This window comes from Humulus lupulus, chromosome 4, assembly GCF_963169125.1.
Source record: "Humulus lupulus chromosome 4, drHumLupu1.1, whole genome shotgun sequence".
In the NCBI taxonomy this organism is placed as follows: domain Eukaryota; kingdom Viridiplantae; phylum Streptophyta; class Magnoliopsida; order Rosales; family Cannabaceae; genus Humulus; species Humulus lupulus.
In genome coordinates, this window is record NC_084796.1 from 120832266 (window position 1) to 120976444 (window position 144179).

The 144179-nt window shown below is 39.7% G+C and overlaps 1 protein-coding gene and 1 long non-coding RNA gene across 10 annotated transcripts; both read left to right on the plus strand.

The window, feature by feature from the left end:
• The first annotated feature begins 32081 nt into the window (after nucleotides 1–32081).
• LOC133830764 (serine protease SPPA, chloroplastic) lies at nucleotides 32082–109593 on the plus strand. Of its 6 annotated transcripts, none has more exons than XM_062260827.1 (14): nucleotides 32086–32653; nucleotides 32952–33135; nucleotides 33403–33540; nucleotides 33661–33831; nucleotides 33903–34006; nucleotides 39926–40002; nucleotides 46284–46450; nucleotides 46852–46965; nucleotides 65039–65108; nucleotides 70215–70369; nucleotides 70598–70703; nucleotides 108568–108655; nucleotides 108751–108894; nucleotides 109059–109593. In XM_062260827.1, the coding sequence occupies exons 1-14, from the start codon at nucleotides 32180–32182 to the stop codon at nucleotides 109287–109289; spliced, it is 2223 nt and encodes a 740-aa protein (XP_062116811.1). In that variant the 5' UTR covers nucleotides 32086–32179; the 3' UTR covers nucleotides 109290–109593. The 6 variants fall into 6 exon arrangements, with proteins under 6 accessions (XP_062116815.1, XP_062116816.1, XP_062116811.1 ...); XM_062260828.1 differs by having other exon boundaries at nucleotides 32087–32653; nucleotides 39935–40002; XM_062260829.1 differs by lacking the exon at nucleotides 46852–46965 and having other exon boundaries at nucleotides 32088–32653.
• LOC133830765 (uncharacterized) lies at nucleotides 65115–69984 on the plus strand. Of its 4 annotated transcripts, none has more exons than XR_009892215.1 (3): nucleotides 65115–69136; nucleotides 69236–69397; nucleotides 69518–69984. It is a non-coding gene; the product is annotated as an uncharacterized LOC133830765 (long non-coding RNA). The 4 variants fall into 4 exon arrangements; XR_009892214.1 differs by having other exon boundaries at nucleotides 65115–68748; nucleotides 68873–69397; XR_009892213.1 differs by having other exon boundaries at nucleotides 65115–66719; nucleotides 66889–69397.
• Nucleotides 109594–144179: the final 34586 nt, after the last annotated feature.

A 144179-nucleotide genomic window follows, 5' to 3' on the forward strand; every position in this document is an offset into this window, starting at 1 on the left:
AATAAATTCACGCACAAACCAATTATGCCCTCCCGGCACACTAATCAAGGCCCTTAAGCCAAATTAGTGATTTTGGGTCATTACAACTATCCCCTCTTACTGAGAATTTCGTCCTCAAAATTTACCTGAATAGCTCGGGATATTGATCTCGCATCACCGTCTCTAGCTCCCAGGTCGCTTCCTCGACCTTGCTATTCCTCCACAACACTTTAACTAACGGAATCGTCTTATTCCGTAGAACTTTATCCTTCCGATCTAAAATCTGAACCAATCGCTCCTCATAGGACAAATCTGTCTGTAATTCTAAGTCCTCATACTTCAATACATGCGTTGTATCTGAAACATACTTCCGCAACTTAGAAACATGAAATACATCGTGAACTCCTGACAATGACAGTGGCAAGGCCAACTTGTAAGCCACTTGTCCAATCTTTTCTAGAATCTCGAAAGGTCCAACAAACCGAGGGCTCAACTTGCCCTTTACTCCAAATCTCCTTACCCCTCGCAGTGGTGAAACTCGCAAAAACACATGGTCCCCAACCTGGAATTACACATCCCTATGCTTGGGATCAACATAACTTTTTTGTCTAGTCTGTGAAGCAAGCATTCTGGCTCGAATATTTTCAATAGCTTCACTTGTCTTCTAAACCATGTCTGGCCCCAAATATTTTCTCTCACCCATCTCATCCCAATGAATAGGCGACCTACACTTCCTTCCATATAGCATCTCATAAGGGGCCACTCCAATCGTAGACTGATAATTGTTGTTATACAAAAATTCGACCAACGGGAGATACTTACTCCAAGATCCCTCGAAATCAATCACACAGGCCCTAAGCATATCCCCCAACACCTGAATCGTTCTCTCAGACTATCCATCAGTCTGAGGATGAAAGGTTGTGCTAAACTTCAAATGAGTCTCCATATCTCTCTGCAGAGCTCCCTAGAACTTGGAGGTAAAGATAGGGTCTCGATCAGATACAATAAACTTAGGAACCCCATGGAGACGAACTATCTCCCTCACATACAACTCTACATACTGTTCCACTATGTAAGTTGACTTCACTAGCAGAAAATGAGCTGACTTGGTGTATCTGTCCACTATTACCCACACCGAGTCACAAAGTCCCACTGTTCTGGGTAGACCTCCCACAAAATCCATCGTAATGTCTTCCCACTTCCACTCAGGAATACCCAAAGGCTGAAGCAACCCTGTTGGTCGTTGATGCTCAGCTTTCACCTGTTGACATGTCAAACATCTGGCAACATACTCTACCTGTAACGACCCAAAATCACTAATATGGCTTAAGGTCCCTGATTAGCATGCTGGGAAGGCATAATTGACTTATGAGTGAATTTATTGATTTAATGCATGCTTGTATGATTATTTGAATGTAAATGTGGTTAAATGTTAAATCTGTGAGAACCACATTATTATGTGGGTAGATTTGCAGTGAGAGACTTGAGGCGATCCTTGGGAGCTAGATAGCGGGAAAAGTCACAACGGGGCTTAGTATTTGACTTTGGATGAGTCAGGGGTATTTTAGGTATTGGGTAGTTATTTAGACTATCGGGTACAAATTTAGACTATTGGACATTGGTCAATCCAATGGGAAATCCTGTCCCGCGGTGTTAGCAAAGGGTTACAAATTTGGTATTTGGTAACTATTAGTAACCTGAGGTTAGTGTTGTTACTGAAATAACAGTAAAAAGGTGGCAATTCTGATAAAAGGGTGAAAGGACCTAGATACCCTTAAGGGTTAACCTAGAACTATGTTAGAGGGAGGGGTAGGATGGTCTTTTGGGCTTAGAGCTAGAAAACCCATGGCTGAAGGAGATCCCAAAAATAGTTTCACACTGATAAAAGACAAATGGAATACAAATTAGCCATCCTAAGATGCAAAATAGGGTTCGGCCCTAGTTCCTCCCAGGCTATCTCGGTCATGGCGGTCGAGTAGGCTGCATATGTACACATCGCCCCTGAAGCTCTCTAACTCATGGCTGGTTCGGCTATCCCTTTCCCTTACCTGCACCACATAGCACCCGTGAGTAAAGGCTCGGCAAGAAAACTTAGATCAACATGCACAAATAAGCAATAGTATATAAATAGTAGACTTAGATCAATAAATTCACTCAACAACATGATATAAGCAATAAACTTAGCAGTGATATTCTGCTCAAACAAACACATAATCCAATCTCATCAACCAATACAGTTAGTTAAGTGCAAACAACACTTCTATTTATTTGTATAATGTTCAGGTCTGGCACCCTTAAGCTGAGTCCTCTATTTTATAGTCGACCCCGGCACACTTAGGCCAGGCTACTTTCCGCATGCTTTCTATCAACCCCCGGCGCCCCTAGGCCGGCCTTCAGAATAAATATAATCACAAATATATTGTACAACACACAATCAAATGCAGCATATACAAGCATGCACTGTCGGATATTCTCAAATACAGTTATAGCCATAATCTCACATATATATTCATAATCATACTCATATTTATTAACAAGGGTTCAAGCCCCAATCACAACCCAGGTGCAGTTTTCTTACCTCGAGTCCCGAGCTGAAGGTGTAAGACGGTCCCGAGCATGATCCCTAATGCCGAGCCTTAACGGTAAACCTAGTTACAATGTAACAATAAATAACCATTAAAACCTATACCAATTAAAAGCTTCAGAATAACATACTAGCCTCCAAGACCTCGAATTCTACTAAACCAGGTGGTAGAATCCTTCCCGAGCACTTAGGTTTGAGTTCTCGAGCCTAAAAACCTAATTTGGCTATTTCTCTCAATTAGAGTCGTGGCTCAGCCTCGTAGGGCTACGGAGTGCCACAAGTCAAAGAGCCTAAGGCTCTCTCCTGGGGGACACGAGCCGCCGCGTGCCCCAACCTGCGCCGCAACGCCTGGGCGATTCAGAGACTCCTAAGGCCCTTCTGGGCCGCGACGTGACCCTACGAACCCAAGAACTTCGGCATTGTCCCTGTGTTTTCTCAAGCCAAAACTCTAAAATCAGTCCCCAAACTTCTACCAAACTCAAAATTAAGTATTAGTCTTATAACAACACAATATAACCAACATATAACCATTAAAACTAAGCTAAAAACCTCAGCATAACTTAGAATCCCAACCCTTAAGTTCAAAGCTCAAGAACACCTAAAATCCACCAGAAATTCATCAAAACAGAGCATAAATCTTGCCTCAGTTGTGTAGTCATGACCCCAAGCTACTTCTAATCCAATTCTAGCCCCAAATCTTCAACTTCCAAAGCCAATTTCCTCAAGAAAACCAAAGCACTCAATCAACTAAGAGGGAGGGAGAGGAAATGAGAGATAGAAAAAGGGAGCTGCTGCCTAGATGTTTCTACCATATTCTGAGAGTTTCCCCTCAACTAAGTCACCCCAACACTTAGAAAAGACCAAACTACCCTTTGGTCAAACCTAAATCATTTAATGCCCCCAAGGGAAAAATCGTATTTTGCCACCATTTCCTGCTAAACCTCAAACAATCCTATAGATCCTCAATTAATCTAGACATCCCCAAATAATTACCAAATAACTACCCGTTACCCGATGGATCCCGAATAATCACTAAGTTTCCCAAAATACACCTAGGCTCACCCCGAGCCGGGTATTTCACCTCGTTGTGACTATTCTGCTAATCTGCTCACTAGGATCGCCTCAAACCACACATCTCAAATATATCTCCACAATACTGCGGTCTCATTCATAAAGCATATATATTACAAATATACCCTCAACAGGTCAAAAATTACAAATAAGCCCCAATTTACAAGAACGGGCCCACGTGCATATTTAATACACATAAACATGCATAAATATTCACTTTACCATATAAACAATTTATATCGCATAATCATACATATATTCCATTAATTCCACATATAAATCCTATTATGCCCTCCAGGCATAGTAATCAAGGCACTTAGCCTTAATAGCGAATTCAGGACGTTATGTCCTCTCTATGTCTCACTAATTGGGAATCACCTAGTTGACCCTCCTTTATCCTCTTCAGGAGTGTAGATTGTACTGTAATGTTGGCTAACTAGCCCACCATGAATTCTATCCCCGCTTTGCTAATATCCTCTGCCAATTCCCTGGATATCTGCTTTAAGTTATACAATTGTCCTAGGCCTCTTCAACTCAGAGCATCTACTACCACGTTGGCTTTCCCTGGATGATAACGAATCTCACAATCATAATCCTTCATCAGCTCTAACCAATGTCTTTGTCGCATATTCAGATCTTTCTGTGTGAAAAAGTACTTCAAACTTTTATGATCAATATAGATCTCACACTTTTCCCCATACAGATAGTGTCATCACACTTTCAGTGCGAACACCACGGCTGCCAACTCTAAGTCATGCGTAGGGTATCGCTGCTCATAATCCTTTTGCAATCATGAAGCATAAGCAATCACCTTCCCAACCTGCATAAGAACACAACCTAACCCCCGTTTCGATGCATCGCAGTAAAATACAAACTTCTCCTGATCAGAGGGTGGACTAAGTACCAAAGCAGTGATTAATCACCGCTTCAACTCCTGGAAACTGCTCTCACATCTGTTAGACCAAATGAACTTCAAGTTCTTGCATGTCAACTCTGTCAATGGTGTTGCAATCTTCGAGAATCCTTCCATAACACGTCGATAGTATCCTGCTAAACCCAGGAAACTCCTAATCTCCGTGGCACTCCTGGGCCTTGGCCAGTCTCTCACCGCCTCAATATTGGTCGGGTCTACCTTAATTCCATCCTTACTGACAATGTGACCAAGAAATGTCACCTTAGGCAACAAAAACTCACACTTTTTTAAAGTTGGCATACAACCTATGCTCCCTCAATCTTTATAGTACTAGTCGAAGATGCTGCTCAAATTCTGCCTCTGTCTGAGAGCAGATCAGTATATCATTGATGAAGACAATCACAAACTTGTCTAAATAATATTTTAACACCTTGTTCATTAGATCCATAAACGATGACGGGGCATTGGTCAATCCAAAGGACATGACCAGAAACTCATAATGCGCATACCTCATGTGAAAGGTTGTCTTCGGGATATCCTCCTCTTTGATCCTCAGTTGGTGATAATCAGATCGAAGATCAATCTTTGAGAACACCATTTTACCCTGCAGTTGGTCAAATAAATCATCGATCCTTGGCAGTGGGTACTTGTTCTTGATAGTCAACTTGTTCAACTCCTTGTAGTCAATGCACTTTCTCAATGTCTCATCCTTCTTCTTTACAAACAGCGCCAGTGCACCCCACGGTGAGAAGCTATGTCTGATGAACCCAAAATCAAGTAACTCCTGTAATTGGACCTTCAACTCCTTCAGTTCAGCCAGAGCCATTCTATACAGTGCTCTAGATACTGGTTTTGTTCTCAATGTCAACTCGATGACAATGACAAACTCAATCCCCCGATGCGACGTAACCCTGGTAGATCCTCTAGCAATACGTCTAGGAACCCACAAACCAATCTGGTCTCCTCCGGTCCAACAAGTACATCCTTGGTGGTATCCACCACGCTAGTTAGGAATCCCATGTAAGCTCCTTGCAATAGGTCTCTAACCTTCAGTACGGAGATCATAGGAACGCGAGACCCGTTCACAACACCCACAAACACAAACGAGTCCTCTCTCTCAGGCTCAAAGGTCACCATCCTCCTCTTAGAGTCTATGGTTGCCCCATACTTGGCTAACCAACCCATGCCTAAAATCATATCATAGTCCTCCATAGGTAACTCAATCAGATCCATTGACAACTCTCTACTTTCCACTTCTACTGGTAGAGATCTAATCCATCTCTTGGAAACTACTAATTCCCTAGTAGGCAATAAGGTCCTAAACCCCACAGCACATATTTCACAAGGCCTACACAACCTATCAATCACTCTACTAGATACAAATGAATGTGTAGCACCAAAATCAATCAATATAGTATAAGTAGAGACAGTGCTAGAAATCTGAATTGTCACTATCGAGGCACTAACCTCAACCTTTGACTGGGTCAGCGTGAACACTCGAGCTGGAGTCAAACTATCGCCCTTCTTTTGTTCCTCTTTCATTAGCTGCAGGCAATCCTTCCCGAGATGCCCCACTACCTCGTAAAGGAAGCATGCCTTAGCACGACATTCTCCCAAATGGCGCCTCCTGCACTTGGCGCATTTTGGATAACTTCGCCAGGCCTCACTGCCGCCCTGGCGACCACCCTAAGCACCCCAAACCCTTCTATCTGGACCGAGAGTAGTAGAAGTGTCTGGGGTTTTCCTCTTCTGGTCATTAGGGCCTCCGTCTCTACCAGATCCAGTAAAGGGAGGTACCACCCTCTGGGCATCACGCCTAGCGGTGCTCTCGCACCAAATCTTGTCCTCTGCAACCTCAACAATAAGGGCCTTCTTAACTACCTGAGCATATGTAGTGACTCTAGGCATTGAGGTAATCCTGACATCATATGCTATCATGGGGTTTAATCCTCGAACAAATCTCTCTCTCCTGGCAACATCAGTTGGCACCAAGTCAAAAGCAAACTTGGCCATCCTGTCGAACTTCAGGGCACAGTCATGTTGCCCTGAAGCAACCTAGTGAACCCATTCGCCTTCGCAGCCTGAACTGCGTCATTATAGTACTTCTCATTGAACAAATCTTGGAACTCATCCTAACTCAATACAGCAATGTTCCAGGTCTGAGACACAACCTCCCACCAGAAGCGGGCATCATCACGAAACATATATATGGCACATGCCACTTTTTCATTACCCACCATCCTCATGAAGTCAAGGATGGAGGTGATCATGCTCATCCATTGCTAAACTTTCAGTGGATCTGGCCCTCGCTCAAAAGTAGGAGGGTGTTGTTTCCTGAACCTCTCATACAGTGGTTCCCATCTGTTTCCAATTTCTAGCTATCCTAGAACTATTACCTCAACCGGTAGCATGGGCGGGGCCGCATTCTCTGGCGGAACTTGCTGTCTCAACTGTTAATATCTTTTTCCTGCCTTAGAAGTCTTGATTGCATATCAGCAAACATTTGTTGGCAGTTCTGAGGGGCAAGTGGAGGGTCCTGACCCTGGTTATCATTTCTAGCATTTATCCCAGTGCTGCCTAGTTAATCAAATCTCCTTAGAGGCATAACTCCCCAAGTATATCTGCAACCAACAACTCAGTTTAACAGACGATGATAAGGTACCCCAAAAACCTTCCCACGGTCCAAAACCGAACAAATAATCATACACATGCAATAACAATGCTAATAAGCATTTCAATAGCTTCCACATAGAACAAAAATGCTAACAAGCATGTCTTTTCATATTCACATAGCAGTCAAGGGCAAGGGCTTATCAGTATATTACATGCTTCCTATACTAGCATGCAGATAAGGCATATATATTCCAGTTAAGCATTTAAACACATTAGTTACCAAACCGTGAGTCGAGCTTATCTTTAGCAGTGAGCGACTCATACACACTTAACCTATCTTCAGGAACCATTAAACCTTGATAGCTCTGATACAAAGTTGTAATGCTCTACTAATCAAGGACTGTTACACCGTTTGTTAAAAATAGTGCCTAGCTTGTTAAACGAGTCATTTGGACTCAAAAGTGTATTTAAGGTTAAACAACATTTTAGGTATTAAAAATTTTGGTCAATGAAGTTAAACTTTTCATTACAAAGGGTTTGAATATCTATAAGGGATCCCAAAGGTCTTTAATCAAAATACAGGTATTATAGAACTAGCTGACTAAAGCGGGTAAAATTGAGCTAATACCCCATGTTCCTCAAAAGTATCTCGACCATAGTGGTCGAGCAGGCAGAGTATGTACACACCGCCCCTAGAGCTCTCTAACTCATGGCTGGTCAAGTTTTCATTTGCCCTTACCTTCACCACAAAGCACCTGTGAGCCAAGGCTCAACAAGAAAACTCAATCAAGTAAAATAGATATCTAAATAAGCATTTATATCTAATGCATGCCTTATAAATTAGAATCAAAACTACAAAAGTAATTCAAATTTCAAAGTTAATCTATGTATATAGGTACTCTTGTGTTCTAAATTTCTAAGTATTAAACCTACTTAAACTAAAATGTCCTCACCAACTTGCTTATTTGCTAACTAAGATACGCCATAATTGATTCAGTCCACTCATCCCGTATCTCGTTGATTTCGTCAACCGAATATGGTGTCATATTCGTAAACTAATTAGAAAATATTTAAAATAATAAGTTAGAAATCATCCAAATCAAATCATGAACGATAGTTTAAATCAAAATTAAAAGGTAAAACAATACCTCATTTTTCAAGTAGGTCTTTGGTCTAGGTTGTGAAATCAACTCTCTAGCAAACTTCATAATGTAAAAGCCACACTCGGTTGGCCCAGTCTGGTTTCGACACTATTACAACATAGTTATCCAAATTTAAGTATTATATTTAGCAAGCTATTATAATAAAAATATGTCAAAAACTTTAATATGATAAGTAATATAATTTACTTACCTTAGGAACACAAACTTTTAGATTGATTGACTCTTTTTGTCTTTGGTGTGTATCATATTGATCCAATGCCCTACACACAATATTAATATTTACTCATATATGAGTTTGAAATGAAATCATAAATTAATTAAGTAATATGTATAACTTACATGATAATTATCTCCTTGATTTCCGGACGAAAATGTGAGTTTACAGGATCCAAATAAGCTACCGAATGCATGTGTGGCTGAATTAATACTAACATCCAATGATAGCTACAATAAAAAAAAACTTGTGTAAAATATTTATCAATAAACAAAATATATGAATATAAAATTAAGTTGAATTACTTGTTGTTCCAAGGACAAATTAGAAACTATGTCTCTAGCTCCATCTGTAGAAACCGATCGAAGAGATTTTTAGCACGTATTTCATTGGCTCCTGCATTAGTGGACAGTAAAGCAGGATGCATGAAATTGTACATGTGATTCAACCCCTTCGTTTGCACTAAATCATCGAGGAAGCTGCATATAATTAAAAAAGACAATAAACTATTAAATTTTAAGTTAAACTAAAAGATTATAAACACCATTGTACCTCATATATAATGCTAGCTTAGTCTGTCCAATCATCTCATAGTTGCAAAAGTGGAGGATATCATCTTTCCCTAACAAAGCAATAGTTTGGAATCCAAATACCCTTTCAACAATTGGAATTTCTACCACGCGGTCAGCTTTCCATTTATCAAAAAACTTCACCAAACACTTCAACATTCTTGTCATAGGCACTTCTGTAGGCTCCTATGTCAATGCCTCTATTCTTTTCTTTGATTGTCTTGGTTGTTGAGTAGAGGGCACAAGTTGCTCTTTTTTTGTTGATTAGTAAGAACCCAATGTTGTGGCCATCCAACATCATACCCGACTACTTGTCCAACCAATGTATAACCTTCTATTGTAAGTGGATATGGTAAATTAGCGTTCTTTTGAAAGGCTACCTCAACTCTCACACAATAATTTCCAGGAGGCAGTTGAATGCTATGTATTTCTGTGCAACAGGTACTTAAAAGTTTCCCCTCTGCAACTATATTTTGTGTCAAACCAAGACACAACTTACAATTAATCTGTTACATTACAATTAATCTATTAGATTTTTCAATAAACTAGTTAATTTTTATTGTATCAAATATATGCAATAATGATATTACCTCATCAGGAAAATTTGACTATGGTGGTGGGGGAGCACATGGTTCCTGTGTCGGTGGTGCAGAGCATATGGTACCTGTGAGGGTGGTCGGTGAGCATATGATGTCCATGTCGGTGGTGGCGGAGCATATTGTGCCTATGTCGGTGGTGGAGGGGCATATGGTGCGTGTGGTGTGTTTGAGGTTCCTCCTACACCCGAACTAGATGCATTTGATGATCCAAATGCACCGCTCTGGTTGAGATGCAATATGCGCCATCAAATGGTTTAACTTTTCCTCCTGTTGACATGCCCTTTCTTCAGATTGGCACCAGTTCTCTTCAAGATCTTTATAACGAGCATCTTTCACACATTTTTGTTTGTGATTGAATCTTTTTGGCGGTGGGACATGAAAAAATTGACGGGGAGCGACATGTGCATCGATCCCCCTAACACGTCCCCCATGCTCTGGAGTGCCTAATGCCATTGTTAGTATATCGTTTGAACCTTCCTCCACCAACTCGCCTTCTGCTACTTTTTGCCTGTATTCCGCCTATATACATAGTAAATAAATCAATTAGAATTTAACACACACATTAATCATTAAAATTATTTTAAAAAATCGAAGAACACTTACAATCCTTCACCACCTCTCGAGCTTCTTCATCAATAATTTCTCCTTTCTTGTTCATCCGTGCCTGTGTCCACATCTCAGCTCTGTCATATTCGGTCAACTCATGACACAATTCCTCTTCCATTTGTTGCTCTACCAGTGCATAACCACCACGCCCTGAGTGATGTGGATACTTGTTCTAAGCCTGAGCATCTTGTTTTTTTCTCATCTCTTCCCAATCTGGAGTTAGTCTTTTCGCAAAAAAAAAAATTTCCAATCTACTGGATCGTAATAATCGACGTAGTCTGATAGCGGCTTGGCAAGAAGCTCAGGAGCTACATTCTTATAAACGTAAATAAGATCTTTTGTTAGTCTTGTTTTCCAATTTCTCCATGTTTTTCCTGCTTCTTTGAGGACGTCTGTTTTAGAAGAATTTGGAAGTTTGAACGTAGTCTGCACAAACGAACCCATAAATATTAAACTTTTTTCAATATATTAATTTGTTATGATAAATCTAATAGTTAATATTACCTATATTTGACCCCATAAAGTCTCATTTTTATCCTTCGGCATTTGTTTCCAATTGTCGATATCTAAAGGAAGGGTTGTACGTGATAGAAGACCGATGGTGCTATTCATCTTGATCCCCCCTTTTCCCATCGCTTGACCAAAACGATTGTACTCGACCTCATAATTGTGACCCTCACTTCTTGCTTTGAATACATCACTACAATTCGATTTACCCCTATACTTCTTATCTTGTGTATTTGTTGGTGCGGTAGGATTAATCCCCTCCAGACCATTACCATGATCATCAACAAACGGATCGCCCTCATCATCATATGATGGATCCATAATCAATAAATCTGCAATTATATATATATATATTAATCTTTCGGTTGACTTGTTAGGACAACTGACCATCGAGCATCTACTGGATCACTCACATAAAATAGTTGCCATGCTTGTGACGCCATTATAAAGCGATCAGATTTATGTCCTATTCGGTTTAAGTCCACCAGTGTGAATCCTAAGTCATCTTTTTTGACCCCATTATCACTTTTCACCCAATCACACAAGAAAAGAGGAATTCGAATAGTCACTTAATCTAGTTCCCAAATTTCTTTAATCACCCCATAAAATGTCATATCACATTGTATGAGATTTTTATCTTTGGAACCAGATATTTGAAAAGTCTAAGTGATAATAGTAACACCACTATTTTGTGTCTTTCTAATATTATCACGTTCCATGGTGTTGAATTGAGTATCGTAGATATAATAGCATTGATACTTAATTACACTCATTGAAGGACCTCATGCTATCTATTTTAGTGTTTCAGACACTTTGTTTGTGGTGTTATTCAGAACCTAGAATAAAATAAAATAAAACAAAGTATATTAAATTCTAACAAGCTAAAATACAATAACACTCAAACAAGAACAACACAAGTATTTTACCTCATTCTCGAACCAAGTACTGAAATTTTGATAATGTTCATCTTGTACCCATTTTTTATTCCGAGACTTATTAGGATAAGTGGCCTTGATCCAATTGAAATGTTCTCTTCAAGAAAAATCATTTATATCAACAAACAACATTCATTGCCAATATAATGAAAGAGAAAAATAAGATTGACCATGCATATGTATAGGAACTTACTCGATGTATGGTTGAACATCATCAATATTTTGTAAGACTAAGCGATGTGCTTCATCTCTATCAGATTTACTTACTTCAAAAACAACACCACCTCTACCGCCTTTACTTATTTCAAACTCAATTTAGAAAAACATAGTCCAATGCTCGCAACACCTGATAAGTATTCTGAGCAAAACTCCATTGCTTCTTCAACGATGTAGGATTCAACTATGCAACCCTCAGGTCTACTTCTATTTCTAACATAAAATTTTAAAACCTTCATATACTGTTCAAATGGGTACATCCATTTCAAGTATACTGGTCCACACAATTTTACTTCTCTCGCCAAATGAACTATTAAGTGAACCATTATGTCAAAAAATGAAGGTGGGAAATACTGCTCCAACTCACACATAGTTATCACGATATTTGTTTGAAGATTGTCCAACTTTGACACATCTACCACTTTACAACAAATAAATTTAATGAAGAAGCATAGTTTGGTAATTGCATATCGAACTTTTTTGGGTAACACAGAACGGATAACTACCGGTAGAAGATGTTCAAGTAGTGTATGATGGTCATGAGACTTCATTCCAACTAAATTTAAATTTTTCATATCTACCAGAGAAGAAATATTTGAAGAATAACCTTTCGGTACTTTCACATTCGACAAAGAATGACATATAATTTGTTTTTCTTCTTTAGACAGGGTATAACACGCAGGTGGTAAATAGGTTCGTCTCTCACCAACCTCTGGTTGTAACTTACTGCGTATACCATTACTTTTAAATCCAACCAAGCTTTAATTCCATCCTTACTCCGACCAGGAATATTCAGCAATGTACTAATTAAGCTATCTGACACGTTTTTCTCAATGTGCATCACATCCAAGTTATGCCGCAAAACCAGATGCTCCCGGTATTCAAGCTAAACAAAAATAGATTTCTTCTTCCAACAACCTGTCGCACCATCTACAACCTCCTTTGTTTTTTTACGTCTAACACTTTTTCTCTTATTTGTATAATTTCTAGGCTTACCAAACTTGCATTGGACTTTGTTCAACTTTGTTAACAATTGTCCTCCAAGTAAAGGTGGTGGAGCCTTTCCAAATTCAAGTTTACCATTAAAGGCATCTGTCAAACTTTGAAATTTATGTTTTTCGGATAAGAACTTTTGGTGTCCCATATAACAAATCATTCTAGAATGTTTTAAATATTCAGAATAAGTCCCTTCTTCAAAAATAGGACATGCCTTGTACCCTTTCACACTAAATCCATAGAGATTACCTAAGGCTGGAAAATCATTAATAGTCCACAACAACACTGCTTTAAGATTAAAATTTTATTTCTTATAAGCATTAACCCCCTCATACCACAATGTGCTCAAATCATCAATTAAAGGAGCTAGGTATACATCAATATTATTTCCAAGTTGTTTAGGACCAAAGATCAACAATGTCAACATGGTAAACTTCCTCTTCATACACAACCATGGCAGTAGATTATAGATGAATATCATTACAGGTCAACAACTATATTTACTACTAAGGGAAGTGTGTGGATTAATTCTATCAACAGAAAAACCCAAATGAATATTCCTCGGTTCATTGCCAAATTCAGGCCATTTAACATATACATTTTCCAAGCTGGCGAGTCAGCTGGATGTCTTAGCTTGCCATCCTTTACTCTATCTTTGGCATGCCAAATTAAATTTTTAGCATGATCATCATTTCGATACAACCGAAACAAATGAGGTATCGGTGGTAGATACCATAAAACCTTTGCAGGGACACCTTTTCTAACTGCATTTGAATTCTTTTTCTTTTGCCATCTAGACTCGCCACATGTCGGACATGCAAGTTCATCAACAAATCTCTTTCGATATAAGATGCAATCGTTAGGACAAGCGTGTATTTTTTCATATTGCATGCCTAACGAACACAATGTCTTCTTTGCTTCATAAAATGAAGACGACATTTCATTATACAACCTAAAACTGTTAACAACTCTGTTAACAATTCTCCTAAAACTGTTAACAACTCTGTCATTCCCTTATCACTCCACTCATGTTTGGCTTTTAAGTTATACAACCTAAGCAGTGCTGATAATTTAGTGAACCTTGTACAATTACGGAAAATTAGTTTCTCAACATCTTCTAAGATTGGTTGAAATTTAATTGGATCCACATGTGATTTATATTGTGCATCATCAATCATTTCTGCAATATCATCAACTTCATAATCCACATCAAAATACTTATTATTCTTAGATTTTCATTCTTTCTCCGTGTAAAAACCATACTTTATAACTTTTGTCAATTCCATTCCTAAATAAGTGATATTTTATTTTAAAAATTGGCATCCTGACAACGTTATCACACTTAACATAAGGACAAGGAATACTATTAGGAGATTGAGTATTTCTTGCACAAAATTGCAAAAAAAAAAAAACTCAACTTCATTCCTATATTTCACGGATAACTTATCCGCTGACATCCAATCTCTATCCATTGTCAAACTTCACACACAAAAAAAAAAAAACAAAGCAACAAACATTAACAATTAGGTTTGTGGATTACCTAATTGACAAGTAAATAAAAGAAACAATATGTCCAAAAAAATTGGGCAGCATTTCCCCTATTTCTATCACAATTCCCAAATTTAAAACCTGCATGTATACAACACATGATATACACAAAAATATTCAACAAATCAATCAAACATGCATAATTCTCATATTAATAAATCTTTTAAAAAAAATTGGCAGCATTCCCCCTATTTCTATCATATTTCCCAAAATTTAAACAAACATATATTCATCACATAAACACAACAAACTAATTAATCAATCAAACATGCATAATTACAGCCTTATATCACCGCAGCACACAATCCCAGAACCTATCTCCACTATTTTATAATTCATACATTCCACTAAGTTCAATATCTTAATTATACATTAAGGTTTAAAATATTACCTCTAATATAAAATTCTCCAAGCTTGATCTCACCAACAAAGTTGTCAACAAAATACCTACTCAAATATAACAATAAACAAAAAAATAATAAAAACGTTGACAAAATATAAAGAAAAATATATTAAAGCTATATTGTAACTAAATAAACAATAAAGTGCTTAAATAAAAGAAATAATTTGTTATATGTACTCATTTAAATAAACCTGAAATAAAATATTTTTTTTTTTAAAAAAAAGTTAACAAATCACATAAAAAAATTGACTATAAATACCATAACTAAATCAATAATAAAATATAATTTTTAAAGAAAACAAACAATTTAATATATACATATTTAACAATTAAACCCAAAATTTAAAAAGTTAACAAAATATAAACAAAAATTTACTCAAAATATTCAAACTAAATAATTAATAAATTGGAACTTATATAAAATATATACATTAATATATATACTCATTTACATAAATAAATCTGAAATTAAATTAAATTTTAAAAAAAAATTGAAAAAGTTAACAAAAAATAAAGCAATTATAATAAAAAAATTCTAAAAAAATAAAATATTAAAATGCAAAGTTTAAAACTAAAACAATTACATAATCATTAATATAAAACTATCCAAAAATTAAAAAATCCAAAATATAGTCAATTTATATAAAAAATTCACAAAAATTAAATTTAAATCATAAAAATTAATAAAATTGCACTTACTTGTGGTAATTGAGCAATGTCGGTTCTTGAATTAGAAAACCCCAAAAAACTAAGAAAGTTTATGGGTTTTCAACAATAATCTTCAAAAATACAAAATCTATACAAAAAAATTTTAAAAAAAAACTATGTATAAGCTTCATAAACATATGAACATCATTATTTTTACATTAAAAATGAAAAAAACTTACCAAAATGAGGGAAAACCGAAGGGGGCGCCGCTTGTTTTCTCCATTTTTTTCTCTGAAACTATTTAGGTTAATGTGGCTGTCGGGGACAAAATGGGGCTTAATTCACTAAATGGTCCATTTGCATCAGTGGCCCACTAACGGTAACGACCCGTTTGCGTCAGTGGGGCACTGACGCAAATGCCAAAGTAAAACGTTTACTTTGGTATTTGCGTCAGTGCCCCACTGACGCAAACGACCCGTTACCGTCAGTGGGCCACTGACACAAACAATCTCGTTAACAGCATCAATGTCCCACTGACGCAAACGGTCCTACTCAACGCCGTCAGTGTATGTTATGACGCAATTGCCCCCGCATTTGTGGTAGTGCCCAACTGCCACAAATGCTAATTCTTGGAGTTGACTGACGCATTTGACTGACACAATTGCCCTTTTTTGTAGTAGTGACCCTAAAAATGCATTAGCATCGCAGCGCCCCTCCTCAACGTCGGGGCTCCACAATAGACCAAGAAGCCCTTAAGAAAAATTTGTGCATTTTGAGTTGCAGGGCCACAACGGTCTGATGGCAAACCCACCCTCAAAGAAACCCATACGCGCCACAACGCTCATCTCAGGCACCGCAGTGCCACCGCGACGACCCAGAAAAGTGTGTTTTTACCTGCATTCCAATCCCAATATTTCAACCCCAAAACGGATTCCCAGCAGATTTTACACAACAATTCGACCACAATAAAGATTATAACCCCAAAACAACATCAAAACATCTCTAATGAGATTTAATGGTCGGATTAGTAGGCCAGGAGGGCCATAATTGATTTATTATGTCATTAAATGGTTATATGCATGATTATGTAAATTATATTATTATATGATGATAAATGCATGCATGTGGGTCCACTTTTCATTATAAGGGCATTTTGGTAATTTGGCCGCTGAGAACATATTTGTATATTTTCATGCATGTTAGTGAATTATGGATGAGGCCACATTATTATGTGGATATGTTCGAGCTATTCGGCATGAGACAATTTTTGGATGCAAGTTAGCGGTTTGGTCATAACGGGGTTAATTTCGGGGCTCGGGGTGAGTCTCAGGGTAATTTGATGATTAGTACATTACCAGGAATTAAAGGGTAATGGGATATGATTTATTAGCATTTGAGAATATTGGAAATAATGGGAATTGGAGGACGTTAATTATAATTTATGAGAAAGGCGGGAAAGGACGATTTTACCCTTGTTAGCCTTAAGAGGGAATTTAATGACGTAGGGGCATTTTGGTCTTTTGACCATGGGATAGACTTAAGGGTGGAAAGTTGTAGATGTTTAAGGCAAAAATAGAGCCTCTTTCTTCCTCCTCACGATCATCATTTCTCCTTCTTCTTCCTTTAAATTTTTGAAGCCCCAATTGAAGATTCAAGCTAGGGAATCAAGCCTTGAGGGTCTAGGATTGTGTTCCACCATTGAAGAGGGTTTAATCTTGAGCTTGAGGTAAGAATTCAGCCATGGAAACTCTGGTTTTTACTCTATTTTTCATTGATTTTTAGTTAGGATTTTTGGATTTGATAAATGAGAATTCAAAGAAGTTTTTAGCAAAGTTTGGTTGGGTTTTGATGCCTAGAACTTGTAGAATGGGTTTTTGGGTTCATTTGTGAGTTTGGTTGAGGTTTGGAATCAGTTCTTGAAGATTGGAAATTGGAGAAGTCAAAGGGGAAAAACCAGGGCTGAATCACCCTGGTTCTAGCGCTACAGCGCCCAAGGGTAGGCGCTACAGCGTTGTCCAGGGCATGTCAGCCCTGCTTGTAGCGCCATGGCGCCAGGGGGGTAGTGTTGTAGCGCTACTCTGTTTTTCCAAGGTACTATTTTGGGTACTTTTGAGGGTTTTTGGCTCATTGTTTCAATTCCTAAGGCTCGAGATCAAATCTACTAACTGTTTGAGTACGATTCGAGGTCCCAGGAGTGAGGTTTAGATCATGAACCTTTTACTATTGATTTTATTGATGGAGTTCCATATTTGGTTATGACTAGGTGACCGCTAAGGGATCAAAGGATCGATCATTCTCAAGGGTCGTTTTTAACTTGTTTCATGCTCGAACAAGAGGTAAGAAAATTGCACCCAGTATGTGACATGCATGGTTATTGACGAGGCATATTGAGTGCTCTAAATGTGGACATTGATTGCATATTAAATGCTTAGCAATCTTTCTTACTAGTGAGTGGCACTGACTTATTAGTCAGAATTGGCAATGGTGTTAGTATTGATTGTGAAGTTGTGACTTATTAGTCAAGTTCGGCAGTAGTACTGAACACTGGTCGTATGGTATTGGCTTATGAGTCAAGAACGATATTAGCATGTTTAACGCAAGCCGAAAGGATTAGATCTAATCGACATAAGCATTATCGTCATAAGCATGAAATGCTTGACCAACCTTAAGTTCGATGAAAAAAAAGCACTTTTCTAGTCTAAAGGCTAGTTACTTAGAGCCAGGGCTAGAAGGCCCAGGTGAGTGCATCGTCACATGGCTAAGGGTGCGGAGCCCAAGTTCGTGACTTACTCATCAGTCACTTATCTGATTCAAGTTCGTGACTCCATAGTCACTCATCTGGTTTAAGTTCGTGACTTACTCATCAATCACTTATCAGATTCAAGTTTGTGACTTACTCATCAGTCACTTATCTTATTCAAGTTCGTGACTCCATAGTCACTCATCTGGTTTAAGTTTGTGACTTACCCATCAGTCACTTATCTGATTAGGGCTATAAGCCCCAGTATGATTATTAGAATCTCAATACCATCTGATTAGGGCACGCCCCAGCATGATTACCAGAATCTTGATATTATCTGTTTTGGGCTACAAGCCCAGTATGATTATCATAATCATCAATTAATATTGTATACATGCAGTAATGAGTTTTCTTGCTGAGCCTTGGCTCACGGGTGCTATGTGGTGTAGGTAAAGGAAAAGAAAAGCTCACCCAGCCTTGAGTGGAGATCTTAGGTGGCGATGTGTACATATGTGGCCGCTTGACCACCACAGCCAAGGTATTTCTCAGAGGAACTAGGGGTTAACCCTATTTTTGCTGCTTAGGTCGGCGGGTTGTAATTTTTACACTGTAATGACTATTTTGGATTGTAAATAACTTGTAAACGCTTTTATAGGCCCATGTACAGTTTTATGTTTTAAATAAGATATATCATTTCCTTTTTATCGAGATTTTTCACCTTAGCCTATTAATAACACCTAGATGCATGTTTATAACCAAATGACTCAAGTAGCGAGTTAAGCACCGTTTAAAGTTCACAGTAACGGTCTTGGAGTAACCAGGGCGTTACATGCAAAGACTTTGAAAACTTACCCCAAAAATCTGAAAATTCAAGCCCACTTCAGAGTTTCAAGCTTCAGACTAGTTTGCTAGCACCTAACCACCATAATCACAACACAAAGTTTCCTCAGAATTTGCCTTAACCCCAAAACTCACCAAGAACTTTGAAGAACATCAAGAAAACTTAAATGATTCTTACCTTAATTGCAAAATTTGAACTCCTAGCTTATGGATGATCTCTTTAACAATTCCTATCCTCAAACACTCCAAATCCTTAACTAGAACCCTTAGGAAGCTTCAAGAATTGATCACTAAGGTGCCTTGGGTGCTTAGCACTTTGAGAGGAAACTATGGGAGAGAGAAGGAGAGTATATGTGAGTGGTAGCTCCCTTGACACTTAGCCCCTAATCCATTAATTTCATGGTCCAAAAGACCATTATACCCTTATCCCTTAACTTCTCATCAAAGTATCCCTAAGGGCATTTTGGTCACTTTGCCTAATTTCCCACTAACCTCAAAATATACCCTTAATCTCCAAATTAATCAACTAATTCATCAAATACAATTATTTCCCATAAAACATTTCATTTGTCGATAAATCCCGTAATATATAAAATTACCAAAATACCCTTGGCTCACCTCGAGCCATGTATTTATCCCCGTTGTGACTTTTCCGCTAAATTCCTCAAAACGGTCGACTCATGCAGAATATCATAAATATATCCACATAATAATGTGGTCTCAAGAACATAGAATTTAAAATTACAAATATACCCTCAACTGATCAAAATTACGAAAATGCTCTTTTTTTTAACAAAAGTGGGTATTTGAACACATTTAATACACATAATCATGCATGGCTCAATCATATAAGCATATAAATCACACAAATCACATAACTCAATTAATTAATGCATAATTGGCCCACGTGCCCTCTCGGCACACTAATCAACATATTAATCATTATTAGGAGTTTTGGGATGCTACATTAACTCTTTTGAAAATGAGCCATTATGCTACAAAAGATACATTAATCGAGATAAAATGACTTTAGAAATTCATAAATAATATTTAATGCATGTTTTTGGGATCCCAAATCGTTAGAAACATAAAATAGTATGGTACTTGAACCCAAGTCATTAAATGCTAAAAATAAGAGTTAGAGTAATATTCGTAAAACATAAAATTAATGCATAAGTCTTGAACCTTTTCCAACCCTATAGGTCGGGTTATTCACAACATGCATACTTCAGACAAGATCCCACCAGCAGACAAAACTGCTCTCAAACTTTGCCCTTACCTACACACACAGAGTAACTGATGAGCTATAAAGCCCAGTAAGAAAGCTAAGCATGAAATAAAGAATTCACCATAATTCAAAATGGCATTCCGCTAATGCCCTGTTTTTCGGGCATCATTTAGATAGACTGGTCGGGACAGTGTTCCCTGTTTCGAATATGGTTATGATATTTTATTATTAGAAAACCAATTTTCATGTTGACATTGTTAGCAAAAAACATGAAAAGAGTGGTTGTGAGCAAATTGAAACTCTTGGTCTCGGACCAAACCAAAACCCCCAGTTAAGGGAAAAATCTCGGATAATAAAATTTAAGGAAAATAATTATGGAGTGAGTGTTAATGTAAATGAATTCTTGGAAAGAGAATTTTTAATGCATTTTAGTAAGAAAATGCTTAATTAAGCCTAGATATGGAAATTATTCTTAGTTCCTTTAACAATTTCCACCAATAAACTATAGGGTATTAATAAAATTTGGTGTCAACATTCATTAATTACCTCAAGTTAAATTGAGATTAAACTACTTGCTGTGATAGATTTTATGGTGAGTAAATACCATATAATGGTAAGTGGTATAAGTTTTATTAAAGAAAGAATTACATAAAACAAAAAAAAAAGAGAAAATTGTCATCACTCCCTTACTTCAACCGTCCACTCCCTCTCTCACTCTCATTATCCCATTTATTTCAAAATCATTCAACTCATTCTCCCTCTCTCTCCAACAAAAACCAACAAAAAATGTTGAAGCTTTGAAACAAGCTTTCTTCTTCTTTCTTTCTCCTATTGGCCGAACCACTAGGTTCTTTCTCTCCATTGTTTCTGAGTTTATGCTCACTTATCTCCACTGAAAGCAAAATATATAGGTCTAAGGAGTTGCATGCAAGCTTGTTCAAAGGTTTCCTAGGGCATGCATGTCATCTATAACACTCAAATAGGTAAGCTAGCTTGACTTTTGTGTTTTTCTTAGCTTTATCTCCATTTTTCTTTAGTTTATGAGTAATCTAATCTCTGTAATATTTGAAGGAGTGGTTTAAAGACAATTGAGAAGCTAATAGGAGGTCCAACAATTGATAGAAAACTGAAATCCCAAAGCTAGAACACAGAAAGTAAAATCTTGTGATTTTGTACTTAGAGGAATGTATTAGGTGTTATCTGAGTTTTTTTTGTAATATTTTTTTGTAGTTTATTCTCTTTTACATGATGTAATATTGATTATGTTGATGTAGTTTTTCGTCAACTGGGAATTAAGAAATTCGTAAGAGAGTATTAGGCTTGCACTAAACCTAAATAAAGAACACACACGATTTACGTGGTTCAGTGGTTAAAATCCACCAAGTCCACGTGTCAATGTTATTTCTGTATTTTTCTCAAGATAATTGTTTATGACAATTTCTTCAGAGTTTCGACATACAAGAGTAATTCATCCACTTTCCTGTCCATTCCCTCTCTATATATAGGAGATTGATGGACAAGTTTGGGTAACTTACAAATTGGGTAATTTCCCATTATTACATTGATTACATCAAATTGCTGATATTATACATTTACTATCAAAATCGCAATATTCTATGTGCAGATATAAATCACGAGTCTTCAGGGATCCGTATCTGTGCCTCCAACGTGTCAGTCGCGAGCTAAAGACTTACGGAGCGAGCTCAATCATCCCATGATAGATCAATCTGCATGCCTAGTTACTCGAGCTATGTTTAAGTGACCTCAAGGTCTGGCTAAACGATCTTCTAAATTCATTGACAACCTATGCTTAGATCGACCTATGTATTTGGAAATCAGCTCCATGTGCCTAGAACTAAAGAATTCATCAAATACTTCATAGTTGTACCGCGAACAAGACACGTCAGCTCGTGTTTTTTAGGTACAACAAATTATATTGGATCTGGTTATTGCATGCATGTTAGATAGGATAGTTGTAGCTAAGGAACCCAAAGTTCCTCTAGGGTTTAAGTAATATGCTTGCTACCAAAGTTGTAGTCTTGACTTCCAAAGGGTCAAGCAAGCATTGAACGTGCTATTCTTTGGAATTTGTTGTTACCATTGTATTATTTAGGAAGAGTAGATGATTTTAGACTCTTAAAACGTCAAAAAGGTTGAGAGATTGCTTATGGTTCCAAGATGGTATGACTTTGTTGTTATTGCTTAATTTTTTTTAATATTAATATGTCTGCTTAATGCGTAATGATTTGATATTAGGGTTTTGATACCTCTTTGTTGTTAATTTTGAATAAATTAGTATTTTTTTGTGTTTGTGGATTATATAAAATTAAGATTAGGAGTATTGATTTGATTTAAATGATTTTATTGATGATTTCCTTTGTTGTTTTGTTTATATGTTTCCGTGTAAATTTTTTTAATACACTAATATATTTTGGTTGAAAAATACATGAGGAGAAGTGAAGTTACTTTGTTGTTTTTATTAATACACTAATGTGTATTGTTCATTTTTTACAAAAGAAGTAAAAGGATGAGATCTAAGAAAGTCATGGTACATTTTTTTTCTTAAATTTTGTATTGTGTAAGTTTAATTAACATTTTAATTTTTTTTTTATAATTAAGAATTTAAACTATTTAATTTGATGTAAATTAGTAAAAGCTAATTAAATAGTTTCAAATTAAAGAACGAAGTAATGATATTAAGAGGCCCAAAATCTCTTAAATTTTAGAAAATATTATAAAAAGTGATTTTTAACATGTAATTATGTTGTTTTAATATATATTTTTTTTAATTAAGAGGTCCAAAACCTCATTAAAAAAATTAAATTAAAATTTGTTGTTTAAAAGTGATAGTAAATTTGAGTTAAAAAATTGTAATTTTTAAAATAAAACAAGGTTTGGCTCTATAAAAGGCCCAATTTAAGTCAAATATGAATCCACACTGAAACCCGAAAATCCAAAATATTTCAGAAGGATTTCGGTAAACCTTTTTTGTAATCCAAATTCGACAAACCCAAACCCAAGCATCCGACACTCGCAAAACCTGCTCGGTGTGCACCCCTAGAGTGAACCTATTGACTTTAGTGGTCAAAAGGCTCTGATAAGCGTTAGTCGATGTCGTTCACACCCTAAACTGCAACCTTGGCTAATTATGTGGTATTTCAGATTTAATCAATGGTCAAATTGCCAACTATTATGAAAATAAGTCATTACCACAACTTCATATGTAGTTAACTAACAAATTAATAAGTATTATACTATCTACAAGGAGTATGTTTGTAAAAAAATATATCAATTACAAGAAAACTACAACTAATTAATGTTAAATATTCAATCTTCTAATTAATTTTATTGTCAAGTACATTAGCAAAAATAATTAATATCAAACATTCTACCATCTATTTTTTTAAATAACATTTAATTAGTCTTATTGTTAAATACATTGACAAAAATAATTAATGCTAAGTATTCTACCATCTATTTTTTTTTAAAGAAATATCTATTTAATCTCATTGTAAAATATATTAGAAAAATTAATTAATGCTAAATATTCTACCATTAATAACTTTAATTTTGAAAAAAAAAATCTAATTAAGTTCATTGTCAAATACATTAGCATAAATAATTAATGCTAAACATTTTACTATCTATAAATTTTTCCTTTTTATAATAAAAACACCACTTAAAAAAGTTTATATACACAAATTGTATACAAAACATCTAGAAATACATCAACTTTTATTACGTTCTCTTCTATTTCTGTTATACAATAACTCAATATTTACGAATCTAATTTTGTAAATATATTCCAATTTCTACCTAAATTTACCTTCACTTTATGATATTTTTAGTACACCCAATTACATACATACCTTCTATGATAACAACAAAAAATTAAACCGTAACAATAACTCATTGTAGCAATTCTACAACAATAATTCAAACCACCTACAAAATGTCATATGGACATTTCATGGGACCCACCTTATGGATCCCATCCCAAAATATGGGTGCAAAGGATTAAAAAATTGACCTATAAAATTAGGAAAATTTACAATTATATCCATAAAATCTAAAGTATTTACAAAATACCTTCAACTAAAGTATTTACACAAATATCAGTGCCATGTCAGCATAACATACCGAACTTTGAAAAAAATTGGGAAATCTCGCTTCCCGAATTTTTTGTAAAAAATTACATTTTAGTTGCTTACGATAATGATAAGATCCCAATTGGTCATTTTTTTAATTGAAAGCTTTATTTTTAGATCATTTGAAGACATCTTAAAATACCAAATAGTTATTTTTATGTTATATTATGATATTTTATTATTTAAGATACATTTTGGTAATCTTCAAGCTTATTTAAGAAACTAATGAGTTTCATATAGTATAATAAGTTACAATATAATTTATTAATAAGAATTAATTTAGTATACTACACAGTAACTTTTAATAGACTTTTTTAGTCATTCGTGTAATTTACATGTCTTATTATTAAAATATTTTTACATTACCTTCAAGTCTATTTTAGAAACTAATTAGTTATCGTATAGTATAAAAAGTTATTCCTATAATTCCAAGTTATCATAAATTGTTTATTAGAAAATGATAGTATTTAATATATTGCATAGTTATTTTTAAAAACTACATTTTTGTTGCTTTTAAAATCAATTAAAATACTAATTGGTTACCTTTTGATATATGACTAAATTTTTTAGTATGCTACAAATTTAAAACAACCAACAAACTTAGTGAGTTACCAAAAAAAATCTTCTTATATTCTATTTAAAATTTACCAAACAATATCCTAAAAAATCTATTTTTAAAAAGTTACTTAAAACGTTTCTAAAATAGCTTTAAAGTTGTTTATAATAACATATGATATCTTTTAAATGTAAAATAAGAATACAAATTTGGGTATAATAAATTTTGTTTAAGTTTATAGTTTAGTTACTATTTGGTTAACATAATATGAAAAAAAAAAACTAAAATGTTGGTTTTTATACAAGTCATCTTCTTAGCCGACAGCGAAAAAATATATGCTTCCCACATATCAAAAAAATTACTTTAAAAAGTAGGTCGCGATGGCGCCACTTTTGAGCTCAATCGGCTAGCGGTGTAGTTGGAAAATATTTTTGAAGTTAAAAAGAAGAGAGAGAAAGAAATAAAGCTGAAAAAAAACAAACAAAAAAGCTGACAAAAAAGGTACCTGAAAAAAAAAAACAAAAAGTTGATAAAACAGCATAGAAAATAATATTAATTAAATTAAATTATTTTTGTAATTAAATTATAAAAAATACTATGAAGTGTAAATTTCTCATAAATTTATGTATATATAATTAAACTTGATGAATTTGTAAAGGGAAATTTCATGTTCTATGCATAATAACATAGTAAAACTTTTTAATATGCCAACATAAAGATTCCTCCTACTAATATGTCATTACCATATTTTGGACAAAAATACCCCTTTCATTTAAAAATAGGCCTAAGAATATCAGATTCAACATCACACGCATTTCTCTCTCTCTCTCCCTTCTCCATCACTCACGACCACCACAACCTCCCTACGGAGGCAGAGCACCACCTCCCCACGCTGCCGCCGACATTACCACCATCCTCTTCATTGGCGCTGCCACCTTCCATCACCATTGAAGCACCAAATCAAATCTTTCTCTTCATTTTTTTTTATGTTTTAATGATTCAAAATAAAATTATCAAAATTGTATGTTCTACATACAAATTTAAAGATTTTACATGATCTAATCTTGTAGATCTCAAAAAATACCAAAATTAAAAAAAAAAATTTGAAACAAACATTTGAATAAAAATATATGAACCTCCAAAGTTTTCGTCAAATTTCAGTGCAAAGCATCGAAATTGCATCAATTTTGCATTGAAAAAGCATCATTTTGGCCAAAACACAAGTTTTCATGATTGCATCACAAAAGCATCGAAACACCATCGATTTTGCATCGAATAAGCATTGTTTTGGCCAAAAATCAAGTTTTTATGATTGCATTGCAAGAGCATCGAAACACCATCAATTATGCATCGAAAAAGCATTGTTTTGGCTAAAACAATGCTTTTTCGATGCAAAATCGATGGTGTTTCGATACTCTTGCGATGCAATCATGAAATGAAGAAATCGTGAATGGCTTGATCTTATTGATATATTTTAGTCGTATATATATACAAAAGAATAGAAAACATGAAACTAGAAAAAAGGAAACTAGAGCTGTAATTCTAATCTAATTCATAAACTCACGGTTATCCATATATACAAAACATTAAGAGAATATCTCAATAATATCTCAATACCCCCCCTCAAGTTGGAGCATGAGGATCATAAATGCCCAACTTGGAAAGCAAAAACTGAAATTGACGGGTCCCCAAAGGCTTGGTAAAGATGTCCGCAAGTTGAACAGTTGTAGGAACATAAGAAGGAAGAATAGTGCCGTCTTGGATAGCATCACGAACAAAGTGATAGTCTGCTTCAACGTGCTTTGTTCGTTCATGGAAGACTGGATTCCGAGCAATATGTAAAGCTGACTGGCTATCACAATATAGCCCAATAGCATCAGTATGTTGAATCCCCAGGCTAAGGAGAAGACCCTTCAACCATTTCAATTCACAAGTAAGAGAAGCCATAGAGCGATATCCAGCCTCTGCCGAAGAACGTGCCACAGTAGGTTGTTTCTTGGTTTTCCAAGAAATCGGGGAATGACCAAGAAACACAAGCCAACCCGTGAGAGAGCGACGAGTAAGAGGACAAGCTGCCCAATCAGAATCACACCAACCAGTCAAGGAAAGAGAGCTATCAGCACGAAGTAAGACTCCTTGTCCAGGAGAGCCTTTCAAATAGCGAACAACACGCAAGGCGGCTTCCCAATGTTCCTGTCTTGGTTCTTGTAGGAACTGTTATAAAACATGAACAAAGTATGCCAAATCAGGACGAGTGACCGTTAAGTTAATCAAACGACCAACCAAACGCCGATAAGGTTCCGGATTGGACAAAGAATCTCTTGAAGCATGAGCAAGCCGATGGTTTTGCTCAATGGGAAAAGATGCGGGCTTAGCACCCAGAACACCAGTCTCAGAAATGATGTCAAGAGAATACTTTCGTTGACAAAGAAATATACCATCAGGACTTCGAGCTACCTCAATCCCGAGGAAATATTTAAGAACTCCGAGATCCTTCATATGAAAACACGTGCTTAAATAGTTCTTAAAGATCTTCAAAGCAGCGAAATTATTCCCAGATATAATTAAATCATCAACATACACCAAAACATTGATTTGAGTATCACCCTTAGTATAAGTAAAGAGAGAATAATCAGCATAGGATTGTAGAAAGCCATACTCTCTTAAAGCAGTGACAAGTTTGGAAAACCAACACCTCGGTGCCTGTTTCAAGCCATATAAGGACTTTCGAAGACGACACGCCATATCAGGTTGAGAAGACCCAAAACCAGGAGGAAGCTTCATATAGACTTCTTCATTGAGATCCCCGTGCAAAAAAGCATTATGCACATCCATCTAATGCAGCTCCCAATTTTTAGATGCTGCAATGGCTAAGAAAGCACGAACGGTGACCATTTTTGCAACAGGTGCAAAAGTCTCGTTATAATCGATCCCGACAATTTGATGATTACCAAAAACAACCAAACGAGCTTTAAGTCGTTCAACACTGCCATCAGAGTTGTACTTTATTTTATAGACCCATTAACTACTAAGAGCATGTTTACCAGGAGGTAATTTTTCCATAGTCCAAGTACCATTATCCTCTAAAGCACGAATTTCTGTGTGCATAGCATGACGCCATCCTTCATCTGTCATAGCTTCTTTAAATGATTTTGGTTCACAACCCGCAGTAACAGCGGCAAGAAATTGCCGATGGCTAGCAGAAAATTTTGCACAGTTAATATAATGTGTTATAGGAAAGGGCGTACTGGAGGGAGCTGACAGCGCGGGTGAACTTAGAGAGATAGCAGATGGACTTTGTGTGATAACATAATTAGTAACATAGTCACGAAGCCGAGTGGATGGAACCTTTTCACGGAGTCCACGTCCCATGTGAGTGTCATTGATAGATTCAGAGCAGCCCCTACTACCCCCCTTGTAGATGGATGTTGGAGTGGAGATGTGGACTGAACAGGACTCTGTGCAGCAGTCGGGCTAGACTGTGCTACAGGAAAAGGGAGAGTAGGCTCTAAAGTGGTAGTTGTTGGAATTTGGGTGGTGACATGTAGTGGGGAGGATTCATTTGTGGGTTCAGGTTCATTAGACAATGGTTTAGAATCACCAAAAAGATTAAAATCAAAGTCATCATCACCTAAACTCACACTGCCAGAATTATATGTAGAGCTAATAGTAGAAGGATAATTTTCCGCAAAAGGAAATTGATTTTCAAAGAACTTAACATCCCTAGAAACAAAAAAACTTTTATTTTCTAGATCAAAAAGTCTCCACCCTTTCTTACCAAAAGGATACCCAACAAAGATACATTTTCGACTGCGACTTGCAAATTTATCATTCTTAGCACGTTGATTATGGGCATAACACAAGGAACCAAACACTCGCAATTCATCAAAATTTGGCAAAGTATGAAATAAAATTTCATAAGGTGTTTTATTCTGAAGAACACTTGAGGGTGTTCGATTGATCAAATGAGAAGCTGCTAAGACACATTCACCCCAAAAATAAAGAGGAAGATGACTTTGAAAACGTAAGGCCCTTGCCACTGTTAAAATATGACGATGCTTATGTTCAACTCTACCATTTTGTTGTGGAGTCCCCACACAAGAGGTTTGAAAGAAAATCCCATTTGAAAGAAAATAATCTTGCAAACAATTAAATTCTGTCCCATTATCACTCCGAACAATCTTAACCTTTTGACCAAATTGTCGATCAACCATAGCAAAAAACGACATAAACATTTTAAACACCTCCAATTTATCAATCAACAAATAAACCCATATAGCTCGGGAAAAATCATCCACAATAGTAAAAAAATAACGAGCCCCACATGAAGAAACAGTATTGTAAGGACCCCATAAGTCACAATGTACTAATACAAAAATTCGGGAGGCCTTATGGTCACTAAGAGAAAAAGAATCATGAGTTTGTTTGGCACGAGGACACACATCACATGCCTTATTTAATTTATCACTAGAATTACGTAGGAAAGGTAATGACTTTACTACTTTCTCTGAAGGATGTCCAAGACGTTGATGCCAAAGTTCCAACGAAGATGAAGAACCATCCACTGAGATAGCTTGCATTGTAGACGGTGGCCGGAAGTAGTAAAGACCATCTCTCCGTTCACCCGTTCCAATCAGCTTCCTCGAATGATGGTCCTGTATAACACACATATTAGAAGCAAATTGTACAAAAAAAGTGCATGTCATCAATGAGTTGTGTAACTGAAATTAAGTTGCATTGCAATTTAGGGACATAAAGAACATTTTTAAGAAATAATCCTTCCAAGAGTCTCACACTTCCCTCTTTAGTAGCAATTAATTTTTGGCCATCAGGGAGTCCGACGGGACATGCGGCAATATCATGAACATTAAACAAACAAGATTCATCTCCCGTCACATGATTAGAAGCACCAGTATCAATAATCCAAGAAATCCTGGAAAACTCACCATGTAAACGGTCGGTAGAGGAATGAGTATTACCAAACATAGTAGCGATAGTTTGCCATTGTGTTGCACTTAGGTGAGGAAGAGAGGCAGCAGTGTTTGACGTGGTGGCTGCATCATTGGAAGAGTTTCTTTGCCCATTGACCGAAGATCCAACCATAGTGGTATCATTACTGTTAGCCATTGCCGATCGTGTATCTTAGCCGCGTGGCTCTGGTACCATGAAGAAATCGTGAATGGCTTGATCTTATTGATATATTTTAGTCGTATATATACAAAAGAATAGAAAGCAGGAAACTAGAAAAAAGGAAACTAGAGCTGTAATTCTAATCGAATTCCTAAACTCACGGTTATCCATATATACAAAACATTAAGAGAATATCTCAATATGAAACTTGATTTTTTTTGGGCTAAAATGATGTTTTTTTGATGCTCTTGCGATGCAACCATGAAACTTGATTTTTGGCCAAAAATGATTCTTTTTCAATGCAATTTCGATGGTGTTTCGATGCTTTTGTGATGCAATCATAAATAATTGATTTTTGGCCAAAACGATGCCTTTTCGATTCAAAATCGATAGTGTTTCAATGCAAAATTGATGGTGTTTCTATGCTTTTGCGATGCAATTATGAAAAATTATTTTTTGGCCAAAACGATGTTTTTTCGATGCAAAATCGATGGTGTTCGATGCTTTTGCGATACAATCATGAAAACTTGTTTTTTTTCTTTCTAAAACGATGCTTTTTCGATGCAAAATTGATGGTGTTTCGATGCTTTTGCGATGCAATCATGAAAACTTATTTTTTGGGCAAAACGATGCTTTTTCAATGCAAAATCGATGGTGTTTCGATGCTTTTGCGATGCAATCATGAAAACTTATTTTTTGGCCAAAACGATGCTTTTTCAATACAAAATCGATGGTGTTTTAATGCTTTTGCAATGCAATCATGAAAACTTAATTTTTGGCCAACCACCACCTCGCCCAAGATCTATTCCGGTTCTAGTCGAAAAACCATCGGGTCGATTATTGACCCAGTGACCAGGGTAGAGCTAGTTAGAGATACATTACCTAGCCTTTTTTTTTCGCATCCGCAGTGGTCCCACCACCGGAAGCAGAGGAAGCTAACCTAGTTGACTAAGAATTAGTCGTTTACCTCGATTTTAAACCAATAAATATGTCTCTCTGTGAGGTAAAGCCAGGAGTAGTAAGTTCACCTTCAACAAAGCTATACCCCCTTTCCATCAGTTCGAGTTACCATTGTTGATCCAAAAGCTTCTGAGCTAGCAACAGTACAATTGGTGTATAAGCAACCTCTTGGATATCTGATCGAGACATAACATAATTGCAGTGGTCTGAGATTTCCCGTCGCTTAGAGCGTTTTCCCAGTGCGCGGAGCCCCAATGAGGAAGGTTTTAGTGGTTTATCATTTGGTCAATAATGCTACTCCTACTCCTAGGGCTGGAAGAAGATAACAAAACGCGAAGCGTTTTTTTTCTATGAAATCCTGTTGCTTCTAAAGGCTACCCTCTCTCGGCTGGATGTTGGTCCAGCCTACTACGAGGATCTCGTATCCAACAACCCAACCTAAAAAAAAAGGGCAAAAAAGAAGCCGGAGCTATGAAGCTTACCTTATTATTATGAAAATGGGAAATGACTTTTTTGACTACGTTTTTTGGATGCAAAATCGATGCAATTTCGATAATCTGCACTAAAATTTGACGAAAACTTTAGAGGATCATATTTATTCATTCAAATGTCTATTTTAGACGTTTTTTTTTATTTTGGTATTTTTTCAAGATATAGAAAATTATAATAAGAGAGAGAGAGAGTGTGAGTGTGTGAGAGAACGAGAGACGATAGAGAGAAAGATTTCATACTAAGTGAGAAATGGAGTGTGCCCTTAAATTTACCTTTGTAAAATCAAGAATATTTACTCATATTGAAAATTATTTACTATTTAAGACAAAAAGATGAGGAAAAAATACATATGACACGTGGAATCCGCCAAATGGGGGTGACGTGGGCAAAACATAACCTTGTCATCCTCCGTTCCTTACCCTTTTCCGGCAGTCTTATTGGCCATTCAATCCCGATTCCTCCTCCTTCGGCGGAGACAGCCAGAGAGGATTATTCTCACTCCCAGACAGTTCCACTCAACAATGGCGAAGCTTCTTTTTCTACAGACTTCTCACCTCGCCTCTCCAATACACCGCTGCGCCGTTACCGCAATCCTCTCCGTCCCCAAGCCCCTTCCGATTCCTTCCTCACTCCCTCGCCTTCTTTTTCGATGCCATTATCGTCATATCGGCCTCGTAGCGCTTTCTTCTCCCTCCTCGCTTCGCGAACCTTCTAGAAACTTAAAGGCTCAAGCCTTCGATTCCTCCTCCTCGGAAACAAAGACCGGAGACGAAAAAGAGCAGCGATTGGAGAATGACTGTAAAGAAAATGACTCTGAGATTAAGGTTAATAGTGAGGCAGTGAAAATTTCTGATGAGGAGTATCCAAGCGGTGAGTTTCAGTTTGAGAAGCCTGGGATATGGAAGACCTTCGTCGTCAAGCTTCGGATGCTAGTTGCTTTACCCTGGGAACGTGTCCGCAAAGGCAGTGTTCTCACCATGAAATTGCGCGGCCAGGTGTGCTCATCCTTTATCCTCTTTCAATTTTGATAGATGTATGCATGTATTTGTGCTTATCATCGGTTAAAAAGGAAACTAGAAAGTTAGATTGAAAGTAGTTAACTGAAAACAAGTTAGAGGAATTGGGATTTTTGATAATCTTATTCAAGCACAGACACAATTTTGGTAAAAATGAAACTTTGGCTTTGAGTTTGAATGATCTTGAGCTCGAGTTACTTACGTAATTACTTTATCTTTTAAATTTTTGAGACTTGAGTATTGATAAATGTGTTGTGCTGTGGGAGTTTGCTTTCAGATATCTGATCAGCTAAAGAATCGTTTCTCTTCTGGGCTTTCTCTTCCTCAAATTTGTGAAAATTTTGTTAAAGCAGCTTATGATCCTCGTATTTCTGGTGTCTATCTCCACATTGATTCCTTGAACTGTGGTTGGGCAAAAGTAGAAGAAATTCGAAGACACATTTTGGATTTTAGGAAATCAGGTGGTTCCCATAGTGCTTGAATTAGTACTTTAATATACACATTACATGCTGGTCTAAATATTTGGATGTTCCTAGGTTTCTTGGTAATTTGGGTATTTTATGGTTTAAAGCCAATGGCAGTTTTTGGACTGCAACAAAGACAGAATAGACAATGATGTATGTGATATGACCATGCGGTGTATAGCTTGGAACTTTTCTTATGGAGACTGAAGAAACTTTATTAATCTTAAAGCATTTTCAGTTTATGACTCCTAATGGTTCTTATAGGTAAATTCATTGTGGCATATGTTCCTGTTTGTCGAGAGAAGGAGTATTATCTTGCCTGTGCTTGTGAAGAGATATATGCCCCTCCAAGCGCTTATTTTTCTTTGTTTGGTTTTACAGTGCAAGCATCATTTATTAGAGGTATGTTGACCATGCTGGGTCTTGCATTCTGTTTTATTTATTTGGCAGTTTAGCGTTGTTCATTGTTGATCAATTCAGTTCTGGTCCATATATTTTTTTTAAAAAAAATATTGTTTGTAGGTGTGTTAGACAAAGTGGGAATTGAACCACAAGTGGAAAGGATTGGTAAATACAAGAGTGCTGGTGATCAACTTATTCGTAAAACCATGTCCAAGGAAAACTGTGAGATGCTAACTGCATTGCTTGATAACATATATGGGGCTTGGGTGGATAAAGTCTCTTCCGCAAAAGGTGATTTTCCATTTGCTTTTGGTTAGTCTTAAGTTCCCCAATTGTTCATGATATTTATCAAATTCTTACAGGAAAGGAAAGTGAAAACGTTGTGGAATTTATTAATGAAGGAGTATTCCAAATAGAAAAACTGAAAACTGATGGTTGGATAACTGATATACAATATGATGACGAGGTATGGATTTCTCTATTGTTTCCTGAACAGTTCTTAAAAGCTTGTCAGAGTATGAGCATCTGAGGCTAATGTTTACATATGTGGTTATTCGAAAGTTTCAATAACTTTAGGTCTGAAAATCTAGCATAAATTATGTAGAAAAGTGTATTATTTGATATCATTTTCAGTACGGATGTAAGCCAATCAGCTATGCAAGCTGTGCCTAGAATCAAATGATATATACAGAAAAAGGAAAGTATTGATACTGAAATTAACGTACAATATTTCTACACCCTCTCTCAAGCTAGAGCATACATGTCCGACATGTCCAGCTTGCACACTTGCTCATCAAAACTCTCCTTTAATAACCCTTTAGTCAACAAATCTGCAGCTTGTTGATTGCTTCGCAGATAGATAACAAAGCTCTTTTTCTTCAATCTTTTCTTTTATGAAATGACGATCCGCCAGGTTCTGTCATGTTGGACCGGATTATGTGCTATATTAATTGCTGATTTGTTATCACTATATAGTTTTAAAAGGACTTGTCCTTTGAAGTTGGAGCTCTTCAAGGACATGTTTAATCCAGATCAATTCACATACTCCTTGAGCAAGGGCTCTCAGCTCGGCTTCTGTACTTCTTCTTGCCACAACGGATTGCTTTTTGCTCCTCCAAGTAACCAAATTCCCCCAAACCTTGGTACAATATCCAAATGTTGATCTTCTATCCTCAATGTATTCTTCCCAATCTGCATCTGTGAAAGCTTCTACACCCCTTTCTTCATTCTTTCGAAACAATAAACCTTTTCCTGGTGTCTTCTTCAGGTATCGCAATATCCTGTAGACTGCCTCCATGTGTTCTTCTAGAGGTCTGTGCATATATTGACTAACCAAGCTTACTGCAAAAGCAATATCAGGTCTTGTGTGGGATAAGTATATCAACGTTCCAACTAGTCGTTGATACATCCCCTTGTCCACTGGTTTCTCTTTCATTTTCTTGTACTTCCCTTTAGGTTCCACCGGTGTTGCAACTGGTTTACAGCCAAGCATTCCTGTCTCTTTAAGCAAATCCATGACATATTTATGCAAGCACCCCCCTCATTCTGTCTGCCAAGACCTTCGAAATGATCTTATACAAACTAGTGACAAGACTAATTGGCCTAAAGTCGTTAACCCGACAACTATTAAGCTTCTTAGGAATAAGACAGATAAAAGTCTCATTAGATTCACCCGAAATGACTCCATCGGCATGAAACCCCTGAAATACTTCCACAAAATCATCCTTAATAGCGTCCCAATTAGAGTGGAACACAGCCAACGAGAACCCATCTGGACCAGGTGCTTTGTCTCCAGAACAATAAAAAATATGCTTGCTTAATTTCCTCTTCCTTAAAAGGCCTCTCAACGTTAGAACCTAAAAAAACCGGTATCCTTCTCCAGTCAATGCCCCGAGCACCAATCCACGGTCTGACCACAAAAGAGTACAATGGGAATAGAAACCGACAATCTCATCAACTATTGCCCCTTCATCATATAACAAGGTTCCATATGATTTCTCAATACAAGAGATAAAGTTCTTAGCCTTTCGAGCACTCAGAACACATTGATATAGTCTAGAATTTGAATCTCCATCTTTGGCCCACTGGCACTTAAGTTCAACCACAACCCTCTATCCTCTTCTAAAATCAAATTATGCCACTCCCTCTTAAATTTACTCCTCTCAGCAAGAAGGTCATCATCCCAATTTCCATTTTCCTCCAACCTATCTAATTCTGACACTCGATGCTCGAGAGCCTGTTTTACCACCTTCCTAGAGCCATAGACCTCTTTGCTCCAACCTTGAACCGTCCTATGAATATAACTCAATTTCGAAAAAAAACTGAGACTAGACCCTCCTCTCGATGAAGCAGTTTTCCACCAATGACTAAACTTCGATCGGAACTCCTTATGTTCTAGCCATATATTGTCAAATCTGAAAGGACTCAGACCCCAAGGAGGGTTAGAGTCCAGCACAATTGGTCTGTGATCAGAAACCACCCTCACACAAACTTCTTGCCTAACAAACTGATATAAACTAGTCCAGTTGTTGGCGAAATGAAATCTGTCCAAATGACAACATATAGGATGATGCCTAAAATCAGACCATGTAAATCTGCTATTGTTAAGTCTGGGATCGATCAACTTGAGCTCCGTAATTAATGCATCGAAAATTTTCATACTCCTAGTGATAGAAGTACTGTTAAGCTTCTCTTCCACCCTACTAACTACGTTGAAATCACCCCCCACACACCAAGAATCCCCACAAATAGTTCTTAAACCCGCTAACTCGTCCCAGAATTTGTCTCGTCTACCATACCGAATTGGCCCATAAACCCCTGAGAACCACCAAGGAAGTTTACCTTCTGCTTGAATTGGAATGGAAACTGAAAATTCCCCTACTAACGAGTCAAGAACCTTCTTCCATTCAGGGACTAAAAGAGCTTCTTCAATATTTCTTGGAATGATTAATTCTTCAATTTTTGGTGGAATGATTAATTCTTCAATTTTTGGTAGCAAAGGTTTTGAACTTTGGTTTTAGCCGGCTGTAGCACACATACTTGGATTAGGATGTAGAGTGCAACTCCTAACCCCTTTTCTTTTTTGCAATCGGCAGATTTGTCTCAATTACACTTCAATTCTCCATATTAGAATTAGAATCAAGTGAAATGGGATTCAAAAAGTTACTTATAGTAGTTGTCACCGGTTCAGACTCATGAGAGGCAGTGTCTGTATTACTTGTGTTTTGTCCTGCCACCTAGTATAAACCAACAACTCTTTTTCTAAATTTTGTGGGTCATTGTTCTTTCTTTCAGGGCTTATTGTTTCAGAAATAGGCTTAGGGTCAGAAATGGTAGAAATAGGATCAATGGGTGAACCTAACTCTGGTCCTATCATTGGAAAACAAGTATCCCAATAGTGAGCATCACTCACTGCCCCTCCCTGAAGCGAAGAGTCGGGATAGAAAGGTTTTTCTTTATCAAAGGTGACATCCAAAGAGACGTACATGTGTTGGTTGGTAGTATTATAACATTTGTAACCTTTTTTTGTAGAAGAATAATCGAGAAACAAACATTTGAGGGAAAGAGTTTAGTATTATTAGGGACCTAAAACATTAACATAGGAGGTACAACCAAATTTCTTGAGTGGCATGTCAGAGATGAGATGATTTTGATGATAGGCTTTTTGGAATAATGAGTTTGGAGTTTGATGTTGTAAAACTCGAGAAGGCATTCTATTTATGAGATATGCTGCTATTAAAACAACTTCCCTCCAAAAGCTTTTAGGAACAGAGGTAGTAAACATAAGAGCCCTAGCAACCTCTAACAAGTGCCTGTTTTTTCTTTCAGCAATCCCATTTTGTTGGAGAGTGCTGACACATGGGATTTTATGGATTATACCATTAGAGAGAAGATAATCACCCAAGATGGAATTAAAATATTTTGTGCCATTATCAGTGTGTAATACCTGAATATTAGCTTGAAATTTATTTTTAAGCATGGAGTGAATTTTTTTGAAAGTGGTAGCAGTATCAGATTTATCTTTTAAAAGATCACCCAAGTTAAGCGTGTATGGTCATCAATAAATGAAATAAACCATTTGGTATTAGAAATATTTTTAACCCGAGAGGGACCCCACATATCACTATGAATAAGAGTAAATGATTTAGATGCTTGATATGAGCAAGAGCGAAAAACAGAATGAATATGCTTTAGCAAATTGATACACTTCACATTTAAACATGATCAAGTTTTTATTCTGAAACATACTAGGAAATAAATGTTCAAGATATGGAAAGCTAAGATGGCCTAAACGATAATGCCACCTCATAATATCAAAAACACTAGAAACAGTACAACCAAAATGCAAACTTTTATTCACTTGAGTAGGTGGTGGATCAACATCAAAGTAATACAATTCGCTACATTCTCGCGCACTCCCAATCGTCTTCCCCGATGACATTTCCTAGAAAGTAGATTAAAAGATAGATTTGACACATGAAGAACATTTTTAAGTATAAGAGAGGGGATATATAAACATATCCTTTACCAGCTACTGTGGAGACAGATCCAGCAACAATTTTTATCTTAATAGTACTTGGGCAAGGATTATAAGTGCTAAACCAGTGGGATTGACCAGTCGTGTGATCAGACGCGTCAGAATCAACAATCCATGGGGCTGTTTGGGCAGTACAGGTAGTTTAAGTACCTGGGGCAGAAGTGATTTGCTCAGATGCAGATGTAGATGCAGACGCAGAGGTAGGAGCTGGTGAAGTTGGGCAATTTGATTAGAAGTGAAGGGAAATGATTGAGATTGGGAAGCAGAAAAAGCACGCCCATCAGAGTGAGTACTAGTAGCATTTCTGGGCTTCCAATCCGCTGGTTTACCATGTATTTTCCAGCAAGTAGCTTTTGTGTGACCGAGCTTGTTGCAATGTTCACACCATGGGCATTCGCGGCGCTGTCCATGGGGTTCAGCAGCAAGAGGTGGGCGTCAGGCAGCATGGGCAAAATGATCTGCTTTAGCGGTCGAGAGAGGTCCCATCATGACCCGCTTGCGGCTTTCCTCTTGTCGAACTTCAGCAAAGGCCTCACGAATCGAGGGAAGAGGAGACTTTCCGAGGAGGCGACCACGATCTTCATCTAGGTCACGATTCAGGCCATGTAAAAGTTCAAATAAACGCTCACGATCAAGCATCTTCTTGTAGGAAGAAGCATCATCGGAGCACTTCCATTCTAGAACATAAAATAGGTCAATTTCTTGCCAAAGACTATACAAAATACTATAGTATTGAGTTACAGAAGGAGCTTGTTGTTTTTGGTTTGGAAGTTTGGACTTGAGTTCAAATACTTGTGCAAAATTGTCAAGGTGAGAGAAGGCTTCTTTGACAACATTCCACACTTCTTTGGTAGTAGAGAGAAATATGCAAGTCCAACCGATTTCAGCATCCATGGAGTTGACAAGCCCAGAGATGATTAGAGAATTTTTGGAATCCCATTTTGTGAAGGACGGATCAGTGGGCAATGTGGCCGGTGTGATAGCCGAGGCAACCACGACCAATGAGATATAGTCACAGACTCTGATAATTGGAGGAAATTTTGACCATTTAATTTATGAATGGTTATTTGGAGATTAGGCTAGTCATATTGGTGGGGAATAGGTTCAGATGGTGTTTTGGAAATTTCAAATATGACTGAGGTTTCATCTGTGTTTTTTGGAGCAATCGGAGTTGCCATGGCTAATTGATATTGAGTTTGGAGAAGACACACGTGAGGAAGAGAGCTAGGTCTCAAAAAAGATGGTTTGATACCATGTAGAAAAGTGTATTATTTGATATCTTTTTCATTACATACAATATCTTATATATAGGATGTAAGCCAATCAATTATGTAAGCTATACAAATCAGATCTAATTTGACAGCTACATAGGTCAACTATTTTAATCCTAGAATCAAATGATATATGCAGAAAAAGAAAAGTATTGATACTGAAATTAATGTACAACAATTCTACAATATTTCTACAAATTACAATGCAGGCGCATGTACATACAAAATGCATACAACTTGTGACCCTTGTAATAAGTAATCTTATGCTCAAATTAGTTAAATGGGTATTGTGTTGTTTCATGTTTCATCTATGTCACTGCAATATTGTCACAAGTATTGAAGGTCTAAATGCATGGTTATTGTGTACGCCACATATTTTCCGCTCGATTAGTTAAAATGTATTCAACATTTCCCACTGCTGTTGCATATATATTTAAATAAATATTATTGTTTATTCAACGAAATTTATAGTAAGATAATGATCGGTATGGTGAGTGCTGTGTTATTTAGTTTGTATCCGAGGGCATTCTTTTTTGGTGAAAAAAAATCGGGTAAACTATTGTGCACTAATATGTAGGTCTTGCAGGTTATCTCGAAGTTGAAGGAGAGACTAGGAGTGCAGAAGGATAAATTTCTTTCCCTGGTTGATTACAGGTTTATAACTTTCTGTAGTTTGCAAACTAAAACTTTGGCCCCTACCTCATGTATGTCTGTGCATTTGAGATGTTATCAACTATAACTAAACTCAAGTGTTGACAGAGAAGAGAAAATCAAATCCCACGATTTGGTTGTAGTTGTAAATTATTAGTTTCCTTATTTAGATGATTTGTAGCTATCTTTGTGATTTGTTGTTTACTCGGTAATTAAGAGGATTAGGTATGTTAACTGTATAAATAGGGTTGTGTTCACTGATTGTATACACAGAAAAGAAGAAATAAAATCTCTTACAAATTTCTATATGGTATCAGAGTCGTACAAATCTCTCACCCTCTTCTCCGATTGGGTCCGGTCACCACTGTCCAGTCCGGCGACATCTGCGGCTTCAAGCGACTCCTCGGCATCCTCCGGTCCACTATAACCCCTCAGTCTCAATCTCCACTCTACAACCACGCACGCCGGTGTTCTAGGTCTAGCCCGGCGTTTCCCCGACCAGTCTCCGTTACCCTCGGTCACACCTGTTTGTTCGTTGCTCTCGGTTCAGCCGGCGTTACCCTCGGTGACACTAATTTTCCAACACGCTTCGTTTTTTCAATTGCACACAGCCGACACTCTCACCTCTCAATAGCTGCCAGCCCTAGCCACATGTCATCATGTCCCAAAGTGGAGATTTAATCTCAAACCAGTTGGCCCACTTCCCTTCCAGCCCAAAATCAGTCCACTAGCTCCATGGGCTCCATTTATATTCATGATACCAACTCTCTCCACATCACAGCCCACAAACTCGTTGGTAGGAATTATCTACAATGGGCTCAATTCGTAAAGTTGGTCATTTGTGGGCGTGACAAACTTGGGTACCTCACCGGTGATCTTCCTGCCCTTCCTTTGACTGACTCCACTTACAAGGTATGGCAGGCTGAGAATTCTATTATCCTTGCGTGGCTTATTAATTCGATAGATCCAAAAATCAGTCGCAGATATTTATTTTTTAAGACTGCTAAGGAAGTCTGGGATGCTGCTAAGATGTACTCTGACATTGGGAATGCTTCTCAGATTTTTGAGATTCGTACCAAACTCAGAGAAATCAAGCAAGGTACTCGCACTGTAATCCAATATTTCTCAGACTTACAAGACTTGTGGTAGGAACTCGATCTCTATCTGGATACCACTCCTTTATGTGCTAACTGCACCACACTCCTGCGCCAACTATTAGAAAAGGAGCGGGTCTTTGAATTTCTTACTAGGTTGAATAGTAATCTTGATTAAGTTCGAGGTCTTTTGGTTAGTCCTCCATTTCCTAACACTGAAGAAACTTTTTCTGAGGTCAGACGTGAAGAAGCATGTCGTCGCGTCATGCTCACCACTCCAGAATTGCCCGCCGTTGAAAGCTCAACCCTTGTCTCAAAGTCTAACACACCGACATTTGGCCGATCCAATCCTGACCCTCGACCTATTTGTAAGGGGGACTGACTTTGGTGTGATCACTTTCAACGTAATGGTCACACTCACTCCACTTGTTGGGAAATTCATGGAAAACTACCAAACTGGACTCCTCGTCGCCAGAATGACAAAAATGCCTATCAGACTCGGACTGCGAGTGGTACCAATCTAAGCAGTCCTGCTGCCCCTTCATTTAGTCAGAATCAACTCGAACATTTGTACACGTTCCTCAGTCAATCCTTCATGAAACCCAAGTCTGGTCCCGAGTCTCAATGCATCCATTGCACATTCTGGTAATTTTTCTTCCGCTTTCCAAACACCATAGATCATCGATTCAGGCGCAACTGATCACATGACAGGTTTACCTCATTTGTTTGATTCTTATTGTCCTTGCTCTACTACCTCTAGTGTTAAGATTGCAGATGGTACTCACTCACCTATTGCAGGAATAGGCACCATAAAATTGTCTCTTTATTTACTTCTTAAATCAGTATTCCATGTTCCTTCATTAAAATGCAATTTAATCTCTTTTCACAAATTAAACTCTGATAAATACTGTCTTGCTAAATTTGTCTCCAATTCTTGTCAATTTCAGGATCTATCATCGGGGAGGATGATTGGCAGTGCTAGGATTCGTGATGGACTCTATTTCTTTCAGCATCCGCCGAAAGAGCAGCCTCCTTTCCATTGTTTGGCTTCAAATTCTATTTTTAATTATGTTTTTGATTCAAATTCTCGAACAATTATGTTATGGCATTGTCGACTTGGACATCCAAGTTTTTTATATTTAAAACACTTATTTCCGTCTTTGTTTATCAATAAAAAAGTTGCTGATTTTCAATGTGATATTTGCCAAATTGCTAAACATACTCATGTTTTTTTCCTCACAATCTATATACACCTTCCACCCCCTTCTCCCTGGTTCACAGTGACTTATGGGGTCCGTCGAAGGTCATTATTTTCTCTGGTAAGTGTTGGTTTATCACATTCATTGATGATCATACATGAATACCTTGGGTTTATCTACTTAGGCACAAATCTGAAACCTGCCTAGTCTTCCAAAATTTCCACAAAATGATCCAAACACAGTACCAAACGTCTATCCGGACACTTCGTACCGATAATGGTACTGAATATTTCAATTCCACCCTTGGTCCCTATCTTTTACTGAATGAGAATGTTCATCAAAGCTCATGTGTAGATACTCCGCAACAGAATGGAGTAGTCGAAAGAAAAAATCGCCATCTCTTAGAAGTAGCCCGTACCATGCATGTTCCAAAATATCTTTGGGGCGACGTCCTTACTGGCTACTTATCTCATTAATCACCTCCCCAGTAGGCCCCTTTTTGTTCCAAACACCATATTCCATTTTTCGGTCTCTCTACCATCACACTTCCACCAATACTCTCCCAGTTAGTTTTTGGCTGCACTGCCAATGTCCATGTGCACTCCCAACACAGAGTAAACTTGATCCTAGAGCAATAAAAACAGTTTTCCTAGGATATTCCCCTACATAGAAGGGCTACCGTTGTTACTGTCCCCTCACCAAGAAATCCTATGCCTCCAGGGATGTCACTTTTTTTTCGAAAATTCTCTTTATTTCACTCCCACCTCGCTTTAGGGGGAGCACATCCATCACGAGCAAGAAGCTCAGTGGTCGTGGGGTTTAGAATTACCCCTAGACACTTCATTTCCTTCAGAGCCAGAAATCACTCTTGCTTCTCAAGATCATCCATCTTTTCCTGCATCTCAAAATCATCCATCTTCTCCTGCTTCTCAAGATCAAGAGATACAAAAAGAAACACGGGTATATACCAGAAAAGAGAAATAAACAAATAACGAATCCTTGTCACAGTCAAGAACCCAATCTGGTGATAGAACCACTTCCCTCAGATGATCCAGGTAAACTTCCCTCAAACACTCAGTCAGATCTAGATATTCCTACATTAAGGAAAGGAACTAGATCCTATACCCAACACCCTATTTCAAAATTGATTTCTTATGCCAAATTATCATCTCTGTTTAGAGCTTTTACCTATAGTCTGTTAGATGTTGTGATTCCCAGGAATATCAATAAAGCACTTGGTTCTCCTCAATGGAAGACGATAGTTCTTGAAGAGATAAAAGTACTTGAGCAGAATGAAACTTGGAGATTAGAGGAGTTACCACTTGACAAGAAAGTAATAGGGTGCAAATGGGTATTCACGGTCAAATACAATGCAAATGGATCTATTGAAAGGTACAAAGCACGGTTAGTTGCCAAAGGTTTTACTCAAACCTACAGAATTGACTACATTGAAACCTTCGCTCCAGTTGCCAAACTCAATACTATCAGAGTATTGCTCTCGCTAGCTGTCAACTTGGATTGGGAGTTGCATTAACTTGATGTAAAAATTGCATTCTTGAATGGAGAATTGGAAGAAGTGTACATGAGTCAACCTCTGGGTTTTGAAGAATCTCCCAATACAACCAGAGTTTGCAAGCTAAACAAATCTCTCTATGGTCTAAAACAATCTCCTCGAGCATGGTTCAATCAGTTCCTGAAAGTAGTCAAGAGACTCGGATACATTCTAGGCCAAATAGACTATACCCTCTTCATCAAACATTCAGAAATAGGAAAAATGTAAATACTGATTGTGTATGTTGATGATATCATTGTCACAGGCAACCATACTGAAGAGATGATTTTGATCAAAGAAATGTTGGCAACAGAGTTCGAATTCAAGGATTTGGGTGCACTCAGGTATTTTTTGGGAATGAAATTTGCTATGTGCAAAAGAAGGATTTTGTAGTGACATGAGGAAATCTCCTATATATATATTTATATATAGATATACTGCCCATAATAAAAACAGAAACTAAACAAACAATAGGTAATGGATAAACTTCCTTTTATGGAGAATAAGCACACATGATCTTAGGTGGTATTCGAGAGACCACCCACTATCCATACACACTGAAATCTTAATCAGGTATACCCATACACACAAAATCCTTACTATTTATACACCCAACATCAGCCCATTCCTATTCCCAAACTGAAACTGAACATACCCAAACTGAAACTGAAACACACTTGACTAATATTAATCATAGCAATAATAACCATCCATTCCCATTCTGTAACCACAGAATGTTAATGATGTTTCTTCGCCTAACATAAGTAATGTGAATAGGTGGCCTAATAGATTTATGTATCTCAAAGAAAATACACTCTTGATCTTTTAAATGAAACAGGAATGCTTGGCAGTAAACCCAGCAAAACTCCAATCGAGCTCGGAGACAAGAAAAAAATGTTTGAAGGATGTTCAGTTGACAAAGGAAGGTACCAGCAACTAGTAGGGAAGCTTATCTACCTCTCACATACCAAACTTGATGTTGCCTTTGCGGCAAGTCTAGTCAGTGAATATATGCATGGTCCATGTCAATGACATTTCAATGCAGTATGCAGAATTCTTAGGTATCTCAAGTAGGCACCAGGAAAAGGTCTTTTCTTCAAAAAGACAACCGAGAGGAAAGTTGAAGTATTCACAGATGTAGATTGAGCTGGGTCAGTTGATGATAGAAAGTCTACATCTGGGCATTTCACAATTGTATGGGGAAATGTAGTAACATGGCGAAGTAAAAATCAAACATTTGTTGCAAGAAGTAGTGCAGAAGCCGAGTATAGAGCCATCGCCCATGGAGTGTGCGAAGCAATATGGATCAAACGCCTATTATGGGAATTGAAGATTGAATATGAAGCCCACATTCAGCTCTACTGTGATAATCAATCTACCATTAGTCTGCACATAACCCTATACATCAGGACACAACTAAACACGTCGAAGTGGACCGTCACTTTCTTAAAGAAAAGATTGATGGAGGAACTATCAGCATCAAATATGTACAGATAGATCAACAATTGGTTGATATCCTCACAAAAGGAGTTATCCGAACGAGTGTTTGATTTTCTAGTAAACAAGCTTGTACTCGTCAATATTTACAGTCCAACTTGAGTAGGAGTGTTGACAGATAAGCGAAAATCAAATCCCACGATTTGGTTGTAGCTGTAAATTAGTAGTTTTCTTATTTAGATGATTTGTAGCTATCTTTGTGATTTGTTGTTGACTCTGTAATTAAGATGATTAGGTGTGTAAACTGTATAAATAGGGTTGTGCTTACCGATTGTATATACAGAAAAGAAGAAATAAAATTTCTCTTACAAATTTCTATACCAAGTAATCAACCTTGGTCTTTGTTACTTTTGGTTTTAATTTCCTGGACTTCTATCATGGTTACTTATTTAAAAGTCTCGTCCATCTGTGCTTATAAATGTGCCATAACGGTATTGGATTGGTGCTATGTATTCTCATTTATTTTTGAATCAGCAGTGTGTTTCCATTTCTCCCTAGATATATTTTTTTGTGCAACATAAAGTATGAGAAATTGTCATTATTTTTTGTATCCTTCTTCGCCTTACGCATACCAAATAAAAGTTCCTACATTTCCTCACTTATTAAGTTTATGAATTGCCCTTTGGTGAAAGCTTGCTGCATGCTCCTTCTGTCACACTCTCACTTGTAAAATCTCAGCTGTGTGTAAATGTTGGTTTTGGTCTTTATATTGCTTCTTAAACTCATGGATATTTTCTTTACTTATTAATTAGTTATATATTTTGAATGATGGCATATTATGCATCTCGGGTCTGTCATTTTCTTTTAATGTAGTATGTATGAAAACCATTAACTTTGGCTATTAAGCATATTCATGGTACTCTAACCCTTGTTTTTAAGAAGATGAAGCACAGTCAAGTGTATAGTTTTTAGTTATTGTTTTATCTTTTGAATATACTGCAGGAAATATTGTAAGGTTAGGAAATGGACGCTGGATTTATTAGGTGGTAAAGATCAAATAGCTTTAATTAGAGCCTCAGGAAGTATTAGTCGCGTACGGGGTCCTTTAAGCTCTCCTGGTTCAGGAATTGTCGGGGAGCAATTGATTGAGAAGATTCGTACTGTGAGAGGTACTTTGATCTTATGTTAGGTCATTTGTTTGATCTTCAAATTTCCTTATTGTTAATGTATGTATGCCTTTTATCTTTAAAAGAAATGGATGACTGTGTAGTATGCTTTTATTTATTTATCTATTCTTTCTAAATGTTGAAAACACATTAATATACTATTGCTTGCATTGTCTTTAGTACTGGTTATTGTAATATGCATGTATGTATTTATTTAGGGAAATTTCACTATTTATATCTAATAATGCCTAATATTACCAAAAAATCCTACCACTATTAATCTTTTCAATTTGATGCTAAACATTCCTATCATACCCAAAATACCCCTCACATTATATCAAGAATCCTAAAATCTTATCTTCCTCTCTCTTTCATTCTCACGAAATCCTCCCTAACACCTCCAGATTTGTATGATTTTCTTGTCGAAATTGTTGCAAGTCATCTCCATTGTCTCTGTGAAATCACTTATATCAAAGGCAACATTCATTATGAGGGTTTTTGGAGGAGAAAAACCATGGGTAATAAATTTTTTTATTTTATGTATTGGGTATTATTTATTTAAATATTTTTGGTTATATTGAATAGATTTGAGTCTATATTGGTGTGTTATTTTTGGGTTTTTTAGAGATATTCTGCGATTTACGTTTTTCTGGGTTTCCTGCAACTTTTTTGCTCGATAGGAGCTCGATGTCGGTTCGATAAGGGCTCGATGGTATGTAGAAGAAGGTTCTTTATGAGCTCGATGCTGCTCGATATAGTTCGATTATAGCTCGATAGTTTTAGGTTTTGTTGCTCAATTGTGCTCGATGGAAACTCGATAAGGGTTCAATTGGACTCTAGAATATTTCGTGTAGTTGTTTTCTCGATATGTGCTCGATAGAGTTCGACGGAGGTTTTATGTTCGGTTTAAGAAATGGTAGCTCGATACTAACTCGATAAGAGCTCGATTATGGGCTCAATGGTGTTCGATGACAACTCGATAAGGGTTCGATTGGACCGTAGAGTATTTAGTGTAGTTGTTTTTTTGATAGGAGCTCGATAGGGTTCGATAAAGGTTTTGGTTAGGTTTTATGTTCGGTTTAAGAAATGGCAGCTCGATACTAACTCGATAAGAGCTCGATTATGGGCTCGATGGTAACTCGATAGTGTTCGATTATAGCTCGATAAAGCTCGATAATGTACTTTTTCATGAATTTCTAAAAAATTGATAGTATTCTTGACAATTTCAATGGTTTTTTTTTCCAACACAGGTTCCATTGTCTACGTTTTTGTTTCCTATAATGGTGTTTGAGAATTACAAGGGAATAAGTAGATTTTCAAGGACCCTCAATGCATGGTGAAACCGATGGAGGATATTGTAACGTACTTGCAACTTCTTGACATATTGCACAAGGAACTTAAAGTTGATAAACAGATGTATGGGTTGAAATTGGAGGTTCCTTACACATGCGGCGACCAACCGTTTACACCCGTTCATGTTGAAAGTGATCTTGGTATCCGTGCATTCTTAGGGGTAACATCTAAAGAAAGGTTGGCCTTGTGTGTCACTCCTGTTAAAAAGATTGTCATTGCAGATCTATATTCCACTCCTGGACCTGAGGGAACAGCCAGTACTTTGGGATGTCCTATTGGTGACTTGAGGGACAACCAATATGAGTACAACCCCTATGTGAATGACGATCTAGTAGCTGAATATAATGAGGACTTAGGATACAATTCAGTGAATGACGATCCAATAGCTGAACATTTGCAAGTGAACAAGCACAAGAACAGCCGCAGACCCCTTGAACCTTTGAACTTTCCCCTTGGACGACCATTTAAAAATATTGAGAAAGAAGTGGAGGAAAGACAACCACGAATCCACCTTCTCCAGAGATCGCCAAACCCTTTCTTTTTCATAACTAAATCAAGGAATCCCCAATCCACGCAATCATAAGCCTTAGTGAAAATCAATTTTGAAAACCCAACGCTTCCTACCCTTGCTCCCGTACTCCTCTACTGCCTCATTTGCGATCAAAACTGTATCCAAAATTTGCCTACCTTCTACAAAAGCTCCTTGTGATTCCGCAATTGTGTCCGAAAGAACCCCCTAAGTCTATAAGCCAACACCTTTGATATTACTTTGTAAAGACTAGTCACCACGCTAATAGGCCTATAATCCCTCACGCGACAACTATTTAATTTCTTAGGAATAAGACAAATGAACGTTTCATTGGTACTTCCATGAATGATTCCGTCGTTGAAAAAACCTTGAAAGACTGCGAGAAGATCATTTTTGACAACATCCCAATTATTTTGATACACAGCCATGGAGAACCCATCCGGGGACTTAGATCCATCACATGTGAAAACCGCTTGTTTGATTTCATCTTCCTCGAAAGGCCGCTCTAAAAAGGAAGCCATAACTGCTGAGATCGGTGACCACGAAATGCCCTCCACTCCAATCCATTCTCTGGGGACCGCTGAATACAAAGCAGAATAGAAACCCAAAATAGCCTTTTCAATATCCTCATCTTCAACCCAAACAGTACCATCTTCTTCCTCAATCCTAGAGATAAAGTTCCTCGCTTTCCGCGCACTGAGGATACTATGGAAAAGTTTGGAATTAGCATCCCCTTTCTTGGCCCATTGACACTTCACTTTAAACCAAACACTCCTTTCCTCCTCAAAGACAATCTGCTGCCATTCTTCCTTTACCTTAGAATGCTATATTCGAAAATGGTCGTTCCACGATCCCCCCTCTTCTAATCTGACTAAATCAAGCAACCTTCTTTCGAGCACAATTTTTTGCACTTTCCTAGCCGCAAAGACCTGCCGACTCCACTTCTTTATTTTATCTCGAACCATTGCAAGCTTAGACATAAAGTGACAACCCAGCCAACCATGCACTTTAGGCGACTCCCACCACTGCTTGAAATAGCTAGAGAACTCCCTATGCTCCAGCCAAGAATTGTCAAAGCGGAAAGGAGCAGGACCCCACGGAGGAGGGCTCGTGTCTAACACCACCGGACTATGATTAGAAACTATTCGAACCATAACTTCCTGGCGAACGAAGGAGTATAGTCCTGACCAAGGAGTATGTAGGAATCTATCCAGTCTACTGCAAACAGGCTTAAGTCTAAAATTTGACCACGTGAACCGCCCATTTTGCAGTTTAGGGTCAACCAACTTTAACTCTCTAATCAAAGCATCAAACTTCTTCATACTCCTTGTATTTGACTTGCTATTCAGTTTCTCATCAACCCTCCTAACCACATTAAAATCTACCCCAACGCATCAATTATTACCACAAATAGCACTCAAACCAGCTAATTCATTCCAAAAACTGTCTCTCTTACCATTCACTACCGGTCCATAAACACCTGAGAGCCACCACGGTTCCTTCCCTTCAGCCTTCAAGAAGATAGAAACGGATGAATCCCCAACTAACGAATCAATAACGGAAACACTCCTTGTATCCCAGACCACCAAAGTACCTCTTGATCGACCAATCGCCTCCTGAAGAATCCAACCTTTAAACCTAGATCTCCAAATACTTCCAATGAACCTCCTATCTATAGACGCCTTTTTAATCTCTTGAAGAATAATAATATCTGGATTAACTTTGCATATTAACTCCTTAATCGCTTTACGTTTTTCTTTGGAACCACAACCCCTCACATTCCAAGAAAGAATCTTCATAAGTCAAAATTATACCCCCCAACATTCCTCTTTCTTTTGTCATAGTTGACATTAAAGCTGAGCTTCCGTAATTCGCGATGACTTTTCTGAGAAAAACTTACAGAACCCCCTTTATCTACCTCTTCCAAGACACAAGGTATGACCGAGATACCTAGAGAATGCATGGAATTAATAAGTCTAAGAGACTCAGACAAACTCTTGTCCTCCATTCCCGCGGAGATGCCCAAAGCTGCTGAATTGTCCTGTGTAGTCTCTTCCACCAGTACCTCATTCATGTTCTCCTGAGTAGAGCCTTCCTCCAGTACCTCATCCTTGACCTCAGCGCCAAGCAAGTAATCTTCTTTCCTAATATTTTCCTCCCACAAACTTCTAATTTGTAATCCTATATCATCCCCGTTCACATTTCCATCATCGGAAAGAACATCGATAAATCCTTCTTTTGAGCTTCCAGATTCAAGATTTTCAACCACTGGATAAATAAAATTATCCTCCTCCAAAACAGGGTCAAAGAAAGACATGGCCCCTCCCTCCTCCTCTTCTGAGACAGGACTTACTGTGCTCCTTTGAGAAGTCTTGCGGGAATACACCTTCCAGCCATTCAAGTATGCTTCAAGTTGTGATTCATTGTCCTTTGTGCTTTTCGACAAGACACAATGTTTACTAGACTGGATCTTCCTGAACAAATCATTCTAGAAATTAATTTGTCCATGAGAGAATCTACCCCTTCCCAATGGATTAAATCCTCGATGGAGTCTAATACAGTCAGAAAAAAGAGGCCCAGCGACAATTTCGTGGCCTAGAAAATTAAAACCCAACCTTGGATTGAAGAGAGCCCTTATCCTTAAATCAACTTTGAACAAACAAGGCCCATCAGCCTTAAAAATTGAGATCCAGCCCAATGCCTTGGTCAAGAAAGAAACTTTTAAACCCTCCAACTGCCACGTGAAAAAGGAGATCTCTTCCTTTTTTAAAACTGAACACGTGTCTTGCTTTTTTGAAATTTTAAAAGATAAGTCTGACTTTAATCTTTTAAAAATCTCCTTTAATGGCATGCACCAGTTACGTGAACCCTGGGAATCTGCCAGGAGAGGCGCTTCTAACTGCTCTGCATTAAAAGCTCCCAGATCGCCGCCAGCCACTGTAACTCCTCCCCTACCACCAGCGGCTTCCTCCCTAGACTCCATTCTTCCACGACTGAAGCCCTTTGAGACCTTCGCAATGAGCTTCGCTGGACATTTCTGACCACTGAAAGACTTCGATTGGATTATCCTCATCCACACTAGTCTAGAATGCTTAGGACGCTTCCCTTCAACGTGAAGGCTTCTAAACAGTCGCAGGGATATAGTTTCCCCATCAACCGGAACTGTAATGCAGCTGGGAATGAAGCCAAAGTCATCCCCAACCAATTTGAGGCAAGCACGGCAGTGATTCTTCCCTTTTAAAGTATCTCCATCCATTTCTAACAACCCTCCACAGATTGTACCAACCATCTCAAAAACCTGAAAGTTCCACAAATTCAGAGGAATTCCTTCAACATCGATCCACTCATATTTACATGATATTTTCCTTTCCATCGATTGACTTGCCCAACACCATTTGACAAAAGAAACTGAAGTGAGTCCAGGAATGTTGACCGATCCACAGGAGACCAAATTCTTCTGCCCGTTCTTGTTCACTCTGGTAGCAAATGTTCTGGGAAGAATGATTGATACGGCTAAAAGTAATTCAGCTTTTAGAGGTTTTTCAGTAGGAAAGGATAATGTGGATGTCAGTCATCTTCAGTTTGCCGATGACACGATATTTTTTGTGAACGATGAGGAGTCTTTGGTTGTACTTTTGGATATCCTTAAGGTATTCAGTGTGGTGTCTGGTTTATCTATCAATCTGCAGAAATGTCAATTGTTGGTAATTAATTTGAATGAGGAGATCGTGGAACGGCAAGCTAAAGAGATAGGTTGTGAGGTAGGTCAATGGCCAATTCAGTATTTGGGTCTTCCTTTGGGAGATTCTCCTCGTTCCAAGGGTTTTTGGGAGCCTGTTATCTCGAATTGTGCTAATCGTTTGGATTCTTGGAAGAGCGCTTTTTTGTCTAGAGGTGGCAGATTGACTTTTATTCAATTGGTTTTGTCTTCAATCCCCGTTTATTATTTGTCATTGTTCTGTATCCCTGAGAGTGTGGTGGGGATTATTGAAAAGCTAATGCGGGATTTCTTGTGGGAAGGGGCGGAACATTCAAGGGCTGACCACTTGGTATCTTGGAACGAAGTTTGTAAATCACGTAGTCATGGGGGCTTGGGTATTGGAAATTTAGCGTTGCGGAACAAGGCTTTTCTTTTCAAGTGGTTGTGGCAGTTTCCTATGGAGAGTACTTCTTTGTGGCATAGGGTAGTCAGAAGCAGATATGGGAGTGATGGGGGCCATTGGGACACTAATGTTGGAGGAAGATTTTCGGCTCGTGGCCCTTGGAAAGACATCTCGTCTTTGTATGAGGAGTATAGAAGCTTGGTCTATTTTAAAGTAGGAAGGGGAGACAGGATTCGGTTTTGGGAGGATGTTTGGATTGGTGATTCATCTTTCAAACTGAAATACCCAGATTTGTTCAGGGTATTGGAGGCCAAGAATTATTTGATTAAGGACTTGGTAGTGGGGGAGGAGATCAACAGTTCGGAAGGCCTTTGTTTGGACTTTAGATTCAGAAGGAATATTTTTGATTGGGAGATTCCAAGTTTGGTTGAGCTGTTAAATTTGATTCAGTTTGTAGATTTACCCCAGATTTTGGAGGATAAGAGGATATGGATTCCAGATTCTAGTGGACTTTTCAATTGCAAGACTGCCTTTCAAACTTTGTCCTGTGCTAATTTAGGTCTAGAGTTACCTTGGGCTAAGAGGTTATGGAAGAGTGTGGTCCCTTACAAAGTGAAAGTGTTTGGCTGGCTGTTATTTTCGAATAAATTAAGTGTCTTCGACATTTTGCAGAGAAGAAGACCTTTTCAATATTTGTCACCAAGTTGGTGTGTTTGCTGTAAAAACAATGGTGAATCAATTACCCATCTTTTCCTTGAATGCTCTTTCTCCACGGCTTTGTGGAGTAAAGTGTTAAAAGAGTTTGGGGTATCTTGGTGTATGCCTTCTTCGTGTTCGCAACTGTTCTTGTGTCAACTAGAGGGAGAGAAGAGAATGGCTCGTCTTTGGCAAAGTACCGTGCTGACAACTTTCTGGGTTATTTGGTTGGAAAGAAATAGCAAGATCTTTGATGAGTTCTCTTGTTCTGTTGATTCCCTTTGGGATAAAATTAGATTCTGGGTGGCTACCTGGGTATATAGGTCGAAAGGATTTGAGGATGTTTTCTTTTTGGATCTTTGTAGGGAATGGAAGTATTTGTGGTCTTAATCTTTCTTGTTCTGGTTTTTTCTAGGGCTTTGTTTTTGTCTTATTTTTGTTTCCACGGTATTTCTTCGCCAAAAGTGAGGGTTATTATTGATTTTGAGAGGAGGTCTTTCTGACCTCTGACTCTTCTTTTCAAAAAAAAAAAAACAAGCACAAGAACAGCCAATACGTCCTATTGTATGGGCGAACCCACCAAGTCAAGGACGTCGAACACCTGGCACCAGCTCTAGTCGTCCTGGTGGAATAGAATATAACTATACAGGGAACGTTCCAATATGTTAATCAGAAGATCACAGAAAATGGAGTGCTCCCATGTTTACAAAAGAAGATATCACGGCTTTTAGTCGTTCTGAATCACCCTCATCCGGTGTACCGTTGGGAGAATTACACCTTGGGAAGAATTTTGAGAACAAGATAGAATTGAAAACCAAAGCAGCTCTCTTCGCAATGAAGAATAATTTTGAGTTTATGGTTAAGAAGTTTGGTACTGATGTGTTGTATATGACCTGCAAGGATCCTGATTGTGGTTGGAGAATAAAAGAGAAAAAAGTTGCGCGATCGGAGATGTTTGAGGTCACTGTTTATAATAGTGTACATACTTGCTCACTAGAATTGCGACAGAAAGACCACCGTCAAGCAGCACCTTCGGTCATTGGGAACCTTATCAAGAACAAATATGTTACTGAGGGCACTAGCTACCCAACAAACAGCATAAAGGAGGATATTAAGAATAATTTTGGGATCGATATGAGTTATATGAAGGCTTGGAGATGCAAAGAGAAGACACTCAGTAATGTTAGAGGACACTTGAAGAATCGTACTCCAAGTTACCTTCTTACTTGTACATGCTGCAGCAAAAGAATCCAGGTACAATAACTAATTTTGTCATAGATGACGGTCGTTTTCTTTACTGTTTCTTCTCGCTTGGAGTTTGTAGAAGGGGTTTTACATCATGTCGTCCTGTTATATGTGTGGACGACACTTTTTTGAAGTCAAGGTACGGTGGCCACATGTTGTGTGCTGTCGCATTGGATGCGAATAATCACATTTATCCAATTGCGTTGGCGATTGTTGATAGTGAGAATTATGCTTCTTAGAAGTATTTCATGATGAAATTGAAGGAAGCCATTGGAGTTGTTGATAATCTGGCTTTTGTATCAGACAGACATGTTAGCATTATTCATGCTCTTGAGTTGGTCTTCCCCGATGCCTACCACGTCGCATGCTACCATCACATAAATATGAATGTAATCGCTAAGTTCAAGACTGATCACTGTCACAATGAGATGTGGAATGCAGCATGTGCATTTCGGAAGTCAAAATTTCACAAGTTCTTCAACAATATAAAGCAAATGGATCCTGCCATAGCTCAATATCTCGAGGGTATTGACTTCGTTAAGTGGACTCGTGCTTACTTTCCTGGGAATCGATACAATGTAATGACAAACAACTACGCTGAAAGTTTCAACAACAAAACCAGAGATGTAAGAACCTTGTCAGTCACTACTTTTGTGGAATTCATTCGTTTCACAATTCAGTCATGGTTTACTGCGCGTAATGAAGAGGTGGAGAAGTGCACATCCAAATTAGCAACAATATATATGAGAAAGATGTCTTAGGCATTGCTGATGAAGCAAGGTACTGGAAAGTCCATCCTCTTGGACAGTTCGAATTTCATGTGGTAGACCCAAAAGGTGATGGTGAGGTGAATTTGTTGACCAAATCATGCTCCTGTGGCCAGTTTCAAATAATGGGTTACCCTTATATTCATGGTGTGGTTGCGGCCATCCTGCGCGATGTCAACATTTACTCACTGTGTTCCTCATATTACACAACTGAGATGTGGAAGGAATCTTACAAAAAAACAATTTACTGGTAGATAATTCCTGCAATCAAACAGTTCCAGCAAAAGAAACAACCCAGAATACAGTAGAAATGCACAGAATGGTCGAAATGTAATGAAATTGCATTAAGTCTCAATAGGACACTAGGAATTCGAGAGCCTAGCCTCTCCCAAGTTTCTGGTTACACAATCCACACCTTATACATGTCATGTTCTCTCCTTATATTCTAGTTCCCAGCTTGGAATCCTGCACCTCCCCTCACCATAATTTCCCTCATATAACTAACTATTCGCTGCCCCTCATCCCAGCTTTGTTCCCATGTTTCCTAGCATAAACAAAAGTTATTGGTGGCCTATCAATACCCCTCGCTAGAAGTTTCACCTTGTCCTCAAGGTGAAAGTGAGGAAACTGGTCTTGAATCACCGAAAAATCTTCCCAAGTGGCTTCAAAATCTGGCAAATTACTCCACTTGATGAGCGCTTGCGGGGACTCCGTATGTGTGCCTGGCCGAACCTCCAAGAGCTCCTCCGGCTCCAGCAGCCACTCCAAATCAGCCGTTAATCCAGGAGGAATTGAGCTAGCCTGCTGATTGGGTCCCAATGCCCTCCTAAGTACTGAAACGTGAAAATTTTATCTCTATCCGACACAATGGATCTTGGGATCCCATGAAGTTTGACCACTTCCTTGAAAAAAACAGCCGCCATCGATGCTGCTGAATATGGGTGTCTCAAGTGAATAAAATGACCATACTTGCTCAACCTATCCACCACCACAAGAATAGAGTCAAACCCATTCGACAATGGCAACCCCTCTATGAAATCCATTGAAATGTCCTCCCAAACTTGTTCCGGAATGGGTAATGGTTGCAATAAACCCGCTGGCGATTGAGCTAAATATTTGTTTTGTTGGCATACCGCACACTCCAATACGTATTTCTGCACATCCTTTTTCATTCCCTTCCAATATAGATCCGCCGCCAACCTTTGGAATGTTTTAAAGACCCCCGAATGCCCACCTATCTTGCTGCCATGATACTCATTTAATAACAGTGGAATAAAAGGGGACGAAGATGGTAAGACCAACTTGCCCCCAAACTTGAGACAACCTTGTACCCATGAAAACCCACCACACGACTTGCCCATTGACAGCTCCTCAATCACCTTAGCTAAAAAAGGATCTGTGGCTATGTGTGCTTGTAAATCCGGTATGGAAATAAGATGTGGGACTGAGATGGCAGCAAGAGTAACGTCCCCTTGTAATCTAGATAAGGCATCCGCCGCCTTGTTTTCCAAACCCGGACGGTATTGGATCTCAAAATCGTACCCAAGGAGCTTGGTGAGCCATTTTTGGTGCTCCAAAGCCACAAGCCGCTGCTCTAACAGAAACTTCAAACTCTTTTGATCCGTTCGCACCACAAACCTCCTCCCAAGTAAACAAGGACGCCATTTAAGTATAGCCAACACGATAGCCATCAATTCCCTCTCATAGACTGATTTAAGACGGTCCCTAGCGGATAATACATGACTGTAAAAAGCGATTGGCCTCCCATTTTGCATCAATACCGCCCCCAATCCACTGCCCGAAGCATCGGCTTCCACCACAAATGGTGCAGAAAAATTTGGCGGCGCCAAAACCGGGGTCGAACACATGGCTTTCTTCAGCTGGAAAAACGCCTCTTGTGCCTCTATTGTCCACCCAAAAGCGTCTTTTTTCAGCTGGTCCGTCAATGGCTTTGCTATCCGTCCATAACCTTGCACAAACTTCCGATAATAACCTGTTAAACCCAAGAATCCCCGCAGCTCCCTAATATTTTTTGGAATGGGCCAATCCTCCATAGCTGCCAACTTATTTGGGTCCGCTGCCACGCCGTTTCCTGAAATTACATGACCCAAATATTCCACCTGTTTTTGAGCAAATAAACACTTCTTTTGGTTGGCATAAAGTGTATGTTGCTGCAGTCTCTCCAAAACTAAAGAAAGGTGGTGAGCATAGTCCTCCATGGAAGAGCTGTAAACCAAAATATCGTCAAAAAAAACCAGCACAAACTTGCGTAAAAAGTCACGAAAAACCTGATGCATCAACGCTTGGAAGGTGGCTGGAGCGTTTGTCAACCCAAACGGCATGACAAGAAATTCGTAATGTCCCTCATGTGTACGAAAGGCCGTTTTCTTGATATCCCTTGCTGCCACCCGGATTTGATGGTATCCCGACTTCAAATCTAACTTCGAAAACACTTGTGCTCCATGGAGTTCATCCAACAGCTCATCAATGATGGGTATTGGGAACTTATCCGCCACCGTTTCTCTATTCAAAGCCCGATAATCAACGCAAAACTTCCAGCTACCATCCTTCTTTTTAACTAGAAGAACCGGGCTCGAAAAAGGGCTAGTACTTGGCCTAATAATCCTTGCTTGTAACATCTCCATAACCAACCTTTCTATCTCATCTTTTTGGGCTTGAGCGTACCGATATGGCCTCACCGACACCGGCTCCGTTCCCGCTTTAAGTACTATGGCATGTTCCCTTCCTCGGCTTGGAGGCAGCCCCTGTGGTGACCCAAAGACAGCGGCAAAACGCTGTAAAACAGCGGTAATTTGGGCGGGTTGAATACCATTATTCACGTCCTCTTCCTTAGATAACGCCCCAAAATGGACCCAAAATCCTTGTGCTTCTTTTTCAACTGAAAGTATCATCGCCTTCAACGAAATCGGTGACTTACATAGGCTTGGATCACCTTGCAAAGTTATCCACGTTCCCGCCATTTCAAACTTCATAATCATGGTTCTCCAATTAACTTGCATGTTGCCCAACGTCTCCAACCGCATAATACCCAATATCACATCAGCTCCCCCTAACTCGAGTGGCAGAAAATCTGTGATTACCCGCAACGCCCCTAGATCCAACTCCACTTGCGCACATATACCCTCCGTTCTTACTTTTCCACCCGTGCCCAACAATACTCCATAACAAGTGGTGGCTGTAATAGGAAGGCCCGCTGCTGAAACAACATCCATGGAGATGAAATTGTGGGTTGCCCCACTGTCGATGAGAACCGTAACTGGCCGCTGCCCTATATGCCCCGCCAACTTCATTGTGTGCGCCGATGATATACCTACCAGTGAATTAAGTGATAAGGTAGCTAAGGTTTCCTCAGTGACCACCATTTCTTCCGACTCCGGCGAGGGTGGAGGGGACTCCTCTGTAAGTTGAACATCTTCCTCATCTGATAATAGCAACACTTGCAATGCCCGCTGATCACATTCATGCCCTCTGAAATTTTTTTTGTCACACTTAAAACAGATGCCTCGGGCCCGTTTCTCCTGATATTCTGCTTCTGTGAGGCGGCGAAACGCCGGAGTCTTGTTCTGCTGACCGGCGCCATACGCCGGAGAAGCTGCGCGCGGCTGAGGATGCGAAGTTGTGGACGAGGGAGCTGTAAACGTGGTTTGCTGGGTGCGTGAAAGAACAGGGGCATTTCGAATCTGGGCCGACTGTCCATGAGCAGTCTTCTGTGAACTGGGCCGAAAAAATGGGCCTGAATAAAAGAGTTGCTGCCCTTCTTCTACTCTCTGGGCGGTGTCCATGATGTGGGCTAACCCAATAGGCTGAAGGACGTGAAGAGCAGCCTTGATCTCATCCTTGAGGCCACGCATGAAGCTTCCTTCCAGAATGTGTTCCGGGATGTCGGGGACCCGAGCGGCAAGCATTTCCCACCTGACCCGATACTCCTTCACTGTAGTGGTCTGGTTAATGGATAGCAATTCTTCAGATATGGAGCCAACTGGAGATTCCCGGAACCGCTGTAATATCAACCTCTTCAATGATGCCCAAGATGTAATCGGTTGGCGATGATGTTCCCACTGGAACCATGTCAAAGCATCCCCCTCCAGAGCCACAATAGCCGATTCTAACTGAAGCTGCTCAGTCATCCTCATCAACAAAAAATAGCGTTCCACTCTAGATATCCATCCATCGGGTTGCTCTCCCGAAAATAGGGGCAGGTCCATCCTCACCGGCCGAAAATCATGGCCTGTGTTGATTTCCCCAAACGAAGATACCCGCTGCATCGAAGGTGGCGGTGGCGCCGATCCCGTGGCTGGCGGAATACTTCTGGCCGCCGAAACTGGAGGAATCTGTTCAGCTGGGCTTTCCTCCAAACTCCGCTGAACGTGTTGGTCGGTACTCCCCGTTGCTGCAGCTGGCGTATGTTGCCCCTGGGTTCGCAATAAAGTCGCTAGATGAGTGACAAGATAATCCATCTTCTTCTCCATTACTGGCAACCTCTGCATCTCTTGTTTCAGCAGATCAAGTTCTTTAGGAAATTGCTGAAACTCAGATCTGGCTTCCTGTAATTCTCGGTAAACCTCCGACTGAATCTCCTCCATCTTCCCTTCTATCGATTCCAATTGCAAATCCTTCTTTGGTGCCATACGGATCGTAGTGCTCTGATACCACTATTGGTAGATAATTCCTGCAATCAAACAGTTCCAGCAAAAGAAACAACCCAGAATACAGTAGAAATGCACAGAATGGTCGAAATGTAATGAAATTGCATTAAGTCTCAATAGGACACTAGGAATTCGAGAGCCTAGCCTCTCCCAAGTTTCTGGTTACACAATCCACACCTTATACATGTCATGTTCTCTCCTTATATTCTAGTTCCCAGCTTGGAATCCTACACCTCCCCTCACCATAATTTCCCTCATATAACTAACTATTCGCTGCCCCTCATCCCAGCTTTGTTCCCATGTTTCCTAGCATAAACAAAAGTTATTGGTGGCCTATCATTTACCCAACTGACAACGAGGATGATTAGGAAGTTCTCGAGAACATACAGTACATGCAAGTTTGGGTTCCCGTTGAAATCAACCAGTTGGTCAACCGAAGAAGAAGAAGGTGGGAAGAAGGAAGACAAACTGCTATCCATTGAGTGGTGAAATCATTCGAAAAGAGCGCAAATGTAGCATGTGTGGTGGGCTTGGCCACAACAGGGCTATATAAAGCTAGGCTATAAACTATTTTTTCTCATTTGGACTTGTTGTATTAATAACCTATGTTGTTTTCCCTTCTTTTTTATTTGTTTTTTCTTAAAAGTTATGTTAAACTTGATGTAAACTCGATGAGCTCGATTGTAGCTCGACATTAACTCGATTGTAGCTCGATTTGAACTCGATAATATGTTTGTTAGCTTCTGAACTGACTTCAAATAACTTGATAATAATTCGATAATGATTCGATATAACTCGATAGTAGTTCGATAATGGTTCGATATGGCTCGATATTAGTTCGATAACAGCTGGATAATGGTTATGAAAATGATATTACTTGATTGAAGCTCGATATTAGTTCGATAATGTTTGATATGAACTTGATAATAGACATATGAAAGTTACAAAAAAATGTGAACAAAAAACTACACAATTAAAGACCTTGTATATATACAATCATCAACGTAATAAATTTTGACACCACAAGTCTATGGTCCACTTGTTCCTGAACACCTCCATATTTTCATCGCAGATAGTTTCCAATGAAAGGCCGACCATTAGATGCTCAATATGCTTGACAACATACACACCACAATTTCCGCTTTAAAAAATAAAGGTAAACATTAAGTGTACATTACTATAATTTTAGTTAGAAACAAATTTAGTATGAAGATGATGTTTGTTACCTTCTCTATGAGTGAGTGAGCTCGTGATTCTGTTTGCGACGCCATGTGAACTGATGCGGCCTCTTTCCTGCTGCAGGAATCTTCAACATCAAGCTATTGGTGAACAGTTTACTCTGCATTAATAGAGAAGGAAGCAAAAAACATCATGGATTCATAATTTCCTCCAGCTTTGCGTCACTAATCACCGAGTTGTATGAATCATAAACAATGAGGGTCCAACTAGAAATAGTAGCCTCAATGGAAAACCAATGTTGTTGTCTATAGTTTTGGCACCAATATACATCCTCAACTCCTCCCCAAGATGCCAGAAACTACTGCTCGATGCCGGTCAACATGGACATAACGTCCGAATCTCACCTATACTTTGTGTTGTCGACAATTTTCTTGTACTGATCATATCGGGCAGGTATCACTTGTGAGAAATACATGTTCATCACAACTGCATTCTGTCGATATATATTGAGAAAATACTTGTGACGCATTCGAAGCATTTGTTCTGCCGCATCAATATGCTACAAAGAGAATACGATATAAAAAGTTAGCAATCATTATAATTGGCTACTTTCGAGCTCACATCGAAATACTATTGAGTTCCATCGAGCTCACATCGAACTAATCTTAAACAGTAAACAACCACCCTATTTTAACACCCGTATCGAACTACTATCGAACTCCATCGAGCTAATCTCCAATAGTAAACAACCCTAATTTAACACCCATATCGAACTACTATCGAGTTCCATCTATCTCACACCAAGCTAATCTCCAACAGTAAACAACCCTATCTTAACACCCATATCGAACTACTATCGAGCTCACATCGAGCTAATCTCCAACAGTAAACAACAACCCTAATTTAACACCCATATCGAATTACTATCGAGCTCCATCAATCACACATCGAGTTAATCTCCAACAGTAAACAACAACCCTATTTTAATACCCATATTGAACTACTATCGAGCTCACATTGAGTTCATATCAATCCTGGAAACCCCCCCCCCATTAAGCTCCTATCGAGCTCATATCGAGTCAATAAAAACAGAACTTGTAAAATTGAAAACAAAACATAATTTCTAACACTATCGAGTCATTAGGTATAAATGGCTTACCCCATCATTAAGCCACGACTGGGGTGTCTTCCACGTCAGAAACCACGTTGGACCGTGATTCCCAGTCTTTACATCCCTCGGGGTCTTGTTGGGGATGTCTCCAAGCAGCCACTTGGAAATTGTGCTATACTGTTTGTGATCTGGCTTTTTGAGAGGATATTTTTTCCTCGTGGGATCGGTGTAGTCCTCAAACTAATCTGGCTTGCGTCTTTGGCGTCTAGTCCTTTGAAACTGAACCCCAACAACATCCTCAGGGTTGACAATAACGACTCCTGGAGTCCCAGCATCAGGTGTCACAATGATTGTAGGAGGCGTGGTTGGATCATCAACATAGTCCAGAGGAATATACAATGGCTCTGAGTCTGAATCTTCATTGAAGCCCCTCGGTTTCTCCTTAATAAACGTCAGGATGTGACTGACTATGTCCGGATCACTGACTGGTTCTTCAGAATGGTCTCCTGTCGACCCTCGACTCGGTCCAATCGCTCAATCAAGTCGCTGAGCTCAGGGGCTGGGGCTGGTGTTGGGGTTGGTGTTGGGACTGAGGCTGGGGCTGATGTTGGGGTTGAGGCTGGGGCAACAAGAGGGGTGGGACCTGCAACCTCCTCCTCCGGGGCAACATCATCAAATATCTTGGCTGCCTCGGCTGCTTGAGAAAATATTTTTGCGATTTTCTCAAAAGTCGCATCCTCCTTCTCATCAGCCTCCGAGGGATACTGGCCAAGCCCAGGATAAAGACGAAGATCTCCCTCTATCAACGACAAATAATAGTCTTTTTCTGCCGGTCGAGGCTTCAACATCGGAAGGACGATCAACTGCAAACAACATAAAACATTTGGTTAACTCAAATAATCATAAAAAATAAGCATATATATAAAAAATAATTGTTTAATGTCAATCAAATATAACTTACATTCTTCTTCGATAACATCGGTGAGATGACGGACTTGGTGAAATCCTTGTTCCTCCTATGCGACCAACTAAGCATCCTCGGGACCATGTTTCCCGAGCTCACAACAAACTCCGTCGCAAGCTGCTGAATAGCCTCATATGCCCAATACTGTAAGGCTGGGGCATAACCATACATACTGTACTTGGACTCTTGCTGCACCTTGGCATCCTTCTTGTTGTCATAGTTAGCCTTTTGTTTTACCATGTCCTTCTTACAAGACTGCAATAGCCTCCTATAAGAGTACTTCCCCCATGGATAGCTGAAGAAGTACTCTACGTCCTCAACAATTTTCAGAATATCTCGCGCTATGCGCAACTTGCCCTCTATGGCATTCATAACTCCCTCAACCAACAAACATAGACCAAGCTTGTACCCATCTTCTACAACAGTACAAGTCTTGAAAGCATGGTCCACCTGTGAGAGCTTTACTTTCTCAGCATCGTTGAAATACTCCTTTATCAACCGGTCGCTGAGATTACGCTCTTCCAACTCTTTTGGTGACGGGAAGGTACTAAAATTCAACCCTGTCACCAAAGCAAACTCTCCCATGCCGAATCTACAAGGCTTCGACCCCAAGAAAAAATGCATCTCATCTTCGTTGTTGCTGGCGATTTTACTCAAGAGCAATTGATCCACCAAGACTCCGGAGAAATTAAACTTCGAAGCCAAAAAGAACTGCTTGAAAGGGGATTCCTTAGCCCTTTCAAGCAGCCCGAGCTCCACAAACCTAGTCTTAATGTGATTTAAAGTACTACTACCCCGATATGTCACTCGACCAGGAAAGTGATTACTGAACGAAACAAGCAACTTAGGCATCTACAACAACATATGAAAAAAAATTGGTAAGAAAACAGAATGTTAAACAGAATCAAAAAAATTTCATGAAAACACTAAAATAAGTTGTCATCGAGCTCTATCGAGCTGCAACATACCCTATCAAGCAACTATCGAGCCTATCGAGCAATATCAACAACCTAAATCTATCGAAACTATCGAGTCAGTGTCGAGTCTATCGAGCTAAATAACATCTGTCTACATAAATAACCATCGAGCTACAGTCTAGTCTAATATCGAACCTATCGAGCCCTTGTAATCTAATACCACAGATCCATCGAGCTCCTATCGATCCACCATCGAATCGTTCAAACTGCCCTATCGAGCCTACTATTGAACCATAATCGAGCCTATCGAGCTAGTTTCATATATTGTTGTAGGTCAATCGAGCTTCTAATACCATAGATCCATCGAGCTCCTATCGATCCACCGTCGAACTGTTCAAACTACCATATCGAGTCTACTATCGAACCATAATCGAGCCTATCGAGCTAGTTTCATATATTGCCATAGATTAATTGAGCTTCTGTCGAACCTTTATCGAACCTATCGAGCCACTGATTCAAACCCAGAAAAAATTTCCTACAAAATCAATGAACCCATTCCACAAATTACAGATTCAACAACAATATAAAGCAAATATGGATTTGGGTTCAAGATTTTACCTTTGTTTTTGAAACTTTGAAGGAAATATGCACTGTGGGTCTCGGGTTCGACAGAGAAATGGGAGTTCGCCGTGGGTCTCGAGATCGACGGAGAAATGGGAGAAGGTGGGGGCTTGACAACTCGACGGAGATGCGGGCTCGGCAGAGATGGGGGCTCGACGGAGGTGGGAGTTCGACAGTTTTTTGGGGATTTTTGTGAGAATGAGAGAGAGAAACCGAGAGTGTATAGAGAGAGAAGACTGAGGTTGAATTTTTTGAGTGTGGAAAAATGAGAAGGATATTGTGGGTATATGGGAAAAGTTTAGCATCAATTTGAAAAAGTTAATAGTGCTAAGATTTTTTTGTAATTGTACATATTAGTATGTATAAAAAGTGAAATTTCCCTATATATATATAGATATTTATGTGTTCCCCAATCATTTGGATGTTTTCTCCTATGCAGAGTCTAAAAGATATAAAGCTGCTATTATCCGAATTGATAGCCCTGGTGGTGATGCTCTTGCTTCTGATTTGTAAGTGCTGGTGTAGATATTATCCTAATCTTTTTGTAATGAAAGAGGCAGCCAAACATGCAACTACTGAAGTCGTTGTTTGATTTTGCTTCACAGTTACTTGAATTATTTTTTGAAAGCTGCTGTTCCATATTTGATTTAATTCCTTAAAATCCTTTTTGAATTTACCATTTTCTCTCTTGAACGCTTAAAGTGAGAAATATTCTTGTGGTAACTAAAAAATAATAAAGAGAGAACTGTTGAAAAAGATAAGAATCAGTAATATAATATTACTGAATATTATGTATTTGTAGAATATTTTGTATATTTGCTAGGTATCTTTCTTTACGAAACCGAATAGTACGATTCCTTTTTTTTATATGATTTTCCAGATTCTTAGGTTTAGAGTTGACCTTGAATATTTGGTAATTAATAGCAAATTTGTACAGATTTGTATACAGCTTGTATCAGCCTATTTAAAGCCTTTATTTTCTCTATCAATAGAATCGTACAATTACACAAATTAGCATGGTATCAAATCCCCACTAAAAGAGCCACCGTAAGTCCTATTTTTTTCCCACTGTCGAAGCCTTTTTCCTCCCAGCCATGTCTGAAGGGTCATCTGAAACTAATCTAGTCCCTACAAGCCAACCTGCCACAAAGAACACCACTCACCAATCCAATACCAAATCCCATCCTGTTCAAATCACCACTATTCGCTTGAATAGGAATAATTTTTTATGTTGGTCGTAATCTATTTGGATGTATATCAGAGGGAGAGGAAAGATTGGATACCTGATAGGAGAAACGAAGGCACTGACACCGAAGGATCTGACTTATTCGATTTGGGATGCAAAAAACACAATGGTGATGACTTGGCTCGTGAATTCAATGGATGAGGATATCAGCTCTAACTACATGTGCTACTCCACGGCTATGGACCTCCGGAACAATGTGAATGAGATGTACTCTGACTTAGGAAATCAATCCCAAATCTATGAATTGACTTTGAAGCTTGGTGAGATTCGACAAGGGAAAGATTTAGTTACCAAGTGTTTTAATTTCTTGAAACATCTTTGGCAAGACTTGGATCTGTTTAATGACTGAATGAAAATTTACTGATGATGTTGAACACAACAAGAAAACCATGGTGGCATATCGTATTTATAAATTTCTTGTAGGGCATAATGTTGAATTTGATGAAGTTCAAGGGAGAATCATAGGTAGAACCCCTCTTAACCCAATTGGCGAGGTGTTTGTTGAGGTTCAAAGGGAAGAGAGGCGTCGTCATGTCATGCTTGGAAAGTATGGGACTAATTGAAAATTCCACCCTTGCTAGTGTTGAGGCCTCAACCAATAAAGTTGCTGCTTATCAGCGGAAAATTGAGGAGAAGCCACGATTGGTGCAACTTTTGCAATAAACCACGCCACACATGTGAGACCTATTGGAAGATTCACGACAAACCACCAAATTGGAAAAGCAGTAGACCTGGTGACCGGAACAACCACTTCATTCCCACTACAAATGAAGTCAAGACAAGTCCCTTCAACAAGGAGCAGATGGATCATCTTTTGAAGCTGCTGAATTCAATTCCTCATCTGGTATTCCTAGTGTTTCTCTAGCACAAATAGGTAGTGTCCCCAATTGTTTCTTCTAGCCATTTATATTTTACTCCATGGATCATTGATTCTGGTGCTTCTGATCATATGACTAGTTCATCCAATTTATTTTATACTTATTCACCATGTTTTGGTTCTAATATAATTAGAATTGCTGATGGTAGTTTTTCACCTATTACAGGAAAAGGTCTAATAAAATTAACTCAGAATATAGATCTTATATCTGCACTTCACGTTCCTCAATTATCATGCAATCTCTATTATGTAAGTTAATTAACTTTCTAATTGTTGTGTCACTTTCTATGATTTTTATTGTGAATTTCAAGACCAGAACTCAGGAAAGATGATTGGTAATGCTGTGATTGATGGCCTCTACTACTTTACTTTGATGACAACATCTTTAGCAATAAAATGGCTAAAGGCTTTAGTAGTGTTAGTTCTAATTTTGTTTATGAACAAATAATGCTTTGGCACTTAAGACTAGGACATCCTAGCTTTCTTTTCTTAAACACTTGTTTCTTTATTTAAAGGTTTTGGTTTTTCATGTTTATGTTGTGAAAGATGTTGTTTGTCTAAAAGTCATCGCAATATTTATCGTTTAAAACCATATGCTCCAACAAAACCATTTTGTTTAATTCATAGTGATGTTTGGGGACTATCTAGAGTTCCTACTTTATCTAGAAAAAAATAATTTGTGACCTTTATTAATGATTATACTCGTTTATGTTGGGTTTACTTGATGAATGAAAAATCTGATGTTGAAAAATTGTTTACAGATTTTTACGAAATGATTGAAACTCATTTTTTAAAAAAATCAGCATTCTTCACACTGATAATGGAACTGATTATTTTAATAAATTTTTGAGTAATTTTCTAAAAGAAAAAGGAATACAACATCAATCTACTTCTATTGTTGAGGGGCCTCAGCAAAATGGAATTGCCGAGAAAAATTAGGTATTTATTTGAAGTAGCACATGCTTTGATGTTCTTTATGCATGTCTCAAAGTATCTTTGTGGAGACGTTATTTTAACAGCTACTTATTTAATTAATAGATTGCCTGCCTGTGCTCTAAAATATAGCACACCAATAGAATGTTTTCAAAAGGAATTTCCTTTATCACGAATGTATTCAAATTTTCCTTTGTTTTTTTTTTTGGCTGCATTGTCTTTGTGCTTATTCCTAGTAATAATCAGTCCAAACTTGATCCTAGGGCTACCAATGTGTGCTTTTAATAAATGAGGATACAAATGCTATAATCCCCAAACAAGAAAATTTAATGTTAGTATGGATGTTATTAAAATAAATCCTATTTTCACAGAAATTCTCTTCAAGTGGAGAATAAAATGAAAGAGGAAGACAATTTTTGGCATCTATGGTCCAATCCCTTGCCTAATTTGATTGTTTCTTATCAAGAGCATTCTTCTGTTCTTCAAAGTCGAGAAAAAATTGTTACAATCAACATAGATAATATGGAAAATTCTAGGACTATAGTGCCAAGTATTATTGTATCTAAGACAAGGGAGAAGCTCTACAAACTAATCTTGAACTTCAGGTTTATACTCAGAGAATGCCTCGTCATTGAAGTCAGCCTACTCTTTGCAATGACCAATCTTAACCTTTGGGAACTAGACCTCCAAATATCATAGGTAATTCTAATCCTTCATGTTTTATTCCCGTGTCACCTCCTAGACAAGTGACATTTGATCTTGACATTCCTATAGCCATTAGATATCTCTCCTCCAACCATGAATCATTTACTTTAAAATCTCAAATTTGTTTGTCCTGAGAAATATTTAGGAAGCTCTCGAGGATCCGAATTGGAAATTAGCAGTGATGGAAGAAATGAATGCTCTTAGGAGAAGTGGTACTTGGGAGGTTGGTAACTGACCTAAAAAAAAGGATAGTAGGGTGTAAATGGGATTTTACAGTAAAATGCGAGCTGATGGTAGTATAGAAAGGTATAAGGCAAGATTAGTGGCTAAGGGGTTTACTCAAACGCATGGGATTGACTATCAAGAAACTTTTGCTCTAGTAGCTAAGGTAAACTCCATTAGAATCTTGTTATCTTTAGCTGTAAATTTCAGTTGGCAACTACTCCAATTAAATGTAGAAAATGCTTTCTTAATGGAAATTTAGAAGAAGTATTTTATGAATCTTTCACCAGGTTTCAAGGAAAAAATAGGTTCAAACAGTCTGTAGAATAAGGAAAGTTTCCTAGAGCTTGGTTCGAGAGATTTGGGAAAACTGTAAAGAGTTGTGGTTACAGTTAGAGCCAAGCTGACCATACCATGTTCTATAAACATTGGAGAGAAGGCAAGGTAGCTATTTTGATTGTCTATGTTGGTGACAATTCTGACAGGTGATGACAATGAAGAATTGAAAAAACTAAAAGAAAAAGTGGCAGCTGAGTTTGAAATCAAAGATTTGGGTACACTCAAATACTTTCTTGGAATGGAGTTTGCTAGGTCCAAATAAGGTATTTTTGTAAATCAACGTAAATATGTTATTTATTTGCCTAATGAGACAGGAATGACAGAATGTAAACCAGCCGATTCACCTATTGAACCCAACTTGAAACATTAGCCTTCTAAGGAAGAGGATGTCCTAAATAGAAGAGCACCAGAGACTAGTTGGAAGATTGATCTACTTGTCACATACTTGTTCAAATGTAGCATTTGCCGTGAGCATGGTATGTCAATTCACGCACTCTCTTGGATAAGTACACTTTGATGCTGTTTATAGAATTCTCAGATATCTAAAAGGATCACTTGGAAAAGGCGTACTATTCAACAATCATGGCTATTTTCAGGTGGAAGCTTACACAGATGCGGATTGGGCTGGGAGTTTAGCTGATAGACATTCAACTTCAGGCCAATGTACCTTTGTTGGAGGAACTCTAGTCACTTGGCATAGCAAGAAACAAAATTTATCAGCAAGAAGCCACTCAGAGGATGAGTTCAAATCAGTTGCATCTGGAGTGTGAAGTTTTGTGGATTAAAAGAATTCTAGAAGAGTTGAAAGTCTCTTATCCGTTGCCTATGAAAGTGTATTGTGACAATAAAGCTTCCATTTCAATTGTTCACAATCGAGTGCTCCATGACAGAACGAAGCACGTGGAAGTAGACAAACCTTTCATTAAGGAGAAACTTAAAGCTAGTCAAATATGCAAGCGTTACATTCCTACAACAGAACAGATAGCTGATATATTTACAAAGAGACTTTTTACAAAATAGTTTGACAAGCTAGCTATGAAGGACATTTTTAAACCAACTTGAGGGGAGTGTTGAAAAAGGAAAGAACCAGTAATATAATATTACTAAATATTATATATTTGTAGTATCTTAAATAGATTTTTGTGTACTTGGAACTTTTTGATTGATACCTGTTAAGACAAAAATATGAGCTGCTTAGTTTAGATACATATATGTAAGTATTGTTTTTTCTCATTTGACTGTTGTGTGCATAAGTCTGTCTTTCCTGTTGTGTTTACTGTTTATGATGTGCAGAATGTGGAGAGAGATCAGACTATTGGCTGCATCAAAACCTGTAGTTGCATCCATGTCTGATTTGGCTGCAAGTGGAGGATATTACATGGCAATGGCAGCAGATACCATTGTTGCAGAAAATCTAACCTTAACTGGATCAATTGGAGTTGTGACAGGTGAACGCCATTTTTGTTCCAAAATTAATTAATAGACAAAAAAGATATGTTGACTGATCTGTTGTCCCTGGAGAAAGTGAGGAATATCTGATCACTTCTTTTCCTCGTTTATTTATTGATTAAGAAATGATTAAATTTTTATACTAGTTTTCTTACTAATGAGATGGCAAATAAGTATCTATATTAAAGCTTTCCGGATACCTTAATTCTGTTCTTCTTTTCTTGTAGGGAAATTTAACCTTGGAAACCTTTATGAGAAAATTGGCTTCAACAAGGAGATCTTATCAAGGGGAAAATATGCTGAACTTCTTGCAGCTGAAAATCGACCTTTCAAGTAAGTTTCCCATATTGTGTATTTTAGAATATATAATATATTATCCAGTGTAAGTAAGCAATGATCAAGCTTTCTATATGTGTAAACAGAGAAAAAAAATTATTTATGAATTCATTGCATGAGATAAAATCGGTAGAATTCAAGAAAATTTGTAGTAGAGGGAAAGAAATAGACCTACTATTATCCTTAACGAAAGAGGTAACAAATTCCTAATTACACTAGAATACAAGTGGAAGGAAATACTTTTCTTTACTTATAATGAGCAATCCCTACTGGCACACTCAATCATTCATTGTTACATTGAAAATCTTGATAGGCCACCACTTACTTTTGTGTATGCTAGAAGGAAGGGAAAGAGTGGACTGGCTGCCAAGTCAGCTGAGGGCAGTATAGGGAATTAGTTTTTAATTATGGTTAAGTGAATTGTGTAGCCTACGGGCAAGTGCAGGGATTGCTTGGGTGTATCGGGCAGTAGGGAAATAAGAGAGGAAATGAGACATTAGGGGTATCGATGTATTGAGTAAGACTTTGTATTTGGAGAGACACAGGCTCTCAAATTCCTGTAGTTCAATGAAAAGCTGCCCAGAATTCTATCTGGTTTCTATCATTTGCAACTGTTATTGTTATTATTGACAGGTTGGGTCTATCAATTGGCATCAGAGCCCTTTTGGTCCTCCATGGCAAAGAAGCTAGAAGTAGTCGTCGAGGGGTTGGAAGGCAAGTTTTCAGCACTTCAACAGGAAGTTCAATCGGAAATAAGTGCGATGAAACTAGATTTGGGCTCGCTGAAAGACGATGTAGCTCGCTTACCTGCAATTGAGCAGGCTTTGCAGCTAATAGTGGCACAATTGCATCAGTCGGGGTCGAGAGACATTGGAGACTCGTTGGCGGTGAGCGCTGACCAGGCTCGCAGAGCTGTCGACGGCGATACGATGAGGGGTAGCCAACCCGCGGGCTCGCCAGAGGTTCGATCGACGCCAGTTCCGCCAACTTCGCAATTTCACCATACGACTGCCGATTCAGTGTTTGGCCGTGACTTCCGTCCTCCGAGGATGGAATTGCCATTATTTTCGGGGGAGAATCCAGAGGGATGGGTTTATAGGGCTGAGAGGTACTTTTTGCTATCCAGATTGATTGAAGCTCACATGCTGGAAACAGCCATAATCGGCTTAGAAGGAGATGCACTGACTTGGTTTCAATGGGAAAACCAAAGAAGGAGGATAACATCATGGGCGACTCTCAAAACCCTGCTTCTGGCGCGATTCCGAGCTCAACCCGTTGGGTCTCTGTCCGAGGAGTTCCTTTCGGTCCGGCAGGAGTCCACAGTCAAGGACTATCGGCTAAGATGGGAGGCCTTGGCTTCTCGGGTACCCGATACTCCAGAACACCTTCTAGAGGGTAGCTTTGTAAAAGGGCTGAAGGATGAAATTAGAGGAGCCATCCATATTCTGAAACCCTTGAGCCTGGCCCATGTCATGGATATGGCCCAGCGGATTGAAGAAGGCCACCAGCTACTGGGCAGCCCAAACCCGAACCATCGGCCTGCCACTCTCAAGCAACATCTCAGCCCCATTTTTCCAGCAAGATCATCCATCTCTGCCTGGACACCCAGACCGCTGCCGTCGTCGTACAGTGGAGCCTCATCGTCCTCGTTAACTCCGGCCCCTACTTCGGCGGCCACCAACACGGTTCTGGCAGCAAGAAACACGCAGGTCCGAAGGATATCCGAGGCTGAGTACCAAGATCGCAAAGCTCGGGGTGTTTGTTTTAAGTGTGAGAAGAAATGGCATCGTGGACATGAATGTGAATTGAAGACCCTGCAAATGATTCTGGTTTTAGATGAGGAAGAAAGCAGCACACCAGTTGAATCTCCTCCCCAGACGCCTGAACCGATTGAAGACACGGTCACCGATGAAACTTTGGCCACACTGTCATTGAACTCCTTGGTGGGTATCACTTCAGTTAACACAATGAAATTGGCAGGCCAAATTGGGCAACAGCGAGTTACGGTCCTTATTGACATTGGTGCAACGCATAACTTCATTTCGACGGACACAGTGAAGGCAGCGAACATTCCCATTACAGCAACATCATGTTATGGGGTGTTATTGGGCACGGGTGGAAAGGTCCGCACGGATGGGGTTTGTAGCTTGGTGCAGTTGGATTTAGGGTCTATTCGGGTGGTCACCGATTTCATACCACTAGAACTAGGCGGGGCTGATGTGATTCTTGGCATTAAGTGGCAGGAAACTTTGGGCAATATGCAAGTAAACTGGCGCACTATGCTTATGAAGTTTGAGGTGGGCGGTTCATGGGTTTCACTACAAGGAGACCCCAGTCTGTGCAAATCGCAAATCTCTCTCAAGGCAATGATATACACGGTACAACAGGAGGGTGAGGGCTTTTGGGTTGAGTTGGGTGCAATCACAACAGAAGACGGAACGACGAACAAACCAATTCCACCATCGGTAGGGAAGATTCTCGACAGTTTCAAGGATGTATTTGATATGCTGCAAGGGCTGCCACCACCCGCGCATGCGGGCATACCATCTCCCTACAAGAAGGGCAGGGCCCGATTAGTGTACGTCCCTACCGATATGCTCAAGCACAGAAAGACGAAATTGAAAGGTTGATGACGGAGATGTTGCAGGCGGGTATTGTGAGGCCGAGTACCAGCCCATTTTCCAGCCCGGTCTTGCTAGTCAAGAAAAAGGACGGGAGTTGGCGATTTTGTGTGGATTATAGAGCCCTTAATCGAGCTACAGTGGCAGATAAGTTTCCAATACCAGTCATCGATGAGCTATTGGATGAGCTCCATGGTGCAAAATTGTTTTCAAAGTTGGACCTAAAGTCCGGTTATCACCAAATTCGGGTGGCTGCCAAAGATGTGGAGAAGACAGCTTTTAGGACGCATGAGGGCCACTACGAGTTTCTTGTCATGCCATTTGGCCTTACAAACGCCTCCGCCACCTTTCAAGCATTGATGAATGAGGTATTTCGAGACTTTTTGAGGAAGTGTGTTCTTGTGTTCTTCGATGATATTTTAGTATACAGTGCCACTTTGGAGGACCATGAACGTCACTTGAACATGGTTTTGGAGAGATTACAGCAGCATTGATTGTACGCTAATCGCAAGAAATGCTTATTCGCGCAAAGACAGCTAGAATATTTGGGTCACATTGTCTCCGAAGACGGGGTTTCGGCAGACCCAAACAAGATTCGGGCCATGGTCGAGTGGCCTATTCCGAGGACCCTGCGGGAATTGAGGGGTTTTTTGGGTCTTACGGGGTATTACCGTAAGTTTGTGAGAGGGTACGGGCAGATTGCACGGCCACTAACCGACCAGCTAAGAAAAGATGCTTTTGGGTGGACAGACGAGGCTCAAATGACTTTTACTCATCTGAAGCACGCAATGTGTTCTGTGCCCGTTTTAGCGCTGCCTAACTTCTCTATTCCATTTATATTGGAGGCGGATGCTTCAGGCAGCGGTACTTATGCAAAATCAGAGACCTATAGCCTTCTACAGTCAAGTTTTATCTACTAGAGCCCGTACTAAATCGGTCTATGAGCGAGAATTGATGGCAATTGTGCTCGCTGTCCAGAAATGGCGTCCTTACTTATTGGGACGCAAATTTATGGTTCGAACGGACCAACGAAGTCTAAAATACTTGCTGGAACAAAGATTAGTTGCTTCCGAACATCAAAAGTGGCTAACTAAACTCTTGGGATATGATTTTGAGATCGTATACAAACCAGGTTTGGAAAATAAGGCCGCTGATGCTCTGTCCCGAATTCATCAAGAGGTGTCATTGGCTGTCATAACGGTACCAACATTGATTTCCATGCCCGATTTACAGGCTCATGTGCAGACCGATCCGGGTTTGGCTCCAATAATACAGGCTATCAGCCACGGGCAGGACACAGGCGGCTACTCAATGGTGCAAGGGTGTTTGAAATTCAAGGGACGCTTGGTCATTCCCTCATCCTCGCCCTTTATTCCCATTCTCTTATAGGAATACCACGGCAGCTGCATAGGAGGCCACTCGGGGGTCTTCAAGACCTTTTAGCGACTTGCAAGGGACTTATATTGGCCGGGTATGCGAAAAGATGTGCAGAAATATGTCGCGGAATGCGCTATCTGCCAGCAAAGTAAATATCTCGCCCAATCTCCAGCGGGTTTAATACAGCCACTGCCTATACCGGAGCAGGTTTGGGAGGACATTTCTATGGATTTTATCGAGGGGTTACCACTGTGCAATGGTTTCGATACAATATTTGTTGTGGTTGACAGATTGACCAAATACAGCCACTTTATACCACTACGTCATCCGTTCACAGCCACCACAATTGCTACTGTATTTGTGCGGGAAGTGGTGCGTTTACATGGGATACCGAGGTCCATAGTCTCGGATAGAGACAAAATTTTTCTCAGCCTGTTTTGGAAGGAGTTATTTCGCCTTCAAGGGACTCAACTCAAGCATAGTACATCTTACCACCCCCAGACCGATGGCCAAACGGAAGTGGTCAATAGATGCCTAGAAACTTATCTGCGATGTTTTGTTGGCACTAAACCCAAACAGTGGGTAACGTTGCTTCCGTGGGCAGAATTCTGGTACAACACATCGTACCATTCATCCGCAGGAATGACCCCTTTCCTAGCTCTATATCATCGAGAACCGCCCCCGGTGGTGAGATTTGAACACGGAAGCACTAAGGTTTCAGTGGTGGAGGAAAGATTGAAGAGTCGGGATGAAGTATTAGAGTTACTCAAACTGAACCTTCACAGAGCCCAACAAAAAATGAAGTCCCAAGCTGACCAAAAAAGAAGAAACATTCAGTATGAGGTTGGGGACTTGGTTTATGTGAAATTACGGCCATATAGGCAGTGATCGGTGGCTAAACGTCGCAATGAGAAGCTGGCACCCCGTTACTTTGGTCCTTTTCCAGTATTGGCACGAATTGGCTAGGCTGCGTACCGTCTTCAACTGCCTCCCGACTCCGCCATACACCCAGTTTTTCATGTCTCGCTCCTTCGACCTTCGTTGGGACCACGGCAGCAGGCATCCAACTTACCGCCAGAGGTGGCAGCAGATTGGGAATGGACTGTAACACCCGAGGCAGTCATGGATGTGCGCCCAGGCACACATAAGACACCCCCACAGGCCTTGATCAAATGGACCAACCTGCCGGCATTTGAAGCAACGTGGGAAGATTTTCCAGCTATACAACATCAATTTCCAGATTTTAACCTTGAGGACAAGGTTAGGCTTTGGGCAGGGGGTATTGATAGGCCACCACTTACTTTTGTGTATGCTAGAAGGAAGGGAAAGAGTGGACTGGCTGCCAAGTCAGCCGAGGGCAGTATAGGGAATTAGTTTTTAATTGTGGTTAAGTGAATTGTGTAGCCTACGGGCAAGTGCAGGGATTGCTTGGGTGTATCGGGCAGTAGGGAAATAAAAGAGAGGAAATGAGACATTAGGGGTATCGATGTATTGAGTAAGACTTTGTATTTGGAGAGACACAGGCTCTCAAATTCCTGTAGTTCAATGAAAAGCTGCCCATAATTCTATCTGGTTTCTTTCATTTGCAACTGTTATTGTTATTATTGACAGGTTGGGTTTATCAAATCTGTCCTCTGCCTGGAGGCTACTTATGTGGGGTGTAAACAAAGAAATGTCTAAGAGCCGAGTAATATTAATTTAATGGTATTGTTGTGGATGTTTGTTAAAGTGGTTAGGCAGTTTGGAGTGTATAAAAGAATTGTAATTAGTTGGAATAGTTAGTTTTAGACTCTTGGGAGAGTGGCTTTAGGGAAGCTCAAAAGTCCATGGCCGACTCCCTAGCCTAGATTGTACATAGAGTTGCAGTGGCTCCGGCAGGTGACGCGGCGGCAACGGTGAAGGAGGTGGTCGGAGGTGGAGCGACACTGGTGATAGGCTGCGAGGGCACTCGCGTTTGCGATCTGAGCACCCCAATCCATTTTTCGAAGTCTGCTTCGATGTAGTGAGGGGCGACGACAGCGGGCGGTGCGGTAGGTGAAGCTCCGATGATGGTGGAAACTAGGTGGAGGCGACTGGAGATGCCAGGGTTCAAGGGTTTAGACCCAGATTCTTGGATTTTTAGGGCTGAAAGGTATTTTGCTCTAAATAACCTTACATGTGATGAAAAATTAGAGGCAGGTGTGTTGTGTTTTGAAAGGGAAGCACTTTCTTGGTTCCATTGGCTACATCACAGAGGTGCGATTCGGACTTGGTCGGAGCTAAACTTTTGCAGCGATTTCAACCATTAAAAGAGGGGAATGTACAACGAAAGTTGTTTGCTCTTAAGCAAAGAGGATCGCTGGCTGAATATAGACGATACTTTGAGGTATGTACAACATCTTTGAACACCATTTCAAATGGGATTCTAGAAAATATGTTTGTTAATGGTTTCAAAGAAGAAATTAGAGGTGAATTACAATCATTTAATCCGGCGGGCTTGCTGAATATAATGGAAGTGGTGCAAAAGATCGAAGAAAAAAATGCAATTACTATGCTGAAAAAGGAAATGTCTTCCTCTTAAGACTTTCAAGAATTCGAGCCATGGTTCTTATGGGGATTCTACTTTGAGTAATATGTATACAAAAGTTGATCCATTGAAGGAAATCACTAACACAAGTCAAGCGGTGGTTGCAAAACCGAAGAAAGCTGGATATAAGAAGTTGACGACAGCTGAATACCAAGAAAAGAAAGATAAAGGGTCGTGTTTCAGGTGTAATGAGAAGTTCTACTAGGGTTATGAATGCAAAATGAAGGAGTTGAATGTACTGTGGAATTGTCCCTTAACTCCTTGGTGGGTTTATCTAACCCCAAAACAATTAAAGTGGGGGGAGTGATTTAGGATCAGCCGATAGTGGTGCTTGTGGATAGTGGGGCTGCTCACAATTTTATTTCTTTGGAGTTGGTGAAAAGGTTGGAACTTCTGATATGTGCAATGGGAGAATATGAAATTTCTATAGGGAATGGATTTAAGGTGAGGAATAGTGGTACTTGGAAAGGTGTACCCTTGAGAATCCAAGATATTGGACTTCAATAGGATTTCTTACCTTTGGAGTTGGGAAGTGCTGATGTCATTCTTGTAATTCAATGGTTGGAGACTTGAGGAAATGTCCAATTTAATTGGCAAAATTTCACAGCCAAATTGAAGATTGGGGGAGAAAAAATGTTCATGATAGGTGACCCAAAGCTACAAAAGTCCTTGGTCTCTTTAAAATCTATGGTAAAAACTATAAAGAACGAAGACCATGGGGTGTGACTGGAAGTTGGGTATGTGGAAGCTATGCTTGGGAATATTGAAGTGAAAAATGCAGCAGTTTTGGAGGAAATTTCAAAGGGGACGCAAGGGGTGTTGGCTGATTTTGAAGGGATTTTCAACATGCCTCAAGACATATCGCCTAGTAGGGGAAGAGAACATGCAATAGTGTTGAAAGAAGGGGCGGAACCCGTGAATATTAGACCCTATTGTTACCCACAATATCAAAAGAATGAAATCGAAAAGATGGTGAAGGAAATATTGGATGCTGTAATTATACAACCTAGTTGCATCCGCTATTCTAGTCTGATTCTTCTTGTTAAGAAGAAAGATGGTAGTTGGCGTTTTGTATTGATTATAGAGCCTTGAATCAAGTCACCATACTAAAATGTTTTCCTATTCCTAATATAGATGAGTTGTTAGATCAGTTACATGGGGCTCAAGTTTTCTCAAAGTTGGACTTGAAATTCGGATATCATCAAATAAGAGTGAGAAGGAAGGATGTGGCAAAAATAGCCTTTAGAACACATAAAGACCATTATGAGTTTCTAGTTATGCCATTTGGTCTAACTAATGCACCAGCCATTTTTCAATCACTTATGAATTCTATTTTCAAGGATTGGTTGAGGAAGTTTGTGTTGGTTTTCTTTGACGACATCTTGGTCTATAGTACAACGTTGGAAGAGCATGAGGAGCACTTGCGGAAAGTGTTGAAGGTACTTGAAGCTCAACAACTCTATGCCAACAAGATGAAGTGTCTTTTCAGTCAAAAACAAGTGGAGTACTTGGGGCATATTTTTTCTGAGAAGGGAGTAGAAGCGGATCCTCACAAGATTCAAGCTATGGTTGAATGGCCGAATAATGAGTTGGGAGGTTTCTTGGGGTTAACGAGCTATTATAGTAGGTTTGTGTTAGGATAGGGGATGTGTATTGTTTTAGCCAAGACAGCTGACTGAGTTGTATAGTTTAGGTGGCAAAAGGGAGGGGATTGAGATGGTTCTAGAATGTGTAGGAATACTCTAGTTGTGGAGAGTGTATAAATAGAAGAAAAGAGGATTGTAGTGGGTGTGGAATTATTTTATAATTGTGGGAATTCCTTGGAATTCATTGGGAGTGTAAACAATGGTGAAGAGAATAATTGTACTGTTTATTTCATTGAGAAAATAACATATTTATACACAAATTAGGGAAGTTTGTAGGAAATTAAGAGAATAAAGGAAACTGATTAGCCTAATTTCTAGCTAATTTTACAACTAATATACATATCTAACACTCCCTCTCAAGCTGGAGCATATATGTTAATCATACCCAGCTTACAAAAATAATCAACCCGCACCCCATTAAGAGGTTTTGTGAAGATGTCCCCTAGTTGCTCTTCAGTCTTCACATATCCTGTAGAAATTAAACCTTGCTGAATCTTCTCACGAATAAAATGACAATCAATTTCGATGTGCTTAGTCCGCTCATGAAACACAGGATTAGATGCAATATGAAGAGCAGCCTGGTTATCACACCACAACTTTGCTGGTACTGAAGTTTTGAGTCCTACTTCAGTCAATAGTTGATATATCCATATTATCTCACACACAGATTTTGCCATAGCTCTATATTCTGACTCTGCACTGGATCGTGACACAACATTCTGCTTCTTCCTCTTCCAAGAGACCAAATTTCCTCCAACAAAAATACAGTAACCTAAAGTGGATCTTCTATCTTCCTTGGAATCTGCTTCTAAGAAACACTCAATATGAGTGTGCCCATGATCTGTGTACACGATGCCTCGTCCTGGTGCTCCTTTCAAGTAGCACAAAATTTGCTCTAACGCTGCCCAATGATGAATTGTTGGAGATGACATAAACTGATTGACTACACTAACAGAGAATGCAATATCTGAGCGAGTCACAGTAAGATAATTCAACTTTCCAATCAACCTGCGATACTTTTCAGGGTCTTCAAATGGTTTCCTATCTCTTGTAAGGTGCACAACAGGATTCATTGGAGTACTACAAGGCTTTTCTCCTAACTTTCCTGTCTCAGTTAGCAAATCAAGTGCATACTTTCTTTGGGATAGAAAAATACCTTGTCTACTACGAGTGACTTCAACTCCCAAGAAACACCTCAGCACTCCCAAATCTTTCATGTGAAACTGAGTATGAATGAAAGATTTAAGAGATGAGATTCCTCTAGTATCATTTCCAGTAAGGGATATTTGCGGCATAAGTACCCAATGTTTGGGTTTTGTACGCGGCATAGACCCAATGTTTATTTTTAGTGGCAAAAGTACCCAAAGTTAGTAAAACTGTAATTCCGTCAGCCTCCTTCGTTAGGTTCCGTTTCGTGATGACTGGACCAACACGTGTCACTTTGTGATTGGTCCAACTCAATAATATTTTAAAAATAATTATGATTTGGACCAATAAAAACGTGACACGTGTTTGCCTAACGGAGGAGACTGACGGAGTTACAGTTTTACTGACTTTGGGTACTTTTGCCACTAAAAATAAACATCGGGTTTATGCCGCGTACAAAACCCAAACATTGGGTACTTATGCCGCAATTATCCCTTTCCAGTAATAACAATGTCATCTACATATACAACTTACATAATGATACCAGCAGTTGATCGCTTATAGAACATAGAATGGTCCGATTTAATCTTCAACATTCCAAATTTCTCAACAGCATGACTAAATTTACCAAATCAAGCACGAGGACTTTGTTTCAAACCATATAAAGATTTTCGAAGACGACAGACTCACCCTGACTCTCGCTGAGCAACAATATTAGGAGGTTCCATATGCACCTCCTCTTGAAGATCTCCATGAAAAAAAGTATTTTTGATATCTAACTGATGTAAAGGCCAATGGTGAGTAGCGGCCATAGAAATAAACAACCGAACAGGTGTCAACTTAGCAATCGGAGAAAAAATATCACAATAGTCCACTCTATAGGTTTGAGCATAATCCTTAGCAACAAGACGGGCCTTTAAGCGAGCAATTGAGCCATCTGGATTAACCTTAACAGTGAATACCCATTTGCACCCTATGGCTCGTTTTCCAGAAGGTAAATCAACAAAGTCCCAAGTACCATTTTCATCTAAAGCATTAATCTCTTTTACCATTGCATTATGCCAACCAGGATGAGATATGACTTCACGAACAGTTTTAGGAATCAAGATAGGATCAAGGGAAGCAATAAAAGAGCAAGAAGAAGATAACAAATGATTATAAGAAACAAAAGAAGAAATAGGATAAGTGCAATGACGTTTACCTTTTTGTAGTGCAATGGGAAGATCATTGCTCGAGTCCGGATCTGATGACGAAGAAGCAGGTGCATGACATGAAACAGGAGGTGGACGCCTGGAGTACACTTTAATAGAAGGCGGAGGCATGTCAGGAGCTGAAGCTGAGGCAGGTTGAGGATTAGGAGAGTTGTTGTGTGTTGTGTCTGTGATGGGTGGAGAAATAGGAGACTCATTAGAACATGTGTCAGGGTCAGAAGATGTGGTAGAATACACCAGCAAATCATCATTCTCCCCCTGACGAGGAATAGATGAAGATGAATAATAGGGTGTATTTTTCATGAAGGTAACATCAATGGAGACAAGATATTTATTAAGATCGGGACAGTAACACCGATATCCTTTTTGAAGACGAGAATAAACGAGAAAGACACTTTAATGATTTAGGATTTAATTTGGTGACATGTGGACGAACTTATCGAACAAAACAAACACTACCAAATATCCTAGGGTTAATAGGAAATAATGACTTACCAGGAAAAAGAACTTTATATGGGATCTCACCATTAAGAACAGAAGACGACATGCGATTAATAAGAAAACATGCGGTGGGAACGGCATCGGCCCATAAAGGTTTAGGAACATGCATTTGAAACAAGAGGGCTCGTGCAGTTTCAAGTAGATGCCGTTTTTACGTTTTGCTACACCATTTTGAGATGCAGTATCAACGCAAGAAGTTTCATGAAGCATGCCATTAGAGACCATATAAGACTGAAAAAGAGCAGATGTATATTCTTTGGCATTATCACTTCGCAAAGTACGAACAGAAACATTAAAATTGATTTTTGATCTCAACACAAAATGCACAAAATATAGAAAACAACTCAGAACGATTTTTCATTAAATATAACCAAGTTACACGAGAATAATCATCCACAAAAGTAACAAAATACCTGAATCTAGGTTTAGACAAAATAGGAGAAGGACCCCAAACATCAGAATGAACTAATTCAAAAGGAACACTAGCACGTTTATTGACTCGAGGACTCGAACTAAGACGATGATGTTTAGCAAACTGACACGACTCACAATCTAATGAAGACATCTTACTAAATTGGAGACAAAATTTCTTGAACAAAGGAAGGGATGGATGACCCAACTGACAATGAGTCTCAAAAGCGGAAGCGATACTCGAACAAGCAATAGAGGTTGGTGGCAGTGGATCAAGAACATACAGGCTGCCAGATTCATGTCCTTTACCAATAATCTTCTTCGTCATAAGACCCTGAAATAAACAATGATTGGGAAAGAATGAGATGCAACAATTTAGATTACGAGTGAGTTGGCTAACAGAAAGCAAATTAAAGGATAAATTAGTTAAGTGTAAGACTGATGACAAAGTAAGGAGAGGTGTAGGAGTAATGGTGCCAAATCCAAGAACAGAAGATGATGATCTATCAGCTAAGGTAACAGTAGAAGGGGACTATGAGATTGAAAAGTAGAAAAGAGATTGGAATCACCTGTCATGTGATTTGTGGCACCAGAATCAATGACCCATTTTGAGGATGTGGAAAGAAGACATGCATTAGAGTTACCTGAATCAGCAATAGCAGTGTTAGAAGGAGATGAAGACTTAAGTGATTCCTAGTACCGTGAGTACTTGGCAAATTCACCAGCAGAAATAACGACTGATTTGTCAGATGCATCACTGGTGCTTGCAACATTAGTGAACTATCTTTGCTGAATTTTAAATTGCAACTTTCTACACTCAAATTTGGTGTGACCAGGATTTTTACAATAGTTGCAAAAAATGCCTCCAGAATCTGATGTTCGATTGTCAGACCCTTGTGGATATCCCCCTTTCTGCCCACTTGAGGTAGAAGATCTCCCAGGCGCATTACTATTACTACGACTTACCAAAGCACTAGTAAGCGAAGCAGATGGAGTAGTTTCAATTCGGAGAACACGACTAAAGACATCTTGCAAAGATGAGATGTTAGGCCCAGAAAGAACTTGTGTTTTCGCAGAATCAAATTCAAGGGAGAGCCCCGCTAGAAAGATCATGATAGCCATCTGCTCTCGCTGACGTTGTTGAACCTTCACATCAGGACTAAAGGGCAACAATGTATTAAGTTCCTCATATGTCTTCTTGAATGCCATAAAATTGTTTATGAGGGATTGATCTTGTTTTTCCGCACGATAAAATGCTTTGCACACGTCATACATACGGGAGAGATTTCCTTTTCCAGAGGACAAAAATTCGAAATAATCCATTAGTTCTTTAACAAATTCACAGTGATTGATCAAATCAATTACCTCATTATCAATAGAATTTCGATTTTGAAGGAATAAGCGAGCATCATCCCTAAGCCATGTCAGATCAGCTTCTCCTTCGAATCTGATTTTGGAGGATCACTAGTCAAGTGATCATCTTTGTCAATACTCCGAAGATAGAGGCGAATAGTCTTGCTCCAATCCAAATAGTTTGAACCATTGAGTTTATGGTTGGTAATTTTAGACATTACCGACACCATATCTGTCACAATAGCTGACTTATTTTCTGCCATAATCCTAAAACAGCGAAGCAAGAACAAAGAGACAAAGAAGGAAGAATCACACCAAGGGATGACAAACAAACCTCAACGATCACAAAAGAAGAAAGCGATGGTAGAAACGGATGCACCACAGGGTCAGAAACACCGAAAAAGTCAACCAGCAGAGAAACGGCCGGAAAAAGGGAACTCACGTGTGCTCACGCGCCGACGCGTGGGTGTTGTCGTAGAAACTTCAGGCGGCGCGTGTGGCTCATGCACTATGATTCTGGCCACCAAACTCCGGGGTTCTGCACATCGGTGGCTAGGCAGTCTGCTGGTGCCGGCGGTGAGAGTTCACGAGCTCTCTAAATGTGTTTTCTGAAAAATGAACCCTAAGGAAGATGAAGAACAAACCCTAATTGCAAATCCCAATTTTGTTATAAACCCTAATTTCGAATTTCGAATTTCGAATTTTGCTCTGATACCATGTAAACAATGGTGAAGAGAATAATTTATTTCATTGAGAAAATAACATATATTTATACACAGCTTAGGGAAGCTTCTAGGAAATTAAGAGAATAAAGGAAACTAATTAGCCTAATTTCTAGCTAATTTTACAGCTAACATATTACAACTAATATACATATCTAGCAGGAGGCTTAGGGGATCCTCGAATTTCCCCTATTACCTTCCTTTATCTTGTACTTCTGAGATTGAATATCAATGAAACCTAATTCCGGTCCTGAGACTCATAGTGCTTCGGTTGCACACTTTGGTAATTATTCTTCCGCTTCCCAAATACCATGGATAATTGATTCAGGCGCTACTGATCACATGACATGTTTACTTCATTTGTTTGACTCTTATTGTCCCTGCTCCACTAAATCTAGTGTTACAATTGCAAACGACACTCATTCTCCTATTGTTGGAATTGGCACTATCTGGTGATCTACTACTTAAGTCGGTACTTTATGTATGTTCCTTCTATGCAATGCAATTTAATCTCTGTCTACTGATAGTCATTGCTTTGCTAAATTCGTGTCCAATACTTGTCAATTTCAGGATCTATCATCGGGGAGGATGATTGGCAGTGCTAGGATTCATGACGGACTTTATTTCTTTCAAATATCGCATCTAATAAAAGAGCCCTCTTCTCTGCTATGTTTGGTTTCAAGTTCTATGTCTAATTCTTGTTCACCATATGTTTCAAACGTTGTTTCAAATCCAAATTCTAAAACAATTATGTTGTGGCAATGTTGCCTTGGGCATCCAAATTTTTTATATTTAAAACATTTATGTCCATCTTTTTTTGTCAATAAAAAAGTTGTTGATTTCCATTGTGATATCTGTCAATTTGCCACACACACGTGTTTCTTTTCCTCAAAAAATATTTACACCTTCCAATCCATTCTCTCTTGTTCATAGTGACATATGGGGACCCTTCAAGGTCAATATTCTTATGGTAAGCGATGGTTTATCTCATTCATCGATGATCATACACGAATCACTTGAGTCTATCTTCTCATAAATAAGTCTGAAACATGTCAAGCTTTTCATAACTTTCATCATATGATCCAAACACAGTACCAAACATCTATTAGAATACTTCGTATCGACAATGGTATTGAATATTTCATGTTCACTATGCATTTAATTATAGGAAATCAAATCCGGTGATTTGATTATGGTTGTGAATCCATAGTTTCCTCATTTAGAGGATTTGTAAATTAATTTTATTTATTACGTGATTGAGGATATTGTCTGTATAAACCCTATTATATATGTGTACAAATTGTATTGTAAAAGATATACAGAAATGAAAAAAACAATCGTTTCTCACCATTTTCTATAGAGGGGATGAAAAGTGATATAAGGAAATATGTAGAGGAGCGCGTGGTGTGTCAATGGAACAAATATTCGACTTTGGCACCAGTGGGGTTGTTGCAACCAATTCCACTCCCAAGGCTGGTTTGGGAAGTACCTAATTCCAGCACTTTTGAAGTGGGTTTAGATTAGAAAAGAGCAGACCCAGATGACTTCACAATGGCAGTGTACCAAACTAACTGGGAAGTATTGAAGGAAGAACTGATGGAGGTATTTAGAAGGTTCTCAGGAGATGGAATCATCCAAGGAAGTATGAATGAAACATACATGTGCCTCATACCCAAAAAGTTAAACAGTTGCAAGATCAAAGAGTATAGGCCAATCAGTCTAATTACTAGTCTGTACAAGATTATTTCCAAGGTTCTGTCCTACAGGCTGAGGGGGGTTCTTGCTGACACAATATCAGAAGCTCAGGCTGCTTTTGTAGATAGCAGGTTGATTTTAGACTCGGTTTTGGTAGCTAATAAGGCTGTGGAGGAATACAGAAGTAAAGGAAGAAGTGGATTGGTATTCAAAATCGATTTTGAGAAAACTTATGACTATGTTGAGTGGGACTTCCTAGAATTGGCATTAGCAAAAAAGGGCTTCGGACAGAAATGGAGATGGATGAGGGGCTGTTTATCCTCGGTCTCATACTCTGTCTTCATAAATGGGAGACCTAGAGGGAAGTTTTTCGCAACCAGAGAGGTCTTAGGCAGGCTGATCCCCTATCCCCGTTCTTGTTCACTGTTGTGGTGGATATTTTAGGAAGAATGGTTGATAGAGCCGCTGAGTCATCTTTGCTCCATGGATTCCTCATTGGGAGAGAGAAGGTCACAGTACGTCACCTTCAATTTGTAGATGATACGGTGTTCTTTGTGAAAGATGAGAGTTCAATTCAGAACCTGCTAGACATTTTGAAGGTTTTTTGTGCTCTATCAGGGATGAAAATTAATTTGCACAAAAGTCAGTTACTTGGGTTGAATATGGACGTGGAGGCAGTTGAATCTTTGGCTCGAAACATAGGATATGAAGAGGGTCAATGGCCTATGAAATACTTGGGATTACCCTTAGGGGGAAATCCTAAGAAGCTAGCGTTTTGGAACCTGTGGTGGCCAAATGTGCCAGCAGGCTTGATGGATGGAAGAGTGCTTACCTGTCTAGAGGGGGCAGGTTGACTCTAACTCAATTTGTTCTCTCGTCTTTACCAATATATTATCTTTCGCTGTTTAGAGCACCCAAAATCATTATAAACACTCTTGAGAAAATAATGAGGGTTTTCTTTTGGGAAGGAGGTGAATTGTTAGGCTCAGAACACTTGGTGGCTTGGGAAACGGTGTGTAAACCTAGATTTCAAGGTGGACTGGGTATAGGTCATTTGGAGTGGAGAAACAGAACATTCCTCATGAAATGGTTGTGGAGATTTCCATTAGAAGATAGATCCTTGTGGCATAAAGTGATAAAAAGTAGATATGTGGTTATTGATAATCATTGGGATACCAAAAGAGGGGAAAGATTGTCTTACAAAGGCCCGTGGAAAAGTGTTGCGGCACTATATGATGATTTCCTAAGATTGCTACGTTTCAAGGTGGGTAATGGTGAGAGGATCAGATTTTGGGAGGATATATGGGTAGGAGATGTTGCCTTAAAGGACTTATTTCCTGATTTGGCACTGAAAAATATGGTGAATGAATTGTATTTTTATTCAATAGAATATTATGTATTTATATACAAAATTAGAGAGACTAAATAGGAAACTAACTAAATACAATTAACTCTAATTTCTACAACTAATATACAGTTAATATATTCTAACACTCCCCCTCAAGCTGGAGCATAAATGTTAATCATGCCCAGCTTGTTACAAAGATAATCAACCCGCACCCCATTCAAAGCCTTTGTAAAAATATCTCCTAATTGTTCTCCAGTCTTCACATATCCTGTGGAGATCAGGCCTTGTTGAATTTTCTCACGAACAAAATGACAATCAATCTCAATGTGCTTAGTTCGCTCGTGGAACACAGGATTTGAGGCAATATGAAGAGCAGCTTGATTATCACACCACAATTTTGCTGAAACTGAAGTCTTAAACCCGACTTTAGTCAAAAGCAGATAAATCCATACTATCTCACACACAGACTGTGCCATAGCTCTATATTTTGATTCTGCACTGGATCTAGACACAACATTTTGCTTCTTACTCTTCCAAGAGATTAGATTGCCCCCAACAAAGACACAATAACCTGAAGTGGATCGTCTATCTACCTTGGAGCCTGTCCAATTTGCATAAGAGAAACACTCAATCTGGGTGTGTCCATGATCCTTGTAAACAATACCTCGTCCTGGTGCTCCTTTCAAGTAACACAAAATTTGCTCTAATGCTGCCCAATGATGAATTGTTGGAGAAGACATAAACTGACTAACAACACTAACGGAGAATGCAATATCTGGACGAGTCACAGTTAGAAAATTTAACTTTCCAATCAATCTGCGATATTTCTCAGGATCTTCAAATGGTTCCCCATCACGTGTAAGATGCACAGCTGGATTCATTGGAATACTACAAGGTTTTGCTCCCAATTTTCCTGTCTCAATTAACAAATCAAGTGCATACTTTCTTTGAGACAGAAAAATACCTTGTTTACTCCGAGTAACTTCAACTCCCAAGAAATACTTGAGCACCCCTAAATCTTTCGTGTGAAACTGGGTATGAATGAAAGATTTAAGGGATGAGATGCCTCCAGTATCATTTCCAGTAATAACGATGTCATCCACATACACAACTAACAAAATGATACCAACAGTTGATCTTTCATAGAACACAGAATGATCCGACTTACTTTTCAACAAACCAAATTTCTCAACAGCCTGACTAAATTTACCAAACCAAGCACGAGGATTTTGTTTCAACCCATATAAAGATTTGCGAAGATGACAAACTCGCCCTAACTCCCCCTGAGCAACAAACCCAGGAGGTTGCTCCATATACACTTCTTCCTCAAGATCCCCATGAAGAAAAGCATTTTTAATATCAAGCTGATGCAAAGGCCAATGATGAGTAGCTGCCATGGAAATGAACAGTCGAACAGATGTGAGTTTAGCAACAGGAGAAAAAGTATCACAATAGTCCACTCCATAGGTTTGAGCATAACCCTTGGCAACAAGACGGGCTTTTAAGCAAGCAATTGTTCCATCTGGATTGACTTTAACCGTAAACACCTATTTGCACCCTATGCCCCGTTTGCCTGAAGGTAAATTAACCAAGTCCCAAGTACCATTCGCAACTAAAGCATTCATCTCTTCTATCATTGCAGCAAGCCAACCAGGATGAGACATGGCTTCACGAACAGTTTTAGGAATAGTGATAGAATCAAGAGAAGCAATAAAAGAGCAAGAAGAAGATGACAGATGATTATAAGAAACAAAAGAAGAAATAGGATATTTACATTGACGTTTACCTTTACGTAGTGCAATGGGAAGATCATCGTTGAGTTCTGAATCTGATGACGAAGATGCAGGTGCAGGACATGAAACAGGAGGTGGAGGAGGTGGACGCTTGGAGTACACTATAATAGGAGGCTTAGGAGGTGGTGGAGGTGTAGGCATTGCGGGAGCTATGACCGAGGCAGGTGAAGGAACAAGAGACTCGTCAGAACATGTATCAAGCGCAGAGGATGTGAGAATATACCAACAAATCATCATCCTCCCCATGATGAATAGGAGTAGGTGAAGATGAACAATAAGGTGTATTTTCCACAAAAGTAACATCAATAGACACAAGATATTTGTTAAGATCAGGACAATAACACCTATACCCTTTCTAATGACGAGAATAACCAAGAAATACACACTTTAATGACTTAGGATCTAATTTGGTGACATATGGACGGACATCTCGAGCAAAACAAACACTGCCAAATACCCGAGGAGCAACTGGAAACAATGACTTACTAGGAAAAATAATTTTAAATGGGATCTCACCATTAAGTACTGAGGATGGCATGCGATTAATAAGAAAGCAAGCTGTGGAAACTGCATCGGCCCAAAAAGGTTTAGGAACTTTCATTTGAAACAAGAGGGCACGTGCAGTTTCAAGAAGATGTCTGTTTTTACGTTCTACTACACCATTTTGGGGTGCAGTATCAACGCAAGAAGTTTCATGAAGCATGCCATTAGAGATCATATAAGATTGAAATTGAGTAGATGTGTATTCCTTGGCATTATCACTTCGCAAAGTACGAACATGCATTTTAAATTGATTTTGAATCTCAGCACAAAATATAGAAAACAACTCAGAACGATTTTTCATTAAATATAACCAAGTTATACGAGAATAATCATCCACAAAAGTAACAAAATATCTGAATCCAGGTTTAGACAAAATAGGAGAAGGACCCCATACATCAGAATGAACTAACTCAAAAGGAACACTAGCACATTTATTGACTCTAGGACTCAAACTAACATGATGATGTTTGACAAACTGACATGACTCACAATCTAATGAAGACACCTTACTACATTGGGGACAAAACTTCTTGAGCAAAGGAAGGGATGGATGGCCTAAACGACTATGAGCCTCAAAAGCGGAAGCGACACTCAGACAAGCAATAGGAGTTGAGGACAGTGGATCAAGAACATATAGGCCGCTAGATTCATGTCCTTTACCAATAATCTTCTTCGTCATAAGATCCTGAAATACACAATGATCGGGAAAGAAAGAAATGCAACAATTCAAATTACGAGTGAGTTGACTAACAGAAAGCAAATTAAAATTAGGTAAATGTAAGACTGATGACAAAGTAAGCAAAGGTGTAGGAGTAACAGTGCCAGATCCAAGAACAGAAGATGGTGATCCATCAGCTAAGGTAACAGAAGAAGGGGGACTATAAGACTGAAGAGTAAAAAAGAGACTAGAATTACCTGTCATGTGATCTGTGGCACTAGAATCAATGACCCATTTCGAGGATGTGGAAAGAAGGCATGCATTAGATTTACCTGAATCAGCAATTGCAGTGACAGAAGGAGATGAAGACTGGAGTGATTCTTGGTACCTTGAGAACTTGGCAAATTCATCCGCAGAAATAATGACCGATCTGTCAGGTGCATCACTAGTGCTTGCAACATTAGCATAGCGTTTTTGCTGATTTTTAAACTGTAGCTTCTTACACTTGAACTTGGTATGGCCTGGTTTCTTACAATAGTTGCACATAATGCTCCCGGATTCCGGTGTTCGATTGTCAGGCCTTTGGGAATTGCCTCCTTTGGAACCACTTAGAGTAGAGTTTCTCCATGGTGCATGATTATTATGACCAACCAAAGCACTATTAAGAGAAACAGATGGAGTAGTTTCTGTACGAAGAACACAGCTAAAGACATCTTGTAAAGAGGAGACATCAGACCCAGAAAGAACCTGTGACTTTGCAGAGTCAAAGTCAGATGAGAGTCCTGCTAGAAAGCTCATGATAGCCATCTGCTCTCGCTGGCGCTGTTGAACCTTCACATCAGGACTAAATGGCAACAACATATTAAGCTCTTCGTATGTCCTCTTAAATGTCATAAAGTAGTTCATAAGAGACTGATCTTGTTTCTCCGCGCGATAAAAGGCTTTGCAAACATCATACATACGCAATAGATTGCCTTTTCTAGAATACAAAAACTCCAAGTAATCCATTAGTTCTTTAACCAATTCACAATGATTAATTAAACTAATTACCTCATTATCAATAGAATTTCGAATTTGAAGAAACAAGCGAGCATCCTCACGTAGCCACACTTTTCGTGAATCGTCTTTTTCTTTGGGAGGATCATCAGTCAAGTGATCATCTTTGTCAATACTCCTTAGATAAAGTCGAATCGTCTTACTCCATTCCAAATAATTAGACCCAATCAATTTATGGTCCGTGATTTTAGACATCACGGGAACCACATCAGAAATAACTAGTGGTTTTGGATCTGATTTCATCTCTGCCATAACCTCAAAAACAAATATCGGAAGAGACAAAACAAAATCGAACAACGAAGAACAAGTAAAGAACACCCAGATACGAAGAAGTGAGAAATACCGAACTACAACCTGAGACAGATGCGAGTAGGCTCAAGAGGAGCTGAGAAACTAACCGGAGATGATTCGCCGTCGAAATCCCCATCACACGCGCCTCCATGCGCCGACGCGTGGGGTAGGTGGCAGAAGGAACAAGCGGCGCGTGAGCCACACGTGCGAGGAATCCGGCGACCAGACTTTGGGGTTTGGCAGATCGGCAGCTGGGCAATCTTTCTGAGTGGGCGGTGAGAACAAATGATCACTCTAAAGATGGTTTCCGAAAAAGAACCCTAATTGAAAAACCCAAATTTGTGATGAACCCTATTTGAAAAACCCTAATTTGTAATGAACCCTAATTTCGAATTTTGAATTCCCAATCCCAAAATCAGCTCTGATACCATGAAAAATATGGTGAATGAATTGTATTTTTATTCAATAGAATAGTATGTATTTATATACAAAATTAGAGAGACTAAATAGGAAACTAACTAAATACAATTAACTCTAATTTCTACAACTAAGATACAGCTAATATATTCTAACAGGCACTAATCTCTAATGCTGATAATACAAGTATAAAGGAGGTAGTGGTCGAGGGTGAAGGACTGTCAGCTTCTAATTGTGGGTGGAATCTCCATTTTAGAAGGAATTTGAGAGATAGGGAGGTGCCAAATTTACTGGAAATGCTTCAGATTCTTGAGCAGAAACCAATATTTCGAATGTTAAAGGATTCAAGAGTTTGGACCCCAGGATGTGGTAAATTTTCTTGTAAGTCTGCTTTCCAAGAATTTGTATCAAACCTATCAGTAGTAGAGGAAGGATGGGCTAAAATAGTGCGGAAAAGTTGTGTTTCCTTAAAAGTCAAGATATTTGGGTGGTTGTTAGTTGCAAGGTTTTGAAAGGCGAAATCGCGAGGCGAGGCGTTTTCTCTTAGTACCGCGAGGCGTAAGCCTCGAGGCGTACGCCTCAACTATAAGAACAAATAAAATTTAAAAAATATAATAAAATTCATAAAATATCCTAAAATTCATGAAATTTCATAAAATTCATGAAATTTCATAAAATTCATAGAATTCATAACAAACAACACATAAGTCCATATCAAAGTCATAAAAGTTCTAGTTATAAGTCTTAAAATCATAAATAAAATGCATTAAGTCTCCAAGAACTCTTCACTTTCTTCATCATCACTCTCATGAAATTGTATAGCTCGTCCATCATCTCCATCTTCACTATCATCTTCTCCTCCTTCAAATTCATCTTCCTCATCCAAATTCACTTCAATTGGTGCTTGATTTCTTTTCCTCTTCCTCGGTGCTAAACTTCCGCCCTCATCCTCAATCTCAATTTCCCCACCAACTTCGATTGCTCTACTATCACCATCCTCTTCATCATTTGGATTGGCTACCCATTCATCATCAGAAGACACATTTTCAACAATCAAAGGATCATCTTCCTCTCTTCGTGATTGTTTCTTAAAAAATTTGTACTTCAACTTTTTGTTGTACATAATGTACACCAAACTATTCATCTTTTTTGTGCTCAGACGATTTCTTCTCTTTGTGTGCACTTGATTGAACGTACTCCAATTACGTTCACATGCCGATGCTGAACAAGTAAGACATAGAACTCTTGTTGCAAATGACTTGAGTTCTGGAACTTCATCTCCAAAGTTGTCCCACCATTCAACTATACAAATTAAAGACATGAAAAAAGAAGCAAAGTAATGAATAATTTATTTTATAATATTAATATAAACTATAATAAAACAAAAAATGAGATGAAAGTTTAAGTATTCACCAGGTGGACGTGTTAAGTATGATGTTAAGGATGATCTGAAGCCAAACAATCCTCGCTTGTATTTATACTCATCAAGTTGGGCATCGACCTTCACATATGTTTCTTGGTCCTTGATGAGTCTATCCATGCACTTATACAAACCAGTTTTAATCTCTGGATGCTCGGAAACATTGGGACTCCATCTGAATCGAGGATTCAAGTAATATGCAGTTGCATGCAAGTCGCGATGCAATTGAAACTCCCACTTTTGATCAATGATCTCCCAAATCTCCTTATATGAAGACACGTCTCCATCTAAGTTCTTTGCTATCTTTTCTTTTGCCTCATCCATAGCACCATAAATAAATCCCATTGCCGGTGTCCTCTCACCATCAACTATTCTTAAAACATTCACAAGGGGCTTTGTGGTTTTTATGGAATAAACCACACTAGGCCAAAATGTATTATCATTCATTATGATTTTCTTCACAGCTTTCCCTTCAGGTTTCTTTGCCCATGCACAACTTGACCATTCTTTTGAAACAAACATCATTTGTAGTGGTTGCTTCAATTGATGCATACTTTCTAAAGTTAGAAAGGCAGTGGCGAATCGTGTGACAGCTGGTCGAAGAAGATCTTTCTTTGCAAATTTTCTTGTTAAACTCAACACCCATTGATGGTTATGGATGAAATTGCTAACTCTCTTTGCTTTAAGCAAAGCATTTTTATGTTGTGGCAATTCTCCAATTTTCTCAAGCATCAAATCAATACAATGAGCAGCACACGGAGTCCAATACAAACTTTTTCTCTTCTCCATTAATAATCTTCCAGCGGCCTTGTATGCACTTGCATTATTTGTGATCACCTGAATGACAATATCTTCTCCAATTTCTTCAACAACATCATCAAGCAATTCAAACAATTTTTGTGCATCTTTTACACAATCTGATGCATCAATAGTTTTAAAAAAAACAGTCCCATAGGGATTGTTAACTAGAAAATTGATCAGACTCCTATTTCTCATATCTGACCAACCATCTGATAATAATGAAACCCCTGTTCGTTTCCATGTTGCTTTGATCTCATTCACAATTTCGGATGTTGTCTTCTCTTCTTATTTTAGTATCCAAGTCCTCATTTCATGCATTGTTGGAGCTTTCAATCCTCGACCATAATTCCCAACCGAACGCAACATATTGAAATATGATGGGCTTCTTGCACAATTAAATGGGATCCTATTCTCAAAAAAGAATCTCCCAATATCTAAACATACTTGATTTCGATGCTCTTTAGCACTCGTTGGAGTCATTTTTGTGGCAGCGGTATTTTTTTCATTTTCCTCATCTCCTTTATTCTCCATAAATCGATCCATAGGCCCTCTAACACCTCTAGAACTACTGCTAGGACAAGAATTCACACCCTCCAAAGGATTGCCACTACCAAAACCACTAGGTCCATCACCAAAGTAGGATCCACAATCCACCGCCTCATCAAACTTTCGTTGAGAAATAAATTTTGTAGTTTCATAGTCTTTCAAATATTGACTTATCTCATCCTTGACTTCTTTAGGTACTTTAGGACATGGTTTTACATCTTTGTGTGTGCAAGCAAGATGTTCTTTCACTCTCTTCACCCCTCCCTTAATATCTTTACTACAAAAATTACACTTTAAATACTTGTATCCTTTTTTTCCACCTTTTTCCGGCACTTCTATTTCAACACTATACTTCCAAGCAGGATCTTTTCTACTCATCCTTCCCAACTTAAATTCAGCAACTAAAAGCATAAAATAAAATTAAAAATTCAGCAACTTTAAAACAAAAACTAAGGAAATTAAAAAACAAAAAACAGAGAAGATTAAGGAAATTATTTACCTCTCTAAAATAATCAACTTTGACAAAAACTAAGGCTGGTAGCTGCCTTGACTTTGAGAAAAAGAGGTGAAAAAAAAAAACTGAGATGATGGGTGAGAGGAGAGAGCTTCTTGCTTGAAAAGGAGAGAAATGAAAAGAGTGTGAGGGAGAGCTTGGATGATGGAGAGAGCCTACTGTGCAGTTGGAGCTTGCTGTGAAGTGTGAGGGAGAGCTTGGTGCTGCCGTGAAGGAGAAAGAAAAGAGAGAAAGATGGGAGATGTTGGTTCTGCCGTGAAGGAGAAAGAGAAGAGGGAAATAGAAGAAACTTAGGGTTTTTTTAACTTAAAATCTGATCACTTAAGCCCAAATTTTAAGCCCATTTAATTAAAAAAAAGCCCAAAACATTATTTTAAAAAAGGCCCCACGGTTTGAGGCAATAAAACAGCCATAAAAAATCAAGACCATGAGGCGTACGCCTCGGACCGCCTCAGCCCGCCTCGCCTCGGACCGCCTCGCCTCTGTCCGCCTCATCCACGTGAGGCGTGCGCCTCACTGCCACACTATGAGGCGGCGCCTCAGATACGTTTTTTCACCGCCTCGCCTCGAGGCGTACGCCTCAAACGTTTTTTTTAAACCATGGTTAGTTGTGGAAAAGCTGAATGTTCATGAGATCTTGCAAAAGAGAAGGCCTTTCCAGTCTGTCACCGAGTTTGTGTGTTTGCTGCAAGAACAATGGGGAATCTCTCTCCCATCTTTTTTTGGAATGTCCATTTACTTTGTCATTATGGAAACGATTGTTGAGTGAATTCGACATCCAGTGGTGTATGCCTCAAAAATGCAAACAGTTGCTGGCTTGCAAGCTTAGAGGAGGCACAAAGACTTCTAGGATGTGGTCAGCAGCAATTTTAGCTATCCTATGGGCTGTGTGGTTAGAAAGGAATGGTCGAATATTTGAAAATATAGAAAATAGAGTAGAGGACTTGTGGGAGTAGATCAAATTTTGGGTTGCATCGTGGGTTTATAAAACTAAAGGTTTTGCTGATATTTCTTTCCAAGATCTCAGTAGAGAGCGGGGCTGTATTTTGTTTCAAGACTATATATTTAGCTTAGGAATTTTGATGTTTTATTGTATGAGATATTTTTTGCTTTAATTAATGTGTTACCACGGTTTTCCTCTGCCATAAGTGAGGCTCCCTAATAAATTTGGGAGGAGGTCAGTCTAAGACATTTGACCTTTGTCTCTTTTTCAAAAAAAAAAAAAAGAGCAGAATTAATTGAGTTTTAGCAAGATAGAAAAGTGGAAAATACTCGAGAAAAAATGGAAAACAATACCAAACCTAGAGATCTTGACCATTTGGTTATGACAATGAACCATTTGGGTATTAAGGTTTTTTCACACAAGACAAGATAGGAACGGGAGAAGAATCTTCCAACGGCTTCAAGGAGGAAGAATAGAGAATTGAAAAATCTGGACTTTAATGTTAATTATGAGAGAGGACAAGGAGAGAAAGGGGAAGTAAGAAGACATCAATGATAATTTTATCGTGGAATGTGACAGATAGTGGGTCGAAGGATAAAAGGAGGGCTTTAAAGCAACAATAAGTAAGATTAACCCAGACTTGATTGTTCTTTAAGAAGTGGAAAGGGAGAAGATAGATAGGAGTTTCAGAGGTAGCATATGGAGGTTTCGTTTCAAATCATGGACTGTGCTACCTTCAGTTGGGAGTTCAGGAGGAACTTTATTGTCTTGGGACACAAGAAGTATTACAGTTTTTTATTCTCTCGTTGGAGAGTTTACGGTCTCGATTCTTATCCAAGCTGAAGGGAAGGATCCATGGTTTTCAAGAATGTATGGATTGAGCTAGGGTTGAATTTTGGGATGAGTTGGCTGGGCTGAGCTCTATTTGTGGTGAGAAGTTGTGTGAGGGGGTTGATTTTAATGTGGTCAGGAGGGTAGAAGAGAAACGTAACAGTACTTCTAATACTCGGAGTATGAGGATTTTTGATGAATTAATAAGAGAGCTAAAACTGAAGGACTCAAAATTCAATAATGGCCTTTTCACATGGTCTAACTTTATAGAACACCCCAATTGCTGCAGGTTGGACAGATTTGTAATCACTAATAATTGGACTGAGATTTATCCATTTTTAGACAAGAACTTCATGTTTGTACTGAATCGGATCGTAGTCCAATTGTACTGGATGCAAATCCTCCTTCGTGGGGACCATCTCCTTTCCGGTTTGATAATTTGTGGCTTGAACATAAGTCATTTGAAACTAAATTTGGAAAGTGGTGGACAAAGGAAGTAGGTGAGGGCTGCCCAGGATACAAGTTTATGAGTAAGTTGAAGCAAGTTAAAAGACAAGATTAAGGAGTGGAAATTAAGGTGTATGTGTCCAATCAAGTAATAAAGCAGTCTCTAGAAAGAAGATTATTCTCCCTTGAATCCTTTTGCAACTAGTCTCGTTTTGTATTGGTCTATCGTTTCATTAGCCTTGTGTTTAAACGTAAATATCCACTTACATACAACCACATATTTATCTCTAGGTCGGTTGACTATTAACCACGTTATGTTGGTTTCTAGTGCCCCAATTTCCTTGTAGACTGCTTTCTTCCATTCTTTCTGTGAGAGGGCCTCAGTTATGTCCTTAGGAACTACCACTTGCTCGACTTCTGCTAGGAAAACTTTATATTTCGGAGTTAGTCTACTATAGCAGACATATCTAGACATTGGATATAGAGTACAACTTCAGACTCCTTTCCTCTTGGCAATAGGTAACTCAGACTTGGGTTCCACCTTACTAGAAGGCTCAACATTAGGAAAATCATTAGGCAAGATGGGGTTGAGAGAAGGATCACTTACAACAGTCTGTGGGTCAGACTCATGAGATGATGGAGCAGTAGTTGGTTGTATTACCTGTTGGTCCTTTGGTCGCTTAGAGTAAACTAAGAGTTCTTTAGTTTGGGGTTGAGATTGTTGCTCAAATGTTCCTTTGTTAGATAGAGAAGGAGATGAGGGATTGATGTGAAAAGTTTGATCAATTTTTGGTATAGCTTTAGGTAGGCAAGTATCCCAACTAGAAACTTCACTCACTGTCCCTCCTTGAAGTGAAATGTTGGGATAAAAAGGTTGTTCTTCATTGAATGTGACGTCTAAGGAGACATACATACGTCGTGTAGAAGGATTATAACATTTATACTCCTTTTTGGTAGAAGAGTAGCCCAAAAACACACACCTAAGAACACGTGGTTCAAATTTGGATCGGTTTGGACCTAGAACATGGACATAATGATAAACTTTTCTTAGCAAGAATCTAACATTCAATCTCACAACACCAATTGTTGACATCCCTTAAGGAAATCTTTATTGAAATGATAACAGTAGTACAAATTTACATGCTTTCGAGAGGCTTGTACTCTCCTATTCCAACCTTTCAAGAGGATTGGGCTCTCTACAATGAGTCTAAACTCTTATTTTTCTCCCCCCAACTCTCTAGTCCCATGACCCTTAAATACATTTCTATAGCCATATCAAAGACTAACCACAACCTATTATTACATGACAACTCAGCAATCCTACCAAAATTACTGAATACAAAAGTAACAATTAAAACCATCAACCAACTAGTTTACTTAGGCTTTCTCCTACAAACAACACTGGTCGCTTATCAATACCCACGCCCCAAACTTTCACCTTGTCCTCAAGGTGATAATCTAAAAATTGCTCTTGCAATAGCTAGTGGTCTTCCAATTCTCCTTGGGTTGCTGTGGTACACCATGCGGCTGCTGAATCAGTGGGAAATTATACGAACCCAAACCCAACAATTATTGGTGGGTCCTTGTTGTTGACATCTGTATACCAATTTAAGGGTTCATAGTTGCTAGCAGCTGGTAGTGACCCCTTACCTCTACCTGTCTTCCCTTATCAAAAGTGTGGGCCCTCAGCCGTTCAACCTTTAGCCTCAATTTTATATATGCACCAATAAAGTGCCATATAATATTTTTATCCACCGATCCAGACTTACTCTTTTGTCGAAAGGTCCATCCATCAACATCAACTGGGCTTTTAAAACTCCATATGAATCAATTTGCTTCAAAATAAACTCATTAACAAACCAATTAAACATCTCTGAAGGTTGTACGTGGCTGGTCGTGTACCCTTTTTCAAGTTGTCTCCTTCTATCAAAGACCAACTTAGTAAATCTAGCCATCTTTCTTACCCCAAAGCCTAGAACATGTGCATGACCATTATTAAACTTTTTGCACCTGGTATCACAACAAAGAAAAAATGAAGATCCCGCAGCGTCTTCTAGCATCCCAGCAACATAACAAATGAAGCTCAACTTTTGTCTTTTAATCTGAACATAAGAATCGAAGCCTTCTATTGGAAACAGTATGTGTCTCGCTTGAGGGGGAAATGTAATTGGACTTCCAAATCCATTAAGATGTGGAAACTTTTGAAAATTTGTATTTAGTGGCCTGTTGACATACCCTTGGACAGGACTTTGACCTTGTCTCACAGCCATTTCCCTTTTGTACTTAAATGGGCTCATTAAATTGGGCTTTGGACCATAATAGTTTGTTCTATCAAATCTACCTTGTATTGCTTGATGTAGATGGCCCTGAAAGATACGATAGACCCTTTGAGCATGTGCAAGCTCTTTGAATGGTACCAACGACAACCTTGTCCTCTTCGACTCCAGCCCCGGGTCCTCGACGACTAGCAACCAACAAAGCTTTAGGGCTATCTTTGTCACCTCCGGGAGTGGGTCATCAATGACCTGCAACTTTCTTCATTGCCATGGTGTTTTTTGCGGACCCCTTTGCTATTCTTGAAGATCTTGCAATAAGATTATGGTTGTCTCCATCAACGACAACAACTTTTGCAAAGAACTCAGCGTCACCATAGTCATGGATTCTGAATATTCTTCCCATGAGCAAATGGCTTTTTTAGCTCCCAAATTTGTCCTTTCAACTTCATGGTCTTATCTGAAGACAATCCTGTTACCGATTGCAGGGATATTTCTGCTGTTTTGTCAGCTTCAGTTGAGTCCGACTCAGGGGTCTCCTTTGTTTCTTCAGAACCTTGCTCGAAAGGTGTATCTTTAATCTCCTCGGGTACCATCAAGATGTTGAGTTCCTTTTGCTTGCATCAGTGGCCTGGAGCCCATTTGTTGTCAGAGCAAAAACATAGCCCTTTCTCAATCTTTTGTTGGATTTGTGCCTTGGTCAGCTGCTTAACCTCCCCTTGGGTCTGAGTGGTATTCCTCAAATTTGTTGGGCCAATACTGGAGCTGGGTCCTTGGTAGGTCGTGCGCCCAATTCCCCCTGTTTTCTGGTGCAAAGGACTTGCAATCCTCACCTTTTCTTCAATATCTTGGGTAGTCTCCATTGCTTCGTCCACGTTTCGGGGACATAATACCCTTAGTTCAGCCCTGATTGATGGTGTTAATCCATTGATAAATGTTCCAAGTTGTACCTCCGGAGCTATGTTGTCTAATAATCTGATGAAGTTCTTATAATCGCTCATTGATCCTTCTTGGTTAATGGACAGGAATTGATCATAAAGGGACCCTATTTGTGTATCTTTGAAATGCTTCAGCACCAGCCATTTTATCTCTTCCCAACTCAATATAGCCCTCTTTTTACTCTCATATTGATACCATAGCAATGCATCACCAAAAAACGAAATGAAGGCAGCTTCAATCTTTTCACCTTCATAATTGTAGCAAGAATAATACCTTTCTGCTTGCATAATCTAGCCACCTGGGTTGTCTCCATCAAATTTCGGCATTTTTAGTTTCCTAAATCGATGTTCCTGTCGTTGATGGCCAAAGCTCTGGGTTCTTCCTGAGTTAAAATCTTCGGCCCCGCGACTGTTCCTTCGTCCCACTTGTTCGGGTGTTGCCCTAGACCCACTACTGCTGTCCTTGGATGCTCCTCCATTAGAATTCTTGACTTCCATCCCTTTTTCCTTGCTTTCCTCTGAGTCTTGTGCCTTTCTTGATCTTTCTTGGTTCTCCAAGAAGCTTTGAAGTTGTTGTTGTAGCTGTTGTTGCATCTTCCTACCCACTTCTTGAATAGATTCCTTCACTGCAGCCATATCCAATTTCATGGCTTTCATCTCTTCTTCAAGGTTGGCTGAAGCTTCTGATCTCCCGATTGCCTTCTTGGGTCCCATGTCTGCAGCTCACCGCACTAAATGGATAGGCTTTTCTTAGCAAGAATCTAACTTTCAATCTCACAACACCAATTGTTAAAATCCCTTAAAGGAAATCTTTATTGAAATGATAACAGTAGTACAAATTTACAAGCTTTCGAGAGGCTTGTACTCTCCTATTCCAACCTTTCAAGAGGATTGGGCTCTCCACAATGAGTCTAAACTCTCTTATTTTTCTCCCCCCAACTCTCTAGTCCCATGACCCTTAAATACATTTCCATAGCCATATCAAAGACTAACCACAACCTATTATTACATTACAACTCAGCAATCCTACCAAAATTATTGAATAGAAAAGTAACAATTAAAACCATCAACCAACTAGTCTACTTAAGCTTTCTCTTACATATAGCATTGGTCGCTTATCACATAAGAAGTACAGCCAAACGTTTTTAAGGGGAGATTAGAAACAAGATGAGTATGTGGATATGTTTTAAGAAGGATAGAGAGTGAAGTGTGAAATTTCAACACTCGAGAGGGCATACGATTGATAAGGTAGACAGGGGTAAGGATAGCCTCACCCCAAAAAAGCTTAGGGACAAATGTGGTAAACATTAAGGCCTAGCAACCTCCAACAAGTGTCTATTTTTGCGTTCGACAATCCTATTTTGTTGAGGTGTGCCTATACGTGAACTCTTATGAATAATGTCATGAGATAGAAGATAATCACCCAAGATGGAATTAAAATATTCAGTGGCATTATCCGTGTGCAATATTTTAAGATTAGCATTGAATTGATTTTTGATCATAGAATGAAAGTTTCTAAATGCCATGGCAGCATTAGATTTCTGTTAAAGAAGAAAAACCCAGCTAACACGTGTGGTCATTAATGAAAGTGATAAACCATCTATTATTTGTGGTATTGGTTATTCTAGATGGTCCCCATATATCACTATGAATAAGAGTAAAGGGTTGAGTTGATTTGTAAGGTACAGAACAAAAAATAACACGCGTATGTTTAGCAAACTGACAAATGTCACACTTAAAGGAGCTCAAATTTTTAGTTTGAAACAACTTAGGAAAGAGAAACTATAAATAGGAAAAACTAGGGTGGCCTAGCCTATAATGCCACTGCATAATATCATTATTACAAGAAACAATTCAACCAAAAACAAAAGTTTTATTTACTTGAGCAGGAGGAAATAGATCAATGTAATACAACCCACTAGATGCCTTTGCACTCCCAATCGTCTTCCTCGAGGACATATCCTGAGAAGTACAACAGAATGGTGAGAAAGAGACAAAACATTGCTGATCTCGAGTGACTTTACTGACAGAGAGCAATTTGGGACATGAAGGACATCATTAAGAGTAATAGAAGGGGATAAATATATAGACCCTTTACCAGTCACAGAGGAGAGAAAACCATTAAAAATCTTAATTTTTTGAGTACCTGGACAAGGAGTGTATGTGGTAAACTGATGGGACTGACCAGTCATGTGATTCGAGGCCCTTGAATCCACAATCCAGGCAGAGTTTTGAACATTAAAGGCAACAGAGGTACATGGATGTGAAGAGGATGATGGAGCATGTTGACAGCAAGGAAATCAAGAAAATCAAATCCCATTGATTTGGGTTACCCGTTATTAGTTAGTTTCCTATTTTGTATTAAAGAGGGATTGATACAAAAACCCTTTATATATTCATAGCTTTTGGATGTAAATTCTACACACAAATAAGAACTATATTTTCTTCTTACAAATTCTATATGGTATCAGAATCCTAAGGCTCCATCTCCGGTCCTCTCTGTCCATTTCAGCATTTGCCATTTTTTTTTGTTTTCTGGCACAGGTCTCTGTCTCAATTGCTGGTCTCCTCCAGTCGCAGTTGTTGGCAAACTCCAGTCTCGGCAAAGCTCCAGTCGTTGTCGCAGTAGTCGGCAAGCTCCAGTTCGAGTCTTCTCTGCTCTGTCCGGCTACTTCTTCCCTTCTTCTTCGGCGAGTTCCCTCGACAAAATCAGTCCAGCATCCCAGGGCACACTGTCTTCCCCAGGTGCTAGCACAGTCAGCCTCCTCCGACGTCTTGCCACAAATAGCAAGCCTCCTCTAGTCGCATGAGTGCCAAAAGCCCTAAGATGTCGACTACTGCAGAAGGCTTGTATCAAAACAGTGGGCCTACCAAAATCCAAGCCCAACCCCAAACCCATAATTAATCCACCATTGCCACTATCAAGTCCATGCCCACAATCCTTATTCCATCTTCCATAAAAACCAAGTTTGTTCCCGACTGTCATAGTACCTCTGCTGCATACTCGGGTTATTTTTCTTCTGATTTCCAAACACCATGGATAATCGATTCCGGCGCAACTGATCACATGACAGGTTTACCTCACTTATTTGATTCTTATTATCCCTGTTCCACTAAATCTAGTGTCAAAATCGCAGATAGCTCTTACTCTCCTATTGTAAAAATTGACACCATTACATTGTCTGCTGATTCACATCTTAAATCAATTCTTTATGTACCCTCCTTGAAATGCAATTTAATCTCCGTCCATAAGTTAACTGATGATAATTACTGTCATGCTAAATTTGGGTCAAATTCTTGTTACTTTCAGGGTCTATCATCGGGGAGGACAATCGGCAGTGCTAGGATTCGCGACAGACTTTGTTTCCTTAATGGGCAGCTTCAAATAAAAGAGCAACCTTCTCTACTTCGTTTGGATTCAAGTTCTATTTCCAATTCATATGCTTCAAAATTTGATTTTGATTTAACTCCTCAAACAATTATATTATGGCATTTTCGGCTTGGTCATCCAATATTTTATATTTAAAACATTTGTTTCCTTCTTTGTTTATCAATAAAAATGTTTTTGATTTTCAATGTGATATTTGCCAACTTGCTAAACATACTCGTGGTTCGTTTCCTCCAAAACTATATACACCTACCCCTTTCTCTCTTGTTCATAGGACGTATGGGGACCATCAAAGGTCACTACCTCTTCTGGTAAGCGTTGGTTTATTACATTCAGTGATGACCATACACGAATTACTTGGGTTTATCTCCTTAGGTACAAATCCGAAACCTGTCAGGTCTTCCAAAACTTCTACAAAATGATCCAAACACAGTACCTAACGTCTTTTCAGACATTTCGTACTGATAACGGTATTGAATACTTCAATACCGCTCTCGGTCCCTATCTTCTACAAAATGGGATTGTTCATCAGAGCTCATGCGTGGATACCCCGCAACAGAATGGAGTAGCCGAAAGTAAAAATCGTCACCTCTTAGAAGTTGCCCGTGCCATTATGTTCAACATGCATGTTCCAAAATATCTTTGGGGCGATGTTGTCCTTATTGCTTATTGTCTAATTAATCACCTTCCCAATCGGCCTCTTCCATTGAAGACACCATATTTTAATTTTCAGTCTCTCTATCCTAACATTTCCACAAATACTCTGCCAGTCAAAGTCTTTGGCTGCACCGCCTTTGTCCACGTGCACTCCCAACACCAGAGTAAACTTGATCCTAGAGCCATAAAAATAGTTTTCCTTGGATATTCTCCTACACAGAAAGGCTATTGTTGTTACTATCCCCTCACCAAAAAAAATCTACATCTCCAGTGATGTCACCTTTTTCGAAAATTCTCCATACTTCACTCCCACCTCGCTTCAGGGGAGCACATCCATCACGAGCAAGAAACTCAGTGGTCATGGGGTTTAGAATTACCCCTAGACATGTCCTTTCCTCCAGAGCAAAAACCCATTCCTGAACCAGAAAATCTTCCATCTTCTCATCCACCTTCTCTTCCATCTTCTCCTGCCTCTCAAGATCAAAACATGCAGAAAGAAATTTGGGTGTATACCAGAAGAGAAATAAATAAATAAGTAACGAATCCTCATCACAGTCAAGAGCCCGATTCAGTGATAGAATCACCTCTCTCAAAAGATTGAGGTATTCTACCCTCATACACTCAGTCAGATCTAGATATTCCTATTGCATTAAGAAAGGGAACTAGATCTTGCACCCAACACCCTATTTCAAAAGTCATCTCTTATGCAAAATTATCATCTCCATTTAAAGCTTTTACCACTAGTCTATCAGATGTTGTGATTCCCAGGGACATCATTGAAGCACTTAGTACTCCTCAATAAAAGACAACAGTTCTTGAAGAGATGAAAACACTTGAGCATAATGGAACTTGGAGATTAGTGGAGTTATCACCAACAAGAAAGTAATATAGGGTGCAAGTGGGTATTCACGGTCAAATAGAATGCAAATGGATCTATTGAGAGGCACAAAGCACGATTAGTTGCCAAGGGTTTTACTCAGGCCTATGGAATCGACTACACTGAAACCTTCGCTCTAGCTGTCAAACTCAATACCATCAGAGTATTGCTCTCACTTGTAGTCAACTTGAATCGGGGATTGCATCAACTTGATGTAAAAAATGCATTCTTAAATGGTGAGCTGGAAGAAGTGTATATGAGTCAGCCTCTGGGTTTTGAAGAATCTCCCAATACAACCAGAGTTTGCAAGCTAAACAAATCACTCTACGGTCTAAAACAATCTCCTCGAGCATGGTTCAATCAGTTCCTAAAAGTAATCAAGGGACTCGAATACATACAAGGTCAGACTGATCATACTCTCTTCATCAAACTCAGTAAGAGGGAAAATGTCAGCACTAATTGTGTGATGATGATATCATTGTCACTGGCGACCATACAGAAGAGATGATTCTGATTAAAGAAATGTTGGCAAAGGAGTTCGATGTCAAGGATCTCGGTGCACTCAGGTATATTCTGGGAATGGAATTTGCTAGAAGCAAAAAAAGGGATTTCTGTATCCCAAAAAAATACACTCTTGATCTTTTAAATGAGACAGGAATGCTAGGCAGTAAACCCAGCAAAACTCCAATAGAGCTCGGAGACAAGAGGAAAATGTTTGAAGGAAGTCCAATTGACAAAGGGAGGTACCAGCAGCTAGTAGGGAAACTTATCTACCTGTCACATACCAGACTTGATATTGCCTTTGCAGTAAGTCTGATCAGTCAATATATGCATGATCCACGTCAAGGACATCTTAATGCAATATATAGAATTCTGTGGTATCTAATGCAAATACGAGGAAAATGTCTTTTCTTCAAAAAGACGACCGAGAGGAAGGTTGAAGTATTCACAGATGCAGACTGGGCTAGGTCAATTGATGTTAGAAAGTCTACATCTGGGTATTGTACAATTGTATGGGGTAATGTGGTACATGGCGAAGTAAAAAACAAACAGTGAATGCAAGAAGCAGCGCATAAACAGAGTATAGAGCCATGACCCATGGAGTGTGTGAAGCAATATGGATCAAACGTCTGTTAGGGGAATTGAAGATTGAATATGAAGTCCCCATTCAGCTTTATTGTGATAATCAGTCTACCATCAGTATTGCATATAACCCTATACATCATGACAGAACTAAACTCGTAGAAGTGGATCGCCACTTTATTAAAGAAAAGATTGATGCAGGAATAGTCAGCATTAGATATGTTCATACAGATCAACAGCTGGCTGGCATTCTCACAAAGGGATTATCTGAGCGAGTATTTGATTTCCTAGTAAATAAGCTTGGACTCATCAATATCTACAGTCCAACTTAAGGGGGAGTGTTGACACCAAGGAAATCAGGAAAATCAAATCCCATTGATTTGGGTTACCCTTTCTTAGTTAGTTTCCTATTCTATAAGAATTCCATTTATTGTACATATTATGTATTAAAGAGGGACTGATACAAAAACCCTCTATATATTCGTAATTTTGGATGTAAATTCTACACAGAAATATACTTTCTTCTCACAAATTCTCTAGAGCAGATGCAGTAGCATTCTTGGAGGTATTAAGAAACTGATGGAGTTGGGTGATCTGAGCTGGAGTGAATGGGAAAGGCTCAGATGGAGTGGCAATGAAGGGCTGGCCTTCCGAAGGGGCACGAGCATAAGAGCGAGGCATCCAATCAGTAGGCTGAGTTATCATCGGAGTGAGGCTTCCATCAGAAGAGTTTTTGTTGAAATTGGCCATATGGAAAGAGACGAAGGCTGAGAGAAAAAAAAAGGAGGCTATGAAATTTCTAGGTTAGAGGGAAATCTCAAATACCATATGGAAAGTTAGTTTTTGATAATCTTTATTGAAAGAGAATAATGCCTTTAAATAAGCACTGTACAGGTATACACAAATCTGGTATTTAATACCAAATATTCTAGAAAATTACAGAAATTCTTGGGTAAATCAATTAGCCTAAAACTATATAATTTAATTATAGTAACTTTCAAATAATTCAGCTTGATTTCCTTATTGGAAAGATACTGAGTAAATGCTTAATATACAATATTTTCTACAATGCCATGTGATGGAAATATCAGAATTTTCGGAACTGCTTGTGGTGGAAATGATTGATGTTTGGCTTGAGGTAACCTCAAAATTTCTTGTGTTTCTTCTTTGGGAGATATCTTAAAAATAAGGGAGTTTCTTAGGATTCAAAGGCAGCCCTGATGCTCTGTGCAAATTGAGGAAAAACATTATTCAAGAACAGGTAAAATACAAGAAAATATCTAATAGAGGGAAAGGCAATAGATCTCAGAAAAATGAAAAGAGGCAGCAAATCCCTAATCACTCTAAAATACAGTTGGAAGGAAATAATTATCTTTTGTTTAAATAAATCCTTGCTGACAAAGTTAGTACAGGCATTCACACAAGAGGAATCCCAGCTGGCACACTCAATAACCCATATTTTTCACACTGCTGATTTTGAATTTTTACTCTAAAGAACTGGATTTTCTTGGCCTTCTTAACCCTGTTCGTCATGTGAGCCATAAACTAGAATGTGGACTCTTCGTTTGATCAACGTGACTAGACACCTCAAATAAAATGAAATTGAATTGAGAAGAAGAAAAATTCGAAAACAAAATAGAAAATTTCCCAAACCCATAGTCATGCATTCTACTTCTAAACCCGTGGGTATGTAAGTCACTTCAAGATCTTTATCTCTTCTGTCCACTAGACTCATTACATGGATTTTAAATACACTGTTAACCGACCTCATCTCTACTTTATATGCAGACCAGATGAAGCAGAACTCTTTTCCAGGTCTGCCCAGAGAGCCTATCAACAATTTCGTGACAAGGCAGCTTTATCCAGATCAATGAGTGTATATCAGCTATTCCCATTCACATTCTGTACCAACTCTCTGTGATCTGATTTCGTTGTATTTGATGTCACTAATTTCTGTAAATATACTTGTAGGAAGATAAAATGGAGGAGGTTGCACAAGGGAGAGTTTGGACCGGTAAAGATGCAGCATCACGAGGTTTAGTCGATGCAATAGGAGGTCTCTCTCGGGCTGTTGCAATAGCAAAACAGAAGGCCAATATACCACAAGACAGAAAGGTTTGAAGATTAGTTTTCATCAATCAGACTATCCTTTCTGTAGTTATAAGTATACATGTGTTTTTTTGTTTTATATTTGTTACATCTTTCAGCTCCATACATATAGCTGATTCTGTTCTAGTTCTTCAATTCTGCTGCAATGATACTGTTTGTTATGGTCCCAGGTTACACTTGTGGAGCTCTCAAGACCATCTCCGACGCTGCCAGAGATTTTAAGTGGCATAGGAAGTACACTTGTTGGAGTTGACACAACAGTTAAAGCATTGCTGCAGGACATGACGTTTTCAGAGGGAGTTCAAGCTCGGATGGATGGAATCTTGTTTGAGAGACTGGAAGGAGCTTCCAATTCCAACCCCATATTCGGTTTGATAAAAGATTATCTCAGTTCCCTATGATCTTCATTAGCTTTCTCTGTTTTTTTAATAATAAACTGCCCCTTGTGTATCCCCGATTCTCATTGAATATCTTATTTACGTGTTCTCTGAATATATTGGTGATAGAAAGGTAGGTTGCTCAATTAATAGGGTGTGGCATCTACCTCTTCGGGTACATAGGCTTTCTTCATACTTTTTTTACTTTCCAAATTCTATATTCCTTTTTTTCATATGTACATCTATATATCAAATTCCTCCAACTCGAAGTTAATAATAGAAAGTATAGCTTTCAACTTGTGATATAGTATGACATATGATTTAGATTTTCGCCTCTCTCACACTCTTAAGTTTGATATCTTAAAACAAGCATATTGGTGTTCTTGGTTCTATTCTGTTTCTAATGCAAGGGGCAATATTACTAATACTAATGCAGTAGAATTTGTTAGTGTCTTACATGTAACATTTGTCTTCGGATTAAGGTTGAAAATACATGACTAGGTTTTTGTAGTGGTGTGCTGTAAAGGACATCTTTCCCACAGGACAGAGTACTTTCTTTTTCTAGTACGATTAAAGATGTTAAAATATATTATTTTTTTCTACGACAAATTCCCGATTTAACTTAGAGGATTATATCCTGACAAAAAAAAAAAAAAAACTTGAGGATTATAGGTGTCAAAATGGACAGGGTTTAGTGAGCTAGCATAGGTACTATATGTTTCTACACGATTTTTTTTTAAAGAAAATATGGATTTTATTCGAGGCATGTCGCCAAATATGACGCTAGCAACATTACAAGGATAAGCGTTAAGTCAAACATGACTAGAACCATTTTGAAGTACATCTGAGCTAAGCTTTGAGCTAATTTGTTCTCGCCCTATAGTAAAAATGTTATTTAGGATTGAAAGAGAATACTTTCTCATGATTTTATTATTGAAAAATGGGGCATATATATATATATAAACCTAAGAAACTATACACAATTAGGCAACTAGAATTAAGTTGACAACTGTACATATTAATATCAAGCTAACTGTCACTCAATGAGCAAAGGTCCCTAATAATCGGCCTCCCTAAAACTCCAAAGCACAATTGTGTATATCCATCATGATTACATTCTTTGCTAGGGCTATTCATCCAATCCAATTTGCACTACTTTGCTTATAGTGCATATACACAAGGTGCAAATTTTAAATTTTGGATCTAATCCAATCTGGATAACTACTAAAATCCAATCCATTTCGTAGTTATTTTAGATTAGTTACTTTTTTAATATTAAATTATTTAATAAATCACTCAAATGAATATTTTTTTACAACTCCAAAAATCAGTTAAACACCTAAACATTAAAAATAAAATATTTCTTTTAAATTTAAGTATCCAAAAATAAAATAAAGCAAGCTCCTTAGTTTTAGATTTTGCTTTATTTTACTAATAATTTCATATATACATATATTAAATATTTAAAATATTAATTATATATTTATAATTTTTAAATATATTCATTTTTAACTATAATAATATATATGTATAATTTTTTAAATATACATAAAGAAGTGTATATTGGATTGAATCGGTTACTTTGGGAGGTAAAACTACATCCAATATGCACAAGTGCATAGATCCGCACTATGCAGATTAGATTAGATTAGATAATGTGGATTGGTTTGGATTGTGTATTTTCTGAACAACCCTATTCTTTGCGTCGGATGGAGCGAATATTTCTACACTATTAGTAAATCTCTAAAGGTGAAACACAATTTATAATTATATCTAATTTGGTTCATCACTAGTATAAGCACAAAGATAACATTTAGCATAAAAATATAACTACTCTTACAATTAATAAATATTTATTTGTAAAATATATTTAAACTAAAATTGTTAAAATAATATGGATATGTGTGATAATATAAAAAGATAAAAAAAATATTTATTTAAAATATAATAAGTAGTTTCGCGACAAAAATCTCTAAACTTTAAAAATGGTGTATGGAGGGATGAGACTCAGGTGGTTGGGTGAGGCTCAAATGTTATTTCGGGCAATGGCTTGTCCACAAAACAAGTGCCCCTTTCCTCTGGCGGCCATGCGGAGGTAGCATAAAGATTGTTGAAGAACTCAATCAATTTGACAATATCATTTATGGAAGATGATCCAAAACGATAGCTCGGAGCCCAGGATTTCTCTAACAATGGTGTATTTTCAATTGATTCTCATTTTTATTTTTGGTTTGACATTAGAGAATGGTAATGGAATATTTTTTATTTAATTTTGATTTTAGAATTTTGATTAAGAATTTATGTGCAACTTTTGCCGTCAAAATTCCTTAAACCAATTAGGTTTTGGCATGTGTGATCTATGTCCACATTTAACAATCGGTTAATGATGATAGTATAACCACACCAAATTATAAATAGAATGGACTTTTCTGCCAAATTTTTTGAATAAGAATTTATGTAACAATCCTTAAAAATTAAGGACTTTTGTTGTCAAAACCCTAAACAAGAATAACATTAAGGGTGTGCTTGGAAACAACTGTGTAATTACTAGACTATGTAATTACTAGGGTAGTAATTATATATATGAGTAATTACACTATATTTTACAATACAAAGTGTGTTTGGATGTCAAGTGGTAATTATTTATGAAATCCTATTGTCATGTTTGGTAAAACAATTCGTAATTACACATAAAAATAATATTATATAATAAATATTGTTTAAAATTAACAGTAATTAGTAATTATACAGTGTAATTACACCCAATTCTCAATAGAGACTATGAGAATTGGAGAGTGAGTGTAATTGAGAGCCCTCAATTACCACAAATTACATAGTTACTGTATAATTACATGGTCAGAAAAATATGCCAAATTGAGTAATTACTTTGAATTACACTCAAATCCAATAATAGGGTGACGTTTGGAAAGCCACCTTGCAATTGGAATTTGGTGTAATTTAGAGAAATTACATAATTTGGCGTATTTATCTGACCATGTAATTACACAGAAACTATGTAATTTGCGGTAATTGAAGAGTCTCAATTACACTATCCAATTCTCATAGCCCTCTGTGAGAATTGAGTATAGTTACATAATGTAATTACAGATTACTATCAATTTTAAATAGTTTTTAAAAAAAAAAAAAAAAGAGATAGCCTTTGTCTTAGACTGACCTCCTCTCAAATGTATTGAGAGCCCTCACTTATGGTGGAGGAAAACCCTGGTAACACAAATTAACCAAAATAAGAAAAAAAAAACCACCCTACTGCCCACAACAAAACCCCAAACCCCGCAACACTAAAGCCATAAATTACCCCAAACCCTATAAAGATCCAAAAGAGAAACCCCCTCCAAACCTTTTGATCTATTCACCCAAGTGGCAACCCAAAACTTGATCCTATCCCAAATAGTATCAACTGAGCTAATGACATCTTCAAAAATTCTACTATTCCTTTTAAGCCATATAACTCAACAATTCGCCAACAAGGTGCTCTGCCACATGCGAGACACCCTCTTACCTCCCTCTACCTGGCAAAGAAACAGTTGAGAACAAGAAGGGGGCATACACCAAATGACCCCAAACTCAGCTAACACATTACCCCACACCTCCCTAGCAAAATGACACTCCAGGAATAAATGACTACCTAATTCCCCTGCAATCTTGCAGCAAATGTAGCAGTTAGGAAATACACAATGATAAGGTCTCCTCCTTTGCAAGTTATCATGAACATTTAATCTATTAGTGAGACTAGCCAACCAAACACTTTAACTTTTGAAGGAGAAACACTCTTCCATATTTTCTTCGCCCACTCCTCTTCCGAACCCAGATGAGCGTAACTCAACCTCCAAAAGGCTGACTTACAAGAGAACATCTCACTAGTCTCTGGAACCCACACCACCTATCCTCTAAAATTACTGATAGTGCAACATGCTCAAGCAGATGAAACAATTGAGCAAGACTAGACACCTCCCTATCAAAAAAATTCCTCCTGAATCGCAGGTCCCACCATATACCTCCTAAACTCTCCTCACACTCCAAGACAACCAAATCTTTAATCAAACAGTTCTCAGCCTTGGAGAGCAAAAAAAGGTCTGGGAAATGAGACTTTAAAGGAGCAACATTAATCCAAACATCCTCCCAAAAGAGAATCCCATCCTCCCTCCCCACCTTGAACCTGACCAACTCACTATAATCCTCATACAAAGACGAAATTTCTTTCCAAGGGCCACGAATACCTCACCCTTCTATCAGTATCCCAAAATCCTCCATCCACCCATACTTGCTCTTCACCACCCTATGTGATAACTCTAGGAATTAAAGTTATTTTAATGCTTCTGAACTTATATTTTTATCAAGAAAAGAGTGGTTTAGGGTGTTTTGTAGTGTCTTTATTTTAGTTTTGTCAAATATTAATTATAATAAAATAATATTAAATATTAATTTAATGCTTGAAAAATATACCCTAAATTATGGAATTTTGTCTTGGCAGGTGGTTGGTAGAGTGTTGGATATTTTGGGAAGAAATTGAAGCTTAAATTGAACTCAGGATAATGGAATGTTGTAGCATGGAAGCAGCATTACGTTCTGCCAGCCAGTTGTTTCAAAGGTCCACGTGGGAAACTACAAAATTTTTGTCTTATCTAGCTCAGTATTTATGAATTAATTTTGATGTGGGCTGAGTGCTATTAATGGGTATTGGGCCTTGACTTTCCTTGGGTCCATTGGTTTGCAAAGAGAAGCAAACAAAGTGAGAAGTTGGCCCACGCGGGTGTCTTACAAGGAAGAGGAATGACCTAGCTGAATATCTATTGTTTTCCCCCAATTTTTGGAAACACACGTACAACAACCATTAGGGAGAAACATAGAAGAGGATGAAGAAGAAGAAAAGGAAAAAGAAAGAAAATAAAGGAGATTCAAAGAGGACAAGAGAAGAGAACCACTTGGGAACACCTATTGGGGTTTGATTTTCTAATCCCTCTCTTAGTATTTAATTTATTCTCTTGTATTTTTCTTGACAATGTTTGCATTTATTATTAGTATTTTTGATATTTTAATTATGAGGTAAACTTTTCATATCTAGAATTTTTGGTACAATTATTATTTTTTTTAATAAATTTTATTTAATTCAAATATACGTGCAAATTTAAAATTAAAATTAAAAGGACTTCATTGCTCATTTAATTCTTAATCAGAATATATTTTTAAGCAATTATCTTATTTTCTTAGAAAATAAAAAAAAATACAAATGTCAAGATATTTTTATTCATTTAAGTGTATGAATAATTATGAGTAATTCAATTATTCATATTGACTAGAAATTTGTATGTCGTTCCTTAATACTAAGTACATGAAATTACAACTTAAAGTTTTATGTATTTCATGTAAAGTAACACTTAGTATCATTGAATTAGATTTTAAGAAAGAAATATTAATTATTTAATATTTAAATTACTTAAATTCAGATTTGAAGTACGTGAGAATGGAATTCAATCCCAACTCAACGTAAAAAGGGACTACATTTTTTTTTTGAAAAGTGCAGAAGAAACGAAGAAATTAATTAGACTTTAAGTCTAATATTTCTTGAATTATTACTTTAGTTATAATTTTTCTTAGAGTTAAGGTGTTGACGGTAAGAACTCGTCAACGAAATATGAATGGAAGACTCAAAAACTTAAATCAATATCTAATGAACACGAATGAACTTATAGAAACTTGAAGGAAAATTGCAAGTAGGAAATAGAAAGAAAACTCGTATTTTGCTCTTAGATTAATCTGATCTTACAAGAATTTCCCAACCCCTTTGTTTGAGGGGTCAGGATCAATTTATAGTGAAGCTCCAATGGATTATGATACATTGTGGTCTCGGGGGACCATATGGTACATGGGTACATCGCCAGTGTGGTGGCATAGGTAGTAGTGGTGCAGAAGGTCGTGGTGTTGGCTCTGGTACATAGTCAGGGTCCGTGGGGATGCCTCCACTACTTATTTAGTATGGGTGTAAAAGAGGTCGCACCAGAAGTAGTGGCACAGGTGGTTGTGGTGTCGGCTCTGATATATGATCAGAGACATGCAGGCCATGTCACCACTCCTCGTACTTCCACTAGTTGCCAGAGATGGATGTCAGGGTTACGACTTTGTGCTCCCCATGGTCGTACAACTTGTTCTCGTACATGTACCTTGTACCTGAAGGTTGCCCTCATATATCAAAGATACACCCTTATTCCAAGCCCCTTTTTACTTTGCTAAATATAAGAGGATCTACAACATTGAGTGAGATGAGCCTGTGGGAATCGCGCCCCGCTGGTGACACCTTCCTTAGAAAATAGAAGAGGGCCTCTTCAGTGGGGCATATACTTATATCATAGAGGCCTGGCCTCGCGAGATGGTGCGTGGGCCTGGGCACTTAGGCATGGCCGAGGCATGGCCTTGCAAGACGTGAGACTATGCACGTCCCTGGGCACTTGGGCGAGGCCTTCGAAGCGAGGCCTCGCGAGATGGGATGGTGCACGAGGCCCTAATTTGGAGCATGCGGCTGGTGGTGCGAGGTCCTCATGTGGAGCATGTGGCTGGTGGCGCGAGGCTCTCATTTGGAGCATGCGGTTAGTGGTGCGAGGCCTTCATTTGGAGCACGCGACTGGTGGCGCGAGGCCCTCATGAGCACGCGACTGGTGGTGCGAGGCCCTCATATGGAGCACGCGGCTGGTGGCGCGAGGCCCTCATTTGGAGCATGCGGCTGGTGGTACGAGGTCCTCATTTGGAGCACGCGGCTGGTGGCGCGAGGTCCTCATGTGGAGCATACGGCTGGTGGCGCGAGGCCCTCATTTGGAGCACGTCGCTGGTGGCGCGAGGTCCTCATGTGGAGCACGCGACTGGTGGCGCGAGGCCCTCATGTGGAGCACGCGGCTGGTGGCGCGAGGGCCTCATTTGGAGCACACGGCTGGTGGTGCGAGGTCCTCATTTGGAGCATGTGTCTAGTGGCGCGAGGTCCTCATTTGTAGCATGCGGCTGGTGGCGCGAGGCCCTCATGTGGAGCACGCGGCTGGTGGCGCGAGGCCCTCATGTGGAGCACGCGGCTGGTGGCACGAGGTCTTCATTTGGAGCACGCGGCTGGTGGCATGAGGCCCTCATTTGGAGGACGCGGCTGGTGGCGCGCGACCCTCATTTGCAGGACGCGGCTGGTGGCACGAGGCCCTCATTTGGAGGATGCGGCTGGTGGCGCAAGGCTCTTGTTTGGAGGATGTGGCTAGTGGCACGAGGCCCTCATTTGGAGGACGCAGCTGGTGGCCTGAGGCCCACATTTGGAGCACGCAGATGGTGGCGCGAGGTCCTCATTTAGAGCATGCGGCTAGTGGCGCAAGGCCCTCATTTGGAGCACGCAACTGGTGGCGCGAGGCCCTCATTTGGAGCACGCGGCTGGTGGCGCGAGGCCCTCATTTGGAGCACGCGGCTGGTGGCGTGAGGTCCTCATTTGAAGCACGCGCTGGTGGCACGAGGCCCTCATATGGAGCACGCGGCTGGTGATACGAGGCCCTTATTTGGAGCACGCGACTGGTGGCGCGAGGCCCTCATGTGAAGCGGGGGGCTGGTGGCACGAGGCCCTCATTTGGAGCACGTGGCTGGTGGCATGAGGCCCTCATTTGGAGCACGCGGCTGGTGGCGCGAGGCAAAGTGTGCTTGGGCTTCACGTGTGGCGCGACATGTCATTCTCGCAAATACCTTGTGTGAGGCTTGGGCCTTTCAGGATCATGTCCAATTTGCGGTGTTCACACTTGCCCCCCAGTCTATGAGTGAGTCTTCAGACTCTCTTGTAGACTTCAAAGCGCAATGCATTCTGGATGTTCACGAGGTATTAGCTTGCAGATCCCAAGGAAAGTGCCAAGCCCCCTTCTGGACCATTGATCATGCATCGAATCCAATGGCTAAGAGGAGCTTATGGATCTTATAAGTAGACCTTCATCTCAAGCACAATATTTACATTTTATCTTCTTAGCTTGGTGGTTTTAAGGCCTTCATTTCCTCTTTTTTTTTTTTTTTTTTTGTTTTGGATTCTTTATTTGCTCATCATCATTATATATATATTTATATATATATATGTGATCATTTGCTTTTGTCCCTCTATGTTTGAGGTGCTTTTGAGTCCATAAAAAGGGGTTCGATAGGTCTCTCTTTGGTGCATCTTGATTGTATTTATAAGGATATGTTGATCCTTTGGGTTCTAGCCATCCTTTTATATATTCTTGCGCGCACTTTTTATTTCCTGCGAGAAGTATCCTTCTCATCATTATACATAGTACTATTTTTGCAAGGGTCTCTTTTAGGACCCTTTTTGGCTAGACGGCTTGGTGGTCGTTCTAGGCTTATTGGTGGATGCTCTTCCTGAGGTATTTCCTCTCATGGAGGCATCAACCTTTATTAGGAGGCTCTTCCTGAGGCTTTTCCTCTCGTGGATGTATCAGACTTTATTAGGAGGCTCTTCCTGTAGGACTTTTTGACCCTCTTGATGTTCACAAGGGTAGCTAATCCTTGTAAACTCGAGAGATGCCTTGCAAGGTTTTCTTCCTTATATATATATATTTATAAGGGTCTATTTTAGGACCCTTTTTGAGTCTCTTTTCTATAAGGGTCTCTTTTAGGACCCTTTTTGGCTATGTACTCTGCCCCCAAGTGGTTGGTGAGATTTATCTCATCGGGCATTTTGATCATTTTGCTCACGCACTTTGATAATTCCAATTGGTGTTAGGTACACAAGAGTTAGATATGTGTTCACGTAAATGAGGAGTGTGACATGTCAATTAGAAACATATTAATTAAAAATAAGAAGAGTACAATGTTCTTTCTACATATCAGGGCATCTAAGTTACCCCTATAATTCGTAGTTGTTGGGGGGGGGGGGGGGGGCTAATTGTGTTAACCTTTTTGATGTTCATACTAAAAGTGGTGCTTTAACAATCGATTTTGATCTTCTCGGTGATTTTGGGGTTGAACTCTCTTGGGTTTGTGCTCCCATGCACTACCATCGCCATAAGTTCTGGCGGTCTCATGGCTGTGCGAAGGGATGTGTTATAATATTCCCTTGCTTCTTTCTGGTCCCCTTTCGCGCTCCCCACCCCCCAGGAGTTGGGAATTTAATGGCCAAGTGGTATACAGAGGTTATTGCCTTCAATTCTCTTAGGGAGGGTCTCCCTAATACTGCGTTGAAGGCCGAGGAGCAGCTTACTACAACAAAGTTTGTCTTCACAGTGGTCTGTCTGGGCGGCTCTCCCATGGTGAGGGCTAACTTGATTGTACCCAGAGGTTGTATCGAGTCTCCTGTAAACCCATACAAGGAGGTGTTACAGGGCTTTAGGTTTTTGATACCCAATCCCATCTTCTCTAAGGCTGGGCGATGTAGGATGTCTACGGAGCTTACGTTGTCCACCAGGACCCAATGTACCCTCATGTTTGCAAGCTAAATAGTCAACACCAAGGGGTCATTGTGAGGGAAATGCACACCCCGCACGTCTTCTTCGCTGAAGGTTACTGAATCATTTTCCCCTTTAAATTTTTTCGGGGGTTGTTGTTCTAAGCTTAACATGCATGAGGGTGGGCTTCGTTTGGCTTCCTTGGCGTACCTATCTCGCCCTTTTCTCGATTCTCCTCTGAATCCTGGTCCTCCGAAGATCGTTCTCACCTCTCCTTGAACTTCTGGGGCCACATCTCGCACTCGTGGCGAGGGTGGTCTATCACCTAGTCTTTCATTTTCTCTTCAGACGTATCTTCTCAAGTGCCCCGTGTGTATGAGTTCCTCTATTTCCGCCTTTAAATGAGTCATTCCGTGGTGGTGTGGCTAATGTCTCTATGATACTGAAAATACTTTCCAGGGTCTCTCTTTGAGCGATCTCTCTTCATTGGTAGGGGTCTCCTGAAGGGGACCTGATTCTCATTTGCTATGAAGATATGCTCCCTAGTATGCGTCAGGTCGGTGTAGAAGGTGTGGGATGTTTGCCTAGGGTTACCTCCGTGTTTGTGCTTCCTCTTGTGGTCATCTCTTGGGCCTTCGTATACCCTTTTCATTTTTTTGTCATTCAAACTTTCAGGGGCTGGATGCTTGACACGTAATGCCTTCAAGTTCTCATGACCGTCTTCGACACGAATGTTGTTTTGTGCCCGCTCGTAGAAATCGTCTAAGTCTGTGACCTCCCTTTTAAGCATGTTATCCCAAAGCTTACTGCCTGGGAGCACTCCAGCCGAGATCGCCATCTTAAGTTCTCCCCTGGTCAGGCTTCCCACTTTAGCCGCCTCCATGTTGAACCTATGGATGTAGCTCTTCAAGCTCTCTCATTCACCTTGCTTTATATTATCGAGGCTAGTGCCGGGTGTCACGAGCTGACATTTTGACAGCGGAAATGCCCGTGCGGCACCTTGACTCCTCTGAGCCAAGGTCAGCCTTCCAACCATTCGAATAACAATGGGCACATTTTTTTGCGCGACCGTGTGCCTCTGCACACTTCTGTCTCTCGAACAACTCTCGCTGAGTCATTCTCTCAAGCATCTATGAGTGCAATCATGCATCAAGGCTATCTACCCAAGACACTCACACTGTCCATAGGTTTCCACGATGGCAAGGCAAATCCCAACACCGATGCTCACCCAGACATTCGCAAGTCAAGGTAGCATGGTGGCTAAGAGCCAACACCAAGCTGACGTGCCAACACCTCCCATCATGTCCCATTCGATACTATCCGATTAGTTCACGTCACAGACCAAGGACTCCCATACGTCCATGGTCCAATCCTCAAGGCACCATACCATCGTGCATGTTAGCAGGCCCTCGAGACTGGATGCCAGACTAGTAGCACACACTGGACCTCTTTCCTACTCAAGCATAGTGCACCCTCCAATGCTTGCATGCTAACAAGTCCCACGAATGACTTCCTGTGCCATCTCATGTCGAGATTCGTGGCCATGGCACACCACGACATCTCTCGAAGGTTTGGGCCACGTTCCATGCAAGCGGCATCCCGGCAAGCCAAGGGAACCGTACCCTTAAACCTCTGGCAGCACACTTCGACGCACTACCGGGGCGGCCCGGTAATGTCCATGAGTACTCCTACTCATGGAGACCTATGAGTCCCCTCGTGGTCCTCATATGCCCGCCCTACTAGTCCTACCAACTAGTAGTAGCTCACTTAACGCACCTGCGCTAGGGGGTGGTGGAGAGCTGACACCAGGTGCTCCCCCTACAAAGAGCCTTCTGAGCTTTTAGCCTTCTACCAGGAACATATATGATTTTCGCTTGGGAGACATATTTGGCTTCCAGCTCGCCAATTCTCCGAATTTCCCAAATCTGATCATACCATTGCGTTCATTGACCCTTCAATATGGAACCTACCAAGTCCCGTCCATTTCCGGGCAATATTGAAGATATTTACGAAAATGCCACTGCCGTACAAACTAGGCATCAGCATGCTCACCAGCCTGCACCCTCGCGTGCGCATCTGACCGAGCGCCATCCTTGCTTGTAACGTGCCCTCAAGGCCGGTACGTTACACCGGGCAGGGTATAATCGTGTACGACATGATGTTGTTGGAGAAACTCATAAGAAAATAATTTCCACGACCTAATAGACTCTAGTTAAAGTCTTTTGCACCATTTGTAAGCAGGTCCTTTTAACGTGACAATGAAGCAGTGGCACCTGGCCCTGCTATTAATTCCTCTCAGCTTCATTAGGTCATTGAACATGTGTAGATGGTATTTAGGGTCTATATTTCCCTCATAAGGGGTCATATGAGGTTCTTTAAAGTTAGCCGGGAGTCGTTCCAACTGGATTTCTCGTGTGAAGGGTGACTCATAGTCAAACTCTTCATCAGTAATGTGCCAGACGCCATGAAAATCTTGCTTTGAAGGCTCCTCATCTTTGTGTCTAGCTCCTATCGCCTCATAGTCAAGGAGTCCCTCAGCTTAGTAGGGTCGGAGGGGCCACAAGAGGTGTTGTCCTTACTTCTGACCTCATTCTATTAAGCTTTTCTCTTAGGTCAGGTGGAGCCTACCTAGAGGTGACTTTGACTTCATTAGGAGGGTTAGCATTATTCTTCTACTCTGGCATCTGGGGCTGATTCGCCTTCCTAGGATGTTCACGCTGCTTTGTCCAAGGGGTATTACTGGTGGAGAGCTGAGTCCTCCCATCATCCACAAGAACTGTGATTTCTCCACCCTCTTGGCCTTTTTCCTTTCGTATAGGAAGGGGCACGCTTGATTTTCCTTGTAGCAGGCCGTTCAACACCTCTTGCATGTTCTCTAAGGTGGTTTCTAGCCTTTGGTTCTTCTGAAGCAGTTCGTGTATCTCCTCTTTGTAAAATTGAGATCTAGAACTCGAGCTCATTGAATGGACTTGGGGATGCTTGTCAGGCCTGCACGAGGATGGGCCTAGATCTTGCAGGCCGGAGTTCGGCACCAGTGGCGGCCTTGGGGGCGGGAACTCACCATCATCTCTCGCAGGGGCAGTTGCTGACCTCGGAAGATTCTCATCAGCTGAGACGGCTGGGGACGAGGCTTCCTTTTCATCCTTAGGAACCCCTGACTCCTTTGGTGCACCCACATCTTCAGGTGGTGGGGGATTCCACATGGAGGCCTTCAGCTGATCTCTGTCGAGGTGGACTTCCACCTTTCGTGGTTCTCTCAGTCGCATAGAGTGTCTTGGCATCTCTTTATGACAGAGTTAATGGAAGAATAGTGGCTTGGCACTTATCCTTCCCATAGACGGTGCCAAACTGTTGATGGTAGGAACTCGCCAATGAAATATGAATGGAAAACTCAAAAACTTATATCAATATCTAATGAACACGAACAAACTTATAGAAACTTGAAGGAAAATTGCAAGTAGAAAATAGAAAGAAATCGTATTTTGATCTTAGATTAATCTGATCTTACAAGAATTTCCCAACCCCTTTGTTTGAGGGGTCAAGATCAATTTATAGTGAAGCTCCAATGGATTATGATACATTGTGGTCTCGGGGGACCATATGGTACATGGGTACATCGCCAGTGTGGTGGCATAGGTAGTAGTGGTGCAGAAGGTCGTGGTGTTGGCTCTGGTACATAGTCAGGGTCCGTGGGGATGCCTCCACTACTTATTTAGTATGGGTGTCAGAGAAGTGGCACTAGACGTAGTGGCACAGGTGGTTGTGGTATCGGCTCTGATATATGGTTAGAGACATGCATGGCATGTCACCTGTAACGCCCTACTTCCTTAGAGCCGTTACTTAGTGATTTATAAATGTGCCATTAGCTCGCTAATCGAGTTTTAAGACTAGAAAGTGTGTTCGGATAAAAATAAAGACTCATTTAATAAACATTAAGTATAAAAGTTGGTCTTCTATTAAAATTCGTAAAAATATTACATTGGGATCCCCAAAATACCATTTTAAAATACAGTTACAAACCAAAGATACAGTGCAGTCGACCTAAGCAACAAAACCGAACATTTACCATGTGTTCCTTAAAATAACCCCAGCCGTGGTTGCCAGGTAGGCCAAACATGTACACATCGCTCCATGCCCTCAAACTCATGGTTGTAAGACCCAGCTTCCAACCTCTAACCTACACCACAGAGCACCCGTGAGCTAAGGCCCAACAAGAGAACTTCAAGCATATCATGCGATAAGAATATATCATGCAATAAACCATACTCAATCAGAGACACATATAGATACCAGATCCTACTAGCATGCTCAAGGACACAGCATCTAGACCAGCTTAAAAGTACAATAGCATATCAGCCTAATAATACAACAGTGTAATAACACATTAGCAATATAACCAGACAATATAATAATTCAACAGTACATTTATACAGCAGCTCAACACTACGTCAGCATATAACAAAACAACCAATAGGCTAAACACATAGCGGCCATGCCATCCCAAGCGCTTTACAAAGCCCTGGGTTTGCGGTCCACACCATGAGGATATCCCAGGTATCCTTTAGGGTCTCGCCCTGGAAACTCGCACTCCGCATGATAACGCTGCTCTCGGCCCCTTGTTGTACTCAGCTCTTGCCTCTCCCAGCTTCTGCCGCTCCCGGCTCTTGCCACTTCCGGCTCTTGTCAATCTCGGCTCTTGCCTCTCTCGGCTTCTACCACTCCCAGCTCTTGCCTCTTTCGGCTCTTGCTGATCCCGGCTCTTGCCTCTCCCGGCTTCTGCTGCTCCCGGCTCTTGCTGATCCCAGCTCTTGCCAAATAGTAATATTCACATATATGACATAATAGATATAAACAATACATACACTACAATACACCACATAGCTCTACGGGTACAAAAAGTTCTCTTACCTGGTGTCCCGAGCTGACAATCCAAAGCGATCCCGAGCACGATCCCAATCCTGAGCCTGAGCGGTAAGACCTAGCCACAACGCATCAACAATTGTCGTCCATCAAGTTCTATTCTAATAAATAACTTTGAGTTACCATTCTAATCCCCGGAACCTTGAATTCTATCAATCCGGGTGATAAAATCCATCCCAAGCCTTAACAATTGGGTTCCCAAGCCAAAAACCCACAAAACACCCAACATTTTGAACTAGGGCCACGGCCCAACCCCTTTAGGGCCGCGACATGCCTCAACATAGAGGAAAAAAACCTCCCAGGAAAGAGATACGGGCCGCGGCATGCTTAGCAAAGCCCCGCGACGTGCCTCAAGAACAGAGGCCTCCTCAAGCCTCACGCACACATGGGCCGCGGCATGGCCCTCCTAAGGCCACGACTCAACCTGCAAACCCAGAAAATCAGCCTATTTCTCCAGTTTCCTTCGAGCCTAAACCCCAGTTTTCATAATTCAAACATCATTTAAACCCATAACAAAGTCTAGAATTCATAATCCCATAGTCTAATCATCACAACTAAACATCTGCATAACTCATACTCTTATATAACACCCAAATTCAGTTCAAATATGGCTAACAAGATCAAACTCCATGCAAGGTTAAGTTCTTAGTAAAACCACCAGGATTTAAGCTTAATAATCCAGTTAAAGTCTTACCTCTGCAATATCCACACCCTTGAGCTACCTTCCCAAGTTCTGCTAGCCTCAAAACTTAAATTCCTAGCTTAGATCCTTTAGAATTCCCTTAGCCTTCAAGTATTCAGAGAGAGAGGAGGAAACCGAGAGATAGAGATAGCCTTCTGCCTTTTTCTTCACTTAGTTCTAGTGGTTTCTCAGGCCACCTAGATGTATACCCAGCCTTCTCTAAACCAAGCATATCTTTACCAAAAGACCAGTTGCCCCTTAAGTCATCTAACTCCTCAAGTGCCACCAAGGGCAATTTAGTCATTTCCCAATTCCCGTTAAGTCCTCGAGTATTCCTATAAATCCCCGTTTAATCCCAACATACTAAATCATTGACAAATTACTAACAATTACTCAATAAATCCCAAACTCATATTATATCCCTAAAATACCCATAGGCTCCTCCCGAGCCGGGTATCCGACCCCGTTGTGACTTTCTAGCTAAACTGATCCCTAAGATTGTCTCGGATCACACATCTCAAATATATCCCCATAACACTGGGGTCTCACTTATAACACATGCATATTTACATTTATGCCCCCCAACAGGCCAAAATTACAAACACGCCCCTATTCACAGAAATGGGCCCCACATGCATATTAATACACACAATCATGCATGTCCAATCACATAATTACCAAATCCATATAATATCATAATTAAATCAATTATTGCCCTCTCGACATACTAATCAAGGTCGTAAACCTTATTAGAAAATTTGGGACGCTACAACTATCCCCTCCTTATCAGAATTTCATCCTCAAAATTTATTCTCACACATCGGAACACTAATTCTGCAAACCTGATTATAACCCCAGATTTAGGTCTTTACTTGGTCACTACTGGCAACATTCTTACAAGAACAATAGTCTTAATCTGTAAGACCTTCTTTCTTATATCCAGAATTTCACTGGCTTTTCCTTACTTAGTAAGTTCCTCTAAGTTTCCAGGGTCTCCTTACCCAATCAGGGGTTGCACTTGTAACTCCTTTCTTCAAATTTGGCACTAGCAACATTTCGTAAGCCTCTACCCGCACTGGGGTAGGGCCAAACTATAGGCCCCTAGCCTAATCCCTACTAGGATTCCACAAACAAAAATCAGCTCCTCTTTTCATCTTGAACTACCATACTCTTATTAGTTCATAACACCCGGAGAACACAAAGTTCAGGCTCCCGGAACTCTACGTTCCCATATCTAGACTTTCGTATTCTCATGTCCTTGTAATAACATATACACTTTTGACCTTAACGTTTCTTAATAATTTCACTGGTCCCTGAGCCATTCCTGAAGTAGGGTACTTCCTGTCCATAAGTTCACTTTTCGAAGTAAGTACTTCTCCTTCCCTGTCTCACAATATTCTACCAGAAGTCATTCCATGACCTCCTCTTTACAGAACCTGGAAGTCCAGGGGTTCCCATCGGACACTATCACCCTTGGTGTCCAATGGAGACGTACAATCTCATTTCGTACCCATTCCCTCTTTTGATACCTCACCCACACCAACCATGGTGTGCCGACCAAAATAGGTCAAGTCACAACTTCCATATTTATTTACTTTATCTGTAATCCAAGGTGGTCCACCCCTAGGGTTCATAATCATATCCCTTTATATTAACTCCAGGATACACTAGAATCATAATAGCCCTTCTGGCCTCTGATTATTACCTCTTATTTTCTAGACGATTAGGTCGTGCGCCTCCCGATAAACAAGGTGTAATTTCAACATCCATTCAACTTCCTGGATGTAATGACCGTAAGGGGTGACTTAAGGTTCATCCCACATCTTCCCTCATTGCCAAAATCCCTCAGACCACTCATCTGAACCACATAATTTAATTCAACTATTCCAACGTAGTAGGATTCTTAGCCTTTCGTTTATGATCCTCTTCCTGTGCCTCACTATTCATTCATAGGGATATATTTACCAACTATCAACCGCTAGTTCCAAATCAAACTCAGTCATTACTTCATACTATTAGCTTGCCATCCACTGTGAGGTGCTAACAATCACTCTTTCAGTTACACATGACGCCCCTTAACCCATAACATACTGCACTAGAACTCCACACTCTAAACAAGGACGATGTCTCTCGCATCGTTCTTCTGTACCAGTCCAAACGTACAAACTTTAATACCGTGATATGTTAATCAATCTTTATACCAACTTCTGAAAATCTGGTACGGAACCATCCATTCAGATCAACTTTATGTTCTCATGTTACCTCGGTCAAAGTATGGATGTCCTCAAACATGCCTCATACTGTAATAGATGTGTTCCTCTGGTTTCACTATACTCTTTGCCCCCTAAGGCATTCCTTTGGTAATTCCCTTAAGGTTTCCATCTTAATTACATTATACTTAATCCCATTACCTTCCATTACATGACTCTAAAAATCTTATGGAGAAATCAAAACTTGTCTCTCTTGGTACCTTACTTGTAACCTTGTTTCCTTAACCTTGGTACTATCAATAAGGGTGTTATTCGTGTTCTGCTTCTAGCTGGGAGTAGTCTGAAACATCCTTGATCGATCTGAATATGCCTCATCAACATTATCCCCGTACTCTCTGCTTGACGAACTTACCTGAGCCGCTGATGCATTGGTCAATTTAGAAACTTTATTAAAGCTCCACCATATCCTACTTAGTGCAAGTGGAAATTCATGTAACACTTCTTGCCTTAATCCTTATCAGGGTAATTCTTGAAAACATTATCCTATCCCCGTAGAGTTGGCCCCTTTTCTTGTCAAACTGTATTGACGTGTCCCATGATAAAATGTTCCGTCTGATCAATCCTTAAGTCAGACACTTCTTCAACTAAACCTTAATTCTTCCCGCTGAGCTAAATATATACTTCATAATGTCTCAGATACTGCTTCTATCTCTGCCTTAATTCCATTACATGCAATTTTCCCCCAAATGTGGCAATTATCCCACCAAATCCTTATATATCCATCTGGAACCTTATCTGCTGAACCAGTATTCATCTAGTCTATCTGATATAACCTCAATGGTATCTTCCTCAACAACTAGGCACCCAGCAAATGTAACCAGGCCCTTTTCCTTTTAACCTCAGAAGTCACCATCTTCCTTTTCAATCCATGGTTGTCCCTTATTTAATTGGAAAATCCACATTCAAGATCACCTCATATACGTCATAAAACCAACTTAATTAATTCAATTTATAAACAGAAACAGGAACTAGAGAACCAACCAGTCGCCTCTAAGGACCAACCTCGGTCTCTAACCATATCAAAACATTCACTCGAGCTAGGGTAGGGTCATCTGTATTCTTTAATTCTTCTTTCCCATGTCTTCAGGCAACTCTCCTTGATAAGCCCTACGATTTCTCACTAATCACATGCCTTCATCCAATACTAACTCACATGATCTCTCCTGCGCCCAGCACATACCATGTAACCCCTCCAGAACTCACTGTCGTCCTAATGACCATTCTGAACATTATGAACTCTCCTGTTAGGACCAGGAGTAATAGAACCATAAAAAATCTTTCTTTCCTAGTTACTGGGGCTCTGCCCCTACCCGCTTCCGCAAATGATGATACCTTTGGCCGAGTTTTCTGCCCATCGACACTCTTATTCCATGTTTGGATTCCTACGTCCTCCATAATAAGGGTCCTTCCTACTGCCCAAGCATAGGTAACGATCTCCTATACTAGAGCGATCTTGACACACTAGCCATCCCAGGGTTCAATCCTCGGGTGGATCGCTCTTTTCGAGCCTCATCCATGGGTACCAAACACAACATAGATTTGGGTCGATCTAAAAAACTTACTAACATACCCTATCACTGTCATACTCTAAACTGAGTTCATAAATTCATCAATCCTTGCAACTCAAACTACGTCACCGTAGTGCCTTTCGCTAAACCTTTGTTTGAGTTTCCTTTCAACCTATCACGACAATATTCCGAGTCTGGGATATAAATTCCCACCACGTTCGAGCATCCTCCCACAAAATGTACATGGCACAAACCACCCCATCTTTACCTTTCACTCCTATAAAGTCGAAGACGAGGCTAGCCATGCTCGTCCACCGCTTAATTCTAGATGAGTCCATGCCTCCCTCAGAGACTGAAGGTTAACCCTTCTAAAACCTTTCATGTAGTAATCCCCATCTATTTCCACCATTAAGTTAAGTCATAACTGGTGCCATTAGTTCCAACCCTCATGTTATCCCCAAAATTTGAAAGCGATGACGTGGCCATAGAAATGAAAAATGGCAAGGAATGGTTGGGTGATCTGGCTTAGGAGTGACCCGGTAGACCAGTGAAGAATTTTGACTGGCCAGTCAAGTGTCATAACTGACCAGGCATGACCTTGTCCAACCAGTCATGACCATGTCCGACCAGTCATGACCATGTCTGACCAGCCAAGTGCATGTCTGCCCAGTCAAGTGCATGTCTGCCCAGTCAAGTGCATGTCTGCCCAGTCAGGTGCATGTCTGCCCAGTCAGGTGCTTGTCTGCCTAGTCAGGTGCGTGTCCGCCCAGTGAAGGTTTGGCCGACCAGCCTAAATGTGATATGGATCGACTAGACAGAGCAGGGCTACGCAAGAGATCCCAGAAACGACTTCAACAAAAATCGGTCTTGGCTTGCGCGGGAATCTCTCAAATTATCCCATAAATATAGTGTATCGTTATATTTTGAATATTATTGTAAATTAAATATAGTGGGAATAACAAAATATCCCGATTATGAGGGACATCATCTGTACGATCTTGAGCCTATAAATACAAGGCTCATGGCATCATAAAGAGGATTTTTGGATTCGAATTCTAATTTTCTAGAGAGAGAGGACTTGTATCTTGAGAGAATTCTTGTATTCTTGTAATCTGCACTGAAGAAACTCAGTTGACTTAGGTTCATCTGATCTTGAGTGTAGATCTATAATCACAACTCTAAGTGGATTAGGCTATTACCAACACATTGGGGCTGAACCACTATAAAAATTGTCTGTGTCGTTTATTTCTCTTAAAGGTTTTTGTCGTTTTGATGTCTACACGTCGTTGGCCAAAAACACGGCCAACATTTTGGTGCTTTCATTGAGAGCCTGAAGAGAAAGACAGACGATCCCTGAAGTATTATGGTGCCTAAGAACACCAATGCGACCTCCAAGAAGACAGGCTCCTCTAAAGAGCCTGCTAGATTAGAAGGTCCTGGCCCACAAGACCATGAGACTGAGCCTAGAGTCATGCTCGAGGATGTGACTCCAAAGGTTGAAGAACTCCAGGAAGCCATGGGGGCCTTCCAGGAGGAGATGGCACAATTCAACGCCAGACAGGAGGCGTTCGCTGAAGAGATGGCTAGGCAGAAGGCGGCATTTGAGCAGCAAAGACAAGAGATGGAGGCCAGGAGTGAGGAGATCAAGCGACAGCAGGAGGAGGCCGATAGGCGACATCGCGAGGCTACACTTGCTCTGGAGGCAGCTACGCAGCTAGCCCAAGCTGCAGCACGAGGAGCAGCCACCCCAGGAGCAAGGGCCATAGAAGCTGGTCGTAAAAACACAGATAAACCCAATTCTCGAGGGCCAAACAGGAGTGGTAGTAACCCACCTGGTCGGGAAGAAGATGGGGTCCGGTCGGCCACTGCCTCAACCTAAAGGGGGAACTCTGGAACCCCCCTTAAGGAGCCACCGATCAGAGACTTCTAGATCAGGAAGTCATAAATCAGGTAGCAAGAAAACTCCACCTGAGTAGGAGCATAATAGAGCTCCTCGAGGTAAAGAAACTTCTCACTTCAAAGATGGGCATGGTTGTGATGAAGCTGATAGTCATCACACTGACCAGTCAAAGGAGAAGAATGATAACAACCATCGAGGAGGAAAAGATCGCCCAGCGCAGACAGGAAGACCACCACTGCATCCCAACCAGCAACATAGTGGCAAGGAGCATGTCACACACGGAAAGCCTTCCGAAAAGACTCAGAGTACGGTGTTCGATCAGTTAGGGAGGCATACCTCCTAGAAGGATTTAAGAGACGTCATTGCTGATAGGGGAAGGACTGTCCCGGTCGAAGGGCGAGATCCAATTCGACCTACCAGTCAAGTAGAAATACTTGATGATGGTCTACCGGATAGGAGCGCCCGACCAGGCGGTCCCGAGAATGAATCCTAAGCAGTGGCCCCAGGCATCCAAGCCCAGCTTGATGCTCTAACAGCAGCAGTTCAGGGTCTGTCAAAATGACCCTCTGCGGTTGATCCAGTAGACCACAGGAGTGGCAACCCGTTCTGTGCTCGAATTAGAGCAGCCCAACCACCAACGAAGTACAAAGCACCGGTACTGCCAGTTTATACAGAAAAGGTAGATCCAATAAGGCATGTGGGGAAATTCGAAGATCAGATGGAGCTGCTCGGAGTGAGTGATGACTATTGGTGCAGAGTCTTCTCTACAACATTGTCCGACACTGCCCAGGAGTGGTATTGGAAGTTTAAGCCAAACTCCATCACTTCTTGGGAAAGTTTCAGAAAGGAGTTTTGCAGGCAGTTTAGTGCTGCTCGGACCCCTCCAGTTTATGCCAATCACTTGGCGGATATTAAACAAGGGAAGGACAAGTCTCTCAAGAACTACATACAAAGATTCATGAGAGAAGCTAACCGAGCTACTGCAGTTGGAGATGAGGGGAAGATGGTGGCAATTTCTTCCGGCATAATCTATCGGAGTCCTTTGTGGGATAGCATTCATCGCAACCCAATTTCAACGTTACAACAGTTTCTTGACCGGGCGGATAAATATATGAAATTGGATGACGTGATTGAGAAAGGAGAGAAAGGTCTAAACAATCCGGGCGGATCGACTGATCTCCCCAAGAATGGAGAAAATGGTCAAAATGGCGGAAAGAAACGTGGGAATAACGGGTCTGACCGCCATGATGAAAAGAAAGCTAAGTCGAATTCGAACGATAAGCCAACCAAGTATGAGCCCCGATTCACAAACTACACAACTCTTTCAGCAAGCCGGGCAGAAATCTATCTCGCTAGTCATCAGGAAGTTCCCTATAAGAAACCCCCATTGATGAGGAAAGAGACATCTAAGAAGGACATGAACAAATTTTGTCGGTTCCATGGAGATTATGGCCATGACACAAACGAATGCAATCACCTCAAAGATGAAATAGAATTTCTTCTCCGGTCGGGCAAGTTGAGGAAGTATCGGGCAGAGACACCCCAAGGAGAAGGAGGCAGCAGCAATCCAGGTTTCAAACGAGAAAGATCTCCACCCTTGCAGCCTGGACCTGTGGACTTTACCTTAGACACTATATGTGGAGGTCCACACTTGGCTGAGGAAAGTAACGAAGCAAGGGAGAAGCATGCTGGGCAGGAGTGCTAGGATCAGGAGCCACTAGAGCGGCGAGCGTCTATGAATATATTATTTCTAAATGCCGCTTTCAGAGTGGTAGTTTAATTTGAAGTTGTTTAACTTGTTATTTAAATTTGGTTTATGAGCTGGTTATTTGCTGACAATCCATCTATTTTTGAACAATTTTTGTTGTTTAAGACTCGTTATTAGACACGTTTTGTCCTTTTGAATTTACGAGTAATAAAAGAGACTACGCGCAGCGTCGTCGATTCTTGCTACAAATGTGCACGTTTTGCCTGCTCCAGCTTGGATTTGAAGTCTTTTTCCGAAGCAGTTAGAGTCTCCATTCTAGCTTGGGCATCCACTAGTTGATAATTTAGGACCTTGATCAACTCCTTATAATCAACTGCTCGGAGCTGAGCGTGTGACTGATGGTGACAAGCGACTGCATGGAAAACAAGAGGTTATTACAAGTGAAAATATTAATAACAAATTGTCTTAAGATAAAACACTTACATTCATCAACTGAGAAAGCCCTCTTCTTAAGACGACTTCAACGTTAAGCCGAGGAAAGGATTCGAAGCTTTGAAGCATTGAAGTATCATGGATAGTCTCATCAAGTAGTTCCTTTCCGAGGCCACTAGCAGTGCGGAGGACCTCACTCGAGCTAGTCAAGCGGATAGGAGTTAGGTTCGCAAAAGGAGGGAGCGAGGATGGAGTCAACTGCGGGATTGCGGTCAACTCATTGGGTTGCCTCCCTTGGCTGGGCGGAGTGGTCCTTGGGACTTTGCTCAGAGGGGTGGAGCCACTTCCTTCCCCAGATTTCCTCTTTGGGGCAGGAGGGGCGTTGAAATGCCTAAACATCTCTGAATCTGCAAAAGAGAAAGCACAAGATTTGTTAGTAAAAAAAAATAAAATAAAGAAAAATGTAGATAAGTACATTACTACTACTAGACAGTTCTATAAATCCCATTTAACCAAGTTATCAAACATCTTATTATGACTACTAGATCTGAGTTGAGGATTTGGTCGAGGAAGTCGTCCTTGTCGTCGGATGATGAGCTTAAGTCCCTCTCAAACTGGATGGCCTTCCCCTTCCCAGGCTGTGTGGGAATAGCAGGTCTGCACTAGTCCTCTGGCTGGGGCTCCCTAATGATGAGATCACCTGGTCTGCGGGAGTGAGGAGATGGTCTAGGAGAGAATTGATCGGTCACTACCTCAGTGCTGGCATTGGACTGATCAGTTGCATTAGCTTCTTTGGTGGTGCTCTCCACTGTGATGTTCTGGTTACTTGGTAGCAGGCTCACCATCTAAAGATTGTCTACAGTAACCAAAATTTTCACATCCTTCTCCTCGATGCACATATTGGCCAACTCCTCTGCTCGGTCAAACATTTCTTTTGTAGGCAAGGGTTGGTGAAATGGACCCGCATGCGTAAAAGCCAGGTTGTTGGCTTTGATGTCCGAAGTGAGAAAATACTCTGTATAGTATTTCCCAAGATTTGACTTGTGAGCAATGCCATAAAGGTATTTAACCCCTTTATGCCTATGAAAGAGGTGGAAAAAACTTGTGTTCTTATGGCTCGAGTTGGTTCTAAAGTCGAATAAGTAGTGTATTTAATGAGGAGTAGGCTGATCCCAGCCTTGCAGGAAGTAAAGGATGAACAGAGCAGACAACGCCTGAATCCCATTAGGAGCGATCTGGAAGGGAGAGACGTTGAAATAATCCGCTACTGATCGGAAGAAGGGGTGTAGCGGGATAGTCGCTCCTGCATATATATGGGTCCTAGACCAGGCACAGTAAGGTCCGCCAGGCCTGTTAACCCTCTGATGAGGGTGCAGACATATCACATTCACCCCTCTCAAGCCTAAGGCTTGAATGTGTTTGTCAAACATCCCAGGGTTAAGTTTTGTAGGTTTGGCAGTAAACCATGAAGGTGTTTCTTCTCCTTCCTTCCTTGGTTTTTGGACAGCCAGATGCTGGATCTCGGTAGCGAATTTCTAGGTAATTTTTCTCCGAGGCTTATTTGGTTTTGGCATCTGGCGGGGTGGTCTCGAAGAAGCCGCAGTCCGGACCTCACTGCGTTCCACCACTTTCTGTACCGCTCTGCGGGCTACTTGAGGATCCTGGTCCTGCGGGAGTCTGTTGGACTTCTTTACCCTCATTGTTGACTGTTCAGCTTGTTGATGAAGGAACTGCTCCTCGTGAAGAAAATATAAAGCTGAACGGGGGAGGATCTTCTTAAAATGGCAGAGGCGGTCCTCAGGAGTGCGATTGTTAGGAGACTTTGACGAGGAGTCGTTGCTTTGAAGGGTGTCACTCGACTGCGGGATGGACGTGTCAGAGTTTGTGTGGTTGTCACCTCCCCTATAGTCGAAGCGATTCATGTACAAAAAATAAAAATGGGGAGGTGAGTAACCATACAAATATAATTCAATAGAGCAATGTTTTTTTTTCTACTTAGAAATTTTTTATTTAAGTAGTAAAAATATAGCATGCATGAGGAAAAATAATTTTAGTGCCTAAAAGTGCCTAAGAGTGTCTAAAAGTGACTAAAAAGTGCTTAAAGCGTTTAAAAAGGTGGTGTTCGAGTGGCCCATGTGGTGTCCGAGCGGACACCTTAGGATGGCCGATCAGGTGCCATGCCTGTCCGAGCGGATGGCCTAGCTTCCCTATGCGCGCCTAAGCTGTTGTTCGAGAGGCCAAGCTTACGTCCGAGCGGATGGCCCAGCATCCGAGAAGCCCAGCGTGTCCGAGGAGCAGCGTGGTGTCCGAGCGGACGCCTGGGTCTGAGGAGCAGCATGCCTGTCTGAGCGGACGCCTGGGTTTGAGGAGTAGCCTGCGATGTCCGAGTGGATGCCTGTCCGAGGGGCTGTGTCTGGGCAGCTACTATCCGAGGAGCTGCATCTGGGCAGTTACTGTCCGAGGAGCACATCATGTTCGAAGTGTATGAAGGGTGCCGAGGGACCTATTCCGAGCAATGAGTCACTAGTCCGAGTAGTGAAGCCCTAGTCCTCGCCCATGGCTAGGCATCCGGTCGGATCAAAGTTTTCAAAGTATAAAGAGTGGTGGCCAATCGGTCATACCCCAAACATAACCGAACCTCAACCATAAACCCTAAGCCTATGCCAAAAAACAAAGCCCCTAAATCCCTAGGACATAAACACTATTTCTCATCCAAAACACACAACCACAAGATCAAAATGGGGAATTTGTAAAGTTTCAAATGTTCTAAAGACCACATTCATATCATCCATTGCCCATAAAACCATATATGTGATTTAGGTTGAAAAACTCATTTTTCTTTAAATTTCTATGAAATTGAAGGTAAAATTGAGTTACCCACCTAAATAACAACAAAACAGCAACAAAATACATTGCATTTCCAAAGATTCACACATAGATTCAAGGGAAAAAATTTCCAAGAAGGTTTCGGCCAACAATCATATTTTCATGAAGTTTTGAAAAAAAAAACAACAATACAAGTGAAGACGAAGGAGAAGGACTTACCCAATCTTGAAGAGCCCTTGGATTTGTTTGGAGAAGGCTTGAAGAAATAAGAGCTCCTCCTTGAAGACCCTTGAACTTTCGGCCAAGAGAAGAGAAGTTGTGGGTTTCAGCCAAAGAGAGGGAAAAGAGAAGATGAGAAATTTTTGTTTTTATTTTTTGCTCTCTTGTGTTTGTGGAAGTGAGGGAATGTAATGGTCTATTTAAAGAAAAAAAAAGTGGGAATTGCCACTTATTTTTGGACCCTTGGAATTCCTTAGATATTTTTTCTCCCCACGACTATGAGCAGTTAATTGCAGTGATCATGGTTTGCTATGGAAATGTGGTCTGTTGCATGGGCGGGAAGATGAACAGTTGGATTTTTTTTTATTATGCCGTTAGCTGTGGAGAAAAAAGTTTATTATGTGAGAGCATCATATAATAAACTTGGGGGGCAAATGTTATCCCCAAAATTTGAAAGCGATGACGTGGTAATAGAAATGACAAATGACAAGGAATGGTTGTGTGATCTGGCTTAGGAGTGACCTGGTAGACCAGTGAAGAATTTTGACTGGCCAGTCAAGTGTCATGACCGACCAGGCATGACCTTGTCCGACCAGTCACATGTTTGTCTGCCCAGGCATGACCTTGTCCGACCAGGCATGACCATGGCCGACCAGTCATGACCATGTTCGACCAGTCATGACCATGTCCGACCAGCCAAGTGCATGTCTGCCCAGTCAAGTGCATGTCTGCCCAGTCAAGTGCATGTCTGCCCAATCAGGTGCGTGTCCGCCCAGTGAAGGTTTGGCCGACCAGCCTGAATGTGATATGGATCGACTAGACAGAGCAGGGCTATGCAAGAGATCCCAGAAACGACTTCAACAAGAATCGATCTTGGCTTGCGCGGGAATCTCTCAAATTATCCCATAAATATAGTGTATCGTTATATTTTGAATATTATTGTAAATTAAATATAGTGAGAATAACAAAATATCCCGATTATGAGGGACATCATCTGTACGATCTTGAGCCTATAAATACAAGGCTCATGGCATCATAAAGAGGATTTTTGGATTCGAATTCTAATTTTCTAGAGAGAGGACTTGTATCTTGAGAGAATTCTTGTATTCTTGCAATCTGCACTGAAGAAACTCAGTTGACTCAGGTTCATCTGATCTTGAGTGTAGATCTATAATCACAACTCTAAGTGGATTAGGCTATTACCAACACATTGGGGCTGAACCACTATAAAAATCGTCTGTGTCGTTTATTTCTCTTGAAGGTTTTTGTCGTTTTGACGTCTACACGTCGTTGGCCAAAAACGCGGTCAACACCTCATAAGGCAACGCTCCCTGATGGAACCCCACTGTCTCAATCACCTAATCTCTTCCTTTTTCCTTTACAATCCTATCTGTATGTCAGCAACCACCTGTTGCCAATCCCAGGGCCGGTGGATGATTCTAGCCTCAATTGCCATCACTCACACAGCCTAATCCAACCGCCTACCTCAGATACACAAAACTTCTAACTATGTCTGCCACCATCAGCCTGGCCTTCTAGCCCCAATACTCTTATACAACGCTAAACCATAGCAAGGCCAATCAGCATAAGAGCCAAAAGATACACATACTACGATACAAAACATAAATGCTCATGCATCAATCACCAAACCTATTTTCCACAAATCACATACATATTCATCATGCCCCTATTCTAAAAGATAAGGCAACTCACATAAACAACTAAACAAATATTGCATTTAATACCAACCATGAGTCGAGCTTGTCTCTGGCAGTGAGCGTACATGTTCGGTCAATCTCTAGGAACCATAAACCTTGGCATGCTCTGATACTAAGTTGTAACGCCCTACTTCCTTAGAGCCGTTACTAAGTGATTTATAAATGTGCCATTAGCTTGCTAATCGAGGTTTAATACTAGAAAGTGTGTTCGAATAAAAATAAAGACTCATTTAATAAACATTAAGTATAAAAGTTGGTCTTTTATTAAAATTCATAAAAATATGACATTGGGATCCCCAAAATACCATTTTAAAATACAGTTACAAACCAAAGATACAGTGTAGTCGACCTAAGCGACAACACCGAACATTTACCATGTGTTCCTTAAAATAACCCCAGCTGTGGTGGCCAGGTAGGCCAAACATGTACACATCGCTCCATGCCCTCCAACTCATGGTTGTAAGACCCAGCTTCCTACCTCTCACCTGCACCACAGAGCACCCATGAGTCGAGGCCCAGCAAGAGAACTTCAAGCATATCACGCAATAAGAATATATCATGCAATAAACCATACTAAATAAGAGCAATATATAGATACCAGATCCTACTAGTAGGCTCAAGGACACAGCATCTAGATCAACTTAAAAGTACAATAGCATATCAACCTAATAATACAGCAGTGCAATAACACATTAGCACTATAACTAGACAATATAATAATTCAACAACACAATTATACAGCAGCTCAACACTATGTCAGCATGTAACAAAACAGGCAACATGCTAAACACATAGCGGCCATGTCATCCCAAGCACTTTACCAAGCCTTGGGTTCACGGTCCACACCGTGCAGATATCCTAGGTATCCTTTAGGGTCTCGCCCTGGCAACTCACACTCCGCGTGCTAACGCTGCTCTCTGCCCCTTGCTGTACTCAGCTCTTGCCTCTCCCGACACTTGCTGCTTCTGGCTCTTGCTAATCCTGACTCTTGCCTCTCTCGGCTTCTGCCACTCTCGGTTCTTGCCGCTTTCGGCTCTTGCTGATCCCGGCTCTTGCCTCTCCCGGCTCTTGCCACTTCCGGCTCTTGCCAACCCCGACTCTTGCCGAACAGTCATATTCACATACATGAAATAATAGATATAAACAATACATACAGTACAATACACCACATAGCTCTATGGCTACAAAAAATTCTCTTACCTGGTGTCCCGAGCTGACAATCCAAAGTGATCCCGAGCACGATCCCAATCCTGAGCCTGAGCGGTAAGACCTAGCCACAACGCATCAACAATAGCCATCCATCAAGTTCTATTCTAATAAATAACTTCAAGTTACCATTCTATTCTCCGAAACCTTGAATTCTATCAATTCGAGTGATTAAATCAATCACGAGCCTTAACAATTGGGTTCCCAAGCCAAAAACCCACAAAACACCCAACATTTTGAACTAGGGCCGCAGCCCAACCCCTTAAGGGTTGTGGCATGCCTCAACACAGAGGCAAAACACCTCCTTGGAAAGAGACATAGGTCACATCATGCTTAGCCAAGGGCCGCGGCGCGCCTCAAGAACAAAGGCCTCCCCAGGCCTCACGCACACACGGGCCGCGGCATGACCCTCCTAGGGCCATGACTCAACGTGCCAACCCAGAAAATCAGCCTATTTCTCCAGTTTCCTTCTAGAATAAACCCCAGTTTTCATACTTCAAACATCATTTTAAACCCATAACAAAGCCTAGAATTCATATTCCCATATAACACCCAAATTCAGTTCAAATATGGCTAACAAGATCAAACTCCATGCAAGGTTAAGTTCTTAGTAAAACCACCAGGATTTAAGCTTAATAATCTAGTTAAATTCTTACCTCTGCAATATCAACACCCTTGAGCTACCTTCCCAAGTTCTGTTAGCCTCAAAACTTCAATTCCCAGCTTAGATCCTTCAGAATTTCCTTAGCCTTCAAGCATTCAGAGAGAGCAGAGGAAACCGAGAGATAGAGATAGTCTTCTGCCTTATTCTTCACTTAGTTCTAGTGGTTTCTCAGGCCACCTAGATGTATACCCAGCCTTCTCTAAACCAAGCATATCCTTACCAAAAGACCAGATTGCCCCTTAAGTCATCTAACTCCTCAAGTGCCACCAAGGGCAATTTAGTCATTTCCCAAATCCCTTTAAGTCCCAGAGTATTCCTATAAATCCCCGTTTAATCCCAACATACTAAATCATTGAAAAATTACTAACCATTACTCAATAAATCCCAAAATCATATTATATCCCTAAAATACCCATAGGCTCCTCCCGAGCCGGGTATCTGACCCCGTTGTGACTTTCTAGCTAAACTACTCCCTAAGATCGTATCGGATCACACATCTCAAATATATTCCCATAACACTGGGGTCTCACTCACAACACATGCATATTTACATTTATGCCCTCCAACCAGCCAAAATTACAAACACGCCCCTATTCACAGAAATGGGCCCCACATGCATATTAATACACACAATCATGCATGTACAATCACATAATTACCAAATCCATATAATATCATAATTAAATCAATTATTGCCCTCTAGACAAAATAATCAAGGTCCTAAAACTTATTAGCAAATTTGGGACGCTACATCACCACTCCTCATACTTCCACTACTTGCCAGAGATGGATGTTAGGGTTATGCCTCTGTGCTCCCCATGGTTGTACAACCTGTTCCCGTACGCGTACCTTGCACCTGAAGGTTGCCCTTGTATATCAAAGATACACCCTTGTTCCAAGCCCCTTTTTTACTTTGCTAAATATAAGAGGATCTATAGCCTTGAGTGAGATAAGCATGTGGGAGTCTCACTCCACTGGTGACACCTACCTTAGAAAATAGAGGAGGGCCTCTTCAGTGGGGCAGATACTTATATCATAGAGGCGTGGCCTCACGAGATTGTGCGTGGGCCTGGGCACCTAGGCGCGGCCGAGGTGTGGCCTTGCGAGACGCGAGACGGTGCACGTCCCTGGATACTTGGGTGAGGCCTTCGAGGGATGGCCTTGCGAGATGGGATGGTGCGCGAGGCCCTCATTTGGAGCACGCGGCTGGTGGCGTGAGGCCCTCATTTGGATAATGCGGTTGGTGGCGCGAGGCCCTCATGTGAAGCACGCGAATGGTGGTGCGAGGCCCTCATGTGGAGCACGCGGTTGGTGGCGCGAGGCCCTCATTTGGAGCACACGGCTGGTGGCGCAAGGTTTCATTTGGAGCACATGTCTGGTGGCACGAGGCCCTCATGTGGAGCACGTGGCTAGTGGCGCGAGGCCCTCATGTGGAGCACGTGGCTGGTGGCGCGAGCCCCTCATTTGGAGCACGTGGTTGGTGGCACGAGGCCCTCATTTGGAGCACGCGGCTGGTGGCGCAAGGTCCTCATTTGGAGCACGCGGATGGTGGTGCGAGGCCCTCATTTGGAGCACGCGGATGGTGGTGCAAGGCCTTCATTTGGAGCACGTGGCTGGTGGCGCGAGGCCCTAAGTTGGAGGACATGACTGGTGGCGCGAGGCCTTTATTTGGAGCACGCGGCTGGTGGCGTGAGGCTCTCATTTGGAGCACGCAGCTGGTGGCATGAGGTTCTCATTTGGAGCACACAGATGGTGGCGCGAGGCCCTCATTTGGAGCACGCGGCTGGTGGCGCGAGGCCCTCATTTGGAGCACGCGGCTGGTTGCGCGAGGCCCTCATTTGGAGCACGCGGCTGGTGGTGCGAGGACCTCATTTGGAGCACGTGGCTGGTGGCATGAGGTCCTCATTTGGATCACGTGGCCGGTGGCGCGAGGTCCAAATTTGGAGCACGCGGTTGGTGGCGCGAGGCGAAGTGTGCTTGGGCTTCGCGTGTGGCGTGACAGGTCAATGTCGTGAAAACCCTGTGTGAGGCTTGGGCCTTTCAGGATCATGTCCAATTTGCAGTGTTCACATAAGGTTTGCTCAAAACAGATCTTAACTAGAATTTTAGATCTTAAAAATATAGTTGATATATTGACATTATGATTCTAAAATTAATTTTCAATTAAGGAGACTTAATTTAAAATTGGAAGGTAAATCGAGTTGTATTAAGAATACACAAATTTTGAGCAAATTAATATGAATTTGTATCGACAAATTTTATATTGGTAACACTCAAAATAAATGATCATCTAAATGATTAGTTTTGAGAAATCAAACATTAATCATAAAGATCATATTCATTTAGTTACAAGGGAAAATACATCATTTTTTAGAAAAACAAAAGCATGTCAAATATTTTAGTGGGAGCATTGTCTAATGACAACTCATTGAGATATGAATGAATTCTTATTTATGAAATTATAAAGAATTCAAGAAACTGTAAATTTAATAAATATAATTTATTGACATTCTAAATCTATCTCGAGATTTTGACTATCTAACTAACGAGGTTAGTGTCATTTAATGAATGGACATTCAAAATCAACTAGGGTCATTAATGGGAAAGCTCAGGTTTTCAAATTTCGGACAAAATTCTGAACTTATAATTATTAAATAATTATATATTAATAGCCTAATGGTTGGAAAATTCAATATCATGTGAATGGCGTTGACAAAGTTTAATAAGAATGAATTAAAGTAGAAATTCAGTTTTATTAAAATCATAGAAATATGGTAGATTCCAGAAGGTCGTTTATAGTGGAAAATAGGTGGTAACTTATTAGTTATTATGTGATATAATCTATTTATTATGAATTAATAAAAGGACATCAAACATGAATAAATAATAAAGACATGAAGTTATCAAATAATCGATTTGATGAAGAACTTGGAGATGTGTGCATCAGTAACAAGTATAGTTAAATTGAGATTTAACTCTTAATTTAACATTATTTATATTATCGGGATAATGTAAACAAACTTGTTAATTTTATAATTTATATTTGAAGTGTCCAAATACATAAATTTTATAAATTAAATTAAAAACCATTCTGTTTTGAATTTATGAATATGCACATAAATGAGAGAGAATTGTTTGTCTGAGTGGGAGGAATAAATATACTGCCTAGTATATTTTGAACCCAACAGGAATAAACAATAAAATAGAAGCGTTAGGTCATAAACACTAGAAATTTAAGATTTAGTTATTTAATTAATGAAAAGAATATATTAAAGTATTGTTGCAATAGCAAGAAATAAAATTATTAATTGAATATGAGATAAAAATCTTAAATTAAAAGTCACTGATTTACATTTCAGTAAAGTCAATATAATCATATAAGAAAATCAAAATAAATTTTTATCTATTTAATTTTCATGATTAGTCATGGGAACCAAATAATAACTAATTATCAAAATTAATGAATACTCAAGTTGTGACTGCTAGAGGTTCTGGATTAATCGAAACTAATTTAAAATCTAGTAATAGATTTAATGTTATAATATTATCAGTAATATTGATCATTGGTTAATCTAGTGATAAAGAACATAAGGGGAAATAAAAGTGACAAAGAAGGAAGATATACAAAAGTAAGTTTGCATATTATACATAGATAGTGTGATGGTTGTTAGAACATCAAAGTAATATTATCTGTTAGATCTTATCGGAAGGCTTAGCCTGCATAGTCAGATACATGAACAACTTCTAAGAGTTAGAAAGTATTGGACTCGCTTTAAGTGCAAGTAGGATACTGTTAGGTTTTATGTCCTAAAAGCAAGTTGAAAGATAATATATTGTGAAATATATGAAATACAAATATATTATAAATGAATAAGTTAATTTTTATTTATAATAATGAATAAATATTAGAAAATTCCTTATTCATATTCTAGTGTATGATCTTGTAAGAGTACATGAGAATTAGGATCACAAAATATGAATAAAATAAGTCAGCAACATATTAAAGTATGAAATCTTTAACTGAGGGTTGCTAGTATGGTTTACTAAGCACTACTTAGTAGTGCATGTGATTTTGATTCGGATCACTAATGGGATAGACATTTTAGTAAAGGTACAGTGTATAATAGTGAATATACATGATTGGACCGATGTAAATTAATATCTTTTATTAATGTGCCGTTTATCATAAAAGATTTAATTTATATCACAAAGATGATCATTAGTAGATCAGTCTAAATCAAGAGTATTCATGAACTCCTGTTTATATTTATTAGGTTCATTGATTCACTCATTCAGGTGTCTCATATATAATGATATCGAATAACTTTTGTTTTGGGAACTTAATAACATGAATGGCTGGGAACATGTTATACAACAATGGAATCCAAGCTTTTCGTAAATGATTGAATATTACTTCCATTGAGGGTTAATTCTGGGAGTGAATTTAGTTGTTGAGCTCAAATCTATAATCGGATTATAGATTAACAATTCATTATGAATAAATGGTACTTAAGAAATCAAGAGATAATTAGAAGGGCAAAACAGTAATTTTGACAATCTCTAATTATGAACTAATAAATTGGAGGATAGAACTGCTTATATTGATTATATCAATGGACTACTAGTTAGAACTCAGTAAATAAAATTCTATATTTTCTAAGAGTGCAATTCCATATTTATAGTGGAGTAATAATTGAATTAATAAATAAGGTTATTACATTGGTGAGTTCAATCAATAATCTAATTTATTGGAGCTTAGAATTTGTTGTACCTTAAAATTAGCACGAGTTTAATCACTCAGCTAGGGGTACAGTTGGTAGATTAATATATGGAAAAAGCAGACGAGTAGAATATCTAGCTAATGATGATGTGAGCAGCTTGAGTTAAGACTTGACAACACAACATTCAGGTAATTGGCAGATCGCCTCTTAGGGTGACGATCCAGTTTGAGACATGTAGCGGTCAGATCCCCTTTAGGGCACTCTGAATATGTTCAGCTCGTGGAAACTGGGTCATGATGCATACTAAAGGATCCCGAGAGACTCAGAGGCACTCTATACACTCATTAATGCCTAAGTTGTATTGCACAATTATTATTTATTGTCCGAGATAACAGGAGTATATTCTATTAGGCAATCATATCCCTATGTAACTGAGAATTATCTGTATTAAATGAACATATTTATGCACATGATTACCCAAACTTGTCCAGAAAATTCCACTATAAATATCATGGATAATGGATAGGAAAAAGGACGACCTTTTTGTATTACTAAAATTCTGCAGATATTGTGAGAGAAGAGGAATAATATTGTCTCGTGGACTAGGTGGATTTTAACCATTGAACCACATAAAATTATTTGTGTAAGAAAGGCTTCATATAAGTTCATTACGGTTTGCAAATAAGCACTAATACTCTTATTAGATTTCTAAATATACTGTTGGTGAAAAACAACG

Excerpts from the sequence above, each read along its gene's own strand:
- LOC133830764 (XM_062260827.1), top strand. The coding sequence starts at position 32,180 with ATGGCGAAGCTTCTTTTTCTACAGACTTCTCACCTCGCCTCTCCAATA. Across the intron at positions 33,832-33,902 it reads TAAAGTCTCTTCCGCAAAAG|GAAAGGAAAGTGAAAACGTT; the intron begins GTGATTTTCCAT and ends AAATTCTTACAG. Across the intron at positions 70,704-108,567 it reads GCTGAAAATCGACCTTTCAA|ACCAGATGAAGCAGAACTCT; the intron begins GTAAGTTTCCCA and ends CTTTATATGCAG.